The 137,621-nt window shown below is 31.6% G+C and overlaps 17 protein-coding genes, 2 long non-coding RNA genes, 1 other non-coding gene and 1 pseudogene across 20 annotated transcripts; 10 read left to right on the forward strand and 11 right to left on the reverse strand.

The window, feature by feature from the left end:
* Positions 1–2,085: 2,085 nt before the first annotated feature.
* On the reverse strand, positions 2,086–3,445 carry LOC123905697 (ethylene-responsive transcription factor ERN2-like). Its single transcript, XM_045955402.1, has one exon. The coding sequence runs from the start codon at positions 3,417–3,419 to the stop codon at positions 2,208–2,210; it is 1,212 nt and encodes a 403-aa protein (XP_045811358.1). The 5' UTR covers positions 3,420–3,445; the 3' UTR covers positions 2,086–2,207.
* Positions 3,446–11,621: 8,176 nt separating this feature from the next.
* On the reverse strand, positions 11,622–18,297 carry LOC123905698 (annotated as a pseudogene).
* Positions 18,298–19,630: 1,333 nt separating this feature from the next.
* Positions 19,631–23,680, forward strand: LOC123905699 (vesicle transport v-SNARE 11-like). Its single transcript, XM_045955403.1, has 6 exons — positions 19,631–19,833; positions 20,045–20,160; positions 22,035–22,093; positions 22,181–22,369; positions 22,480–22,650; positions 23,217–23,680. The coding sequence occupies exons 2-6, from the start codon at positions 20,067–20,069 to the stop codon at positions 23,367–23,369; spliced, it is 666 nt and encodes a 221-aa protein (XP_045811359.1). The 5' UTR covers positions 19,631–19,833; positions 20,045–20,066; the 3' UTR covers positions 23,370–23,680.
* Positions 23,681–26,337: 2,657 nt separating this feature from the next.
* LOC123905700 (pentatricopeptide repeat-containing protein At5g15340, mitochondrial) lies at positions 26,338–28,793 on the forward strand. The gene has a single exon (XM_045955405.1). It carries the CDS (start codon positions 26,505–26,507, stop codon positions 28,410–28,412), a length of 1,908 nt encoding a protein of 635 aa, XP_045811361.1. The 5' UTR covers positions 26,338–26,504; the 3' UTR covers positions 28,413–28,793.
* A 1,164-nt stretch (positions 28,794–29,957) lies between these two features.
* Positions 29,958–30,030, forward strand: TRNAA-UGC. Its single transcript has one exon. It is a non-coding gene; the product is annotated as a tRNA-Ala (tRNA).
* Positions 30,031–32,647: 2,617 nt separating this feature from the next.
* Positions 32,648–33,661, forward strand: LOC123910197. The gene is made up of 5 exons (XM_045961280.1): positions 32,648–32,820; positions 32,903–32,969; positions 33,073–33,258; positions 33,354–33,411; positions 33,507–33,661. The coding sequence occupies exons 1-5, from the start codon at positions 32,648–32,650 to the stop codon at positions 33,659–33,661; spliced, it is 639 nt and encodes a 212-aa protein (XP_045817236.1).
* Positions 33,662–35,807: 2,146 nt separating this feature from the next.
* Positions 35,808–37,627, forward strand: LOC123905701. The gene is made up of 6 exons (XM_045955406.1): positions 35,808–35,891; positions 35,971–36,009; positions 36,652–36,726; positions 36,886–36,969; positions 37,119–37,216; positions 37,331–37,627. Exons 3-6 carry the CDS (start codon positions 36,672–36,674, stop codon positions 37,457–37,459), a joined length of 366 nt encoding a protein of 121 aa, XP_045811362.1. The 5' UTR covers positions 35,808–35,891; positions 35,971–36,009; positions 36,652–36,671; the 3' UTR covers positions 37,460–37,627.
* Positions 37,628–38,780: 1,153 nt separating this feature from the next.
* Positions 38,781–39,445, forward strand: LOC123905702. Its single transcript, XR_006808452.1, has 3 exons — positions 38,781–38,979; positions 39,067–39,233; positions 39,411–39,445. It is a non-coding gene; the product is annotated as an uncharacterized LOC123905702 (long non-coding RNA).
* A 4,049-nt stretch (positions 39,446–43,494) lies between these two features.
* LOC123905703 lies at positions 43,495–45,658 on the reverse strand. Its single transcript, XM_045955407.1, has 5 exons — positions 45,491–45,658; positions 45,316–45,402; positions 44,902–45,051; positions 44,518–44,724; positions 43,495–43,712 (listed from the first exon to the last, which is right to left on the reverse strand). The coding sequence occupies exons 1-5, from the start codon at positions 45,656–45,658 to the stop codon at positions 43,608–43,610; spliced, it is 717 nt and encodes a 238-aa protein (XP_045811363.1). The 3' UTR covers positions 43,495–43,607.
* Positions 45,659–49,158: 3,500 nt separating this feature from the next.
* LOC123905704 (G-type lectin S-receptor-like serine/threonine-protein kinase At4g27290) lies at positions 49,159–52,775 on the reverse strand. The gene is made up of 7 exons (XM_045955408.1): positions 51,371–52,775; positions 50,985–51,098; positions 50,748–50,863; positions 50,451–50,661; positions 50,113–50,350; positions 49,888–50,038; positions 49,159–49,597 (listed from the first exon to the last, which is right to left on the reverse strand). The coding sequence occupies exons 1-7, from the start codon at positions 52,656–52,658 to the stop codon at positions 49,292–49,294; spliced, it is 2,424 nt and encodes an 807-aa protein (XP_045811364.1). The 5' UTR covers positions 52,659–52,775; the 3' UTR covers positions 49,159–49,291.
* A 4,122-nt stretch (positions 52,776–56,897) lies between these two features.
* On the reverse strand, positions 56,898–59,208 carry LOC123905705. Its single transcript, XM_045955409.1, has 5 exons — positions 58,997–59,208; positions 58,821–58,907; positions 58,204–58,353; positions 57,798–58,004; positions 56,898–57,232 (listed from the first exon to the last, which is right to left on the reverse strand). The coding sequence occupies exons 1-5, from the start codon at positions 59,174–59,176 to the stop codon at positions 57,128–57,130; spliced, it is 729 nt and encodes a 242-aa protein (XP_045811365.1). The 5' UTR covers positions 59,177–59,208; the 3' UTR covers positions 56,898–57,127.
* A 1,599-nt stretch (positions 59,209–60,807) lies between these two features.
* Positions 60,808–64,183, reverse strand: LOC123905706 (G-type lectin S-receptor-like serine/threonine-protein kinase SD1-1). The gene is made up of 7 exons (XM_045955411.1): positions 62,941–64,183; positions 62,671–62,787; positions 62,417–62,574; positions 62,132–62,342; positions 61,795–62,032; positions 61,566–61,716; positions 60,808–61,425 (listed from the first exon to the last, which is right to left on the reverse strand). Exons 1-7 carry the CDS (start codon positions 63,740–63,742, stop codon positions 61,117–61,119), a joined length of 1,986 nt encoding a protein of 661 aa, XP_045811367.1. The 5' UTR covers positions 63,743–64,183; the 3' UTR covers positions 60,808–61,116.
* Positions 64,184–64,330: 147 nt separating this feature from the next.
* On the reverse strand, positions 64,331–64,897 carry LOC123905707 (G-type lectin S-receptor-like serine/threonine-protein kinase At4g27290). The gene has a single exon (XM_045955412.1). The coding sequence runs from the start codon at positions 64,895–64,897 to the stop codon at positions 64,331–64,333; it is 567 nt and encodes a 188-aa protein (XP_045811368.1).
* A 628-nt stretch (positions 64,898–65,525) lies between these two features.
* Positions 65,526–68,396, reverse strand: LOC123905708 (pectinesterase 31-like). Its single transcript, XM_045955413.1, has 6 exons — positions 68,078–68,396; positions 67,738–67,842; positions 66,933–67,010; positions 66,348–66,535; positions 65,993–66,166; positions 65,526–65,851 (listed from the first exon to the last, which is right to left on the reverse strand). Exons 1-6 carry the CDS (start codon positions 68,318–68,320, stop codon positions 65,689–65,691), a joined length of 951 nt encoding a protein of 316 aa, XP_045811369.1. The 5' UTR covers positions 68,321–68,396; the 3' UTR covers positions 65,526–65,688.
* Positions 68,397–76,379: 7,983 nt separating this feature from the next.
* Positions 76,380–79,787, forward strand: LOC123905709 (uncharacterized protein At5g39570). The gene is made up of 2 exons (XM_045955414.1): positions 76,380–77,622; positions 79,427–79,787. The coding sequence occupies exons 1-2, from the start codon at positions 76,528–76,530 to the stop codon at positions 79,511–79,513; spliced, it is 1,182 nt and encodes a 393-aa protein (XP_045811370.1). The 5' UTR covers positions 76,380–76,527; the 3' UTR covers positions 79,514–79,787.
* Positions 79,788–81,653: 1,866 nt separating this feature from the next.
* Positions 81,654–85,145, reverse strand: LOC123905710 (transmembrane emp24 domain-containing protein p24delta7-like). The gene is made up of 4 exons (XM_045955415.1): positions 84,746–85,145; positions 83,795–84,007; positions 82,613–82,689; positions 81,654–82,048 (listed from the first exon to the last, which is right to left on the reverse strand). Exons 1-4 carry the CDS (start codon positions 84,950–84,952, stop codon positions 81,904–81,906), a joined length of 642 nt encoding a protein of 213 aa, XP_045811371.1. The 5' UTR covers positions 84,953–85,145; the 3' UTR covers positions 81,654–81,903.
* Positions 85,146–86,914: 1,769 nt separating this feature from the next.
* On the forward strand, positions 86,915–90,104 carry LOC123905711. Its single transcript, XM_045955416.1, has 4 exons — positions 86,915–87,147; positions 88,638–88,906; positions 89,123–89,323; positions 89,698–90,104. The coding sequence occupies exons 2-4, from the start codon at positions 88,673–88,675 to the stop codon at positions 89,944–89,946; spliced, it is 684 nt and encodes a 227-aa protein (XP_045811372.1). The 5' UTR covers positions 86,915–87,147; positions 88,638–88,672; the 3' UTR covers positions 89,947–90,104.
* Positions 90,105–91,172: 1,068 nt separating this feature from the next.
* On the forward strand, positions 91,173–94,282 carry LOC123905712 (SPX domain-containing protein 4). The gene is made up of 3 exons (XM_045955417.1): positions 91,173–91,597; positions 92,891–93,056; positions 93,528–94,282. Exons 1-3 carry the CDS (start codon positions 91,319–91,321, stop codon positions 94,004–94,006), a joined length of 924 nt encoding a protein of 307 aa, XP_045811373.1. The 5' UTR covers positions 91,173–91,318; the 3' UTR covers positions 94,007–94,282.
* Positions 94,283–97,234: 2,952 nt separating this feature from the next.
* On the forward strand, positions 97,235–97,920 carry LOC123905713. Its single transcript, XR_006808454.1, has 3 exons — positions 97,235–97,346; positions 97,455–97,541; positions 97,777–97,920. It is a non-coding gene; the product is annotated as an uncharacterized LOC123905713 (long non-coding RNA).
* Positions 97,921–99,428: 1,508 nt separating this feature from the next.
* LOC123905714 (cystathionine gamma-synthase 1, chloroplastic-like) lies at positions 99,429–104,964 on the reverse strand. The gene is made up of 11 exons (XM_045955418.1): positions 104,388–104,964; positions 103,083–103,186; positions 102,781–102,854; positions 102,152–102,320; positions 101,903–101,962; positions 101,581–101,784; positions 101,026–101,112; positions 100,599–100,706; positions 100,362–100,457; positions 100,050–100,168; positions 99,429–99,948 (listed from the first exon to the last, which is right to left on the reverse strand). The coding sequence occupies exons 1-11, from the start codon at positions 104,689–104,691 to the stop codon at positions 99,825–99,827; spliced, it is 1,449 nt and encodes a 482-aa protein (XP_045811374.1). The 5' UTR covers positions 104,692–104,964; the 3' UTR covers positions 99,429–99,824.
* Positions 104,965–119,271: 14,307 nt separating this feature from the next.
* LOC123905715 (transcription factor MYB16-like) lies at positions 119,272–121,708 on the reverse strand. The gene is made up of 3 exons (XM_045955419.1): positions 121,418–121,708; positions 121,063–121,192; positions 119,272–120,166 (listed from the first exon to the last, which is right to left on the reverse strand). The coding sequence occupies exons 1-3, from the start codon at positions 121,548–121,550 to the stop codon at positions 119,332–119,334; spliced, it is 1,098 nt and encodes a 365-aa protein (XP_045811375.1). The 5' UTR covers positions 121,551–121,708; the 3' UTR covers positions 119,272–119,331.
* Positions 121,709–137,621: the final 15,913 nt, after the last annotated feature.

Consider the following 137,621-nt stretch of genomic DNA (forward strand, 5'->3'; position numbering starts at 1 on the left):
AGGGTGTCTTCCTAATTATGGGATTACGAGGAAAACCTCGGTTGGGCAGGGTTTTGTTCCTATGGGATTAGGAAGAAGATTCGATTAGGTGTAATTTTGTTTTGTGGCGTTTATTTTTGGTGTTCGCATATATATGGCGATGTGGTTATGTAATTTCTTATTTGCCAGTCTTTGTTCATCTTGTACAGAGACCTTGCTATTAATATATTTGTCGTTAAAGTAAAAATATCTAGTAAAAAAGCATAAACTAACAAATATTGCCATTATGCAATTTATTTAGTTTATGATAACTACTGCCATAAATCTTTAAAAAAAACGATTATCCTATTTTAATATTAAATTATTGATAAACAATCCCCAATTTCCAATTAAGAAAATACATAGGCTATAAATTTCTAATTAATCAAATTAGAACTTAGCACTTGCAAACAATTGCTCCAAAGTGTGCTGCTTCTTTTTTTATATTATCATTAAGTATAATCAATTATTAGCATAACAGAATATGCTTCATATTTCTTAGAAATAATCGACTAATTAGAGAGTTGTTTAATCATTTTCATATTAAGATTAAATAAATAAAAATCTTAGACATAAGTTTGACTTGATCAGCAGGTGTAGTGTAGGGCATATGGTAAATTGGTGATTGTGTCCAAAATGAAGATGTCATTGCACAGTCCTCTTCTGCCACGTGGAAGCTAATTGGGTAATCAAATGCATCCATTTCACTAGAAGCCTAAAATAAAATCCTACCTATTTTTTCCGGCATAGAACTAATCTCACGGGGACAGAAACATGCTTTATTTATATCGCGATCCATAACTGCTCCCCCGTCAAGTTAAACCATAACTCTAATATCACATTTTAGAGAGTTCAAAAGAAAACTAAAAGCATCTTTAATAGTGATACCACTTTGAATTTCATAAATTACTAATAAGTGACTCATATAATATCATGTAATACTTTTATAATTCATACATATTTTGCTCCAATGATACAAAATTATGCAACTCATATAGATATAGAAAATATTTAATATATTCACTAAATAAGATAATATTAAATTGATGATACGCTACATTAAATAAGGTATACTTGAATAATTTTTTAAATATTTACTTTGATACGTTATATAATTGTTCCAATAATTAAAAATAAATAAGATATGAATCATTAGTTTATGAAACTCCCTTCGATATTTCATTGAAAATGCTCTAATAAAGTAATAATCACTACCATAAGTATTAACACCACAAACATCAATTAAGCACCATTTGTGGTATGTAGCAAATTATTGCATGAATTAAATGCCTAAAGAAACAACCTACTAAAAGTTAATGGTAAAACTAATTTAATGTCACTATTTTGTTTTAATTGATTTTAATTGATTTTGCCTACATAAGCAATAACGGTGATTTGTGATAGAGCCTATCTTGATGCATGAGGAAGCTTCCTCAAAAGGTACTTGGTAAGTATAAAAAAAATAAATAAATATTGTTAAGTATTTGAATCTCAAGCCCTGCCTCAGTATCATTCTCTGTAATTCCATGAACTGGCCTTTAGATAATGCACAAATATTTTTGGAATTAACCATGTTTCGGTATTGGACACGTGTTGGTGTCAAACACGGACATGTCATTTTTTTTTTTTGAATTCCTTCTTATCAATTTTTCAAACTATCATTTCTTCATACAAACAATTTCGTGCTCTCAAATTTTTCAAATGACAACGTTTCTTAAACCTCAAATTCAGATACACTATATAGTGATGAAACTATAAGCATCAAATTGAAACATAACTGTCAATGATGATGAGATAACTTTTTGTGAAAATTACTTTAATAAATATAAAAATTCTTTCAATGCATGTTCAACATCTAAATATACTTCGATAAGTTTTTTTTTTTTTTTTAATATACTTCTAAGTTGTAAAATGAATGAAAATAAAAAAGTACTTTCATTATATATAAATTAGATATTACAAAACAAAATGTTACTAATTTAGGGGTCAAATCGCAGACCTTCTATATGAAAGTCTTTCGGCATCTCTTAACTCAACAACGAAACTATCTACTTGACTCAATAATTCTTGATAGTTCCAAAATGAATGAACTAAAATACTTTCATTAGAAATTAGATATTACAAAAACAAGTGTTACAAATTAGATAATTGCTTAGCAATTTAACAAACATTAAGCATAAAACATTATACTAATTAAATGAACCACTTTCAAGTAAGTTAACAAAACAAATTGGAGGAAGATCAAGTGAATTCCAAAGGAAAATATCACTATCATTCCTAGACAAAGATGAAGACTCCAACTCAATTGAACTTTGATTATTTTCTTCATCTTTCTCATCTTTCTTCTTCTCAACTTTATTCTTGCTACATGCTTCCTTGAGATTGTTCAATTGATCAGAAATATTGTTTCCTTGAGATTCAAGTTTCAACTTCAAGCATTCAGGTATTCCATTGAATGCATAAAGAGAAGCTGAAAATTTTCTTTCATATTTCATTCTTTTCATAACAGCTCTAATCATTGAAGGTTCATCACAAAAACTTTCTGTCTCCATTTGCTCTTCCATTTCTTCAGCAATTTCAAAAGGTGAATAGTAACTAGTTGGAGCAATATCGTCGAGGAATCGAAAATCAGGAACATCATTATTGACTTCTTCTTCACTATCTTCTGAATTACTATCACCACCACTTGAAGTTTGTGTCACATTGTTTGATTTAGATTCCACATTCATTTCATCTTCCTTGTTGCAACCATTGTTTTCGGTTAAACATGACTCGAAACTACTCGAAATGTAATCGAGTTGTGCAGTGTCATTGATGATATCATTGTTGATTGTTGTATAATCTACATGATCATTAAGGAAATCGGTGAATTGATCAATTGAAAAATCTTTTGATCCTGCTTCATAAGTCTCCACTTGTTGGATCTCCTGATGATCCTGAGCATTGACTCGTTGTTGCTCCTGACGCTCCCCTGAACTCCCCAACAAGGAAGTAAATTTCGACGAAGAAAAGGATGAACAGGAGTTATTCATATTCATATTCCTTTCTTTAAGTCTTTGAAGTAGAAGATTAGTGATCTTTGAAGAAAGAGCAGGACTAGTTGAAGATTGAGAACAAGGCCAAAAATTTGTTCGAGTATTTGCGCCGCGAAGCAAACAAGCAGCTTCATCATAAGCTCTTGCAGCTTCTTCAGCTGTATCAAAAGTTCCTAACCAAACTCTTATCTTTTGAATGGTATCTTTAATTTCAGCAACCCATCTACCCGATGGCCTTTGTCGAACACCGACAAATCTCTTTCGGACTCGCCTTGCTCCACCAAGTGATGCAGCTTCTTTCATCATTTCATCCCAAACCATGCTTCCTTCTTCAACTACTTCAGAAACCTTTCTCTTTCTTGCCATTATGTTAACTCTTTTAAGCTCTTAGAGTGATGTATGTTTTTTTAAGGTATTGAAGATTTGAAGTTTGGTTTTGTGGTTTATGTTTGAGTTGGTTTTGTGCTTTTATATATGTAAGGGAGAGTGAACTAATTGAGTTTTTAAGTTGAATAAGTCATAAGTGATTAATTTTATTCTTTTGTTTGTTTATAATTTAGGCTGCTATATCTAAACATTTGGCAGTTACTTAGTCTTTGTAATTGGTGAAGATTATTTGACTTGGACAAAGGGTTAGTACATAGATTTCTGGTGTGTGATTTTATATATGTGAAGAGAATAACTTCATCATATTCATTAGTGTGTATTAATCATGAATTGGTCATTGCTAATTCTTTTAATCTTACAAACTAAATATGTGTGATCTATGGTCTTTTCCTAATTTTAATTTTGGGTTACATATTTTGTTTTCTTCTCTTTCAAAACTTGGTATCCGTCTCAAGGACCGATTAATTCGAGGGGACTAATTCCACCACCCACTTGCAGGAGCCCCATTTAAAGTCATAATTTTTTTTTCTTATGAATCAGTCCACCGAAATTGGCACAAAAGAGAATCGAATCTGAGAGGTTCAGAGGAGCATACTCCAAGATCCCAAACCAACATCACTAGACCAACCAAGTGGGTTCATTACAAGAAAATCTTTTATGTTTACTCTTCAGTTTAGTGTTTTTGATTAAATTTTCATCAATTACCGGTCCCTGAAATCAAAAGTAGGAGACTAAAAAGTTTTTTTTATCTTAACCCTTCAATATTTAGGGAAAGAGGATTCTGAAAATCAGGGGTTCAACCGAAAGGTATATAAAAGTTAGTAAAAAATTATCCTAAACAATTTTTCTTTAACTGAAATTCATTAAACACTTGAGTATAACCTTGGAAGAGTCTATTTATTTTGAGATTAACTAAGTGATTAATAAAATAAAATAATTTAGAGATTAATCTTATTGAGTTCTATGTGAAGTAGAAGGTAATTGATGGATACTTTTGTAGGAAATAACTAACAAAGATATTTTATTAGAACTAAACATATTTATCCCTTTTAATTACCCTTATTCTATTCTTATCATTTTGTCCAAGGAGATGTTAAGACTTAAGACACAATACGTTATATGTGTTATCAGTAAAGACACTAAATAAAACAAGAATGGGGCCTAAACCTATGGGCTACTAGCAGGAACTAGACTGCTTAACTAGCTTCACTTGATGTTTGGATTTTACCTTATATATAATCTATTATTGCCTGTATTAAACTTGTTGCATTTTATGGATTTAATCCAGGGAAAAGAAAGAAAGTAAAAAACAAAAACTACATCTACATGGAAGATATTTACTATGACTCATATTTGTTGGAAAATCGATAATAGTTTCGAGCATCGCGAGTGGAGTTGAAAGTATAACGAGCATAGCAGAGTGAAGGGGTATAATTGTAATATAAATTTATTATCAGAATACAATTTGTATAATGTAATTCTAAGTATGATAGATGTAGACACAATTGATCGAATTTGTGATCAATCGTCGAGTTATTTTGCGAGTTTAGTTATATGTTTTTTTTTTAGAGTTGAGTTTGTTGTTTAAAAAGAAGATAGAGTGAGATCAACCTTGGTTAATGTAATTGAAGCTCTTAAATACTTGAGTTTTTGGATCAACTTTATGTTAATATGGATTAGCTTTTACCTTATGAGAGCATTCCAATCAAAATAAGTTTATACTACTTAGGAAAAAGTCATTCAAACTTATAGATAATAATTGAAAAGTTAAACGAGTTGCTGTAAAAAGTTGAGATGTATAAACTAATTTTAATTTATACAAAAAGTTTTTTTTTTTTGTTGTTATTTACAAATTCATTGCCATTTTTTTCAAAATTAAAATAGTTTATAGAATTATAAGCGTAAAAAGTAAATAAGTGTTAAACTTTCTTAAAGAATTAAGTCTCACTCATGCAAGGAAATCTCAACACCTAACTCACTTAAAAATACGTGTTACACATTACTATATAAAGACACAAAAACTCATTGAACTATCCTATGTGGGACTTGTTATCATTTTGAAATATAAGAAAAAACACTAAAAAAGCATAGGGTGTGTGGCAATCTCATATTTCAAAAATTCAAAAGAAATTGAAACAAAAATGACATCATGCCAACAAAACAAATCTTCAGTTATTAACAGTTAAGATAAGTCACTTTTCACCCCAAAACAAAGTTTATAATCAACCATAAACACATAAAAAATGTAAGTAATATTTTGTGTTCATCATTAATGATAAGTTTAAGAAATACGATTCCTCCAATGCCCCATGTCCCACCATAGACATCATGCCAAAGTTCAACCTACTTAAATAATATCATTTTCTTCAAAAACTTTTTAGAATTTCGTCATCAAACTTTCGTTCATGAATAAGTCATATGGTTATAGAATAATTTAATGTGCAAACTTTTTATGGAATTTTCGTCATTAATCGACCATAGATGGTGACATTTCTGGATCAACATAATAATCATTATTTTATTTTTGGTACAATAATTAAATTTTATATTGTGAAATAATGATTATTAATATTGATTATTAAATTTTACATATCAGTAAAAAAAAAAACTTTACACAAGATTTTCTTTATTAATTCTCAACATAATTAAGCAAAAATTCGAGATTACTTGGATGAGATGGTAAAAAGTCTCTTCAAGTTCAACTAGAGATTATAAGTTCAAATTCAATCGTAAGAAATAATGTAGTTGTGTCGTCAAACCTCTTCGAGAAAGAGTTTTGCTTTGCCATCTATTGTGGTCTTATCCAGTTTGGGAGATTCGTTTGTGTGATTACTTGTAGAGATACGCGATTCATAAAAATTAAAAAAATTAAAAAATTAAGCCCATTTAAACATTTTTACTTTAAAATTTTGTTATTTTCATTAAAACAGCATTTATTTTCCATTTGGAGTCGTTTTAATTGTTTAGTTGGACTTTAAGGAATCAAATATTTTCTTTGATAAAAACAAACGAAAACCTCTGAAGAAGCATGATTGTAGTATTTTATAGATTTTTTTAATAACAATGACAAAAATAATAGTAGGATATGAATAAACAAAAATAAATGATGGTGACTTGTGAAAAAATGAATCGTACTGCACATTGTTACTTGAAATGAGACGCAAAACCAATTAAATTAAATAATGAGGTTAAGATGAGACAAACTTGGCCTTTTTGGTGTTTACTAGTATTTATTTTATTATAACATTGATATCAACTAATAATACCATTGCCTCCATTTTTTTTCTAACTAATAATACATCACCAAAAGAAGAACTATATTTTTGGTTCAAAAAAATTAAGCAGCCAAGTTTACAAGAGAAAATTTCAAAGGAACAAGTTTTTAAGTTTTCTTACTATATTTTCCGTCAAAAAAAAAAAAAGTTTTCTTACTAAATTCTGTCCAAAAAATAGTTATCTTAATATAGAGTACAATTAGAGCTGTCAAATATGGTCCAACCTCTAAAACTTCATTTATTAAACAACTTCATTTCAGATGTTGGATACTTTTTTAGATCAATCTTTTTGTGGGCATAGATTAGAGAGATTAAGATTCCATTTATTTGGAAACAAGTTTTTTTTTTCTGTGAAAAAACTTTTAAATTTCTTGGTGTTTTCTTTTTTAGAAGAAAATATAATTTCTAGAAAAAGAAAAATTATTTATTGGTGAAAAAGGCATGTGGGCCGAATTTAGTTTTGGAGCTTAAAAGCATAGATATCGGTCGTTGCATTGCCAACATGTAACCACACTTGTCAAAGAACTATGGATAATTTAATGCATAAGTCGTGGCTTTGCTCAACTATGGGCAGTGATGTCTGTCACTTTTTTTAAATTTTTTTTACAAAAGTACTCGGTATATTGTGAAATTTGTGGGATCATGTTAAAATTTTAGATGAGTGGTATGAATATTTAGAAAATATAGTTGAGTGGTTTAAACAATTAGAAAATGTGAACTGTGAAGTAATATAATATATTATATGAAATTCATTTATACCACCCACATGAGTGACATAGGTGTGGCCGTGTGGGTGTTCTAAGTGGATGGGTTCTTAAATATTGTGAACTTTTAAATATCTCAAATACATAAGTTTGGGTCAAATTTTAAAAGGTCTATAAATTGTCAATTATAAATACAGATAGAGAAAGTTGTCTAACAATTAACAAGCTGTTTACCACAAAATTATTATTTATCAAGTGCCTAATTTTTTATCCCAAAAAAGTTCCTAGTTTAGTTTTTAGAATGTCAAGATTGGGATTTAAGTGATAGTAAAAAAATATTAATAAATTGTGAATTAAGTAAATATTAGGTTCAATGGGCTTTTGTCTATTGCTGTAAATAGAGTTACTCACAGTCATGGGCCATAGGCTTGTAGCTCCTTGCTATTTATACCCTTGAAAATGACTTTCCAAACATGTAACATTAATTGATTTATTTTATCTTCATAAAACACAAACTTAAGTGTACAATGGCTAAAAGAAAAACAAATGGAGAAGTACTAATAATTTTTAAGAATTAATGAAAACAAAATCCCAATCACATTAACTGTTTAAGGATGGATGGCTCTGCCATTTGTAATTGTATAAAACCATAGCTTTGCAATTGCTTTTAAGGATTAATAATAATTTTTTATCTTTTAAATTGTCATAGCCAACCTCAATAGGTGCATATATATAAAAACACCATTTTGAAGACTCTTAGAAGATTAAAATATATTTTCGAAAAATTAAGTTCCAATTTATTTTCCACAACTTCTAGAATCTGAATTTTTTTATGCCACAATGAAAATCAAATAAAAATAAGAAAGAAAACTAAGGTATATAATATAGTCTATGGAGTCTACTACCAAAGAAGTAGACAAATTCCTTCAAATAATGACAAATTTTGCCTTTATGTCCTTCATTAGTTTATTTAGTTTTCATGATATCATCCCTTTGACATTAATTAACACATCTCTCCCTACATATAAGCAATCTATTTTTTTATTTTTGTTTTCACCACCAGTTTAATCTAGTCCGGGAGTCAGTTCTGACATCAAGTGGTTCCAGCTCCCTCCCGATAGTAGTTGCGGGGGATCGAACCGCGGTCCTCCCTATCAAGTTCAGCGTCAATCACCACTGAACCGACTAACGATTGGTTATAAGCAATCTATTTTGTAACCATAATATTGATCATTAGTCTTAATCACAAAAAGGTGTTTATGATGATACAAGTAAGAAAATAATTGAAGGAATCAATTAATTTTCAAATGCTATTAGAACTATTCTTGCCAACAACTCCCTCAAAAGAGTGTGCTTTCTTCTCTCTTATTTTATATTTCTACTATGAAATTATACATATGCCACAAGTCACACATATAAATAAGTAAATTATTTATGACTTTTACATATAGTATTGGTTTCATTTTGTTGTAAATGTGATGCAAGTATATGATGTCAAAACTCACATTAAAAGAGAGATGTTGTTGGATTCAAGTGGGACGAGTTAATTAATCTCACATTAACCATGAATTATTAGATCTTGTGTTATGGGATTGCGGTAAAATTTGAACAAGGAGATGAAAATGACATGATGGTTATACTATACAAATAAATTTTAAAGTGTGCGTAGACATACAAAGTTTTATGTTTGATCCTTTCCGCTAATTTATTCGAGCCAGATACAAATTGATAATTTGGCATATTCTCTCCGGGATATACTTTGAAATTTTTGACATGAATTATACACTCATGTCAAATGTATCTTTCAACAATATATAGTTTATAGAATAAAAGATAGTTCAATTACTCTTGTGATAATGTTTTAAAATTTTAGGTGAAAATGGGATGTATCGATATTTTGGTGTCGCAAATCACTAGTTTGTTGATTTGAACACTTTTTAGCTGACGACATGGTTCCAAAAGGTAGAAAGTCATGAATTTAGCAACATCTATTATCCTTCTTCCACGGGGAAACCTTCTAACAAATCAATTGTCTCAACTTTACTAGAAATTAATAAAAACTAAAATATACATAGAACATGTATATTCAAACTTTATAAATATAGTTTCAGTTAAGCATCTTAAGGAATCATATTTGAAATATTGTTAAAAACAGGGGAGACATGAGTCATGTTTTTTTATTTTCATAATTTTCTTTTAATTTTTTTTTATAATTGACATGAGTCATGTTTTGTGCTTGATTAAAATAAGTTTTGTATGTAATTCATATGATGCTATAGATGAAAACGATTTTCTATTTCGTGAGCTTAGTTCAGTTTATCAGCGCCATTTCATTATATATGCAGAGGATCATAGTTCGAACCCTGATAATCTCACTTATTCACCTGAAAAAAAGTGGAATTTTCTTGAAACTATGCTACTTGACAAAAAACAAAAAGAAAACAATTTTTTATTTGTCTATTTCACAAAATAAAATATGGACACGATATTATTTGGACTTCGTGTGAGCTATAACGATTTTGTCCTTTGTAAAAGACATCTCGATGGATTGAAAAGTGTGAGTGTCGTGTTGTATATAAGTTATTCTTAACCACAATTCTCAAACAACACGCAATTTTTAAATGTACATGAATAGTTGCCCTCGGTCGAGATTAACAGACATGTAGCGTATGCCCCTTCTTTACCACACCACATTCTAAGGTATTATCCATTATTGATAAATAGAGAGACTAAGGCATCATATTAGCTTCTATGGTTTTTTTTTGTTGTTACATTCTATGATTATCTCTTTGTTAACAACTACCACACACACTTTTAAAATAATAATCCTACTGCGTATTTTTTAAGCTTAATAATGAGCATATACCCCAATCAGCAAAAAATGTGCATGACATGTTATAAGACTAAAAAAATAGAAAAAATAGTAAGAGCTATAAATTTTCATTTAATATTTGAACTTAAAAAATTGCAAACAATTTCTCCATTGTGTGCTACCTTCTTTTTTATATTCTCATAAGTAGAATCAAATGTTAGCATAACAGAATATACTTCATCTATGAATGACCAATCAAAGAGTTGTTTATTAATTTTTATTATAAAAATGAGAAGAAAAATCTGAGATATAAAATTGACTCTATATGCAAGTGGAATACCCTTCTTACACGTGGAAGCTATTTGTATAACTATTTGACAAGAACAATTAAGCTAATTTTTCTTCCAAATGGTCCTAAAATGCAAAACCTATGTCATGTACTCTTGTTGAGTGTTTGACCAATTCATTACACTCTACAATTTTCATATGTCTATTTTAGGAAGAAAATGTTTACTTGAAACCTCTTGCATAAAAGACTTTATTTTACTCCAAATATGTTTTTTATTTGCTTATAAATTTAACAGAAAAAATTACACGTGGATATCGATATGTCTAATTGATTCAACGAAAGGAGGAGATGAAAGGAATTTAATGGAGAAAAAAAAGAACTAGGGTCCAAGAACCAATTAGATATATTTACACTACACGTACACGGGTTACATCGACCCATTAGATATATTCTCTCCTCCTTGCCTTGGAAAAAAAACTTTGGAATGTGTTTTTCGAATTTGTACATGAAAAACTTCAAAAAACGCGTTCTGAAATTTTTATACAAGGGCAAAAATAGAAAAACAGGGTAGAAAAGAAACACGAGATGAGAAAAGAAAAATTCTATTTGTGTTGCTCAAACACTACAGAGCTCTGGAACATCATGATGTACATTGGAATGGAGTCTTATTAGTGAAATTTCTCGATTAGTTGCTATGGATTGGGAGATTAAGGGTTGTTGTCACTCTTACCGTGAGACAAACTATTGTGCGGATGCTCCTGCTAATATGGGATGTAATCATGAACCTATCTTAAAAGAAATATCATAAGAGTTCACTTAGGTTACAGTTTTTGTTGCCAGCTGATGTTTTGAGAATTGCTATCCCTCGTTTAGTTGTTGCCATAAAAAATCAATTCATAACGACTAGCCGTTCCATTACCACTAAAAGTACTCGCGTCTTCGGTGAAAAATAAGTCTTCTATTACTTATATTCTTTAATTCCAATTGTACCAGCTAAATCTTATCTTACTTTTCTTCAATCAGTCAAACATTTAATTTAATCGATTAGAACTTCATACTTAAAACGATTTCGGTATTTCTTAGTTCACAACCCGAGCTACCTGTTTGGAACTTAAATTCATTTAACTATACTATGACTCGGTAAAACTTAAATTCTCAACCAAACAATTTACAACAACACATTGCCAAGAACAATCAAATAAATCTAACTGGAAATCAAATTGAAGGCAAATTTTATTGAATAATTGAAACCAACCTTATATAATATGAACTAAACTTGATTACTATATAGTAGTGGAGATCTGTGACTATCAGACCTTTCTGAATAACTGATTGGCATTAGAGCTGGATCATTATATGCATTTTCCATCTTATCATAAAATTCAGACATATTGTGCTCATTTTCATCGGCTCTGTCCTTCTTAATCAAACACTGCATAAGGTAAGATATTCATTAAATAACCTAATTGAAAAACAAGCTACGCCGTCTAATCTCGATTATTAAAAAATAAAATAACAAAGGTAATATATAGATTTTATTTTCTAATAATCATTTTCCTTTCACGGAACAAATTCACATACAATTTTTTTGTGATTGGTAAGAGTCTCACATCAGATATGAGATGGCCTAAACATGGATTTATTATAAGTAGAGGCAATCCTCATTCTTCACCTTACAAGCCATTTTTATAAGGTTAAGTTAGGCCCAACTCCCAATTTTAAGATGGTATTAGAGCCTCTTCAAGATCCGTTTGGATCACCTGCTATCAGGTTTCTGCTATCGGGCGTGAGAGGTAAGTAGAGACAATCCTCACCTTACAAGCCGGTTTTGTAGAGTCGAGTTAGGCCCAACTCCCAATTCTAAGAATGATACTAAGAAAACTTATTGCACATAACTAAAATTCTTAATTTGCGCGAAGTTAAGTATTTTTGCTTATAATCGAAACTGCAGGGATAAACAACAAGAGCTTTTTGAAGCTGAAGAAGGAAATGCAATCTATGTTATGAGAATGTAATTCATCAATAGATCAACCAATTATTAAGGTACCTCAGCTGGAAAATGCTTGAATATGGAGCGGAACCGTTTCTGGCAATAGTCGTTGAAAAGAAGTGTGAGAATTGGAAGAGGAAGAGTCAATCCTGCAGCTAGAGGTAGTTTCTTCAAACCAAAAATCCCAATGGCTATTACATGCATCAATACCAAAGAAAATATTGTCGAGGTATGCACCGTAGGCCAAAACTCTCCTCCAGTCTCAAACTTTGGCACATAAACTTTCAAAAACTGCCACAAAAAAAAAAAGAAGAGATTATTAAGATACATTAAAATTTTAAGGGATATAAATAAATAATGCCAACCATTTATTCAAGCCACCGTAAAGTCCCTGTTAGAACAGAAAACCCGGCTCTAACGAAAACAGATAAATAAATGCACAAAAGAACACAAGGATTGATCATAAAGTTCAGTCAATTCCACTCCACCCGTACACTATCCTAGCTGGAGCGGCCGCTATCGCTAACTGTTCTGCTGCCGGCCTTCTCATCGTGGCACGCTGCCGCTCCGCTCCACCGCTACAGTGTGCAATCGACTACTATGACTCAACAGTCCTGCTACCATTTTCATCCCTATCCGGCTATGAACTACTTAGATGAAAATATCAAGAGAACTAAATATAAAAATTAAACTAATTTGATTCGGATGAAACTATAACCATCAGATATCAACATCTATATCTATACCTATATAAAGGGATACCAAGTTTTGAAGTATATTTTTTTTCTTCTAATTTTATCCTTCACTTAAATTATCTATTTCCAATTTTGAGTTGTATATGACAAGAAATAAGTAACATTTTATCTAATTGAATGATCGTATTCTGACGGATCTCATGACAAACATATTGACAAATCTCCTCACCGTCTGTCTTAGAAATACATCATGCTACGGAACCTGGCCATAGTCATGAGACCCTTCTTTTTCTTTCACAAATGATGAATGGAGAAGTGGGACCCCCACATTTGAATGATGGCATAATACATGTTGAACCTTAGTTAGGTCACCCATCAACAAATTGGCCTTAGTTAGGTACATCATGTTGCACCTGCCTTAGCTCTACCAAGATAGAGCTCTCAACTCTCTATTAATATTCCTTTTCATTTAAACTATTTATTTTCAATCCCTATTTCTGTGTAGTAAGCTCTTTTCAACTCATCTCTCCCTCTATAATATCAACTCCTCCCCCCTCTAATAACCACTTCTTGATCAGTACTTACTACCTGTTAGAAGTCCCACATTGGCTAGAGATATGGCAAAGATAGCCTTTATAAGTGTAGTGCAAACCTCAACTCTCAAGCTAGCTTTTGTGGTTGAGTATAGGCCTCCCAAATTCTAATATGGTATCAGAGCCTATCCTAGATCCACTTGTTGTTTGTTGTGGAGACCTCCCATATTTGGGCCACCCGTTGTTGTTGATCCCACGTTCCAGCTTGTTCAGTTCTGGACGTGAGGGGGTGTGTTAGAAGTTCCACATTGGCTAGAGATATGACAAAGATAGCCTTTATAAGTGTGCTAGCTTTTGTGGTTGAGTATAGGCCTCCCAAATTCTAATACTACCTTTGATTCCTAATTCAAAGGGGAGCTTTATTTGGTTCCTAACAACTGTAATTTCTTTGATTAATGAGGTAAGTCACAAAAATTCTATTTTGCAGTGTTATTTAATTTAATTTTTTTGTTGATCTGTTAGTTTTCTTCAATTTATTTCATTGTTTTTATTTTTTAAAAGAGCTCAAAACTATTGGTCCAAATTTTATAACCTCACAAAATTAGCCTGTATTGAGTCTTTTAACCTAAATGGTTAAATGCTTAAGCAAAGAGGTAAAAGTGTGAAAATAAGAAGTCTGATGCTAAATATCATTCACAAGTAAAACGGAATTCATATGCAGGTGAAAATGAAAAAACAAAAAACAATGTGCAAACCTGGTTTCGGAAAATGATGTATCCCAAACAAAAGTATATCAAGAGAAATGGAAGTATGAGTGGAGCAAGAAGGAAATATGTCACACCAAGAAGCCCAAAGAGACGAATCCTGGGAATTTCGCTGTGATAAGGAATTGATGGGGGCTCAAAATCATTGTCGGCATTACTACAAAAAGTTCTACTTATAAAATTTGAAATGAGTGTAGTTAATCGAAAGAGTTCTGAAGCTATAGCGGTCCATCCAGATGTCACAACATATGCTATGAAGAATGATGCCTGCACCAAATACATAGAAAATATTAAAAAAATAATTTAATAAATATGCACTGTCAGTGTAAACCAATTTTACATTTTCATCCAATCAAAATCCATTGTTTTGCCATGTCACCCTACTTTTGTAACTACATTTTAACTACAAATTTGCATCTTTTATACAAAATGGAAATTAATCATTTTTACCTGTGACGGTACAGCTTCAGCTAATACTCGAGGGATTTCTTTGGGCTCAAGAAAGATGTTCACTCTATAGAGGGCTGATCCTGATAGTACATTTGCGAAGAAAATGTTCCATATGGTAAACAATAACACTTTAGTACATGCACTTTTTTGTATTTGACTCCACGAAATGTATCCTTGTAAAGATGAAAGCATAATCATAGTAGGCGGAACAAAGGACAGAAACAACTGAAGAATCAAACTCGGAAGGTATCCTGTTATAACTTGGCTCACAACTGACCTGCAAACAAATATCGGCACATTAATCAGGTCCAATAGTTATAGTATAGCATCGGCATAATCATATAATTAATCGACTTATGGAATTTTTAAACTGCAAAAATACTACTCACAGTCTTAGTATGCCTTTCAAAAACGGGAACAATGTTTCTAACTGATCGAGATGAGTAAGACCTTGTACTATTGCAACCGGGATTAAAAACACAATTGTAAGAGAAGTATATGCGACAAAAACCACCAGCTTGCTGATCCATCTTTTAAGGAATGAAACAGTAAAAAATGGCCAATAAACATCATGAGGTTCGGGAGCTTCCTCGGTAATCCATTATGTTGGGTCGACACCTTCTTGAATGTGTAAAGCTATTGCAGCACCAAATCGTGTTTTAAATGAGACAAATGCAGCAGGAACTTCCTTTAAGTTTCAATTGAGTACACAACAGTGGATGAATTAGACATCATCATAACAACCTAACTATACAAAAATACATCAATTGTACCAAAGACAACCTATGTACAAAACTTTTCAAAAGCCAAATTTAATAACCAACAGGTAATTTAAGGAGATGGGACCTGTTTGGATTGACTTATTTGAGTTTATATACTAGCATAAGTATTTGTGAAACTGTTTGGAGACCTTGTGAAAACAACTTACGACATATCAATAAGTTGTCTTCAACTTAGTTTCATAAGTTCTCCAAGATAGCTTATGAAATCAGCTTATAGTTTATATTATTGAAACAATTCAATTTGTTTTTATCTTTTGTTTTATTAATAGCTTATACATAAACACTTATATGATAATGCAAGTGTTAATTCAGCTATATAGTTTGAGTATTGCAGGATAATAATGTCTGGACATTGTAGTTACCTTGGATGCCAATGAGGACTGTTCCATTCTCACATTATCTTCTATATTTCCAAGTTTCCTTTCATAATGATCTAAAATATCAACTTTAGGCCCAAAAAGTCCCATACACCCTTCACGCGTCTGCCTTTTAGGAGCATCCTTTTTTTGTTTCAGATTGGTAAGCTTTTTGTACAATTTTTCCGCATCTGTCTTCAAAAAAATAAACTTCAATAGTAAAAATTATGGCTTAATATTACAAAAATAATTGAATTTACGTATTAGTATAAATTTCTAAGTAGTTCATAATCATGACGGTGCATATATAGTGTTTATCTCAATCACTTCACTTCTTCCCTCCTTTTTTTTTTGTCTTAACCCTCCGGTTTCCAAGGGAAGAAAACTCTGGTCATTCGGAGTTCAGTTGGGGCGTAAATAAAGTTTGGCTAAAGATTGTTCTAGCCAAGATTCGAACCCGGGTTCTCCCGAACGTTTGTCCTTAACTAGAGCACATTAAACCACTTGAGTCCATTAACCAATTGAGCCCAATCACTTGGTTTGTACGTTTTCCAAGTGATAAAGTCTATTTAATCAATGATCCACCATTGACATATGATTTATATTTGCAATTTACAATGCAAAATTAACATATTCTGAGGGAAAGGACTGAAAAGATTGGAGCTGCAGAAACCGCTTACAATAAGATTATGAAGTTTGTGGCTTCGACGAACGACTGAATGTGAAAGATATGTAGAAGGATGATACTCCGTGAAAAAACGCTCAACAGCATCGGCACACGTGCCTCCTGGTGGAATAGGAATACCGCGGACTAACACTGTAAACTGATGAGGCTGTGGCTCAGATGAATAAAAGCAAGCAATTCTTTTTGACGAAATGTACTGATACTCCTGTAAAAGGTATTAAAGTTAAATAGAATATTCAATCACTAACTTTATAAATAAGAGGAAAAATATGACAGCATTTACAAGGCGAACTTGAAATGTAAAACTTACATAATAAAGAAAATAGCAAACAACTCCGGTGAAAATATATGCAGCCGAAAAATGGATCCATAACCTTTATAAAGGCCAAATCAGGTATCAGAATTTCCATGTTATAACTTAGACGATTCTGAATATTCATATGAAAACAGGTCATAAAATTAAGATTTTTTTTTAATGAATTTGATGTCAAAATAGTACCTACATATTAATATTTCACATATGTATGTATTATTCTTCATCATGAATGAATAAAATACTCAAGAATTAACACTATATTGATCCATAATATTCACCTGTTTGAACCGTTGTTAACATTAGAAATACTGAATGAGTCCAACGACTTGTGTTGAAAATCTGAATCATCAGTCAGTTGACTTCCCAAGTAATTAATAGGAATAAGAACGAACATTCCGATAATTGCACCAAAAGTAAATACTTTTAAGCTGTAAGATACCACACAAAAACAAGGAAAGTGGTTAGATGAATCAAATAAGAGCCTTTCAAGCAAAATACAAAAGGTCGCAGAAAAAAGAAAGACAAACTCATGCTTTACAGCAACGCAGATAGAAATTCTCGTGAACAATTCAGAATGAATTCATGTCCAGTGTCCGACACGCGTTGATGTCCAACACCGATATAATACTGACACATGTAATGACATTCAATTACTTATACTAATTATTACCAATGTCTACGTGTCAGTGTATGGTGTTTGTGTCTATGTCGATACTTCATAGATTAGATGTAAGTTTAAGTGTCACTTTAAGAAGTTGGTGCCTATATTCTACATATGAATTATGAATGGGTTATATAATATTGAAAAAGTTACCTAAAGACAAACATTCGCATGAAGACAAAAGCATCTAATCCTGAATTCGATAAAAACTCTTCTTCGGTCGGCTCCCATGCCTTTTTTACCCAACCAGCCGTAGGTAATAGGCGTTCCAAGTTAAATTGACGACCCTCTTCAACTTTTCCTTCAGCAACTAGGCGAGGTACATATACAGTGATATTACCAGGCTGTTTTCTCAATATGGAGTATAGTGTGAAAAATAGAAGACATAGACCAAGATTAATTGCAACGGAAGTTAAAAGCGCAGAAAGAATCATTCTTGAAATCTAGATTGAAACCACCGAATCAACTCTTTCCCCCAATAATACAAATTTATGCCTGAAATAGACTAAATCGTATCCCTTAATTTGCTGAACCTGCATATATAATATATCATTAATACAAGTGCAGATATAAGTGAACTTAATTAACTGCTTATAGAGAGAAGTTGGAGTGATTATGAAGAAGCAAAAGAGAGAGAAGTTGGAGTGAGTGGTGAAGTGGTAAAAGACAAAATAGAAGAGAATTGAGTTGAAGAAACAAGTGAGAACTGAAGAACGTGTCTTCTTTGGTGGCAATGATGAATTGAAAAGCAAGCTCCACGTGTGGTGTGGTACCATTTCTTTATACTTAGTCGGTAGGTAGTACTAGTAGTATCTTTATTTATTCTTTTTATTTTCCTATCTAATTTATTTCTATTTTCTTTTTAAAATGTGCTGATAAATATTTCATTAATCTTTAAATATGGTGTTAGGCAAAAAATTGTTGTCCAAATAACATTCTTTACCTTTTTATCTTGTACATTTTATACTATCTTTTAAATTTTTAAATAGATTAATTTTTTTGGTTTAAATTATTTTTTTAATCAACATATATTTAATTATTTTACATCATTTTTTACGACAATTACTTTTTATCCTTTTCTAAGACATTTAATAAATAAGTTTAATTGTAAATTTAATCTTATATTTTCACTATTTTGCAAATTTGACTTAACTATTTTAAAATTTAATAGTTTTATTCATCCCACATGAGATAGTTTTGGTTTATTTTCATTTAACTCAAGTTCTAAGTTTGAATCTAACTCTAAGAATGTAGTAACACTAAAACACCCGAGAGAGTATAACGTAGAGTAGACTATCACACTCTTTTATAATAGGTTTTTCCAAATTTCTTACACTTTTTTTTTTATTCAAAGGATAAGATTGTTTCTTCGGCACCACATCACACCTCTTATGCCCTCTGAATTCTCAAAAATATTTTACTCAAATTTTTGAATTTGAACTTCATTTTACACATGTATAATCTATAATTCAAAAAGTTTTTTTAAATTGATTCTAGAGGGTCTTAACAAGAGGTCCAAAATCCTCTTTTTTCGAAATAAAATTTTAGGATTTTACAGATGTGAATTCTAGAATCCAAAATTATATTTGAATTTTAAAATCCAAAACCTGTTTTTTACTAAAATGTGTACGTCGTTTTAGATTTGAATATTTCTCAATTTAAATTTTAAGTATATAAAAAAAGGAAAATGCTAAACAGTGCTCCCGGGCACTGGTTAAGCATCTTAAAATATAAATTCTGTCTCGAAATGCGTGCATTCAATGTCTCAAAAGTACAAAAAGTTGTCTTTTCAATATAAATTTTATTTTTTATTTCCTTTTTAGGTATGCTTAACAAATGCCCGGGGCCATATTTAGCATGATCCATAAAAAAAATTGTACCAAAAATAAAATAAAATTAATCATTGCTCACCATTTTGTTTCGTCGTTCTCTGGTTCAACCCGCATTGTCGTTTTGAGAATTGACATAAACAAAACGCACCAACTTCCCCTTTTGGAACTTTCGCGACCATATTTCTCCGATCAATTTTCCCGCGGTTTCTCTAACGTCCGGCGTCATCTTCGATTCTCCGACAACCGCATGTACGCATCTCGGTTACTCTCTCTTTTTAACTTTCACTTCTCGAATTTTACATCGTTTACTTTTCTCAACTTTTATGCTTCCATGTTGCGTTGATCGAATTAGGGTTTCGGTATCTGATTCTAGATCCCTATGTTCCAATTCATTTTTGCCAAATTCGCTATAATTCGTTACTTATTTTGTTGTTTTTTTGGTTGATCGTGAATTGAACAGAAAGAGTAGAAAATTGTGAAGAATGAGTAACGTGTTCGAGGGATACGAACGCCAGTACTGTGAACTTTCTGCTAATCTATCAAAAAAGTGCACTGCAGCTACTGCTCTTAATGGAGGTACCTTTTCCCCCATTTTATGTAATTGATGCTTCCGGGTTTCTAATTATAATTATAATGATTATAACTTTGTAGGGCACTCTCAGATAAGTCATTGACTAGATGAATTTTTCAAAAAGTCCTCGACTTTGTCGAATTTTAGTCATTAGTTTTTCAAAGAATATGTTAGGGACTAAATTGATGATAAGTGGATAAACTTAGGAACCAAATTGATGGTGATACTACTAGTAAATTGTTAAAATATAGGGACTTAATTGATAATAGTTGGTTAAATATAGTGATCAATTTGATAGTTTAATAGAGTCAGTGACCTTTTTGACATAATCATAACTCAGGGACCTATTTGAGAGTGTCATGTAAATTCGGGGACTAATAAGTGTAGAGAAAATAATAAGCAAATTCTAAGGTGATCCACTTTGACAGGAGGTTAACAACAACATAAGTAGAAGCTCACTTTCCTTGTCATCCTAACGGCTGAGATAGTTGTAGTTATTTGATCGATGTCGGTTCCAAAAAACAAGTGAAAACAAAAATGTGTGCCTCAAAACTCAGCTCATGTTCTACTTCTGAGATGCGTTGTTGATTGTTGTTAGACTTTCAAGTGATTGTTAAGTACCGGTTGGTGGACCTCGTATAAAGGTGGTCCGCCTTAGAACCTGCCACATAGAATATAGTATATTAGCGAAGTTTACTTGAGCTCTCCACTTTTTTCAAATTAAAATATGAATGAAACCTCTCTTTAACATACTTCGGTATTTGAATAATGGCATATAAGTCAAATTAAGACCTTTTCAATTGTAGCGTTGTATCTCCTCCCAAAAAAATATTAATGTGTAGCTCAATGTTATCGAAATCCCCTCCAGATAATTTCTGCCATGTTATTTCCAAATCCTGGTTGCTCTATTTTTATTTGGCCAGGATTAAGACATGAGTTTTTTTTCCCATTCTCACATATAACTGCTTTAAAAAAAATTAGCGAATGTGTTTAAGCGGCGGCAACAATAAACAAACTTGTTGCCATTAGGTGGGATCAGCTACACGGATCAATGTACTGAACACCATAAAGTTATAGCTTCTTTTGTAGCTGGACTAGTATAGACTTTCAAATGCTTTTGTTTTAGCTTCTCTTACTGTCTTCTTACTTAGTGACCTTGTAATTATTCCAATTTTCCTCATTTTTACACATGGTATTTGTTATATTACACACTCTTTTAATCTCAATCTTTTCACGCACGTTGTCATCCACACCACCAAGAATCTTTATTCTTTTGCCTTATACCCCTTAAATTTCCTAATATCTCTTTGACTACCTTTCTAATCCCTTTAGCAATCTCATTCAACCAACATGTTAGCATGTCATTAGTGTTTCGTCAGGTTTTCCAAAACCCTCCAAGGTTCTTTACTTTTCACCCTTCATGCAACCATTTTATCCTAGGATTGTTAACTTGATTATTTCTATTTACTTTACTCTGTAGTTCTGCAATCATAAACAATTGCCTATGTCACGTGATTAGACTCTCTTCTAGTATGACTTTGCAATTTATGTGAAGTTTTATCTAATTTCTTTGTTAGAAAGAAGCAAATGCCAATAAGAAAAAAGTATAAATCTGGGTGAGGTAATGTTTTATATTCTTGGTTCTTATTGATATGTCTGACCTTGGAATCTCTGTGGTAATTTTTCTTCGCCGAATCATGGTTGATGCCCCTTCTGGTTTTTGTTTTTTTCGTCAATTGATTGGGTGGTTGAAGCATTCTAATGTGACGACGGTTACTCACTAGAAATTGATGAAGTAGGAACAATCGAATCTTATGATTTTTTTAATTGGAATAATGCATATTTAGTTATAATTTGTCGTTTTCTGTTTGATCTGTAGAGCAAAAGAAGCAAAAGGTTTCTGAAATAAAGACTGGAATTGATGAAGCAGAAGCTCTGGTACTCTTTTTTTTCTTCCTTTTGGATACTGGCTTTATTTTTTTTGCAGACTGGGATTTCAGTTTAGTTGTTTTAATGAATTTGTAGATTCGAAAAATGGACCTTGAGGCAAGAAGTTTGCAGCCAAATATCAAGGGTGTACTTCTTGCTAAGTTGCGAGAGTATAAATCTGATCTAAACAACCTTAAAAGTGAAATTAAGAAAATTGTGTCTGGTAACTTGAATCCTTCTGCCCGGGATGAGTTGTTGGAATCTGGCATGGCAGATGCTATGACGGTATGATTCATTTTCTAACATTCATTTTTTTTTGCTCTTATACATGATTTATTGTTCTGTGAAATTACTTTGAGGAAACAATCTGAAATTTTTTTTTGTGATTGCATTAGGCATCAGCTGATCAGAAAACAAGATTAATGATGTCAACTGAGAGATTGAACAAGACTGGTGAAAGAGTTAAGGATAGTAGGAGAACAATGTTGGAAACCGAAGAGCTAGGTGTTTCTATTCTCCAAGATTTGCATTCACAGCGACAATCTCTATTGCATGCGCATAACACGGTAATCTTTTCTATTTCTTGTTTATGATTATGATGTGTTTCTGGTTCTACTAGAAGACACTTGATTTCCTGTAGAGTAATTTCTATATGCTTACTCTGTATTTCACCTTTGAGTTATGCTTGAAATTTCTCCGGAACTTCATCTTTCTATTTTTTATGTTTACATGACATGCCAACTATCCAGTAGCAGCTGTTGGTTCTGTTTCTTATATCTCTCAATATACTTAGCGGACCTGTGTGTTTCTAACATGGTTTAAGAGAAGTTTGATCCTCGTTGCTTACATTCATCTAAATAAATAAAAATAGATGAATTTAAGCTCTAGGAAGGGTGGCGCTATACTTTGTCCATGTTTTAGATCTAAAAGGATTTTGTACGAGGGGGCATGTTATTGCTCATGTGTTTTTTAACTCTTAAATAGCTTACTTTATGAATAAATGGATCATGACTAATAGTACCTCAGATTGTTTTTAAACTTTGAGCAACAATATTAACTGTTCTTTTCTTCGAATCGTAGCGGTGAAAGTATCGCTTTGATTTTACTGATGGTTATATATACCCATATGCAGCTTCATGGAGTGGATGATAACATAGGCAAGAGCAAGAAAATTTTATCAAACATGTCAAGAAGGATGAACAAAAATAAGTGGATCATTGGCTGCATTGTCCTCGTCCTGGTTGTTGCTATCATCATGATCCTATACTTCAAACTTGCTAAATAGACCAAGTCCTACCTGTCTTCATAATGGTTCATAAATATATTAAGATACAATGATTTCTTTTGTTTCCCCTTTTTTCTCTTTTCTTTTTCTTATTCTGATTTGGAGTGGGCAGAAAAAGATGTTTGCTTTGTGCAGTGCTGCAAGCTAACTTGACGCTGTTGGTTTCTTTCAAGGGTCAGCATTCGCATCGGCATGTGTCTTATGCCGGGTTTGTAATGTAAGGAATTTGTATTTTGTGACCAGTTGTTGCATGATTTTAACGACAAAACCGGAATTCTTTGTGGCTATTCAAATTTAAATGATATTTGCCTCTATCTGAGCAAGTAATGTCGCTACAGTACTGAATGTGAATTGCCTGCTTACAAGTTACAATGTTGTCTAAGACATGGTTCCCTATTTGCAACATCAATAATTAAGCTCTTCGAAAAAAAAATCAGTAAACCATTTTTTATTTTTTGCAAAATGGAGATGATTCCTTCAAATTCATCCCTGAATTCTACTTTTCCTATTTGACCACTTGCACTTAATAGAAGTGTTAGAAAATGGTAATAGTTAATAGCATAGTCATTTATCTTACTTTGTCTTATATTAAAAAGTCATTAGTTGTGCTTATTTCTAAAGTAAATTAAGCTTGTTTCACTGAAATACCCTTATTTTATAATAAGAGTTGGGTGAAGAGACTAATTAATAGAGGGTAATTCAGACTCAATAAGTGTATCAATGAAAAAAAAAGGTGATATTATCTTGATATATTCTTCTTTTGGGTCAAGTTCTCTTGATATATTCTAAAATAACAATTGAAGAAATTGTAATTTTGAAATAAGATAATATGAAACAAAAAAGAAATAACATGAAAAGGAATTAGTACTATACTATGACATGAAACACCTAAAAATACACTGAATTGTTCTTGATGTGAGATACAATTACAAATGTGTGATTTTATTTTTGTCGGAGAATTTATGATTCGAACTCGAATTCTCTAATAATATTTCTAGTAGTTACTAATTAATGAATTTTTTACACGCATATGAAAATGAATCTCTCTTTGAATTGATTTAACTTATATATCTTGTCAATATTGTTGGATATTGTCCTCCATTCTTATGCCGAGAAAGACTTCTTTTTTTTTTTGTTGACGCACGGAAAAAGACTTATATAAGTAAAGAACAATCATATTAGATTAGAGTATCTTTAATGGGATGAATTAAGTGGATAAACTAAGTTACTTTTTGTGGGTCCAAAGTGATTTGTAAGATTTAAGAAATTAATAGTTGATTTGAGTAGTTTTTACTTTTAATGGTGGTTGTTTATAAAGAACTAAAACTCTTTTTTTTTTTTTTTTGATAATCAAATGATATTATATTATATTATAATATAAGGGGTACTCAAGAGTTATGGATACACGACAACGGATCTAAACACCAACTAGAAAAAGGAATACAAGCTTTACGACCAAACAGACGGGAGAACCATAACCAAGAAGTAAGCTTAATCTCTTCCAAAAGCGCCGACGCATCCATAATGCCACCGTTGAAAATAACGTTTCGGACTTTCCATAAATTCCAAGTGGTGGCCAACCAAACCAAATGAAGAATACACCCCTTATCTTTAACATTGAACAACTCGCCAAAGACCATAAAATGATCGATTCCTGCCGCACCCAAAGGAAGAGAGTTTTGAAACCAAGATAAAACTTTGTTCCATACTCCATTACTAAAATGGCACGAGAAGAAAATGTGTGCACTAAACAAGGCCATAAAATGAACTAAAACTTGATTGCACATGTTTATACTTTTCTATTTGTAATTAGTTTTAATCCAAAATTAGCATTAATTTAATTAAAATGCATAAAAATATTAAATGTTTGTTTGAAAAAAAATATTACTTATTAAAGTGGCAAAAGATGTATTAAGAATGATACATGCCAGGAAACAATAATAATATATATAAATAATATTATAAAATTAAAAATGATACAAATGCACAACAATAATACATAAAAAAACAAATACTTCATCGTCCAAAAATATAAGAACTCAATGACAATTGCACGTATGCCAATGACAACTGCATGTATGTCAATACATAATTTTGATTACGAATATCTTTAATTCTCTATTAGTAAAAATTATATAAATTTGATATTTTAAAAATATTCATCGAAACAAATCAAATAAAATCTAATATGATAATATTTACATTTATATACTTTTAGAAAAATACAATAGTATTATTTGGCTTCAAATGTTCATTTGTTACGGTTGGCTAATTAGAGCATCTAAAGAAAAGTTAGTTCACCTACTATGTTAGATCATACATTAACATTGGAGGTTCTTTATAACATGCGCTGGTTATAAAGAGTTTGGGACTTAGAGCACCAACGCTAAAGTTGCTCTTAAGAGTGTAATAATAGTGAATTTGGGTGAGAAGAACAACTTGAATAAGAGAAAAGAAGAGCAGACGGATTTGTTAACCATTGAATTTGCCCAATTTTTAGAGAGCAGGTTGCAATACCCTATTTTACATTTTAAATGTTTGACTTTAACTAAAATTATTTTTAAAATCATACATGTGAGTGATCATAATTGATTTGTGACATAAGATATGAAACTTAACTTTTTTTGGCTTAATTAGTAAAATGGTCCCTTAAAGACATTTTTGGTTTCATATTGGTCCCTTAAAGAAAAAAAGGTCTGAATAGGTCCTTAAAGAAAAAAAGGTTCGAATAGGTCCCTTAAAGACATTTCCGTTAATCAGTTTGGTCCTATTCGGACCATTTTTTAGGGACCAAACTGATTAACGGAGATGTCTTTAAGAGACCTATTCGGACCTTTTTTTCTTTAAGGGACCTATTCGGACCTTTTTTTCTTTAAGGGACCAATCTAAAACCAAAAATGTCTTTAAGGGACCATTTTACTAATTAAGCCTTTTTTTTTTCAATTTAGTTGAGTTTATGTGTGTGTCTGACTTAATCATCATACTCATGGTGGAAATGTGTACATGACTTGAACTTGAACATGTTAATGAAAATTATACAAACACTAGATTTCCAAACCCCTATTACAGGGTCATGTTAAAACATTTTCCTACCTTAAAAACCAAAAAATAAAACCCAAATCATTTTTCACCTAAATGAAATGGTCACTCTCAAAGACAACACTTTTACAAAATGCTTCCTTATCATCACTCGCACTTCATTTCCGCTCACTTCTCCGACAATGCGCACGCGCCACCGCTCTCCTCCCTGGAAAACAACTTCACGCCGCCGTAACAGTCACTGGCCTCCTCTCTTCACCAAACCTCTTCCTCCGCAATGCCCTCGTCCATCTCTATGCTTCATGTTCTCTCCCTTACCACGCACGTAAACTGTTCGACGAAATTCCTCACTCGCACAAAGACTCTGTAGATTACACCGCTCTTATCCGTCAATGTCCCCCCTTCGAATCCCTGAAGCTGTTTATCCAAATGCATCAATTGGGTCTTCCCATTGATGGGGTTGCCATGGTTTGTTCCCTCAATGCTTGTGCAAGACTTGGGGACCCCAAAGTCGGGTCTCAAATGCATGTGGATGTGGTGAAATTTGGGTTTGAGAAGTTTGACAAAGTGTGCAATGCTTTGATGAATGTGTATGTTAAGTTTGGGCTTCTGGGTGAGGCTAAAAAGGTGTTTGAAGAGATTGAAGTTCCTAGTGTTGTGTCTTGGACTGTGTTTTTGGAAGGTTTAGTGAAATGGGAAAGTGTGGAGAGTGGGAGGGTTGTGTTTGATGAAATGCCTGAGAGGAATGAGGTTGCTTGGACTGTTATGATTGTTGGTTATGTTGGGAATGGGTTTACAAAAGAAGCTTTTCTGCTTTTGAAAGAAATGATTTTTGGGTGTGGGTTTGGGTTGAATTGTGTTACTTTGTGTTCTGTTTTGTCAGCTTGTTCTCAATCTGGTGATGTTTGTATTGGTAGGTGGATTCATGGTTATGCTGTTAAGGAAATGGGGTTGGATTTTGGTGTTATGGTTGGGACTAGTTTGGTTGATATGTATGCAAAATGTGGTAGGATAAATGCTGCATTGTTGGTGTTTAAGCACATGTTAAAGAGGAATGTAGTGGCTTGGAATGCTATGCTTGGTGGATTGGCAATGCATGGAATGGGGAAAGTTGTGGTGGATATGTTTCCTTCCATGCTGGAAGAAGTGAAACCGGATGGTGTGACTTTTATGGCCTTGTTAATTGCTTGCGATCATTCAGGTCTAGTTGAAAAGGGTTGGGAATATTTTCGTGATCTCGAGTCTGTTTATGGGATTAATCCAGAAATTGAGCATTATGCTTGCATGGTGGGTCTTCTTGGTCGAGCTGGACATTTAGGTGACGCTGAGATTTTAGTGAAGAATATGCCAATTCCTCCAAATGAAGTTGTTTTAGGGTCCCTTCTTGGTTCTTGTTATGCACATGGTAAGTTGCAGCTAGGTGAAAAGATTATGAGAGAATTGGTTGAGATGGATCCCCTCAACACCGAGTATCATATTGTGCTTTCGAACATGTATGCATTGTCTGGAAAAATAGACAAGGCGAATTCACTTAGGCAGATTCTTAAGAAAAGGGGTATTAGAAAAGTGCCTGGAATGAGTTCCATATATGTTGATGGAAAACTTCATCAGTTCATTGCAGGGGATAAGTCACACTCGAGAACTTCGGAGATTTACACAAAGTTAGATGAAATGATTCGTAGATTGAGGTTGGCTGGCTATGTTCCGAATACAAGCTGTCAAGTTTTATTTGGTTGTTCCAATAGCGATGATTGTAGTGAACCATTGGAGGAGGTAGAACAAGTGTTGTTCAATCATAGTGAGAAGCTGGCACTGTGTTTTGGACTAATGAGCACACCTTCTGGTTCTACCTTACATATTTTCAAAAACTTGAGGATATGCCAAGACTGTCATTCTGCTATTAAGATTGCCTCTGATGTATACAAACGTGAAATTGTTGTCCGAGATCGTTATCGTTTTCATAGTTTCAAGCATGGTTCTTGTTCTTGCTCTGACTATTGGTGAATGACACTTTTTGAATTGGGAGATCAATGTTTCATTCATCAGGGAGGTGCATCATCAACACAAATGTTCTTTTGAAGGGTATTGTTGATTTTTCAAATTGAATCTTTTGCTACGGTGCTGCCTCTGCGCCTGCCGCATTTAAACACAGTGAGAGGAGAAAAAAGACAGAGAATGTGAAGGCGAGGAAGAGTGAGAGAGAAAAATCAAGAGAGAGATTGAGAGGCTGTATATGGAAATGTAGAGGATCTGCCATAGAGAATTCAATATTCAAATCCATGTTTCTTTACACATAATTATTTTGAAAAGGGATCGTTATAGTTGTTGAACCGTGCGACAGTTGTGGGGGATGTTAGATTTTAAACGAGAAGTTTTCTCTTACTATATCTATTGGTTCAATTGCTTCTGCAGCGTGCGTAGGAGATCGAAACCCCTGATCTTTTACTTTCGTTTTTAGCTTTTCAATTGTTGTCTCTTGAGAATAGTTGTAGTTGTAAATTAAAAGCAAGCCTTAATATGAAGAAGATTAAGGATACTATACAAAGAGAATAATTCTATATGTATTGTTTGTGCTCGATACACAACAGACATAAAAGAATATGAAAGTTAGTCAGCAGATCAATATATTGATTCCTTTGCTCCCATTTTGATCAATCTCTACTAGTAAGAAAGTTGTCTCTCTAAAATGTAAAGAAACATCCTAAGATACACAAATAGGATATGAACAAAGGAACAAATGCAAATTTCAAAAGTTATAACAAAAATAAAAATTACAGCGTATAATCACCGTAAAATATGCATGAAATTAATAAATAAAACTGCAATTATAAATTCAAATGAAAGAATTGATTTATCTAAAAGATAGCATTGCACATATATTTAGTCAAAAAAAAAAAAAAAACATTGCATATATATATATATTTGGAGTAGTTGGGCTCCCTGATTGCTTTTTCATGGCAACTTTTACATAATCGGATTCCTTCAAAGAGTTATTTATTGAGACATGGTGTGCTTAGTGATGTGGAGTCTCACAATTGTGTTTGGTGTGAAGGCATTTTAGAGACTGCGGTGCATCTATTTTTACATTGCGATAAAGTTCATCGTGTGTGGCAAAGAGTTTTATGGTTCCACCAAATTTGTTTATTTTGTTTGTGTGCTTCAAGGGTGTTGCTACATGTATAAAAATGTGGAAAGGTTTAGTTTTGGTGTGGCATACAACTTTGTGGATTATCTGGAAGGCAAGTGCTTCAAAAAAAATATCGATAAGGAGTGTAACGAGTGTTCATCGACTAAAGATTCAACCTTGTTTGTTTTACGAATGGTCATTGGACCCTATTGATTGCTTTCAGTTTCAGAGATGATAGGTTTCATTGGACCCTAATGATTTGTTGTTGCAGATGCTGTCCTACTGTTGTTTACGAAATTAAAAAGACTAGTTAGTATTCTGAAGTGTGTGTTTCTTATTCCAAATATTTTGAAGTGTTGATAGTTTTAGTTAAATTAGTAACCATCGTATAGATATGCATGCAGAGACAATTTAAACAGAAAGGGGATGTAGCTCAAATGGTAGAGCGCTCGCTTTGCATGCGAGAGGCACGGGGTTCGATCCCCCGCATCTCCAAATTTTAACTTTTTCAATCGAATTTATGCTGCATTGATTTTCTAAAAAAAGCATGTTGGATGAAATAATAACAAAGCATCTTCTTAGATTAATAATTAAGGGTCATACTAAACAGTGTCCCCGGGGCACTAGGGGCACTTGTTAATCATACCTAAAAAGGAAATAAAAAATAAAATTTATATTGAAAAGCTCCGGGGGCACTGTTTAGCATTTTCCAATAATTAATGCAGATTAATTAGTTTTTTGTTTCGTCGGAAACGACCTAATGGGTAACTCAAATCACCTCCTTTCAATTTTAACAATGAAGACTATTCCATCAAATAAGTCTTTTTTGCTGTTTTGTCTTCTATTTATTTTGTGGTTGTTTGATGTATGCATTTTGATGTTGTGCCTGTCCTTTTTCTTTTTTAACTTTCAGAATTTTTGGAGGAAGTGCACCGTCCAAAGGATGAAATACCAGTGGGCATAGCTGCTGAAACGTTCCTTATGCACCAGATGATACTTAACGGTGAAATGGTAAGATTTTATGAAAGTTTATGTAGCCTTCAACTATGCTCTTGATTCAAGTTTCATAAATTTAGTTTCTTTGTGCATATTTGAATTCTTTAATATCAATCTCTAAACCGACAGGATATCAGCGCCGCCAGGAAAGAGGAGTTGCGTGCTTCCCTAATTGAAGCTCGTAAGTCTTCACAGGAGAAGCAATTGCTGCAGGCTGAGATCAAAAATATCTCAGGACAGTCACTTCACCCACAGTAGTATAATAACACATTTCTTTCCTTCATCTGTCTATATGTCCTGTTTATAAGACTTTTAAGATACAATGCCCCGTGTCTGTTGATCTACAAACAACTTCAGTGCACTTCACATGTATGTAATAAAAAATGTACTCTTAATGCATGTTTGTTATCTGTGGGTTTCTCGAAATCACAACACTCCTTGTGCTTGTTTTAGTTTTCAAAACTAAGTAGTAAGTATTATTGAAATGGCACTTGTTGTTACTTTATTGTTTATATATATATATATATATATATAGAATGGCTGGATTTTTTTTTTGAAACAACATTTTATATACAATAAATGCTCCCTGCACAAGACGAACATGGAAAACCAACATAGAAATACAAGGCGCCATATATATGTGGCCCCGTATATATTGGAAAACCTTACAAAAATAATTTATAAAGTTATAGTTTCCAATGGTGATTTGATTTTTTCCATCCATAGACCGCTTGGTATTCTTGTTTTTGTTCTTCCTTGTCATGGAAGATTGCTGCTAGTTGTGTTTGTTTCGTCCTATGTTGCTTCTATTGAATAACTTTACTGATCATATTCTATACTTTCTAAACATCTTCCTCACTTTGAGTATATAGGTGAATTTTGGGATGATACAAGAGGAAATAGTTCTTTGACTTGTTATTTCTATGTGTCTGTTTGCTTTTTAACTTTTACGAGTTCTTGTCATGAGGATCAGATTGAAGCCCTCAATTGCCAGCTTTATATCCTAAACTCATTGGTCCTATTACACAGTTATCTTCCACATGTGCATTGCATATATGCAAAGCCATAAACATAAATATAGAACTTAATTGTTTACACTTTTAGCTTTCTTTACGTGTATTATCGTAAGAGTCAATTTTGTTCGTGATATAGTTTGACGACAAATGCGATTTCCTCTATTAATTGAATGTGAATTCTTGTTCCATTAGAGGTTCAAATTGTTGCTTGTCTGAAATTGGACTAGCCTTTTTTGCCAGAATGTTAACCATTTCATATTTGTGATTTGTGTGTCTGCCACCCATTTCACAACTTCTAGTAGCTTTTTGCGGTGAACATTGATTTACTTTTTTTTTTTTTTTTTTTTTTGAAAGGAGTGGACATTGATTTACTTGATGATTGTTTGGTTTTGCATTTAAATGACCAATATCAACCGAAAGTTCAACAATGACTGATTTCATATCAACCGAAAGTTCAATAATGAAAGTACATTTTTCTGAACAATACATCTCTCAAATGTCCGTATTCAAATCTATGACCACGGCATTTACAAGATCTAATGCCGTTAACCATAGACCGAATGTGGCTTATCGGCAAATTATGGATAAGGAACCCAGAAAGTTGATTGTTAATCAATTGAATGCTTACCTCCCAAAAATCACAAAAAAGCGTGGCCGAAGTTTTTCAAAAGATATTAAATTGTGGTTAAAAAGCTGGGAATCAAGAAAATTACATATAATATCTATTGATAACTTGCCTTCACCGCAACCACATAACATGGTATGAGTTAGTTTATCACATTCACTTTTTCCCATGCTTAATATGATATGTTTAGAGAGTTGATTGTATTTGATGTTTAATTTTTAGGGTATGGAGAGTGATTTGAATCAAGACAGAGTTTTGGTACCAAATAGAGCTCACGTTACAAATTTGAAGAACAAGCTAATTGTTTTTTTATCTAAACGGAGTCTTGGTAGATTGTGTGACCGTTGATAAGAAACTTAACCCAGATTTTGTGTTTAACAAAACAGGAGGTTAGTATATAGATTTAACGATCAAATGATTTGTATTAAATTTCTATCATATTGCTTTACATTTATCGTGTGTATCTTGAGCATAAATGAGAAACGGCCACATGCTAGTAAATAGGAAAGACTTGGTCAACTTAATTAATACTCTCATTGCTCGTAACGATTATACTTTGATTTCAGTATTCACGAGGCCTTCGTATCTTGAGTTCCTGGAGTTTTGCTTCGATAATGTTGAAGTTGGCATATGGTCTTCAAAGTTTAAGTATATTACTCAACCCTCTTTGATAATTTCAATAATTTTGGAGTTTTGCTTATGTTTTTTTTATTTATTATTATTATTATAGGACAAATATTGACAAGATACTTGACTTTTTTATGAAAGACTTGAAACACAAGTTTCTTTTTCGTTGGGTAAGCATATTGTTTTGTGACTACTAAAATCTTTTGCATTCCTTTGTTTACTTAGTTTATTTACTATTTATGATCTTGCAAATTCTTGGTTTTTAATCTGCAGGACCAGTCTCACTGCACCACAACAACTATCCCCACTCCTGAAAACCCTGACAAGAACATAATGTTTAAAGAGTTGGAGAAACTTTGGGATGAGGAGGATCCCAACCTTTGTTGGGAGAAAGGATTTTTTAACGAATCAAATACATTGTTAATAGACGATTCTCCCTATAAGGGAATGTTGAATCCTGTAATTACAAATGACTCTCTTCTCTTTACTTGATAAAGCTTGTCCTATTTCCTTGTTAAAACTTGTCCTCTAACCTTTTTTATATTTTGTTTTAGGAATATAATGTGATCTATCCCGAAACATTCAAATATTGGATTGGAAAATGGGACAAAAGTTTAGTTAAAATCTATTGCTTTATATTTGGCTAATGTATTATGATAGGTTTTATGAATTCTCTCCATTTTTGTTATGTTTTACATACTTGGCAGCTAAAGGAGGGGAGTTAAGGGAATTTCTGGAGGGTTTAGCCGAGGCTGATGACATACGTGATTACGTCAGAGAGAAATCAATTGGCAGACCCGCCGTTACTACAATAAATGACGATAACTACCCATATTTCGAAGCAAAAAACAGTATTTCTTAGTTTGGGCATATGTTCTTTTAGTACTATACAATGTTAATATAACTAGTATTTCTACCCGTGGGATGCACGGGGCAAATTATGTATAGAAATTGTATTTTTATTGTAAATTTATAAAAAAAAATTAACAAATTTATGAGTTTAAACTGAGCAAAAAGAAAATTTCAGAATATATAAATTTTAAAAACATAATCAAAATACATGAATAAGAATGAGTTTAAAATGATGTTACCAATCAAGTAGTTCATGTCAATTTCCCCAACAATCTCTTGGAAAGAAATAAATGAATAGGAATAGACTGTTATCAGATCAATTCCACCTTCTGCAACCACTGAAGTTCGAATTTTGTCACCTTATCAATTTAGAAACACTTTGAATTAGAACTAAATCATAGAATATATTAGAGGAAGAATAACAGAAAAAGAAACAAATTACCTGAAAATAGGAATGACGATTCCATTGCATATGAATTGGAAGAAGAAATAACATTAAAGATGATATGATAAGGGGTTGGGAGAAGAGAAATTAGCATTCAAAAGGCCTCTTTGTTAGAAGTCCCACATTGGCTAGTGATATGGCATAAATAGCCTTTATAAATGTAGTGCAAACCTCAACTCACAAGCTAGCTTTTGTGGTTGAGTATAGGCCTCATAAGTTCTAATATGGTATCAGAGTCTATCCTAGATCCATTTGTTGTGGAGACCTCCCGTATTTGGGGCACCCGTTGTTGATTCCACGTTCCAGCTTATTCAATTCTGGACGTGAGGGGGTGTGTTAGAAGTCCCACATTGGCTAGTGATATGTCATAGATAGTCTTTATAAATGTAGTGCAAACCTCAACTCACAAGCTAACTTTTGTGGTTGAGTATAGGCCTCATAAGTTCTAATACTCTTGAGAAAAGATTTTGGGTTGTGTTTGTTCACACCGCAGGTAGGTTCAATGTATGATAGAGGAAGTGGGATAACTTTCCTAAAAACATTTATTTCTAATTGGAATTATAAAAAAATAAAAAACACTTATGTATCCCAAGTCCCAACTAACATAACTTCTTTAATTATTAATTAATTAATAGTAGTAGTAGTTAAGAAAACAGATTGAACCTTATTCCACTCGTTTTTCTCAAAGTTATTTTAAGAGAACTTGTTTCTCCCAAGTAAATTATGCTGCCCAAGATAATTATGCTGTTTAATAATTAACAATAAAAAATAGAGTAATTAGGAATTAAATAATAAATAATAAAAAAATAAAATTAAAGATAAGTAAAGAAATGTTTCTATTAATAGCATCTTATAAAATAGCAAGCACTTTCAATAGTTGACAAATGGCAAACTTGCTAAAAAACTACTCTTGCTTTATTATATTGTTTCATGATGTAAAATTTAGGCTTAAATATGCAAAAGGTCTCTGTAGTTTGGGGTCACTTGAGTTTTGGTCCATGCACTTCAAAAAAACATTCAAATTGACCATGTACTTTAATTTTACTTTTAGAAAGGTCCTCGAGTCCATTTTATTGATAATGTGTCATATTTTTTGCACACGTGACACTGATGATTCACGTAATTTTAGATGGAATGACAAAAATGCCCGTATTACTTGCTTGAAAACGGATTGGGGTAAAAAAAAAACAACAACTAAGTGTAATTGTCAGTAATAAGGGCATTTTTGTCTATCCATATAAAATTATGTGAGTAATCAGTGTTACATGCATGTGCAAAAATGTGACACATAGTACAATAAAAGTGCAGAGTTAATTTGAAAATATTTTGAAATGTATATTTAAACATAAAATTTAAAAATAAATTAAACTTGTATGTACACAATTTAATTTTGTTGGAGTACATATATAATGGGTTTAATGAGACCTATTTAAAAATTTTGAATGAGTGATATGAATATTTAAAAAAGAATTTAATTTATATGCACCGTCGGTGTAACGTTATTTTGCACATGCGTCCAATAATATACCAACATATCATGTATGATAATTAAAAACACATGACGTATCACATTCATTAAATGATGTGGCAACATATTATTGGATATATGTGTAAAAAATATTTATACCGACAATGCACAACAATTAAACTCTTTAAAAAATAGAATTGAATCACTAAAATATCAATTTAGCCTAATAATTTTCTATTTATTTATTTATTTATATATTGTCCTGACATTTAGGGTTGACGGAGGATCTCTCTCCCCGACAGACAGACCCCATATCGCGTTGCGCTGGTTCGTTTTCTTCCTCTTCTTTCCCCTCCCCCGTTAATTTCACCGCTGTTTAATCTCGATTTGCATTTTTTATTTTCAGGTTCCTCTACTATTTTCACGCGTGCTACATTTGCTCAAGGTATTTTCATTCCTTTTCAATTTATCATTCATTCTGTGAATTCGTGCTTAGTGTTGAAAAACTTTGAATTGCTGAATCTTTTCTGTGAATTCGTGTTTAGTGTTTATCTTTCCCTATCCAATCCGACTAATCCCTAGGTAAATTAATCACCGCAATCGAATATAGATTAGCACCCTAGGGTTACTAGTTACTCATTCAAACAATTAATTCCGATTGTTTCCTTTTTCATAAACCGATTTACCGCCGTTTTCTTAACTTTGATTATGCAGTTGTCGCTTCCGTATTTGCTTCAGTTGAGTTTTTTACATTAATGTGAAATTTGATTTTTTAGTTTGTATTGTGATTTTAGTTGCAGCGCCTATAAAGAGTTTCAAATTCCATTTTGTTTTGTATTTATTTTGTTAACCGTGTATGTGCACCCTCACACTTCGAGTACCAATTCATCTCTGTTAATTCCATTTCCTTGCTAACTAAATACTAATAACTTTCACATTTTTAACATCAATAACCAAACTGTTATTAGATTTGTAACTTATCGCATCTATATAGTATATACATATGCCTCATTTTATCATCGTCATTAAATTAAATTTGTCTTTCTATTGGTTTGCCGCTTTTAAGAATTTTGTTCTTTCATATTAGTTGTGCTCTTTTGGAATTTAATGGAACGTTCCGAGAAGCCGAATCCTACCAAGCCGAACCCCAAAGCGCTACGTGGTAACTCAAATCACCTCTTTTCAATTTCTTCAATGAAAAGACTACTCCTAGTTGCTGTTACACCTCTCACTCTGTCAAATAAGTCTTCTTTTTTTTGCTGTTGTGTCTGTTTGATGTATATGCCTTGTCTTCTTTTCTCTTTTCTTTTTTAACTTTCAGCCTATGAGAGGCTGATGCATCACAGAAAAGTCTTAACAAAGCCTGATACTGACGAGGAAGAACCTTTTGACCATGACCTAATGGGTAACTCAAATCACCTCCTTTCAATTTTAACAATGAAGACTATTCCACCAAATAAGTCTTTTTTGCTGTTTTGTCTTCTATTTATTTTGTGGTTGTTTGATGTATGCATTTTGATGTTGTGCCTGTCCTTTTTCTTTTTTAACTTTCAGAATTTTTGGAGGAAGTGCACCGTCCAAAGGATGAAATACCAGTGGGCATAGCTGCTGAAACGTTCCTTATGCACCAGATGATACTTAACGGTGAAATGGTAAGATTTTATGAAAGTTTATGTAGCCTTCAACTATGCTCTTGATTCAAGTTTCATAAATTTAGTTTCTTTGTGCATATTTGAATTCTTTAATATCAATCTCTAAACCGACAGGATATCAGCGCCGCCAGGAAAGAGGAGTTGCGTGCTTCCCTAATTGAAGCTCGTAAGTCTTCACAGGAGAAGCAATTGCTGCAGGCTGAGATCAAAAATATCTCAGGACAGTCACTTCACCCACAGTAGTATAATAACACATTTCTTTCCTTCATCCGTCTATATGTCCTGTTTATAAGACTTTTAAGATACAATGCCTCGTGTCTGTTGATCTACAAACAACTTCAGTGCACTTCACATGTATGTAATAAAAAATGTACTCTTAATGCATGTTTGTTATCTGTGGGTTTCTCGAAATCACAACACTCCTTGTGCTTGTTTTAGTTTTCAAAACTAAGTAGTAAGTATTATTGAAATGGCACTTGTTGTTACTTTATTGTTTATATATATATATATATATATATAGAATGGCTGGATTTTTTTTTTGAAACAACATTTTATATACAATAAATGCTCCTTGCACAAGACGAACATGGAAAACCAACATAGAAATACAAGGCGCCATATATATGTGGCCCCGTATATATTGGAAAACCTTACAAAAATAATTTATAAAGTTATAGTTTCCAATGGTGATTTGATTTTTTCCATCCATAGACCGCTTGGTATTCTTGTTTTTGTTCTTCCTTGTCATGGAAGATTGCTGCTAGTTGTGTTTGTTTCGTCCTATGTTGCTTCTATTGAATAACTTTACTGATCATATTCTATACTTTCTAAACATCTTCCTCACTTTGAGTATATAGGTGAATTTTGGGATGATACAAGAGGAAATAGTTCTTTGACTTGTTATTTCTATGTGTCTGTTTGCTTTTTAACTTTTACGAGTTCTTGTCATGAGGATCAGATTGAAGCCCTCAATTGCCAGCTTTATATCCTAAACTCATTGGTCCTATTACACAGTTATCTTCCACATGTGCATTGCATATATGCAAAGCCATAAACATAAATATAGAACTTAATTGTTTACACTTTTAGCTTTCTTTACGTGTATTATCGTAAGAGTCAATTTTGTTCGTGATATAGTTTGACGACAAATGCGATTTCCTCTATTAATTGAATGTGAATTCTTGTTCCATTAGAGGTTCAAATTGTTGCTTGTCTGAAATTGGACTAGCCTTTTTTGCCAGAATGTTAACCATTTCATATTTGTGATTTGTGTGTCTGCCACCCATTTCACAACTTCTAGTAGCTTTTTGCGGTGAACATTGATTTACTTTTTTTTTTTTTTTTTTTTTTTTGAAAGGAGTGGACATTGATTTACTTGATGATTGTTTGGTTTTGCATTTAAATGACCAATATCAACCGAAAGTTCAACAATGACTGATTTCATATCAACTGAAAGTTCAATAATGAAAGTACATTTTTCTGAACAATACATCTCTCAAATGTCCGTATTCAAATCTATGACCACGGCATTTACAAGATCTAATGCCGTTAACCATAGACCGAATGTGGCTTATCGGCAAATTATGGATAAGGAACCCAGAAAGTTGATTGTTAATCAATTGAATGCTTACCTCCCAAAAATCACAAAAAAGCGTGGCCGAAGTTTTTCAAAAGATATTAAATTGTGGTTAAAAAGCTGGGAATCAAGAAAATTACATATAATATCTATTGATAACTTGCCTTCACCGCAACCACATAACATGGTATGAGTTAGTTTATCACATTCACTTTTTCCCATGCTTAATATGATATGTTTAGAGAGTTGATTGTATTTGATGTTTAATTTTTAGGGTATGGAGAGTGATTTGAATCAAGACAGAGTTTTGGTACCAAATAGAACTCACGTTACAAATTTGAAGAACAAGCTAATTGTTTTTTTATCTAAACGGAGTCTTGGTAGATTGTGTGACCGTTGATAAGAAACTTAACCCAGATTTTGTGTTTAACAAAACAGTAGGTTAGTATATAGATTTAACGATCAAATGATTTGTATTAAATTTCTATCATATTGCTTTACATTTATCGTGTGTATCTTGAGCATAAATGAGAAACGGTCACATGCTAGTAAATAGGAAAGACTTGGTCAACTTAATTAATACTCTCATTGCTCGTAACGATTATACTTTGATTTCAGTATTCACGAGGCCTTCGTATCTTGAGTTCCTGGAGTTTTGCTTCGATAATGTTGAAGTTGACATATGGTCTTCAAAGTTTAAGTATATTACTCAACCCTCTTTGATAATTTCAATAATTTTGGAGTTTTGCTTATGTTTTTTTATTTATTATTATTATTATAGGACAAATATTGACAAGATACTTGACTTTTTTATGAAAGACTTGAAACACAAGTTTCTTTTTCGTTGGGTAAGCATATTGTTTTGTGACTACTAAAATCTTTTGCATTCCTTTGTTTACTTAGTTTATTTACTATTTATGATCTTGCAAATTCTTGGTTTTTAATCTGCAGGACCAGTCTCACTGCACCACAACAACTATCCCCACTCCTGAAAACCCTGACAAGAACATAATGTTTAAAGAGTTAGAGAAACTTTGGGATGAGGAGGATCCCAACCTTTGTTGGGAGAAAGGATTTTTTAACGAATCAAATACATTGTTAATAGACGATTCTCCCTATAAGGGAATGTTGAATCCTGTAATTACAAATGACTCTCTTCTCTTTACTTGATAAAGCTTGTCCTATTTCCTTGTTAAAACTTGTCCTCTAACCTTTTTTATATTTTGTTTTAGGAATATAATGTGATCTATCCCGACACATTCAAATATTGGATTGGAAAATGGGACAAAAGTTTAGGTAAAATCTATTGCTTTATGGGGCACTGCTTAACATTTTCCAATAATTAATGCAGATTAATTAGTTTTTTGTTTTGTCGGAAACTGGCTTTTTTTTTTTTTGTAAAAGATAGCTACAAAACTGTAGAATATTTTATTCTTTAGTTTCTATTTTAATCTCAATACAATTTATTTATAATCTATAATTTAATTTGAATTTAAGAGACTAAATTTAATGTCATCTAGTTCCCGTAAACTTAATTCAGTTGGTAGAAACATCGCATAATATATGTAGGAGCTGGGGTTCGAGTAAAAAATTTAATGTGGTCCACATACTATAGGGTCATGAACAAATATTAGATTGACTACCACCAAAATAACAATAGCCAAAAATAATAAAATCAAACACCAACAAAAATCCAACATTATTGTCTAAAATAAATTCAAAAATCAAAATAAGTCTCAAAATAAATTGATTAGTTAGTAAACTTTTTATCCGAAAAAATGAAGAGGAAAAAAGTTGGATTGGACTCACATGTGAAGTTTAATCATTAATTTTCTCTTTTCTTTATCCAAGTTTAGAAAAAAAAAATTAGTTTTTAAAAATGTCCTCGAGTTAACCCATCCCACTTTTTAAGCGAGTTAGGCAGGACATATCAACTTAAGGTATCGAAACTAAAACTTCGACTCAACTTGTAAAAAATGACGGGTTAGATGGATCGGTGATGGTGGCTCTGCAAGTAAATAGCAGGAAAGTAAATGACTATAAAAGTAAAAGGGTGAGTGTGTGTCACGCGGGGTAGTTAAGTGTTTTTGAATCTCTCACTTACTCTTGCTTGGTAGTTAATTTCCTTTGTTCCCATCCATTAGGAATAGTCTTTATAAAATACTCCCTCCGGTCCTTATTATAAGAAACACTTTGACAAAATCACAAGTTATGTTATATTCCAAAACTAACCTTTGACTAGCATGAGAAATAGGTCTCTCTAATTAATGCACTAGCATTATAATGAATTATTTGATTGTATTTAATAAGGGTACAAATGGAATTGTGTCAAAGTGTTTCTTATAAAAATGACCAAATAAAAATTCCAAAGTGTTTCTTATAAAAAGGACCGGAGGGAGTAGGTTCAGGAACACTTTTTGCCTATTTCTATTACAATCTGAGAAGAGCCTAATATAGGTTGTCTTTACGTTGTTTATAATTATCCTCGCCCCAGTCGGTTCCACTTCTTCGTAGTTAGTTATACTTAGGTATTCTTACCCTTAAGGCTCAATGGTTTCACAAGTTGTCACGTGTGCCTATACTAGTCCTCACCCTAACTCATGTAGAATTGATTGTTCTTATTAGTAGCTTTAATCCTACACTCAAACCACAGATACTGAATTTAATGGTCTCCTTAAGAGATTTGAATGTACGTCTTTCGTTCGGGACAATTAGCTTTGTTTCCTATGCGATATCCACTAATTTTCCTTAGAGTTTATTCTAATGTGATCAGTATTAAAATAAAGAATAAAAACCGGACAATAAAAGAGTTTATGTAAGAACAATTGAATTTAACACCAAATTATACAATATCAAGCAATCGTAAGAGAGTTCTTCTACTCCACCTAACCTAGGAAAAATAAATTACAAGGACAATAAAGAAAGAAACCTTATTGGTCTTGGAGTTCCTTGGCCCTCCTTGCTTCTTCCTTAGAGTTCTCCTAACTCTCTCTTGAGTATCACTATTGTTTAGTGATTTCTGAATGAATAATAGTGAAGGAGGAAGACTATATTTATAGTTTTTCAGCTCAGTTTTGAGCTTTTCTGCGCGTCCATCGCATCCATCGTGGCCACGATGACATGTAATTTTGTCTCTTCGTGGCCACGATGGATCATATCGTGGTACGATGGAAGATCTTCTCCAGATTTTCTGCTTTCTTCAACCGCCTTCATCGTGCCACGATGACAAGTCATCGTGGTCCGATGGAAAAGATTTGTTGCAGATTTTCTTCAACTTAAACCGTCTTCTCATCGTGCCACGCTGGATCTCATCGTAGGTACGATGATTGCGCTATTTATTACGTTTTTGCCCCTTTTGATGTTTTTTTTTCTTCACTTTTCTTGCTTCTGCGCTAAGTAACTTCACTTTTCTAGGTATTTACTTGCTTTTGGGCTTCAATTGCTATTAAAACTATCCTAAATTACTTCTAAAAACATAATATAATCGACACACCTAACTCGTTTTGCCACCCTAGTTCACGGATTCGTAGACCTACATAAAAAATATCAGCTAATTATTTTCATATATACCGTACGTCCAATAATAGACCCGACGGCTACACTTTTCACTTAGCGCAATTGCAACACTCATCTTCACTCTTTTTTTTTTTTTTGGTACATTCATCTTTTTTAGTATTTCTAATTTTGTAATAAAACCAAAATTAAATTGTCTCTTTAGCTTTCGAAACAAAACTGTCTCTGTACTGAAACTTACACTACTTAAATTATTGACACTTCTTGGATAGTTTGTTGTCAATATTTGTATCCTTTACTTACTCTCGACGGAACCAATTAATCGAAGTCAAACATGTCAACTTTGTATAAACGTCATGTTTTTATTATGTTAATCATATTTCCAAAATATTACATTTTATTTTGTTTTAAATAAATGTCACAAATAATTATAAGGTTAAAGTTCAAATTGACGAAGATGTTTGTCCTAACAATAACGGAATTTATCTTTTGAGTTAGAACTTGTGGATAATTAGTTTTATGATCAATCCGGGAGTAGACATATGAATGAACATCTATCAAGAACCTGTAATAGATAAAATAAACATATAGTTTTCCTGAAACAAGTAGATTGATTGCCTTTCTCTTGAATTGAATATCGGTTCCAACCAAAACTCCCGTTTAATTATTTTTGTTAATCATCAAATTAGAGGTCCTTGTAAGACGACAAAAATTTAACTATCTTATTACTACATTTTATATTTTTAGGGTGGCAAAAGATAGGAATGACTCTCGAGAAAAATGTATGGTTGTGAAATTAAATATATGGTTATTGAGACCCATCAAGATTTATGTTATTTAATAAATCGTTAATCTTGATGTATCTCAATAACATATCAAATGATTTTCAATTTTTCTATGAATGATCTATATGATATAAACTTTCAATCCAACAGTGGATTTTGTAAAATTCGTATTCGTTATAATGTTATTCATGACTGATCCACCATGGATCACTTGATGAAGTGGTCCATATTAAAATTTACCTAGATATATATGTTGATATTTAATCTAAGGACAAAAACGTACATTTAGGACCACCATTAAGAAAGTTCTTTATTTTTGTATCAAATGAAGAGATGAAGTACCTTATACCATTAAGAAAGTATTTTTATAGATTCACAAAAAAATAAAATAAAGTACTTCATAGTTAATCTGAACTAATTTATTGTCATTGATTCAAATTGGTTGGAAATAATATTTCCCTCAGCAATAGATGTCAAAGTTGTGAAACAAAAGGAATATGAACAATATGTTCCGAGTTCAGACTGAATTCTTCTTGAATTTGCACCTCTTGAAATTATTATAATCTGCCAATAATCTACCATGAAATTCTTGCTTCATATTATTCCAGATTGTTTTGAAAACCTGTTAATTTAATCAGCATATATGTCATCAACACTTAAAAGCTCTATTAAGATAAATTATTTAACAAAAAATAAAATAAAAACTATCTTGAAGAGCACGAGGAAATAAGTTGAAAACAACTAATAGACATGTCATAAGCTCCCCCGAATAAAGTCGAACAATTTTTATACAAACAACAAGCCGTTTAATAAAACATAAAAGGCTTAAATGTAGTTTTAACCCCTCAAGTTTTATGATTGTGCGATTTGGCCCCCAAGTTTCAGTTGTGCGATTTTAACCCTCAAAATTTCACAATTGCTTAATTTTAGTCCCAAAATTTCAATTGTTCAATTTTGGTCCCCCAAATTTATCTCTTTTTACATTTGTTAGCCCCCGTTGGCTTTTTTTTTTACTAAAACTTGATTATGTGACATTTTAAAATTTTATAAAACATTTTAAAAATAAATAAAAGATGTTTTTAAAATTAAAAATATGTTTTAAAATTAAAAAAACATTTATAAAAACAAAAGATATAACAAAGTAATTTTTTTTTGTTTACAATGAGCTGAAAATCGAATCCAGGACCTATAACGTACTACCCAAACCCCTAACCACTAGAACAAAGTAAATTTTTCATATAAACTACGAGTTTTTATAAGTTATCTTATAAAATTTATAGAAATATATCTTGTAAAATTTATAGAAATAAGCTGAAAACAGTCTATGAACGTGTTATAAACTTACTCAAATAGTCTCACAAGTATTTATATTAGTAGATCATTGATCTAAGCAAATTTGATTAGGAAGAAAGGAAAAGCATTCTAACCAACTCTACTGCATCTTGTAAGACATGATCAGGAACAAAAATCATTGCTGGAGAAACAACAAAGTTTATCTTCATCTCAATTTGATTCTTGAGCCAACTATGTTTTCCCCTCCTTTCTGGATACATAGAACCATTTACATCTAAGCTGAAGTGGAAAGGATCATCAACATTGTAAAAAGTATTGAGTCCTTGTAGCTCCCATTTTATCTGAAAGGAATTTTTATGGAAATGGATTATACGTTGTAACTGTGTTAACGCGGTAATCATTCTTATAGTGAGGCAAAGTGACATGAGTAGATCCATCTAATATATGCTAACAATAATCTAAAGAAATTAACAAAAAAATTTTACAAAATTATATATATTCCAATGAAAAATGCTTACAAATTGAAGCTCAAGAATTTGGCTAATGTGATGAGGAATGTGAGGTGGATAATCTTCTCCATTAGACTTAAATCTTAACCTTACATCTGCTATTGGTTGAACACTAAAGAATATGCATTGAATAGGAGGCATTTTTATTCTCCATTCTTCCTGTATACATACACACATACACTTAGAGAAGTGAAAAGAGTTTCTTATAGCATTCATTTGCTTTATTTCCTGGTCGAACTTTAGATTAATTACTACAATGTTAAGAAAAAAAATGAAACATAATCACACACATATAGTTTCCTACAATGTCATAAAACTGTATTTTAAATCTTAATCGCCCGATCTCAAATCAATAGTCAGGATTGACTACAGCGTGAAACTGTGTCAATAATTGACAGCAGTAAATCTTGATCAGTAATATACCTCATTGAGTTGTTTAGTGGTTCCTTTGTCAGGAAATACTGCTTTGACTACTCTGAGTTTGTCATCCATATATTGATCAAAGGAAGCCTACAAATAAAATTACAAAAAAATGTGTTAGAAAAAGTGATTTGGATTGGAAAATGAGGATATGGTAAGTATGAAAACTTTGATATACCCCTGGCAACTCATTAAGAGGAAGATTAACTGTGCTTTTATAATTAAATGATGAAGTTCTTTCATTCCTAATAATCAATTTCTTTGCATGGAAATGATTATTGATCAAACTATGCTTCTTTAGGACTAATAAAGGTTGCCTAGGAACCAAAATCATGGTTGTTAACATAATTGATATATGCAATAATCAATATAGTATTTTGGTTTATAAAGACCTTCTTTCTCATCATTGCAAGGCCTATTATTGCTGTATACTGTTCTCAACAGTGCTCTATTATTTGTTGTACTATATAATGGAATTTGGTTTTCTACCGTAACTGCTTCGACGCAGTTATTGCTCTCAACCGTCCGATCTAAACTAACGACTGAGATCGTTGAACAATAACTGCTTCGATGCAGTTATTGAAATAATCTAGATTGTTCTGTGAACAATTACTGTGTATGATTGTCTCCTTTTACTTAGGTAACAATTTGAATCCGTACTATAATGCATAATGCATGCTTTAATTTCTTTTGTTGGTATTTACTATTTTGTGTTTATAGAGGAATATAACATCCCAAATAAATATATAGAATATTATTTGAATCCTGATTAAAAAATAGCAACGATCTTCTATAGAAGGGGTTGAAAAAAACCAACTTGAGTAGAATTAGATTTAGAGTTAACTATACATCAACAACTTTGAAGTCTATTTCAAATTACATCTAAATAATTATCTTGAATATATGACATGACATATTATTATTAAAAAAAGTGAAAAAAAAATTATGTAAGTTTTTCAATGGAACTTATAAATTAACATAAAACTTATTTATATGCTATTTTACATAAGCTCAAAATAAGTCAATTCAAAATGGACCTTAATGTTAAATGTTTAAATTTATTAAATAATAAAATAAAAAGATGTTTAATTTTCAGCTTATATAATGAAAAATAATTGGAAGCCGCCTGTACTTTTATGTTTTGTACTTTACTTGCCTAGTTGCCTACAACAAATAATCACATGTTTTCAATGGGGATTGGATCCCCTCCTGTTGTCATCTCTCCGGTTTTCAATCTGACGGCTGAAAAACATCAACGAAAAAATAAATAAAAATGCCGCAACAATAAACCAAAAATGAAGCATCACTGTTCAGAGCAGTACAAAATCAAAAAACATAATTTCATTCATTCAATTTGAAATTATTTAATAGTAGTTGGCTCAAGTAAACTCTTAAACCCCTTTTACAAGTACAAAACTTAATAATTACACCATTGGACTCAATCGGTAAATTTAAAGTGATGAGATTCTTTTGCATCGTCAGTCATACGAAAATCAGGACTTTGAATCATCGTCGTTGGCATCTTGAAACGTCGTTGTTCCATTGCTATTCAACATGACGGTTCTTTTTCTTCGTCGTCGGTGACAAGCTTAATTAAATAGGACTAAGGCTGCTGAGAAGTGGTGGTGGTGGTGCGGTGGGATCGTAAGTTTCACCTTAAACTTCATTTCATTCAAGCTAATTTAATCTGCAAGTTAGTTTAATCAGCATGTTTGTCACCAACACTTAAAGTTCTATTTTTTAGAATAAAAAAGAGAATAATTAGTGCTTATATTTTAAAATAAAATTTTCAAATAAACATAGAGATTTGTATATAACCATAGATTTCCATTCAAGCCCAACTCCATAAAGTTCCCAACAACCATAGATTTCCACTCTCCCATTTTAGGCAATTTTGTCAACATTGGTGTCAAAATTTGTTGGAAATGAAAAAGTTGAAGTTGTGTTTGGTTACTCTTTGATAGCATGACATGACAATAAAAGTCGTAGCAGTCGATATCCCCCGAACCAATCCAATTTTAAGAGGGAAAAATCAAATTGATTAAGTTTAGGTTCTGAGTTTTAGTTTAAAAAGATGGGGTGGAATGAGTAATTAATAGGGACATTCATATTTACCCCAAATCAATCTTGAAATTACATTTTATGTCTCTTAACTAATTTTAAATTAAATTTATATGTTTATTTTAAGTTGAGTTTTTTTGTCTTTTTTTTTTTTTTTTCTTACAAAAATTATATTGTTGAAATAAAATAGTTTTGGATTTTTAATTTTTTTTTTTTAATAAAAGAAACTTCCAAAATGCAATCCAAATAAGAAAATGACGGACCTTTTAAGGCTAGGTGTGGCCAAAGCCACACCAGTCCATTTTTTAAAAAATAAAAATAAGAAAACGACATCGTTTTGTAGAGTAAATAGAAATAAATTGTCCGCCATATATGTCAGCCAACAAAAACACTTTACGCATTTTGTTTTCCCTTTCTTCTTCTCACGGTTTTCTCTCACCGTCGGACACATATCCTCTCAGTTAGGCATGGCAATAGGGCGGGAGAAGAATTTTGCTCTCCCCAAACCCATAAAATTTCGGTTTCCCAAAACCAATTTCAATTCTGATCGGGGATAAAAAATATAACCCCAAACCCATACCAAACGGGGATCAAGTATCCCGACGGAGTTCGGATATGCCCGTTACATCTTTTTCCACATGAATTTAAATTATATTTTAGTATTTTTTTTATTAGAAAAAGAAGTTAAATATCCAAAATCATTTTGTTTCAACAATATTTTTTAAAAGAAGAAAGGAAGTAGAGAAAATAGTTTGTTTAATAAAATCTAATTATAGTATAAGCGGGACGGGTTCGGGAATAGATTTGGGGTGTGTCCCTTGATCACCACCTCATAACAAGTGGGATCAGGCTTATGATCTTTTTCTCCCATTTTACTCAAAATCTGAGCACAATCAACAACTTTACCATTCTTAATCAATTCATCAAACACCCTATTACCAAAGGTAGCAACCACCCTCAAACCAGCATCAACCATTTTGTTAAAGATTCTCAAAGCCTTGTCAATACTATCCGCTTTCAAATATGCATCTATCAAAGTCGTGTGAGTAGGCACGTCCGGACTCAAAGGCTTAGAACACAGCTCTTGAAACAATATTGTCTCAGCTTCAGACAACATCCCATTCTCGCAATATCTAGAGATAATGTTACGATACCCAGCAACATCCATCATAAAAGGCTTAGAATTAGGCTTAGTTCCAACCTTCCTAAAAGTAGCAACTGCTTCATCAATCTTACCAAGCTTAAAACACTCATTAACCATAACATTAAAAGTATCAGAATTAACAGCTTTAAAAATAGGCGGAGTATGATTATCTAACATCTGATCAAACAATTTCCAAGCCTCATTTTCCCTGCCATGTTTAAGCAAAACCTCCAAAAGAACATTACAAGTTGCAGGAGTCATCCTAAACTGGCGATCCATTAAAGACTTATACGAATCCATAGCTTCCTTATCTCTTCCCTGCTTAAAGAACCATTCCATATAAGTAGAATTTACAACACCATCATACACTAAACAACGCTCCTTAAGCTCATCAAAAAGCTCATTAGCTTTATCCAAATTACCAAGTTCAAGAAAACCAGATATCATATTATTATAAACCAATGAATCAGCACCATGACCTTTGTTCAACATCTCACGCAAAAGATCAACCAAATTATATCAGTTTTCTCCCTAAAACTATATACCACCAAATTCCGCAATACCAAAAACACAAAAAATCATATCAGTTTTAAGTGACGTTGCATATGATTTGATGATAAGAATAGATTAAATGGATAAAATGGTAACAAAAATCTTTAAAAACTTCATTTAAAACGTGTTATATATCACAATGTTTTAAACCAAATATTTGAATACAAAAACTATTAAATTTTAAAATACAGAACTCAAAACTACATTTAACCATACTCTTTTCTATCTTGCATCTAATATTGAGATAGTTATATTATTTATTGAAGACGATGATTGTCTTTCGGAAGAAGCTTCTCCTTTGATTGATATTTTTTTAATTAAGAAACCTGGTTCATGTGGTTGAGGTAAAACATTATTACTGCTCAACATCACAACAACAGATGTCATGTTTGGCCTATCGTCGGGATGTTGTTGTAGACATAAAAGTCCTATTTGAATGCACCGTAAAGCTTCATTAAGAATACATGTGTCTTTTAAATTATCATCAATCAATGTGTGTGCAATTCCCTCTTTCCATAATCTCCATGCCTATAACAATTTCAAATGAATTATTATCTACTAGTTATATATTGGAAACATGGTTTTGTCTAATATGCACAAGTGAGGTAAGTTTTTCATCATGCACAAGTTCATTTCGACTATTGGATTAATAAGTCTTATCATTGGATAAAAAATGTTATATGACATATCATTTGATCCAATGCTCAAACTTATTGATATAATAGTGAAAATAAATTTGTGTATGCTGAAAGACTTGTCTCACTTGTGTATCATAGATTTGACCTAGGAAATATATTTGGTTTCTATGTTATACTTACATGCCCAATAAGATTGTGATCGTATCGATTGTAGGGAAGTGTTCGATTTCTCTTTCCACTTATAAGTTCTAGCAATAATACACCGAAGCTAAATACATCTGATTTAATAGAGAATAGTCCGTCAATGGCATATTCAGGTGCCATGTAACCACTGAAAGAAAACAAAAAAGAGTAAATTTGATGTATCAATCATATTATAACTCTATCAAATTCAATAATACTTACTATGTGCCAACTATTCTACTTGTTTGCCCTTCAATTTGGTCACCTCCACACATTCTAGCAAGACCAAAATCTGAAATTTTAGGATTCATACCACTGTCTAATAAAATGTTGCTTGCCTTCAAATCTCTGTGTATGATTCTTAACCTTGAATCTTGATGTAGATAAAGAAGACCTCGAGCAATTCCATACAAAATGTCAAAACGCGTAGACCAATTTAACAATTTACTTTGAATTGGATCTGTAAAGAATTTCCAATAAATATAATTAGTTGTTTCATTCTAAAATGACATGTACAATTAAATCAAACTTGTATTATGCTAAATATAAAAATTACTTACCAAAAAGAAATGAATCTAGGCCTGTGTTTGACATGTATTCATAGACCAGCATTTTTTCATCTTTTTCAATACAACAACCAATAACTTTAACAAGATTTCGATGTTGAAGCTTAGCACATAATATCACTTCATTCTTAAATTCTTTCAATCCTTGCAGGGAACTACCCGAAAGCCTTTTGACCGCAATTTCTTGGCCATCTCGCAGCATACCCTATATTTGATGATTGAAGTAATTTAATGAACAATGAGTTTGATGTACTTTTCTTTAACCCTATTGTAAAGTAAGTTTAAATATACCTTATATACCGGTCCAAAACCACCTTCACCGAGTTTGTTGCGAATCGAGAAGTTATTCGTGGCATCAGATATTGTAGTAATATTAAAGAAAGGAAGCTCCAAATCGTCATGTTCACCTAAATTGCAAAAAATGTTTAATTAAGTAGGTCAATTACATTTCTAAGTTATTGAAAGTATAATTAATTTTTTTTGAAAAAAATTGTGAAATATAAAATGTTCTAAGGATAAGAAAAGTACCTTTATACTTTATCTTTGTTTTATAAATGTAGAATGTAAATAGCATCACAATGACTGCAAACATGATGATTGAAGCTGACAAGATAATTAGCTTGGTATGCCTATGTTTATCACCTGTAATGAAGCACTTGTGATTCTCATTTCTCATGCAAAAACAATGATTATTAAGTACTACTACATAATAAGTGAAATGATCTTTACACACATCATTATACAGAGACCGTATAAACATGGTCTCGTATATGCTAAAAGTTAGCTTATAAACTATTCGCTATAAGTTCATCCACCATAAGCTAACTTATCAGCTATCTGCTATTTTTTTATCAAACAGAGCCGTAATAAATAAGAAATATGAGAGTAATATTTAAAAGTAGTAAATTTCTTACCTATATCCGATGCATCAATTCGAACATATAAGTCTCTCCCAGGTTGTGAAAGTCTCAAATCTTTAAGATCATTAAACCATATGGAACAACCCTTTCTTTCTTCATTTGGGAATAAGCTTGAGTAAGCTGTACAAGAACAATTTTGCAAACATTTAACCTTGCAATCATCAATTGTCATATTTACATTAATCCAAGAATTTGTAGTATCTGGCAACTTCACTCCAGCAATTCTACGAAAACCGTCTCTACTCTTGACTCCACATGTCCAATTCCCACTGCGCACACATCCTTGTGTCCAATCCGTCGTGATCCATTGTTGTGGTGATTTTGGCTTAAACCCGTCTAAACACTGACAAAATGGTGATCCGTCAATGTTACATTTTGCATTTGTACCGCAAACATTATAAGCATCACAATTGTCTTGTGGTAGGTTTAAGTAATCATGCCAAGTTTTCGATTCAGGAATCCATATAAGGCGTTGACGAACTAAAAGAGTTTGGTTTAAAACAACTATGGAAATCACAGAATTGTCCTTGAGTGTATACATGTAATACACTTCCTCTGAATTGTATACAAAGTAGTGATTATAAATTGGGTTAGGCTTCAAACCAAATACTCCACCCGACAAAGCACCAATCATCGGTCCTGTTCTATAGAACTCATCTGAGCCTTTCCAAATTACTACTTCAGGATTACTGGTAAGTTTCGTTGAATAACTAAAGTAGCCTGACGATGGATCGTCCCAATTATTCCACGCAGTGACACGCCTATTAAGGCCGGTTTTCTTGTCCCATCCAATCTTCATTCCCGGTAATAATGTATTACCTGGATAGTCAAAACTCTGCCACAAGAAACTGTCTTCTTCGTTTTCATTGTCATCTCTAAGTACTAAATTTCCGTTGTTCAAGAGATGAACAATTGGACTTGAAGCCGTCTTTGTTGCATTTGTTGACCATAGAATAGACTGATTATTGTTGAGAAGAACAAGATTTCCTTCGCTGTTTATTTTCAACTTGCTCGAGCTCGAGTTGTCTTTGATTGGGTTATCACGATTGGCAACCCAAACAACTGTTTTAACTGGGATGTTTTTGTACCAAATTCCAACATAGCGGTTCGGGGAATTACCTGGATTAAAGAAACCCAACTCAAAGGTTCCATCTTTAGAAATCAAGGTGCTGCCATCTAAAAATGAATCTGATTTGGTAATAGTATCACCTGCAGATGAAAATTTGGAGAAGAATACTAATAGTAGCTTAGTGATAACAAGCGTTGCATGAAGAATGGTCATTTTTTAGTTTTTTGTGATACAATGCAAGTTACAACTGCAACATAACATATATATTAGAGTAGTTTATCGGTTGTTCCGTCAATTTACCTCAGTTGACGGGGACATTGCATTATCAATTCAGACTATCGAAATTGATAGATTGAACGTTTTCATCCGTATTCAAACTAAAAAACTCGCAATATTATTTGAAAAGAGTTCAAAAGGTCATGCATAATAAGTTGTGTCGCCTAGGTCTATGAATGTGTGGTTTTAAAATTGTGTTTAGGACGGGACAAATTAGAGGATAAAGATTTGGACAAAAAATAAAAATTTTATCCTCACAAATTTCATACAACGACTGTTTATCACAAATAAAAATGAGAAATTGGCAAAACCATTCATTTCATGTGGATCAGGTATGTAATCCTTTCTATGAGCTTCACAAACGGATGCAACACGCAGGAGACTCACTGAGTCAACTTAATAAAGAACAACGTTCTTCCAAGAGGGCGATCACCCTAGGTCCCTAAAAATTAGGGGTGCAAAGTAATCTTTTTTGAGGTATATTATATATGCCAATAAAATAAATTAAATAAATACCAAAAATTTTAAGTGTTAAAAATAATATGTCTAAATATCATTTGAAGATTTTAAATTTAATTATATTGTAGGTTTAAAAAGTTGTAATCTAAATCAACGTGCATTGAAGTTATAATGAAAAAGTGGAATGTATAATGTACTTTGGAAAGTATAGAAATGAAGATTTTGCATCTATTCTAGCATGAATATTGTCAAAAATCTTTTATTTAATATATGAGTATAGAGTCGAAGCTTTAGAAAAAGATAATATGACGAGAATGATTATAATGAGAAAATACAATCACCTGAAAAATCTTTTAGAGTCAATTAGATAATATATATTAAAAAAATCTAGCACATTTTTTAAGACTGTTTTTTGTCGTAAGGATTTGTCAGGAGTTGATTGAATTTTTTTTTTTTTTAATGAATTGAAAGTGTTGCAAATGTGTTGATGTGAACAATTGAAATTCTTCAGTTTTTCAAAGTCATAGATTGTTATCCAAATATTGCAGTTGACAGTTGTTTATCGAATTCTCTTAACTATGCTTGTAGTTGTTGCTTCTATAGAAAGAAGTTTTAAAAATTCTCGCAAGAACTATTATATTCGAGTGTTTTTTTTTCTTTTTTTGTAAGATTTTATACGAGTATTTTAATATTAAATAAAAACTTCAATAATTTTTAGGAATTCAATTTTTTTATACCATGTATTTAGGCCCAAATTATAAATTCGCCTATAGGCCACCAAAATTATAGAAACGGACCTGCAGTCAGTCCTATTCAATATAAGCACCTATTCTTTGTTCTCTCTTTCTAATGCTTAACAACAAATTATAGTTTTCCAAACATCATTTTCTTATGTCTAAAATGTTTCGGACACTTTATTTACCATTCCTAACCTTAAATTCCCATCCTTTACAAAACAAAATATTCCCTTCACAATTACTAACAAATCGGAAACGGAAACCCACACATACCAATCAACACCCCCCAATCAATTCATCACCTTAAATTGCATTCTCATCTCATCATCAGTAAGGACCCACCCCTTTCAATACCTTCACAACAAAAACTGACAAGCGGGCCGGATAGTCATCTTTAGCCAACCGTACCAACCAAAAGTTAAAACCCGACTCGAAAAAACCCAAGCCTTCCAGACAAGAAAACAAACCCGACCCTGAATTCTTCAACGCAGCAGCTGACCGAGAAGGAAACTGATTAGAGGTCCAAAGTGAGAAGAAGAGAAGGAGAGAAGAGGAAGATACATCCAGTTTGAATATTCCAAAAGCAACCTAGCATTTTTTTATCGGAAGGTCCTGGTGGCTAGAACTGCCGGGACCAATGAAGATCCTTAGTTGGAATTGCCAGGGATTGAGCACCCCGGGTGCAATTCCAAACCTTCGAAACATTGATCAAGGCCATCGGCTAGATATTTTATTTTTGTTAGAAACTTTGTCTAAAGCTCAAACTATGGAGCGGGTTCGTGTGAATTTAAAATTTGATTCTTATCTCTCAATAGACGTCGAGGGACGAAGCGGAGATTTATCTTTTATGTGGAAAGAAACAACAAAATGTAGAGTCAAGAACTATTCTAGACACTTTAGGTAGTAGAGGACTGGGAGAAAGGGGAATGGAGGCTAACTTGTTACTATGGCTATTGGGAAAGAACTAGAAGAAGACAGGCGTGGGAGTTGTTGCGAGAGGAGAGATATGTCTGATTTACCCTGGTGCATAGTGAAGGATTTTAATGATTTGTTGTCACAGGAAGATAAAAAAGGAACCCATCCTCACCCCAACTGACTATGTAATGACTTTCGTAATGTAGTTAGTGATTGTGACCTTACAGCTATACAACTCAATCGATACCCCTATACGTGGATCAAAATTAGAGGCACTTCCCATGTTACGAAGAAAGACTCGAGCGGGCCATGACAAATTCTCATTGGCTTAGTTTGTATCCAGATGTTAAATTGTTTAATCTTATTGTCTCTCATTCTGATCATAGCCCCATACTACTCCAAAACTCACCAATGATCAGAAATGGAAAAACTTACTCCTTCAGGTTCAAAAATATTTGTTCGAAGGAATTGAAGATGATATATTGAGCAGGTGGTGGACGATGGATGGCATAGGGGGAGGGAGGTAGAGATAATTGGACGAATAGCTCGTTGTGCAGATAAACTCAAGGGATGAGGGAGGAGGAAGAGAATGAGGTTCAAGCAGGAAGTGATTGAATGTAGCGAAGAGATGGAATGACTGAGGGTTAACCAGGACTTGATAAATTCTGGACGGTATAAGGAGGTAGCGGAAAAACATGCTAGACTTTTAATTCAAGAGAAAATATATTGGAGACAGCGGGCAAAGATACACTTGCTAAAAGAAGGTGATCTCAATACAAAATTCTTCCATTCATCGGCATTAGCAAGATTAAGGGCCAAGAAGATTGAGAAATTGATGAATGAGGCGACTATTGAAGTAAGAACCCAACCAAAAATTTGTGAGGTAGCGAAAAATTATTTTGATCATCTTTTTAAAGCTAATGCAACTATCCATGATCCGATATTGACACGCATTGCACCAAAAGTAACCCAAGAAGATAATGATAGATTGGTGGCACCTATTACTAGAGAAGAAATAAAAGACGTGTTGTTCCAAATGCATTCAAATAATAAGCTCCTAGGCCTGATGGTCTTAATCCGGCTTTACTATCAACATTTTTGAAATTTATGTGGTAATGACATCTACGAGGCTGCAAAGGAGTGGTTAGAGAGGGGGTACTTGCCTTCCTCTTTGAATGAAATTAATATCCGCCTAATTCCAAAATGTGCTTTACAAGATGGTTTCTAAACTCCTCGCAAATAAAACCAAAATTAAATTTTATTTTTTTATTTTTATTTATTTTTTTGTGAAATATTTTTTTCGTATCCAAATGTCTTTTTGTTTTGCAAAACAAAAATATCTTAATTGGTCTAAAACCTCACGCTACATATATTTATTTAATTGGTCTAAAACCTACTATAGTTGATCCCCCCATATGAAATTCTTAGAAATGAGTATTGGGCCTAACTCAACCTTACAAAACCGGCTTATAAGGTGATGATTGTCTCTAATATATAAACACTTAGTCAGACCATCTCTCAACCGATGTGGGACTCTTAACAAAAATGAATCTTCTCCTATAGTTGATCCCACAATATATGTCGCTTTATATTACCAATAAAGCATTTAATGTTATTTTTTCTATTATAACCTTAACTATTTATTATTTTCTCTTATTTCAATTCTTCAATTTATTCTTTTCATACCATAAATGAAGAACAATTTTGTAAATCAACTCATAATCTCTTTTTTCCATACAACATTAATTACATTTCTTAATATGTGTAAAAGTGTCAAAACGACATATATTGTGATACGGAGAGAGAGTAGTTTCTTTTTCTTTTGTTTCTTCTGCTGGTACCAAAAATATATATTTATTTGATATGTCTTCTTCGATAGTTGTCCTTAATATTTTTATCGTTTACTTATAAAAAAAGTCAGATAGAACCAATTAATCAAAGTATATTGCTTGCCAAACATGCCAACTTTTTTTTTTTGGAGAAAAACATGCCAACTTTGTATAAAGGTAAAGCTTTTATTTTACCTTTAATCAAAGTATATTTAAAAGTTTAAGAACGGAAAACATGAAAAGAGGAAATAAAATTAAATACATTGAACAATTCTTTCCAGGAACACTTTGCAAAAAGAACACTATACAAAGTCATTTTTTTTATATAAATTAATCAGGACTAATTTACAGTTAAAAAATGACACACATTATTAATTGTGATCCATTGATTGAATTGGCTGAAAAAAAAAATCCTCCTCAGCAATTGCAGTCAAGGTTTGCAACAAATGGAATGGAACAACATTGTTTAGACTGAATTCTTCTTTGATTTGTACCTCTTGAAACTGTTATAATCTGCCAATAATCTACCATTAAAGTCCTGCTTCATTTCATTTGACATTGTTTTGAAAACCTGTTAATTTAATCAGAATATATGTTATCAACATTTAGACCCTATTGCAATAAACAACTTAATTAAGCGCTTATAATATAAGTGGCCACCCTTCCGTATAAGCTAATTCTATAACAAAAGATAAAATAAAATTGTTTTCATATAAGCTATCTGAAAGATCGTACAGGAATAAGTTGAAAACAACTTATGGACATGTCATAAGCTATTTCCCTGCAATATAGTGTCACAAGCACCTAATTAAGTGCTTATAGGATAAGTGTTTCTCATATAAGTGCTTATGTATAAGTTATTTCCTATAACAAAGGATAAAATAAAATTGTTTCATATAAACTACAAACTATTTTCATAAGCTAACTTGATAAACATATGGAAATAAGTTGAAAACAACTTATGGACATGGACATGTCATAAGGTGCCTTCATAAGCTCTGTCGAACAGTCTCACAAGTGTCTATATTAATAGGTAAGCTCAAATAAGTAAATCCAAACATGTCTAAATTAGTTTAAGAAAATTTGATTAGTTTTATAAGTGCTTATGTCAATAAAAAGGAAAAAAGCACTCTCACCATTTCAAATGCAGTTTGTAAGACATCTTCAGGAATAAAACCCATTTCTGGAGAAAGAATAAAGCTTATCTTCATCTCTATTTGATTCTTGAGCAAAGTATGTTTTCCACTTCTTTCTGGATATATAGTACCTTTTACATCTAAATCTAAACTAAAGTGGTAAGGATCATTGTCAAGGGTATTGAGTCCTTTGAGCTCCCACTTTATCTGAAATAATTTAATTGAATATGCACTGTCAGTATAAACATATTTTACACGGTCAAATAATTATAATCGCTAGACCATTAAAAATATTTGACTTTTATCAAAATCTTAAAAGATGCTAACGATGATCACCTAATATAAAGAAATTAGCAACAAAAAAAAAATTGCAAAATTATATTGTATTTCAAATGAAAGTGCTTACAAAGTGAACTTCAAGAATTTTACTAATGTGATGAGGAATGTGAGGTGGATAATCTTCACCATTAGACTTAATTGTTAACTTTACATCTGCTGATGGCTGGACATTCATGAATAAGACTTGCATAGGAGCCATTTTAACTCTCCATTCTTCCTGTTTAAATAAAATATACACAATTACCACAAACACTGTGACATGGCAATAATTTTAAATTGCGGCCTGCAACTATAATATCGTGGTTTCCAATTTTAGAGGTTTTCGACGGATTTGGATTTGTTGAGGTCAGCAATCCACACAATCACGCGGTTACCACACTAGTAGCTGTTTGATCCATATGGTCCATATTTCAAGTTCGGTATTTTAGTTTTTCAAAAGATGAAAATCTACATTAAAATCTAGATCGCATGATCTTGATCAAACGAATCCAAAGTGGTGATTACGTGAATGCATAGATTTGTTGACTGAAGAAATCCATCTCGGAAAACGTGCATATGCAATTGTGGCCACATTGACTTCATTATTGTAATATAAAGATTTGCAGCATAACCGCAACCGTAATTCAAAACCATACTACTAAAAGAAATTAAACATAATCACAGACATAGTTCCTTAAAAAGTACCTCATTTAGCTGTTTAGTTTTTGTTTGGTCATGAAACACTGCTCTGGCTACTCTGAGTTTATCATCCATATATTGATCAAAGGAAGCCTACAAAAAACAAACAAACATGTGTGTTAGAAACATTGGTTTGGATTAGAAAATGAAGATTGTAAAGATGAATGAAAACTCTGATATACCCCTGGCAATTCATAAATAGGAATATTAGCAGTGGTTCTATAATTGAATGAGGAAGTTTTTTCATTCCTAATCACTGAATATGATGTTTTCTTTGTATTGAAATAACTATGATGTTTTTTCAACCTATGATTCTTTAATACTTGCAAAGATTGCCAAGGAGCCACAATATTGCTTGCCATAATATGATGATTGATGAAATAATATTATTGCTAAATACTACTCTCCTTTTGTACCTATATGTATGTAATATTTAATTAATATTTAATTAAATTAGATTGTGATTATGTACCCAAAAAAAAATTAGATTGTGATTTATTTTAGGATAGTCTCTAAATAAATTTATAATTTTATTTAGGATAACATTAAACTATTATTTTTGTATTTTATCATCCGCTTCACATGTAAAAATAGGTCATCTAATAATTTAAAGTTCCTTCAAGAAATAAATAAAATTTAATAAAAATATTGTTTCGGTCAGAATTCAAACTCAGATTCTACCCAACTTTCAATCTTAACTAAGATTTATTTACTGCGTCAAGAAAAAAAAAACTAAGATTTATTTACATGAACCCTACCACTTTGTTGGATAAACTACAATGTAACAAGATATTTCATACTTGATTGATAAGTAGCCACTACAGTTTGAATAGGAAGACAAATCAGTTAACATACGTGTAATATTAAGCAACTTCAGTTGGATAAGTTTACAATTTATAATTTTGACTACAAGTTTGCAATTATTGATGATAAAATTATATAATAATAATAATAACTCTACCAAAATAATAATAATAATAATAATAATAATAATAATAATAATAATAATAATAATAATAATAATAATAATAAGGGTTATGTTAACTTGTGCCCTAAGGGCACATGTTAAGCTAGCTAAAAATAGAAATAGAGCATTTAATGATAGAAAACATTTAATGTTTAGAGAATTGAATACACCACAAATTCAATAAATTATTTCCACATTTATCTTCTTAACATGTGCCCTTAAGGGCACAAGTTAACATTCTCCTAATAATAATAATAATAAGGAACATCATAAGCATTGGCCAAAATTTTCCAAATTTGGGTCTTGTTTTAATTTTACTAGAGAACCCTCCACAATTCTCTATTTTTTTTTAAGTAGTCTAGTGATTGAAATTTCACTTTTTAAGAAGAAACAGTGAGTGTATCGGATTCGAACACTGATTCCTCACGAAAACAATTCTCTCATAATTTTAATCCTAGAATAAGGTTAATTTTTTATTTTTTGGTAGAGAGAATAAGGTTAATTTTATCTAATTTTACTAATTCTTTTTATTATTTGATTTTTAAAATTAATGAAGGGTTGTCCATGTGGTTACCCTACTACACTTCCCTTTGATAGCTAACAAATACTTGCAAGTTTGGTAGATATAGTTGGCTTGACATAGAAAAATGCTACAATAATTTGGACCACATTAGAGGTGTATATGAAACACTTGTCATTTGATAAATGGTTGCGTGTAGGCAATTACCAAAATTAAGAAGCAATATTAATTTGGCCAAATGTGCAAAGCAAGTGTTAGAAGCCTAAACAAGGTACGAGAGACGTTGCACAACATGCCAACACATGATCTAATCTAAGAAAATAAATACTATGTTGTTTAATGGTAGGTATTAATATTTTTTTAAAAAAAAAAAAAGAAGCAAAAGAGTATATGAAGAATGGAGTTTTTTCAACCCATTAGTATTACACACATAAAGTATAATAATATATGTCCTCGCGAGTTTAACTCAGTTGGTAGAAACATCGAATTGTACATGCACGAGCAGGAGTTTGAACTTCAGATATTCTATTTATTAAGTTTAAGATGAAATTCTAGCCACTAGACTACTTGTTACTTGTTGTGAAATTAGATTTGCTAATCTAACAAGAAGCTAACCATCATAATATACATACTTATATGAAATTGACAATTGGACATTAATTCTTCTCTTCATATCTTACATATTTGTTATTAAACAAAGATAGCTTATAACAGAAAATACACTATCAAGTAATAAAACCACCATTGAACAATGAAGCACAATCTAAAGTAAGATATGTATTTCATGTTGGAAAGTGGTGCCTTGCCTCTATATCCTATCTTGCAACTAACACTGTGATGGATAATCCATTTGTCGAAAATAGATTATGATCCGTAGACGAAGAATCTAATTCAGGTTTTACATTGTTTTCAATGTAAAAGCCAGGAACATTTGGCTTTGGCAATAATTTCTCGCCATTCAGCATTAGAACCACAGATGAAATGTCTGGCCTATCTTCCGGTCTTTGTTGAACGCATAATAATCCCACTTGTACGCATCGAATGACTTCAGAAGGCGTACATTGTTGCCGTAAACTTTCATCCAATAGTTCCAATGCCCTTTCTTCTGACCATAATCTCCACGCCTATAACGGTTAGAGTCAAATAAGTGTGAATAGGTCATAATTCAAAATACTATGTTTGATTCTGCAGTGACGAAAATTGATTTTGTATGAAACTTTTTTGTAAAGTTGATTTTGTAGGTTTGTGAGGTCGTAATACTTACATATCCAAGAAGATTGTGGTAATATTCTGGATCGGAAAATTTCGTGTTCTTCTTCCCGGACACTATCTCGAGTACTATCACACCATAACTAAAGACATCAGATTTCATAGAGAAATGTCCACGATCAGCGTACTCTGGAGGCATGTAACCACTGAATATACAATTTTCAAAGTATTACTTGACAGTGCAATAATATTCAAGAGCCGTAACCAAGTAGAAACTAACTTACTATGTTCCGGCCACCCTATTTGTGTTTGCCTCAACTTGATCTCCAAAAAATGTTCGAGCCAAACCAAAGTCTGATATTTTTGGATCCAAATTTGCATCTAGTAATATATTGCTCGCTTTTAGATCTCTGTGGACTATCCTCAACCTAGAGTCACGATGAAGATAAAGAAGTCCCCAGGCAATGCCACTGATAATGTTGAAACGCTTAGTCCAATCTAGTGACATCCTTTCGATTTCATCTGGTCAATTAAACACATTTAGAATAACACTTGCAGTCTCCATAATTTCATAAACTACAATTATCACAAATGTTTAGAATAAATTTTAAAAGCTCTAACCAAAAATAAAGTAGTCCAAACTTTTGTTCGGCATGTATTCATAGATCAACATTGTTTCTCCTCCTTGAGTGCAACATCCGAGAAGCTTGACAAGATTACGGTGTTGAAGTTTGGCGATCAATGCTACTTCATTTTTGAATTCCTGCAACCCTTGTCCCGACTTCTTCGAAAGCCTTTTCACCGCTATCTCTTGCCCATCTACCATTGTGCCCTAAACAAAAGTGCTATTGTTAGAAAGTATTTAACCAAAGTAGAAAAAGTAATTGATTTGTTTATTTTGGTCACCTTGTATACGGGTCCAAAACCACCTTCTCCGAGTTTGTTACTGCTCGAAAAGTTGTCGGTGGCTTTAACCAAGACGGACAAATCGATTGTTGTTAAATCAAGGTCTTCCTTCCTTGGTTTTGTATTGCAAATTGAGCAGCAAAACTTTCTTGCAACCCCTATATGATTGGTTGGATATATGTAAACATTATGACACATTAGATTGATCTATTTTGGTGTCTAGATTAGATTGTAAATTATGTAAGTGTATATACCTGGATTTTTAATAGTCAATATGGATAAAAATGTAATTAATCCAAAAATAATCACACCAAATGTGATTCCTACTATCTTATTCTTGTTGTTTTTGTGTTCAATTGCTGCATGTTGATCTGAAAGATAAACAACATGATTAGTTACCAACTTTTTAGTACCAAAAAAAATACCCTTTTAATTGAAACTAAGTTTTTTTTTTTTTTTTTTTTTTTTTTTTGTATCACTATACATTAGTAACTTGCTATGCAAGAAAATATAAAATTGAGTACCTAATTCTGAAGGAGAGACTCTGACATAAAGATCTTGTCCCCATTTAGAGAATTTCCTCACATCCATAAGATTATTAAACCATATCAGACATCCACTTCCTCCATTACGGATATCGATATTTGCATACGCTACACACGAACCATTTCTCAGACAGATATTTCGACATTCTTCAAGATTCAACTTCTTACTAAACCATGAAGAAGATGTGTCCGGCACTTTCACGAGTGTGTACTTCAAGAAACCGTCTGTATAACTAAGTTCCTTCGTTCGAATACAACCATTCGACCAAAATGCTAAATTCCACTCTTCTGAAAATTTTGGAACATATCCTTTCATGCATTCACAATTTGGATGGTTATTACCATCAATACTACATACAGAATTTGCACCACAAAATGCATATATTTGACATTCATCTGCGCTTGTCGGTAAAACTTGCCGGTTTCTTGATTGACTTGTCCAAAACAAATTTTGTGCAGGTCCATAAGGCATTAATTTAAGAACACTGAAAATTGAACAGTCAAGAATTTGGTACTCATAGTACACTTCTTTTTCATTGAAGACAAAAATTTGTGACAGTGCAGAATTTGAACCTGGTGATCCAGCTAAAGATTGACCATTCCATGGCCCTGATCTAAATATTATATGAGAAGATCCATTGAACATAATTACTTGTGGATATCCTCTTAGATCAACTCTTGTAGTGATTTCCCCCTTAGCAGGATTATCAACACTTTTCCAAGATGATATATATCTTTCTAGACCAGTTTCTAAGTCCCATCCAAGCTTCATTCCTGACATTGATGTGTCACGAGAATAATCAAAACTTTTAATATCATTTTAGGATGGACTCATGATCTTCACACAATGTTATGATTAGGGGTGAAAATATGTCAGATCGACTGACAAAGATCTATATGGCATAGCCTACGTTAGGCTTAGGCCAAACTTTTTTTTATATAGACAAGATCAATGAGTTTTTAGAAACCTATTTAGCTTAAAATGCAAGCAAGCCATCAAAAAAGTCTTTAAAGTCTTTTTTAATCATAAATTTGCTAACATTTTATGTAATTTAAACATGCCGATCTACACCACTCATCACTTGAGTGGTGTAGACTTTGTTAAGAAGATAGTGAGGTAGACTTTTAAACAAACTTTGAGACTTTCGAAAAGGTGCTAGAAAATATAACTACATTGATTCCACAAATATTCTAAATATAAACTTGAAAATCGTAGTTAATGACATTCAAAATCATGGTTAATTTTGTTGCCCAGATCATTAATGAATTGCAACATTTGTTCTATCATTTGCCGTTTACTAATTGTAATTAACCATGAATTCGAACTGGTCAAATTTTGTTGTCTCATTTCATGTCAGGAAAGCACAGCTCATATAGAATACATGCCTACTTTTTGAGGTTGAGTTAAGCCTAACTCAAATTTTACGATAATAAAGACAATAATACCTGACATCAACGTATCACCGGGATAATCAAAACTCTGCCACAAACACCTGTCTTGATCAGTTTCCCTTCTATTTTTCACTACAAAATTTCCACTATCCAAGAGCTGAGCAATTTGAGTACTATTTTCTTCTAAGCTTGATATCTTAGATGACCAAATAGTACTATTTACATCATTGAGAAGCAAAAGAATCCCTTTTTCATTGAGTCTCAAAACTCCTGATTTATCTTGTAGAGGTTTTTCATTGTTTGCTACCCAAACAACTGTTAAAGGTGACACATTCCTATACCATATACCTAAGTATCTTAATCTTTGTGTTGAATTTTGAGGGCTAAAGAAACCCACTTCAATAATTCCATTTGATGAAACTAAAGTTTCACCATCTTTGATAGATTCACCAACTGCTAAAGTGTCTAGTGAAGTAGAAATTCTTGTAGTATAGGAAAATATTAAGAACCAAATAAATAATAAAATTTTCATGTTATGCAACATATAACTTATTTTGAAGAAGCTTTGATGAGTTGAATGGTTTTTAATTATGTAGAAGAAGTGTGAATGACCTTAGAATTAATTTAAAGTGCATCAACATGACCAGTTCAATAATTTTAGGGGACTTTTTCAACTTTAGGAAATTTATTTATGATTATTAAATAAAGGGTCCTACAAATAAATGTATGTAGTTCACTTAATTTATGATTGTTTCATTATTGTTGTTGGAAGTTAAGGACTTAGATTTGGTCCAAAACATTATGTTGGTTGTTTCTTAAATACACGCTCTACTAGCTACTTGTTCATCAACGACTTCGGGTCAATTGAGTGTAAGAGCCGAAGAATTAATGAATAGACCGATAAGGAGTTCGAGAGGTTCTATTACAAAATAGTTTAAATAGTAACCATCCTTTGCAGAGCACGAGGGGCAGATAGAAGCCGAGATCGGACCCAATAAAAAGATTAATTTGGGTGGATATGATCAAGTCGACAAGTAAAACTCTTTTACACTAATAAAATATTAGAAGTGACACATAAACTATTTCATTAATGTTACAAAACTGGATGCAACAAAATAACCAAGGTACCAATACTGTACAGTTGATACCTCATTTTCAATAGATTATATAGATACAGATAAAAAAAAACATCACAATAATTAGATAAATTATAACATTTTATCTTGTCCACTCATGCTTGTTTTAAAAACATCAAATCTTTGTAAGATTTGTGTTTTATTTTAGTTTTAGACTTTGTATCACAATCATGTCTCTCAAGTGTCCTTAACATAATTTCTAAGCAGAATATGGAATCCTTAAGGCCATTCTTTGAGCAAGCCAAGGTCTTTGTGGTTCTGGATCAATGAAGCTATGCATGAGAAATTGCTCAGCTTCTTTATCCTTCAACACTCTTGCCCATTTCTCGCGTTTCGATGGAACAAAACCCGGTCCAAAACACCTGTAAATTTTATAGAAAATTATTGTACTTAGTAGTACTAATTAAGGATGTATATAGAAGGAAAAAATGTAACTTATATTTAGGGACATTTTCTAAAAAAGAGACTTATATTTAGCGACAGAGATAGTAGAAATGATGTACCTGTATTCGTAGAAGCAAGCACTTTTTTCATTCTCAACTTTTCCCCAATTATTCCAACCAGGAGATTTTATACAAGGATCCATATAAGTAAATGCAAAGACTACTCTTCCAAAAGGTCCCCATGGTCTTCCAAGATATGCATATGAACTTCCTCCATTGCCTGTTATAACACATCTGCAATCATACCGCAAACCATTTACACTTTATGGATGTAACACTGACACTTCAGATTGAATATGTGTCTGGTGTGTGTCACATACCGGAGTTAGATACCGATATGTGTCGTGTTTGGTTTGTGTGTTTGTATCAGTGTTTCATAGATAGTAACATGATAACACTAGACATGGTGACATACCTTAGGAATACATAACCAGTTTTTTCGTGCGGAGATTTTCTACTCTGTGCGGTTATGAACCCTGCAGACTTGCAGTGGATATGGCAATGCTCCAAGAGTGCAGTGCTATTACCAAAAATGAAGTCTACACTTCCTTCAATATAACAATCTTTCAAATATTGTTTTCCATAATGTAAATAAAGTGTGTCCTGCATCATAACAATGAAGCTTAAGCAAAATATTTCATTTTTTGTAATAGTTCTGAGATGAGATTTGAAATTTTTTAAATTTAGCAGTAGAAAAATAATTCATGAAATCCATTCATTTTAAAAATTCACCAAATTTATTATTCAGACAATATAATTTACATTGAAGAATTTGAATTACCCTTTAAACTTATATTACCTCATAAAATTCCTTAATCCAACTCAAAATTCATTTAATCAATGCAAGTTTTAATGAGTCTCAAAAGCAAGATGAATTCATTGAGAATCATCAAATTTTTCTTGGCAATTCAGCATGAATACATCACCATATGAAATAATTTAAGAAACACATCTAACTTATAAACTAATACTACATCAATACAGTGATGCTAGTAGCTACCTGCCATCCAAGGAACCTGCAATTATAAAATGCACATCTGTCTGCTGATACTCTAACTGCCACTGCTTGCCCTGAACCCTGCCATGAAAGAAAAAAAGGGAAAAAGTCTTAGAATGGCTCGTATATTCAGGGTCATCTTGCAACCGATGTAAGACACACCCTCACATCCAGCCTAGATGTGATCCAGAACTATTGTGCTTGGTGCGCAGATGTAGACGGTAGATTGCCCGATCAGAAACCTAATAGTAAGTGGTCTAGCAGATCGTGGAGGAGGCTCCGATACCATCTTAGAATTGGGTATTGGACCTAACTCAACCCTACAAAATCGGTTTGTAAGGTGAGGATTGCCCTCACTTATAAATATATATTTTCAGGTCATCTCACAACCGATGTAAACCTTCTTTACAAAAAGAAATCCGCATAAAGCTTATGAAGATCCTGAGTAATACGTAAAGCCATAGATCCATCACACATAACAAAACAATCCTAAAACACAAATTTGTCTACTCTGAGTACATAGGTACATGCTCAATCTGCAAACATTCATGGTTTTGACTTTTGAAAGAATGTCTAAAACCAAAATTTATACTGCAATATCTATTTTTTTTTTTAAGTTTATGCTACCACAACAGACCCGCAATTGAGGTCGTGCCAATCATATAAAACTGCATATCTTTACGATATCAAGGATCTTGGCGCGACCATACCATAACTTAAAACCTTGCACCGAACCGATACCATTGAACAAAACAACGAGAAAGAAACAAGCTAACTAAACAACACCTGAAAAAACACAATCACATACCTGAGGAGAAGAATTTTCAAAAGTAATATTCTCAGCAATAAAGTCTTCCCCTTCAACAATAGTACTACCACAACCAAAAGTTCCATTCCCTATCACCTTAGAACCCTGCAACAGCCAACAACAAAACGACAACAGTTTGAATTCTGACACAAACCCACTTCCCAAAACGAGGAAACACAAACACCGACACCAGACACAACACATGTAATAATTTGAAATTAAAATTATTCATGTGCTGTATTGTGTTGTGTCACATATAGGCACATGTGGAACACCAGACACGCATTCAGTCAGAAGTGTCGGATTATATATATAACATCAAGAAAATGCATGAACCTACTTGGTGGTGATCAATTTTATTAGCAGTATTATTCCATGTCAGAACAGTATCCTCAGGACACAAACCAGCGAAAGTGATGAAGTTCTTAGTCTTTGCAACATATAGTGGTTGCCGGTAGATTCCCGGCGATATCCTTATCACCGTCCTATGAGTATTGCCGAGTGGCACGGCATCAATGGCTTCTTGTACTGTTCTGTAGTTCCCTGTTCCATCTTGTGACACTGTCAATACAAAAGGTGCCATTTTTGGAACTATTGTTTTTTTGGTTGTGTGTATGTGTTTTTGAATTGTTGTGAGTGTTGAATATGGTTCGTAGCGGAAACAAAACGCAGAGAAAGAAAAAGACATGCAGAAACAGAATCTAGGACTAGTATAGATTCTTTATTGTTCTGTGTTTATCAGGAATTAAATATCAATGTTTATTTTAAATAATAGTTTATTTTAAGTCATTTTATATTTTTATCCTTTAGGATTGTATTTAAAGGCATTGTACCTGACTTTGAAAAGCAATTAATCAATATTCAACAAATTATCTTCTTCTCTAAAAAACTCTCTCATTCAATATTATGTTTTGCATAATTTCTCTTTGGTACCTGATTCTATTCTAGATCATTGGAATCCCTACTTTTGAGATTTGATTCAACTGGCTTGTCCCTAGAATCTATTTTATCGTTTACAGTTTATTTTACAAAAAATGTTATTTCAACAATTTTTACTAACAAGTTACAAGTCCAACACAGCCGGCCCTATCTTTTTTTCTAGAGAGTTTTCTTCTTCTTGTTTCAAAAAGGGGTGGTTTTGGGTCGTTCTTTTCTTCTTCTTCGTGCGTTCGTTTGCTTTCTTTTTTTTTACGGTGTTTGTTTGGTTCAGATTGACAGATCTACTTTGATCAACTACAAATTCAATCAATGACAGGTCATCAACGATGAAGATCTGAAGACATGAATATTTCGGTAACTTTTATTTTGTCACATTATTTGTAGGTCTGTCGTTTTATGCTATTAACTTGGATGCGTGAGTTTATTCGCAGATTCATCCTTTTTGTTTTTAGCACTATTGAATTTGTGCTTGTATCCGATGTATCTATCTATTTGAATCAATGAATGTTATGCTTTAGTAAAAAAAAAGTTACAAGAAGCTATTTTTACTTGTGGTAACAAGAAATATTTAACCGTATGAAATAACAGCATGAGGAAACTATATCCAAAGACAAGAACTTTACTAAAAAGTAAAAAGTCACCTGCAAGAGTGGAAATCAAATTTCACATTAATCCAATAAATTAAATTTGATGTGTGTTATTTAAACACAAATTTTGAGACATAAATTTAACACAACTTTCTTTCCACTCACAAGCATGCAAAATGAGGTATGCAAAAAAATATTAAAAAAATCAAAAAAGTATATTTATTGTATTTTTGTCAAATAAATGTGTTTACATAACATTTTCCATTAAATTTTTAGTCGTAGCAAATAACAACAACAACAATAATAATAATAATAATAATAATAATAATAATAATAATAATAATAATAATAATAATAATAATAATAATAATAAAGAAATGAATGAGAAAGTAGACAACATAATAAGGTACTCAATTGAGCATTAGAAAATTGCCAGTATTAGCTATTTCTTTAATTCCAAACTTAATTGCTTAAATTTCTTTGAACCGCAATCATCTTTCCTGGATCTCTATCTAGTAACCTGTAGGATACACAAAATGAATCAACAATGATGATTCTCAATACACAACGGCAAATTAACGATCACAACGGCAAAAATAATGACCCAACGGCCTGAACAAGACTCTCAAACAGTGTTGAAACAGAAGAAAAAAAAACAAAATTAGACTAAACAATGTTCAACATATACTACTTCAAATATTAACAGGAAATATTAAATCTGTCATATAAACACGCCATTGCAGCCTGTGGAGGTTGTTCAAAATCTTCCACACCATGGCGCTGCCATTTAACAACACTAGTGTTACGTTGTAGTGTTGTACATTGTATAAAAATATTACACTATGGGCTCGTTTGAATTGGCTTACTTTTAAGTTTATGCAAAACAACTTATACAAATAAATAAGCTTTTATGTATTATTTTATGAAACAATAGTTTATGAAGATACAATTTTTATTCGTTAGAACTTATAAATGAACATAAAAACAACTTACAGAGTTCAAACTTCAAAGTAGCTTCACTCTTGACCGGTCGGCTAAGTTCAAATACTTAATGTTACAACGTTTCCGTAAATCTTTATAATTTCCTTCGGATAACCAAGAGCAAGAATACAAATCACCCATCTTGAAATTGAGGTAGCAAGTGCAAGAATTCAAATTAAACAGCTCCAAATTGGGGAAAATGGAAGCAAACATTATGACGCCTTCATCACTTAACCGTAGAGTGCCACCCAAATAGAGAGATTTTAATTGAGGGTATACACCAGACTCCTGTACCAAACATCTGAATTCTTAACAATATTATTCCCATCTGTTTCCATTATCATCTTACTAAGTGAACAAGATTTTTCATATGAGATTCGACGAATGAAATCAACAAGTTCATATAACAGTTAAACCATTCAATGAACTACAAATAGAAGTTAATGGATCCGAAAACTAAAATTCGAAACAAGAATTCTCATACGAGATTCGAAGAACGAAATCAACTCATTAATTTTACAATTCTACAAATAGAAGCTAACGGATCTGAAAACTAAAATTGGAAACAAGAATTCTCATACCGAGATTCGACGAACGAAATCAACTCATTAATTTTACAGTTCTACAAATAGAAGCTAACGGATGCGATAATGAAAATTTGAAAAGTAACTTAAGAATCTTAGCGATTACTAAGCACTCGGAACAAGAATTGTCATACGAGATTCGCCGAACGAAATCAACACATTCATTTTACATTTCTACAAATACAAGCTAACGGATCTGAAAACGGAAATTCCAAAAGTAACTTGAAATTGAAAAGGTAAGTTGAAATTCATGAAAAAGTAAATTGAAATTCGAAAACGAAGCTTGGAATCATGATTTACCTGAGCGATTACTGAACCTGCATACCGGCGGATGAGAATTTTGCGATTGTCTTCGAACCAGTGGCGGAGCCACAGTAGGGGCAAGGGGTGGCCACAGTCCCCCCCAACATTTCCAACTTTTTTCTACACTATATTGATATAATATTAAATTAGGCTTATGTACATTTTTTATTTGCATGTATACATATTTTCTTTTTGCTGATAAAAAGCCATATCCTTGATCACATAAAAGAATATTAAAATAGACATATATGAAAGATTACTACTCTCATTTTATCATAGATTTAATTTGTATTTATGAATAGATAAAATAATTCTTACACCAACATTAATCATAAATGTTGAATTATTAAAATATGATTTTTTTTTTTTACCGTGATATTTAGTTAGGTATCGATATCTCATAGACAAAAATGCATTTAAAATGACATTTTAATATAATTAATATAAAATATGACATGACATTCAATTTTATCTATGAGAGTATTCAACTAAATTCCGAAGTACCAAAATATTCACCTTATTAAAAAAATACTCATCATTAATAATATCTTTCTAAAAGAGATACGTTTACTGGAAAAATATTGTATCAAAATGATTTTTTTTTACTATAATTTTTATAATCTCTTTTTAAGTGTTTTTTTGTCTTTTCACATGATATATTTCTTCGCACTGCTATATTCTAAATGTAATTGAAAAAATTAAGTTTAAAGATGGTTTGGTAAAAAATAATTCACTTATTTCATTTACTTATAAATTCTAAAATTATTTGTATATATTGAACACTTAAAATTTATTTTTTCTCTTCGAAATTAAACTTGTTGGACTTGGTCCCCCCAAGTTTTAATTCCTGGCTCCGCCCCTGCTTCGAACAATCTTGGAGCTGGAAAGTTATTACTTGGAATGTTGAAACGTGTGATGTCCAAGCACTGGTTACAATTTGGATCGAAAGCCATGAGAGAAAATTTCAAGGAAAATGTTGAGAGCGTTTGTTGAGGATTGTTGAAGATGAGAAAATGAAAATGCAAAGCGAGGGAAAATGTTGTTGAGTTTGTTTCTTTCACTTTTCTCAAGCGGTTATAAGATATTTTGAAATGTCTTATAACGACGTCGTTTAACACAGTTTTTCATTTTTTTATAATAATTTCAAGTGAAATAATACTCACACCCCTCTTGTATTATAAGGTTCATCTTTCTTAGAAGAAAACAATTAGCTTAATGAAACAAATTAGCTTAAAATATTTTGAACTAATTGAAATATTGAATGTCTTATAGCGACGTCGTTTAACACAGTTTTTTATTTTTCATTTTTGTATAATATTTTTTGTTAGATTAAAGGATACAAGGAGACAGGGTAAAACAATATTACACAAATAACCAATAATGTTTTATCTTTCTACCACATCACCCTACTCATGTATGATTATTATGAAACCACTTATAGGACATGGAAGAGTGGTGGTTTGTTATTGGATGTTTTGTATAAAAACTTTCATTATGCTGACTGCTTATCATCTTTAAACTCTTTTTTTGTACAATTTTCATAAAGTATTCTAATTATGTAATGAGTTTAATTGTTGTGAACTGTCATGCATTCAATGATGCGTTGTTATATCATTTAATGAACATGACATATATGCATTTTTAAATACCATACATGATGCGTTGGTATATTTTGATTGGACGCATGTATAAAATAACTTTATACCGACAATGCATATAAAATTAAATTCTTAAAATAAGGCTCGATTAGTTAAGAATTTAATTTATATACATCGTCGATGTAAAATTATTTTACACATGCATCCAATAGTATAATAATATCATATAAGTAGTTTGGGGGCGGACTAAATTTTATACCCTCCATTTTCCTACTTCTACAACATTTTTTGATTTGTACTTTTACTGATTTTGCACCCCCCAATTTTAACTGAAATAATACTCACACCCCTCTTGTATTATAAGGTTCATCTTTCTTCATAAATTATGGAAATACTCCACGAAATTCTAAACCCTCACAATTTGGTTACTACTAGCTTATTAGATTTAGATTGTTCTCTATTTAAATAGAATAGCACTTATATTGTTTTCACATTAAATCCGCAATTAACCCTAAATAAAATTGTGATACTTTTTTCTTTTTAGATTGTTGAAAATTTTGTATTTTTCTAGTTTGGACATTTAGCTTAAATAAATAATCATTCAAGCTAGATCATTTGAAACACATTAATTCACTTTCTTGACATCACTCTTGATTATCAAATAAACAAATTTGCCTCATCAAAACTTTGAAATGCTCTTATAATTTAAAAACATTTATGCCTTCATACTTTCTATATTACAACAAAATAAAGCATCTTATTCAAGTAGCAAAATGTGCTATATAATATAACCAAAAAAGTGTAAATCCAACAAATACCAATAACATTAAGTTGCTACTACTTGCATTAGAAAATTGCCAGTATTAGCTATTTCATTAATTCCAAACTTAATTGCTTAAATTTCTTTGAACCGCAACCATCTTTCCTGGATCTCTAGCTAGTAACCTGTATCATACACAAAATGAATCAACAATGATGATTCTCAACACACAACAGCAAATTAACGATCACAACGACAAAAATAATGACCCAACGGCCTGAACAAGGCTCTCAAACAGTGTTAAAACAGAAAAAAAAAAAAAAAAAAACAGAATTAGACTAAACAGTGTTCAACATATACTACGCAAATATTAACCGGAAATACTAAATCTGTCATATAAACACGCCATTGCAGCCTGTGGAGGTTGTTCAAAATCTTCCACACCATGGCGCTGCCATTTAACAACACTAGTGTTACGTTGTAGTGTTGTACATTGTATAAAAATATTACACTATGGGCTCGTTTGAATTGGCTTACTTTTAAGTTTATGCAAAACAACTTATACAAATAAATAAGCTTTTATATATTATTTATAAGTTTGTTAAGGTATTTTATGAGATAATAGTTTATGAAGATACAATTTTTATTCGTGAGAACTTATAAATGAACATAAAAACAACTTACAAAGTTCAAACTTCAAAGTAGTTTCACTTGACCGGTCGGCTAAGTTCAAATACTTAATGTTACAACGTTTCCGTAAATCTTTAAAATTTTCTTCAAATAACCAAGAGCAAGAATATAAATCACCCATCTTGAAACTGAGGTAGCAAGTGCAAGAATTCAAATTAAACAACTCCAAATTGGGGAAAATGGAAGCAAACATTATGACGCCTTCATCACTTAACCATAAAGTGCCACCCAAATAGAGAGATTTTAATTGAGGGTATACACCAGACTCCTGTACCAAAACATCTGAAATCCTAACAATATTATTCCATCCAACATAGGGTGCGTTTGGTCCGACTTTTTTATGCTCTAAAAGTTACTTTATAATTAAAGTAAAAAAAAAAGAACTTTAAAAATAAAGTTAAAGTTGTTTGGTATTTATTAGTTTTTTCTACTCAATGAGGACTTTTAAGTGATAATCTATTGTTTAATTTTTTTTGTAAAAATTTTGGTTTTATTACAAATTACCGTAAAAAAAAATTTACAAATTTAATAAACAGTCAATTTTGGTTTTATTACAAATTTAACCATTTGATCATGGGTTCGATCCCCAACCATTTGAACAATACAGCAAAAAGTTGAGTTACAGGCAGTGGCGGCTCGCACACATGTGCGAGGCGTGCGACGGCATCGGGCCTCAAAATTTTGAGGGCCTCAGCTCAAAATTTCGAGGTCCTATAATATTACTTATATATTATTTATACCTATAAAATATCAAATGTATATTAATAGATACTTTTTTGGCCCTAAACTAATAGTTATATATTATTAATGTTCATATAATATCATACGAGTATCAATAGATTAGTTAGCTATACTCGTAAATATAGTTTTAGTCCATTTTTATCTTTGCATAAAATTTAACCTTAGATTAGGAGATTCTTTTTTAACGTTATATACAAAGATAATTATTTTGTATTTCTTATCTCATTTGATTTAATGCAATTGGTTTAATATTGATAATCTATATGTTTACAAAAATAAAAATGACTTTTTTATATTATACGTGATTTAAATCGACAATTTTTTTTTAAAAAAAAAAAAAATTATATTAAGGGGCCACTTTTATATTTACCACAGAGCCTCCTAAAATCCGGAGACGCCCCTGGTTACAGGATTATATCATATTAATGTTCTCTATCTTTTGAAGGAGAGCAGTTTAACAGAAGATGGAAGAAGAGAGTTGACAAACAACATGAAAAGCATGTTGCATGTTGCATTGAGCATTTTGTTTTCCCTGTCTGCTTTTATCATCATTTGTATTTTGAACATTCTCATGGAATTTTCTGTCAACTATTAAATCATCAAGGAATGAAGCAGTTCTTAGATTGAGTGTAAAAGAATAACTGCTATGCTTATAAATTGAAGTTATAAAGAAAATATTAGTATAAATTAAAGAACCCTTAAAATGTAACTATTGTTTCTAAAATCTACAAAATTGTAAAAGAAAAATATGAACTAATCATATATTTGAATGCCGAAGTAATAGCCAGGCAACCGGAATTAGAAAATAAGGAAGAAAAAAAAAATTGAACAAAATTCGTATGAAGGAACTTAGAGTAGCTTTTTCCTTTCAAAGAATGTCTTCAAATGCCATAGTTGCAAACCAGCCACAGACAAACAAACCATAATTGAAAGGAAACTGAAGGTGAACATCCTGGAGTTGGTTGCTTTGTTAAGATCTTGCATTTTTTTTTTGTTCCTTGATCTTGCATTTCTTCCTCCCTATGTCGGACAACTCGATAAAAAGGTCATCAAAATTCAGTTAAAATATAATGAATTTGAAAAAGTGGTGTTGGGCAGATTCGAAGGGTGGACTATGAAAATAAGTAGCGCTTGGTAAAATAAGTTGATATTTTTGACTTTTTTTCATGCTCCTCGTACATTGTTTTCACAAAAATAAAGTCCTTATTTTTTCCGGTACTTATTTCAATTTGTGTTTGGTCTGACTTCTTCTTAAAATAACAAGAAAAGTCATAAAAAAAGCTGGGCCAAACGGTACATACCATAGTGTGGCACAAGTGGTAGATACTTGAGTCTCTTAACCATTTGGTCATGGTTTCGATTCTCAACCGATGCGCATGTAGAAGTATTTGTTGAGAGAAGTCAACCACTTAAATGAATCTCCATTACCTCAATTATTGAAATTAATTAAATTAAAATCAGGACCCACAAAACAAAAATCAGGAGCAAACTCCGGATCCAAAAATTATCCACCACTGTCTTTTCAGACAATAAATCATTCATCTTCATTCTTCTCAATCACATTTCATTCTCTCTGATCTCAAAACAAACTCAAAAAAACAAAAAAAATGTCTTTTTTTGGAAGAGGTGGTCGTAGAAACGACAACAACGATGAAAGTGTAGATGATTTCGATGAATACGATCCAACACCATACGGTGGTGGTTACGACATTTACCTTACATACGGTCGTCCAATTCCACCTTCTGATGAAACATGTTATCCATCAGGTTCTTCAAATGATGATTTTGATTATGATCGTCCTCAATTTGAATCTCAAGCTCAACCTTCTGCTTATGGTGATGAAGCTCTTGCTACTGAATATAGTAGTTATTCTAGACCTAAACCTAGACCTGGGTTTCATGGACCTGGTGCTTCTGGTGCTGGTGCTGGTTATGGTGGTGGTAGTGGTGGTGGGAGGAAACAGGGATCTGGGTATGGTGGTGGTGGAGATCAGGAGGGTGAATTTGGATCTGGGTATGGTGGGAGGAAGGAGGAAAGTGAATATGGGTCTGGTTATGGTGGTGGAAGGAAGCAAGATTCTGAATTTGGATCTGGGTATGGTGGTGGGGCCCAGGAAAGTGAATATGGGTCTGGTTATGGTGGGAGGAAGCAAGAATCTGGATATGGGTCTGGATATGGTGGGAGGAAGGAGGAGAGTGAATATGGGTCAGGGTACGGTGGTGGGAGAAAGGAGGAGAGTGAATATGGGTCGGGGTACGGTGGTGGGAGGAAGGAGGAGAGTGAATATGGATCTGGGTATGGTGGTGGGAGGAAGCAAGAGTATGGGAGGAATGAGGAGGAGAATCAAGGTTATGGGGGGAGGAATGAGTATGAGAGTGGTGGATCGGAGTATGGATCGGGGTATGGTGGTGGGAGGAAGAAGAGTGGTTATGGGGAGGAAGAAGGGTATGGAGGTGGAAGGAGTGAGTATGAGGCGAAACCTAGCTATGGGAGGAGTGAGTATGAGGAGAAGCCTAGCTATGGAAGGAGGAATGATGATGATGAGGTGAAACCTAGCTATGGAAGGAGGAATGATGATGATGAGGAGAAACCTAGATATGGAAGAAGGAATGACGATGATGAGGAGAAACCTAGCTATGGTTATGAGCGTCCTGAGAGGCGTGGTGATGATGATGATGAGGGCTATGGACGTAAGAAATATGTGAGTACTCCTACTTATGGATTTATGGTCATGAATTTTTAATTAACTTAGTTTTGATGTTCTGACTTCTGATTTAGGGTTATTTACGTCTTCTATGATAATGTTTTATGCATATGTGTGTGTGTATTGTGTACGAAGTAGGATCTCTCGATTTGTGTAATGATCCTCGAGTTCTTTCACCCCCTCCCAATCTTAGGTAGGATCTAGTTTGACTACATTGCTTTGAATTAATAATTGGTATAGTTTTACTTGTTAAATAAAATGGTATTTATGAGTTCTATGCATGCAAGAAATGTGTGAGTACCCTTACTATTCCTTGGAATTGATAATTGGTATAGTTTGAATTATTGAGAAAAATGGTGGTATTTTTGCCTTGCCTAATAGTGTACCTTACTTTGATTTAAATGATTCACTTCTTAAATTGTTATTACAATGTAATTGTTTGAACTAATTGGTAACATGGTATATTGTAGGGGAGTTTATATTTATCTCATGACATAAACACTTTTGTAAATGTTTGGAAGAGATTATAAAAGTAATTTATAATATGCCAATGCCATGAGTTATGTTTATTTACATAAGCAGATAAGCTTTGCACAACAACTTTTAGAAATTTGTGGAATTTTCCATTCCCTCTTTTTAGTTGTAGAAACAATTTACTTGTGCACACTCTTCAATTGTAGCAACATTTATATTTCTTAAATAATGTTTTACACACTTTTCGAGTAAGCATGTAACTAAACTCATTATCCCAGCGCTCTAATTCTTAAATGGTAGTATGTAGTCAATAGTTATGTTGCATGGTGTATTGGCTCCTAGGTGCTAAATGAAACTCCGTTTCTAAGTAGCCACTGTAGCAATCTCATAGCAACCAAATAGTGGGTCCTAGTTGCTAAGCGAAACCCCATTTCTGAGTAGCTACTGTAGTGTGTTCAATAGCAACCAAATAGTGGCTATAGCAGCTGCTATATAGTGAAACACTCGAATATGCCCTCAAATTTTTCTGTTTTCTTGGGTTTGAATATTGATATCAATGAACTTCCATTATTAGTTATGAATGTCTTTAATTTTTACATCTTTTTATTCTTCTATTTCCTTGTATTGTTTCCCTAAACATCAAAGAAGCAGCCATACTGCTACCTGGTATACTGCTTTAGTGTTTTGCGAGTCAGACGCTACACTCTATTATCTGCCAATGCCATTTACATAGCTTAAATGCTTGCTGAATATCCTATGCTTTCTGCCATACTATATGATATATAAGTTGTTTGTTAGTTTCATAGATTTGACATGCTTAAGTTTGGTCTTCTTTATTGTTTACACTTACAGTTCACAAACCTGTATACCAGTATTTAGCTGTATTGTTTCTTTTTTAGTAGATACGATTGAGTTTGAATGGTTTACTTCGATGCACTACTGTTTAAAAAGATAATGAAGCTTTTCCTACTTACTCTGATAAACCTGTGAAAAGAAGAATCAAGGGTTATAAGCTGAACTGAAAAATATTTCATTTATCAAATATTTCTTTTAAAAGGCCAACATTAGTAATTAGTTGTTAGGTTAGTATTTTATCCTTCACTAGGTTTGGACTCGGGTTCTCCGATACTTTTAGCCCTTAGCTCAAACCAGTTGAGCTACCCAACCCCACCTTATCAATTACTATGTGCATTTATTTCATTCTAAAAAAATAAATAATGTGCATTTTATGGTTTTTTCTAGTAGCGCAAAATGTTACTCAGTAATTGTAATTTTGTAAATATTTGCCTTGGTATTATCATTAAATGATGTTTTCTTACTATTGCAGGGAGGAGATGATGGCTCCGAAGATGAGGATGGGAGGAAGAAGCATCACCACAAGAGTCACTATCGCAAGAGCTATGATGACGAGTAATCAAAATGGTCGACGTTTCTGTTTTAATGGAAGTCATCCCATAATTACCTACTAAATAAAGGGTTGACAAATATCATATCTTCATGCTTGTTTGGAGTCTGGACTATACCATGAAATGTTGAGCTTTCAAAACTATTGGTCTAAATTAAATGTATTGTTGTGCTGTTTGACTTTTCAGTTATTATAATACCCCTAATGTTTGAGTTGTTGTGTTACACTATTTCTCTCTGTTTGGTATTATTATAACATCCATAATATTTGAGTTGTTGTGTTACACTATTTCTTTCTGTTTGGTAAAGTTTGAATTTGATTACACCTTGTATGGTTTTGCTTCCTAGTGCATCTCATGGATTCGCCGTGCGTGCTTATTTAGTTTGATAAATGAAGACATTACACAGTTTCTTATGAGAAGATATGTGTGGTCATTTTAGGTCATGTATAACATAATGCACAAAAGCAATATCAACCTTTAAGGTTATATATAGAGTTGGATGCACGTTGAGGGACAATACGAATTGAACAATACAATACAAGTTAAGTTATAGGCTTATAGCTTATTAATGTTCTATCTTTTGTTTGGTGATTGATGTACAAGGCATTTTGAAGGAGTGCAGTGTAACAAAAGATCGAAAAAGAGAGTTTACAATTGAGAAATGCTGATGAGGAAATAACAGTTGGTTATTGTCATTTTTTAATGTTATGGTAGAAATATGATTTCTTAAGTTATAAGTAACAAATTTCAAGTTTTTTCTTTTGAAGTGCCTTGTGCAATGCCTGAAATTATAAGTGGTGACAGTGATGTGTATAGAATGCTTAAACACATCACTGATATAGAAGCGTTATGAAGTACCAAACTGATGTGGTTTGAATAAAAAGCTATTGTGGTCCTTAAACATAATTTGATCTCAATCATGTATGAAAATTTACAATTTCCGAGAAACAATCTTTAAATGCATTGTAGATCTTCAAAAGAATTAGTCTATGTAGCTGTGCGCGAAAGATTAAAGATATCATGTGAAAAATCATGCAACAAAATGGAACTGGACAAAATAATTAGCCGTAAGCAGCTCCACATCCCTACTCCTTCAGCTATATAGACAGCCAAGGGAGAAGTCATTGAACATCATTAGTTGCCAAGACCTGTAATTAAGTTCTTCATGGAAACTTGACAAACAACATGAAAAGCAAGTTGCATCTAGTATTGTTGCTTTTATCATTTGTATTTTGAAGGTTATCATGGAATTTTCTGTCAACTAATCATCAAGGAATGAACCAGTACTCAGATTGAGTGTAAAAGAATAACTGTTAAGAGTATAAATTAAAGAACCTTGAAAATGTAAGCTATTGTTTCTAAAATCTAAAAATTGTCAAAGATAAAGATGAACTAATCATATATTTGGTGACATATCAAACAGCAACTCCCTATCATTCTCAAACTAGTGGTCAACCTAAAGTCTCTAATAGGCTGTTGAATCATAAATTTTGAAAATTGTCAACTCATCGAGGATGGATTGGTCAAAGAAGTTAGATGATGCATTATGAGCATATAGGAATGCGTTTAAAACTCATTTGGGTTTATCTTCGTACAAGTTGGTGCATGGTAAAACATGCCATCTTCTGGTAGAGTTAGAGCACAAGGCTTATTGGACGGTTAAATTTGTGAATTTTGATGAGAAGTTGGTAGGAAGAGACTTTTGAAGTTGAATGAGCTTGAAGAAATAAAGCTCACTACTTATGAGAATGTTGTGATTTACAAGTAGAGGACAAAGATGTACCATGTTAAACACCTTCTCAAAAGATAATTTCATCCGGGACAATAAGTTTTATTATTTAACTCTAAATTGAGATTATTTTTAGAAAAGCTAAAATCCAAGTGGAGCGGTTGTATAGTATCGGACGCACTTTGGGGGACGACACAAATTGAACAATACAGCAAAAAGTTGAGTTACAGGATTATATCATATTAATGTTCTCTATCTTTTGAAGGAGAGCAGTTTAACAGAAGATGGAAGAAGAGAGTTGACAAACAACATGAAAAGCATGTTGCATGTTGCATTGAGCATTTTGTTTTCCCTGTCTGCTTTTATCATCATTTGTATTTTGAACATTCTCATGGAATTTTCTGTCAACTATTAAATCATCAAGGAATGAAGCAGTTCTTAGATTGAGTGTAAAAGAATAACTGCAATGCTTATAAATTGAAGTTATAAAGAAAATATTAGTATAAATTAAAGAACCCTTAAAATGTTACTATTGTTTCTAAAATCTACAAAATTGTAAAAGAAAAATATGAACTAATCATATATTTGAATACCGAAGTAATAGCCAGGCAACCGGAATTAGAAAATAAGGAAGAAAAAAAAAATTGAACAAAATTAGTATGAAGGAACTTAGAGTAGCTTCTTCCTTTCAAAGAATGTCTTCAAATGCCATAGTTGCAAACCAGCCACAGACAAACAAACCATAATTGAAAGGAAACTGAAGGTGAACATCCTGGAGTTGGTTGCTTTGTTAAGATCTTGCATTTCTTCCTCCCTATGTCGGACAAATCGATAAAAAGGTCATCAAAATTCAGTTAAAAACATAATTAGAATGAAATAGAAAATCTTATTCTCCAATAGAGTGCAACCCCATGTCACGCCAAAGCCAAACCTTCTAAAAGGAACATTTGGGGACATATTAAACACATAATTTTTCTATCCACTCTAATCCATTAAATCATTAGAAAATGAGATACAGTAAATGACAAGAAAAATCTTTGTTAAACCTGGAGAGGAAAAAAAACTAATGCCACGTGACTTCTCTAAAACCGTTTCTTTTTCTATCTTATTTCTTAGATCAAAGGGGTTTGCTATTCAGATTTAGGGAGTTCATCTCTGTATGGATCTCAGGGAGAGACAATTAGATGAACAATAAACCATTTTTGGTTGGCATAGAAAAAGGAAATAGTTGATGCAATGCATTACAGAGGTTATACATGTATTTCTGAATGTAAACTGAAATAGATGATGCAATGCATTAAAAGATATTATGAATAAACTCGACAAGATACTATTTCTATCAAAAGAGAGTAGTTAGCAGAAGTCATGACATGTATACCTTTCGCGAAGATAAAACATCTCATCATGGATGACTGTAACGGTGTCATACAGTTTCTTCAACTCAAATTCCATTACCTAGGCAATGAGAAGATGTAACATGTTAACAAACATACAAGGAAAAAATACCCAAAGTTGAAACAAATTAAGTAGGTATTTAGAATCAGCTCACTGGTTTGTATTTATTCAAATAAAGTAATAAACGATGATGCAACAAATCTTCTCACTTGTGGAATTTGACATTTTAAACACAAAAAATACACAGCCAAAAGTAGATAATGTGAGCTAAGATAAAAGTTAAATTTAAAACCGAGCTATAACACAAAATCAAGGTTGCTGGCACATTCTTCGTCAAGCAGGTTATGCCATTCCTTGTTTTCTCAATGAACATACCCTGAGCTACATTTTCAGAAAGCTCCTTTGACTGGCCTTTCATTCGAATGTCTTGCGCATTACTTCATAGAAAAAAAATGCTGAATGAAAAAGCTAAGTAAGGTTTAAAAAATTTAAAAAGCCAATATGGGAAACCAAGAACATTATGATATTATCCATCTATTAATTATCAACAGGTTCAACAAGTAACCAATTAAACCAAGACAATACTATTCTGTATTAGTGCATTCAAGATAGAATGGGAGGAAAGAAGCATAGCATCACTTAATAATCCAACGGGTATTGAAAATCATTCAAAGAGCATGAAATAATTTATTTGGCCACCATGTATATTTGATTTGTGGGAAAGAAATACCATTCAAGCAATATTTCCAGAGGAGTTTCAAATGGATCCATTAAGTAGTGTTGCCTTCATGGTTCAAATAAGGCCATTGGGTTCTATCAAAAGCCTAAATTTTCTATAAATCCATTCGGAGAGCAATGTTATGTAATAGACTTTATAAAAAGCCTAAATTTTCAATAAATCCATTCAGAGAATAAATGCATTGTAATAGTATTTCATAAAGTTTAGCATAGATGTATCATTGATTCAAAAATGTTTTCCATATGCAGCAAGTTTCCCATTCTATACACAACATCATCAATATCCATTATCGGGATTGGCTATGTAACTATTTTCAATAAAGCACATCAAAGACAAAACTAAAATGCAATGATGATAACAAATTACAATTAACAGTAATACATATACCAATGTAAAGTAAAGGAACAAAAGAACAGCACTACTTACTTCAATCTGCCCTTTCTTGGCAACCTTAGACCAGTCTTTGGTAGAAATCCCAGATCTCCAATCAAATTCAATGGTCACAATTGAAGGGGACATCCTACTATCTGGTATCCAAAAGCAAGCAGTGTAGTCACCGGACTCAGATCCAGTAAATGCAAAATTACCTGACTCCACATGATCCGCGTAGTGATGACTGGTTCCATGAGGAGAACTCACCTTTCATTTGCAACAACACACAAACAACAAAGTCAAGCCTACACATTAAATTCACAACCAAGGATTCCATCACTATGAAGCACTGATATAGACAAATAAACCAAACATGACATTGGCACGTAAACTCTGATAATAATTTAAGAAAAAGAAAATGATTGAACATAACCACATGTGTCAGTGTTTGATGCGGACATATTTCAGACATTGCACATGCCTTCAATCCAAAGTGCCAATGCTACATAGTTCCAACATCCCAACAAGCAATTTGTCAATCGCAAATGTTGGAAACTGACTGTTTGTTCAAATTCTACTATGCTACATTGTTGCAGCGCAACTATAATCACTGCAGCAACCAAGCCTTATCTCACTAAATGGGTTTGTTCAGCTACATGGATCAAACGGCGTCATAGTATTCTATCATATATACCATATAGTATATTGCAGAATAGTAGCGATTAGTTCAAATTCCGCTATGCTATAGCGTTATAGCACCACTATTACTATTTGACAACACTGCCAACACGCATAAAACACTCCAAATTAAGAAACCTTAAATAGTGTCATAACTCAAAATCAATCATTCTCATATATTCCCTATCCAATACTTTAAATAGTGCATTTTTCATTTTCTTAAGATTAATTCATAGTCAAACAAAGAAGAAAAATAACAAATTAACCCAAATTTAATACCCAAATCAAAACTAGGGTTTGGAATTGAATCAAGAACTATTTTTTTACCTTGACAGTGATCTTGTGGGTATCAGGAATTGCATATTCTTCATTAGGATTAACGACACTATACTTTCCTACGGTCATCGCATTGGTCTTAATATCCTCTGAAATGCACTTAGTGTGACCCGATTGAAGCTCAAACCTCATCGAATTCACCATACTACACGTCAATGTGAGGGTGAGAATTGCGAGAAGAAGAATCGAATTTGACATTGATACGATTTTTTGTTCCCCAATTTGGGATCGAACAGGAAAATTGGGATTAGGGTTTGGTTTGAATTGAATTGGAGAAGAAGGAAACAAAACGACAATGGAAAAGAGCTACGGTGAACTCAAAACGAAGAAACGCGGAAAAGTAACGACCTGAATTTTGGTTCCGTTACGGTCGGTGGTAACAGTTGCAGAGATTTTTTTAAAAAACTGGTACTATTATTATAATTTATTTGACTATAGGAATATATTTATTAATTAAAAAAAATGAGAAAATAGAATATACACCAACAACGATGTAAAATTTCTTAACATGATCGTCAATTAATAATTGTGTATCCAATAAATCATCCTATTATATCAACTTTAATGATATGACATGAAGAAATAAATGATTCTATTAAATGACAGTGTAAAATTAATTGAGTTTAATTATTATGTACCGTCAGTGTAAATTTTTTTTTGCACATACATCCAATGACGCGTTGCCACATCATTTAATGAATGTGACACATCATGTATTTTTAATTACCATACATGATGTATCGATATATTATTGGACGCATGTGCAAAATAATTTTAGACTGACGGTACATATAAATTAAATTCAAATTAATTTACATCGCGTATCCATTAAACTCTTAAAAAAGTACTACAACTAAAATGTAATATATGTATACGATGTTTTTGTGCATAACACTTTCAATTGATTTTTTTTGTCTCATACGTATATGATAATAGTATTTGTCTTATATTGATTTTTTTGTATCATACGTATTAACGTATATGATAATAGTATTCATGTTATATAGTTATACTTTAGTTATATGAAATGTATCTACTTATTATTTTTAGAAAATAAACAATATTACTTTTTTTTAGGAGTACAATATTACTTGTTATCAACTAGGTCATGATCCGACAAGATCATCAACGATGAAGATCTGAATACATAAGTATTTCAGTTATTTTTATTTTATCACATTATTTGTAAGCTTAAGCATGTTGTTTTATGCTATTAATTTGGTTGCTGTGAGTTTGTTCGCAGATTCATCCTTTACGTTTTTAGCGATATTGAATTTGTGTTTGTATCTGATGTATCTATCAATTTGAATGGATGAATATTTTATTTTAATAAAAAAAAAAAACCTAGGTCATGATCCAATCGGTTCAAAAACACAACTCAATATAGGAAGAATATTCACGCCTCTTGATCAAACAATGATCTTTTAGATGACAATCATTCTACGATTCTTGATTTGTGTCGGTTTATTCATTTACATGTTTTACATGAAAAAGGACATTTTCTAAAATACCTTAAATCCCATGAATATTAAAAAGTTATTGAAAAATAAATTTAAACTAATTAAAAAATTTAAGCTAATTAAATGATATTTTATATCTTATAACCCGCTTCACACTAATTATTGTTGATATTATTAGTCGAACGCTTCTTTCAGATTCAAATTTAGGACTTCACCAACATTGTGTGACATAAGTGGTAGATACTTGGGTTCTTAACTATTTGGTTTTGAGTTTGATCCATGGCCGGTGCGTATGGAGAAATATTTGTTATGAGAGGACAACCTTAAATGGATTTCAGTTATCTCGAGCGGATTAGCTTTTACCGTTACGCAATTTACAACCTCATATTGTGTGTTAGTATTTGCTACTCTATATAAAAAAATTATTTTTTTTAAAAAAACAATAGCGATGAAAAACAAATGACTATATAAATAGGGACTTCTTTTATTCTTTTTATCGATCGTTAGTTGGTTCAGTGATGATTGACCCTGAATTTGCTACTAGGAAGGACCGCAGTTCAATTCCCTGCAACTACTATCAGGACTGCAACCAATTGATAGCAAAACTAACTTTCAAACTAGATTAAAACGGTTTTTTTTTTTGATACGGGGCTTTTTTGACAGCTCTGTATAAAATGGGGCCTTTTGATACGGGCTCTCTAATGATAAATAGGGACTAAAAAATAATTAACGTTAATATCAATGTGACATTGCTTCATTCATTCCTCTATTTCACACACGACTTTTATCTTTATCGCTTCCAACCTTCGCCACCGTTGGTAACACCATTTCGCTTACCGCTCCGGCGAATTTCTGATTGGTGGGTAGGTTCGGCGAAAGAAATAACGTTTCTTTGTGTCGTTCCTCTTCTCTCTTTCTTCGCACTTCATTTTCGTAAGTCTTTTTCTCTCTTTAGGGTTGTGATCATGAAATATGTTTCTTTAATTTCAATTCAAAATTTAATTATTTCAATGATTGATTTTGTAATATTGATTCTGACCGGAAATTTTACTATTCATGTTAATGTGATTGAAATTTTCTAGTTATTATTAGGTTTATGTGTTTGGGAATTTTTTCCCTTTGTTGGATGCTAACTAACTTTTTAGGGTCTGTTTGGATAAACATCTTATTTGCAGCGCTTATCATTGATAAGTGTTTATGTATAAGTTTACATAAGATATTTTTATAGCAAAAGATAAATTAATGGTAAATTGATTTTATATATGCTAACAAGTTGTTTTCATAAACTAGGAGCCCGTATGGATTGACTTATTTTTTTTAGCTTATGTAGAACAACTTATGCAAATAAATAAGCTTTATAAGTTTTTCTAGGTAGTTTATGAAAAAAACCGCTTATGAAGATACAATTTTCGTTAGTGAGAACTTATGAATTAACTTAAAAGCTTATTTGCATAAGCTATTTTTTATAAGCTCAAAATTAAGTCAATCCAAACGGGACTTATGAAAATAAGCGGAAACAAACTTATGAAAATTGCCATAAGCTGTTTTCATAATTTCTCCTAAACAGTCTCACAAAACTTATGGCAGTAGATAAGCCAATCCAAATAGGCCCTTAGACTTTATTCAACTTTAGTTTGGGATAATTTGATTTTCTCTTGCTTGCGTTGTTCTATTGGATTGGGGATCAGGCAACAACATATGCTATTGAGACCAGAAATTTTACTACACTTTTATGCATGCTCGTATGATTGAAATTTTCTAGGTATTGATGTATTAGGTTTTTTGTTTTTTGGTAGTTTTCTAGTGTTATGATTTTAGGATATTTTTGACTCTGTTCAATGGTAACATCATGAACTTTTAAACAAGTTGGGTTGTGAATGAAAGCACTTTCAAAACAAGTGACTAGAGCCAAACAAACCAGTTTTGAGGGGAAAATCAGGACCAATTTTGAAATCATATACATAGAATAGGTTTCCGTATGGATATTGTTTGGTTTTTCATTAAAACCAAACCATGCACCCTTACTTTTTTTGTTTGGAAGTTCTTAGAGAAATTATAGGACTTATACTGGTGTAGTTGATGTTGTGGTTGAAATTTCATAGTTTGCTGATTGAATAACTTGGCTTTTATGGTTATTTGTGGTACATATAGTGGATATATAGATGACTTGGTGGTTGGGGTGGGAGATTTAAGGAGTGGAGTAATAAGGAGGTCGAGAATTTGACCCCACCTGAGCATAAAAACTAATAATACTAACATTGGTACATATTATCTGTTTAATTAAGCCACTCAGCTGCTTTGATTGATATGTGAAACCTTAATTCAAGCTCAGATTTATTTTATGAAGTTTCAACTTTCAACTGCTTTCAGTTTATATTTCTGCTAAAAATATTTGACTTAAAGCATGCTTTGATGATGTGCAGGAGTTAAGTTTTGGTGCCCGGTTGATTTAATAAACATGAACACCATCCAAGTTGCTGCAAGCATTCCTGCAATATATGCCAGAAAAAATTATCAGCCACACCATTTTCTTTCTACACGACTTGGATTGTCAACGAATGCCAACCCTCGGACCTTCCCAATCTTAAGAGCAAAACAATCATCTGGATTACAATGTGTGCCTGTTTTGAAATCTCGAAAATCTCGCCATGTTTGTTTAGCTGGTGGAAAAGGAATGATGGACAATAATGAGGTAATACACTTTTATTTGAGTTATACTAAGCATGGATTTTGCCTTTATGAGATATTAAATATTATTATAAAAAATGCTTGATTTTTCTTTAGATTCACTTTGAGAAAACATGTTAAGCTTTTAGCCAAATTTGTGCTGTCTCGTTCAGGAATGGTGTAAATGCTGTTAAAGTTAAACTATGTTTTTTTTTAAGACAAAGTTAAACTATTTTTGTAGTCCCGACGAGAATCTCTCGATGAAGCTATGAAAAGTTTTCAAGAAAAAATTCGAAAAGGAGAATACAGTGGGGGAAGTGGGTCCAAACCACCAGGTGGACGGGGTAGTGGTGGTGGCGGTGGCGGCGGCGGCAACTCTGATGGATCAGAGTCAGATGAGACCCTTCAAATCATTTTTGCAACAATTGGCTTTATATTTGTGGTACACTCTCACTTTATACACCTTATTGCTTCCATGCCCAATTAATTTACTCATTAGTCATTAGTCTTAATTCTTTATTTTCTTGTCAAAAAATAAGGAAAAACTTGAACTGATGTAGCTATAACATATAACCTGAAGTGATGTAGCTAACATATAACTTCAAGTGATGTAGCTAGCATATAACAATGTTAGTTTTTGTGGCCACTTATGTATACATAATGGAAGATGACTGCAAATATAAATTGCATTATTATAAACATTCATAATCCAATGCCTGGTTATATAGGATCACTTTAGAAATTACTAACAAGGTTGATAATGATTAATGATTTATGTGCCATGTCTGATATGATAGCATCCTACATCTTTTGCAGTATATTTACGTCATCAATGGCGTGGAACTTACAAAGCTAGCCAGGGACTTCATCAAGTATCTGCTTGGTGGAACTCAGAGTGTTCGATTAAAGCGGGCATCATACAAATGGTCACGATTTTATAAGAAGATTACTGGGCCAACGGAAGTTGATGAGAATGGGTCGGAAAAAGCTCCAACAAGATGGAACATCACTGGTTTATACCAAGATGTCGTTAGGAATTACATGAAACAAAATTCAAATGCCTAAAGATTAGGAGCAGCTCTAGATATAGATACCCGCATTGGTGAACCTGATGAATAGGTGCATTTGTAGTTTTGATTACTTTTGGGAAAAGCTGTTTTAGTTTAATAATCTTTCAAATTTTATTTTAAAGATGGTTATGAAAATTTATTTCGATAGGGCTACAATTTTTTCAATACAAAACTTATATTGGTGAGTATTTGTTTGATGTAATTAGTGGAAACTACACAGACTTTTATTGAGGTCGGTGTTAATTACACTAAATATCTGTTATTTGAGAAATTACCATGACATTTTTTTATTTTTTCTTCTTCCAAGTATCTTAACATATTGTTCAAGCTATAACATGTCTTTGTAACTTTATGTATGGATTTAATACTATTTCTTTTGCATATACAAATAAGAGGCTAGAGTAAGAGGTAATAGATGTAAGTGAAATGCATTAATATGATGATCCTAGCATTATTACCCCCCTTTACATTTTTTTGGGTTGATAAACGAAATGACAAAGTCATTGAAAACTCACACACACAAGTGGAGTGATTGGGGTTCGAACCTCGTTGGTCATGACGTCCAACACTCACAATTTTGACATTTCTGCTAGTTGAGCTAGAATTTGTGGACTATATCTCTTAAGCTTTTAATCAGTTTAATTTTCTCTTAAGCTATTATGAAGGTGAGTGTTTGAAAGCTTTAAAGAACGAATGAGACACACAAGGATTAAAATTTATGAATTTTTGCACAATGTTGAAATTTATGTCAATAATATGATCTTACACTTAATTTTGTTTAGAGAAAAAAAAAAAGACAAGTTGGGTGCATAGTTTTTAATTTTGTTTAAAAAAATATATTTTAATATTCATATTTTTTTTCAAAAAAATTTCAATAATTGTCACTATAAACATAATTCCATCGATTGAGACATTATATTTAAGGGGTCAAATTCGAATTCAAAACTTTTCACTTATTTATTTCAAAAGATAAATTGTTAGTCATTGTATAGAATATCATATACTTCAAAAATAAATTTAATTAAATTTTTAAAAAGTCACACATAAAGTGAAATTGTCGAGGTCTTTAAGTTAAGTTAAATTTAATAATGAACTTAAAAAAATTAGGGGCTCCTTTATGTACCCAAAATAATAATAATAATAAAAAATAACTTTTTTTTTTTCATCTTTTACACAAAAATTAGAACAATTCTACATGGTCAACCATATATATAACACCACTTTCCATAATCAAATAAAAAAACATTCCTAGATTCCTTCTAATCTTTCACTCTCTTTCCAAAAATTGCAAAATTCAATCTTTTCATTCTCAACCCTAATCCGATACATCAATCACAAAATCATTTCAATCCAATTATAAAAAAAAAATGAAATTTGGGAAAGAATTCAAAACCCATCTTGAAGAAACAATCCCTGAATGGAGAGACAAATTTCTATGTTACAAACCATTGAAGAAACTCCTCAAACATCACTTACCATCATCCACAACAACAACTGCACCTGTTAATCTTCATCTTCACTTTCTTCAACAACCCTTTTCTCCTAACATCTTGCAGGCTTGGTTTCTTCGGATTCTTAATCAAGAGCTTGAAAAGTTTAATGATTTCTATGTTGATAAAGAAGAAGAGTTTGTTATCCGATTTCAGGTTTTTATGTCTGCTTTTTCTGTTACTGGTGAAAACCCTTTTGTGATTCATGTTTTTTCTATTGAATTGTGTAATTGGTTATTGGAAATTTAGAAACTTTTGTTTGTTTGCTCAATTGGGTATTCGAGAAAGTTCTTGAATTGATCAAACCTTAATTTATTTTGTGTATATCGGCAGACATGTGTTTTGGAACATCATAGTGTGTCGTGTTCTTCTCAATTATAGTGAAATTCAATAATAAAAATTACTATTTTGCCACTTAAAAATAAACTTAGAAGAGTAGATGATATGGAAAAACAATGGAAGCTTGTTAGATTTTAGTGTAAAACTAGTTTGTAGGACACTTTGAACTAAGTTTGTTACTTTTTTTTGTTTGTTTTGGTATTAACCCTTTGGTTCCGAGGGGAAGGGGGCCTGATAATCCAGAGTTCGGCCGCGAGGTAAGTAAAGCCTAGCCAATAATTGTTTCCACCAGAATCGAACTCGGGTTCTTCCGAACAATTCGTCCTAGGGGGAGCTCATTAACCACTTGATCCCAATGTCCAATTTTTTTTTTAGCCAAGTGGTTGAGCTCAAGTGCTTAATGAATGTCCATTGAGATCAAATTGTTCGGCAGAAACCAAGTATGAATCTTGACTAGAACAATCATTGGCTAGACTTTACTTACGTTTCGACTGAATTTTGGATTACCAGGACCCCTTCCCCTTAGAATTAGATCGTTACAACCAAAAAAAGTGTTACTTTTCAAATCTTATCTTTCTTTGTATACTATTTTTAATATACAGCAGAAGAAAAATGGATTGCATTGAGTCACAGTCACATTGTTGTAGAATTTAGACTGTCTGATGTTAGTCTACCAGACAGTCTACAGTCCGACTTTGTGTAGTGGAACCTTTTGCGAAGTTGAGCTATGAGTCATGTGATTAAGATTAGATTTATGAAGCACGGACAATCCGCAGATTAGCCGTGATCTGTGTCGGACACGTGTCAGTGTCATACACTGATACGACAACACTTATGATTGCACTTAATCATGTCATTTTCTCAAATTATTATCGGTGTCCGTGTCTGGGTACATGGTTCATACATCTGAGGTGTGTGACTTTGTGAATATCTGGTTATCCTTACTGCAGGGAAACTAGGTCCTTGAAGTCATATTTTCCTACTTTTGAAAGATCAATATAAAATATTTTGATTAATGCTTGGAGTGGAGAGTATCGTTCAAGTATAATGTTGTTTGTTGACAACACAGAGTTCTGTTTCTTTCCTGATTATTGTTTTCAACTTGAACAGGAGCTGAAAGAGAGAATTGAGCTTCTTAAAGAAAAAAGCAGCAAGAGTGAAAAGTACACTTCTGATTGTGAATTTAGTGAAGAAATGATGGACATCAGGAAGGACTTGGTTACCATCCATGGAGAGATGGTGCTCCTAAAAAACTACAGTTCCTTAAATTTTGCAGGTACAACATCTAATTAATATGTATCGGTTTGATTAAGCATTACATACGCAGTATTGACACTTTAGATCGAAGAAATGGTCAATGTACGACATGTATAGATGCTATCCAACATGACACTAACACATGCGGTTACATCCAATTATTTCTATTTTCTTAAATTATTACCGGTATCTACATGTTGGTGCCGGTGTCATGTATTGTCTGATGTTTTTATCGGTGCTTTAGTGTATGATTGTGTGGAGGTATCTACATGTTGGTGCCGGTGTCATGTAATGTCTGATGTTTTTATCGGTGCTTTAGAGTATGATTGTGTGGAAGTTGCCACTTTAATGTAGAAGTGGCATTTTTGTAAAGTGTCATGATATTAAATTATATGCTTCATGTATTTGAATATATATTGTATATGTCTTATGGGTTTTCAGTCAGATAATTGTCGATTATGATGACATTAACATATTTCAACTTCAACAGGACTAATCAAAATTTTGAAGAAGTATGATAAAAGAACTGGTGGATTATTGCGTCTTCCTTTTACACAAATTGTTCTTCGACAACCTTTTTTCACTACCGAGCCTCTAACAAGGCTAGTTCACGAATGCGAAGAAAATCTTGAGCTACTCTTTCCCCTACAAGAAGAAGTAATTCAATCAACTCCTCATTCAGAAGACGAGTCTAGACAACCGGTAGATAATGCAACAAATACCTTACCCGAGTCATCCTCAACTCTTGGAGAGGAACCTATGCATTTATATCGAAGCACTCTTGCTGCTATGAGAGCCATAAAGGGTCTTCAGAAAGCAAGCTCCACTTGCAATCCGTTTTCGTTTTCTTGTCTCTTTAGCAACCAAGACGAAGATGGTACCGGTGCTGTAACCGCTGAAAACTCTGCAGCGAATTCTCCAGATACTGCGCAAAATGACGAAGACACCAGCAAAGAGGACAATAACTAACCCTTTTTCTTTTAGGGTTGATCTGTTCTCTTTTAGTTGAAACTAAATGAAATGATATCTCTTTGTCCATGGAAAGAGTAAATCACACATAAATAATGAGATGCATTTTCTTTAGCATCTAACTTGGAAAATAGTACTTGAATATTGTCTTTTTTCCTCTTCACTTGTATACTTTTCTATGCTTGTTACAAATGATGTTTAAGGGTATGTTTGTATTGACTTGAGTTTAACAATTTTTAACATGTCTATAAGTGGATTTTGGCCATATTTCTTGAACGGTTGTTGGACCTTGAAATTACTTAGTTTCGTTTCTTTTTCTTTTCTATTTACTTTGTAACACTAAAAAAACAAAGTGAAATACAAAAAGTTTGATTACCACGCTTTTGGTGGCTTTGGTAAGAGAAGAGAAAGTCTTATAAATTCTTAGCTTGGTAGGATTAACAGCCAATCAATTAGTGTTTTCATTGAGAGCTTCCTTCGCACGTTGACAGCCGCTGGTGCACGGTATTCACAATCAGAGGATTTCGATCATGACGTTTATATGGCAGCTCCTATTTGATAGAATTTCAATTTGCAACGAAGAGGAGTGGAGATGCCACTTCCCATGCACCCCAAATGCAAATTCTTTAGGAAGAACACCATAATTTGCATCCGGAAATATTGACACGCAAAATTGAAGAACTATTCATATCGGTGACTTTTTCGAAAAGACATACGTGAGACCATTCCTTTTTTATTGAGTTTATTTTGAAAATAAAGAGTTTTTGAACAATATAAACACACTAAATAATACTTTTTTGTTTTACTTTTTTTCTAGTTGTTATTAGTAGATTAAAGGGGTGCACATAAGATAAATGGGTTAGAGCCCATATTATTATTAACAATCAACAAACAGCCCAATTAATACAAAATAATTTAAACAAAAACAATAATTAAAAGGGAAAAAAGAAAAAACACGAGAGAACGTGAGAGAGAAAGAGAGTGAACCGAGAGCGAGAGAGAGAGAGAGAGGCGGCGAGTTGTGGTGTGTTGTGGCAAGTGTGAGTGGTTAAGTCACACATTGCTTAGAAAAGTGGAGGTTGAACACTTTATTAGTGAGAGAACCCATAAACCTAACACCTTAAGGTTTTGGGTTAAAGTGTGGTGTCCAACTCACTTGTGGAGTTGTTCTTGAGACCAATGTGGATGATCCCCCGGCTGCCTCCTCGTGACCCAACAACGGTATCAGAGCCGATGGTTCAACGAAGTGTTGAACTAGCTCCTTGTATCGAAAGTCTTCCTGACAAAGGTGGTCAGGCGGCGGGTCCCGTTGAGTAGTGTGCCTAACGGCGGTACAAGTGTAGGATGAAGAGAAAGCTTCCGCTTGAGGGGGAGCATATCCTAGAGTACTTGAGGGGGAGATTGTTGTGACAAGTTTGAGTGGTTAAGTCCCACATTGTTTAGAAAAGTGGAGGTTGAACACTTTATAAGTGAGAGGGCTCATAAACCTAACACCTTAAGGTTTTGGGTTAAAGTGCGGTGTCCAACTCACTTGTGGAGTTGTTCTTGAGCCCAATGTGGATGATCTCCCTGGCTGCCCGCTTCGTGATGACCCAACATGGTGGTCAGAGTGAGAGAGGATAGAAAGCTTCTTCTTCTCTTTTCTTTCTCTGTTTCAGTTTATGCTCTTCTTCTTTTTGTTCTTTGAGTGGTTATGGACTTATGGGTGATAGATTTTGCTCAAGATGATAAGGATGGAGATGATGGTGTTTTTGTTTGTTCTGCCTCTTTGATTTTGTGTTTGTCGGTTCTGTTGCTTTTATATTCTTGGTTATGGGTTTAGAAAGTGGTGGTTATGTGGTTTTGATGGGAGATGGGGATGATTATGGTGGAAGTGTGTGGTGAGGACTTTGTTTTCACGCAGAGAAGAAGGAAAAAGTCTAATGTTTTGTTTTCTGTTCTCTGTTCTGTCTCAGTTTGTTGGTTTCAAAATCTCCTTTGTTCTGATTTTTTCCCACAATTTAATCACAAAAGAATTAGGGTTTAATGGACAAGAGAGGAAAGAAAAACTCCACCTTTAGCTATTGTTGAAAGCTTAGTTTGATTTGAAAAAAGGTTAAAAATGAAGTTAAAAAAATGGAAGGGAAATTTGACCAACAAAACAAGACAAGAGAGACTCACTGTGAATCTAAAAAAACTGTGGTTAAAAGTAAAAGGATTAATGGCTAAAAGTAATGTATTTTACTGCTTTGAGTGATTCAACTATCCATCCCAGTAATGGACCATGAGCATCCTCAATGTGGGGTGGGATTAGTAATAGTACCCCCATGATGAATTTGGAAATACATATGGCCCTTCTTCAAAGTTTCCATTTTTCAATAAATTTGCTGCACCAACAATAAAAAATACTAATTAAACTTCAATCCAAATTAATTTTTTTTTTTTTAAAAAAAAAGATTTAAAAAAGAAGAAAAAAATTAAGGGACACTTATGATTATTTTATAACTATCCTGATGAAATTTGAACCTTGTCTCTTAAAATTACAAAATCAAACTCTTTAGAAGAGGGCCAAAACAGTATTTAAGTGAAAATTTATAAACACATAATCACATAAATTTAGACTTAAATATTATTTTGACCCTCTATTTAAAATTGCATAATTTTGATCCCCTAATTTATTTTGCCAATGTTAGTCCCTTATTTTAAAATGACTTTCCCAACAAAAATAAAACATATCGATCACTTAAATAACACATGCGCCGGAATTCATTGCCTTGTAAGATAGTAACATGCAATTTGAATTGCATAACTTGTAACAAAAGAATTAATTACTTCCAATTCATAAAAATTGGTAGGTGTATTCTAAGATTCTCTTAATATAAATTCTATTGTTATTGTTACAACTTACAACTTAATCAATTCAAAATGCATGTGTCATTTTGTACCCAAAAAAGTGTATGTGTTATTTTGGTGAACTCTCTATCTCTCTCAACACTATATATAGTACAATATAAATACACAAGCTCTCCATTCACATTATCTTTATTTTATCAATTTTCTCAAATATTAAAAAAATTAAAAATTGATCATTTAGTTTTATTTAATTTAGTAAGCAAAACACAAGCTTTTAAAGAAAATATTAGGATCAGTGTATGAGGGGGAGACTATGGCTTGCAATTCCTTTCCATTTCTGCCATGTTTCTCAATAGGAAGTAACACATTGAAGAAGCACAATTTGCATCATTATCAACATTATTGTTGTGCAAAAACAATATCTTGTTCAAGGAATTTTGAGAATAGGATAACTTCCTCCTTTAATTACAAAAATAGTGTTGTTGTGCCACTTAATGAGTTACCTTTGGTAGTACATAAATTGTATATAATTAACCATCAATAATTTTTATGTTTTATGTGCTTAATTGTGCTTAATTATGTTTAAAATTAGTCTTACATTAATTATTATTTTCAGGCTTCTTTTGATCAATATATAGAGGATAAGGGAAGAGTACTCCAAGCTATATTTCTAGAGAAATCAACATGCAAACAACTCAATGAGGTAATGTTTGATTTTAGAAAACTTTTTCTTTTTCACTTTTAAGTTTTAACTTTTTTTTTTTTTTGAACGGCAAACTTTTTTTTCTTTTAAGTTTTAACTGCAAATTGGTCATTGTTTTTCATCATGACCAGCCTAACACATATTGAGGTTTAAGATAAATTTTAAAATGAAGCAATTTGAAGTTAAAATAATAATATTTAAAATAAACTATTTTGTGTTCATTATTGTTTTACAGGAAGAATGGAGAGTCAAGTTGAATCCAATTCAAGTATTTTTGGTAACTTGTCAACCAATAATACATGTCAAAGCTAGATGCATATCTCAAGATCAAGACTATCCACCTGAAATACCTAGACATATCACCAAATTTCTAGAGGTTCAGATTGTAAGTACTTCTATCAAATAATAAAGAAGATGCATTTTAGTGAATAAAAACAGAGTTTTTTTAGGACCTATTAGTGTTAGAACATAATTTAACTATCATCTTGGTTTTCGCCACCAGTTTAATCTGATAGAAATGTGATGAATTATGATCCATGTTTTGCTTAAAAAAAAAGGCTTAATTAGTAAAATGGTCCCTTAAAGACATTTTTGGTTTCACATTGGTTCCTTAAACAAAAAAAAAGGTCTGAATAGGTCCCTTAAAGAAAAAAAAGGTCCGAATATATCCCTTAAAGACATACCCGTTAATCAGTTTGGTCCTATTCAGACCTTTTTTAGTGGCCCAACTGATTAACGGAGATGTCTTTAAGGGACCTATTCAGACTTTTTTTTTTTAAGAGACCAATCAGAAACCAAAAATATCTTTAAGGGATCATTTTACCAAAAATAATTATGATCCATGTTTTATATAGCCTAGTAAATTTGGTGCTAAAAATCTAGAGATGTGATGTATTATATTTCTCAGACGAGATGTGAGCTTGAAGATCTCCCTCCTAATCACATACCACAGGTCTCAACATTAATGCCAAAGGAATTTTATACCTAGAAAGCAAGGGAGAACATAACTTGTTGAAGAATCAATTAAGGCCGGTAGAGATGTGATGAATTATGATCCATGTTTTGCTTAAAAAAAAAATAAGGCTTAATTAGTAAAATGGTCCCTTAAAGACATTTTTTGTTTCACATTGGTCCCTTAAAGGAAAAAAGTCGGAATAGGTCCCTTAAAGAAAAAAAAGGTCTGAATATGTCCCTTAAAGACATATTCGTTAATCAGTTTGGTCCTATTCGGACATTTCTTTAGGAACCAAACTGATTAACGGAGATGTCTTTAAGGGACCTATTCGGACCTTTTTTTTCTTTAAGGGACCTATTCAGACCTTTTTTTTCTTTAAGGGACCTATTCAGACTTTTTTTCTTCTTTAAGGAACCAATCTGAAACCAAAAATATCTTTAAGGACCAAAATAATTATGATCCATGTTTTATATAGCCTAGTAAATTTGGTGCTAAAAATCTAGAGATGTGATGAATTATATTTCTCAGACAAGATGTGAGCTTGAAGATCTCCCTCCTGATCACATACCACTAGGTCTCAACATTAATGCCAAAGGAATTTTATACCTAGAAAGCGAGGGAGAACATAACTTGTTGAAGAATCAATTACACATAACGTTAAGCTATGTTGTGCCTCTATTACTCAAATTGGTTCCTGAACATGTCTTGCAAAACATTTCTCAATCGGTTAGAACCATTTTTTGTCACACTCTTTTATTTCTAATAATGAACATTTGTTTGATTGCATTTTATTAATATAGATTATTAGACTAATTCATAAAAAATATGTTGATTGATTAAACAGGTTGTTAGAAGTTATGTAGAGGATATTTGCAACAATGGAATAGCTGTGAGATTGTTACAAGATTATAACTCTTTCAAGAGGACCATGCCCAAAAATTTGGTTTAGAAGATTATTTTTAGGTAACATGTACAAAAAATAAATTTAAGTTGATACAATTTCTAAATTTGTTGACTCAACTTTATTGGAACATGTTGAAAATCAAGTGTGGAGTGGATTTATGTTGAATAAAAGGATAAGTGATTATATAATGACATAATAAGTGTACAAATCGATACTTTTGTTACATTATTGGATCACACCAACAATATTGACATGACACGCAATATCAATAATAATTGATGAAAATGTTCAAATTTAATTATACGGGTCAGTGTCGTGCTGATGTTTGATACTGACATGTGTCCATTTTTTGAAATTGACCCACTAGACATGTTGAAAGAAAAAGGACAGAGAAAACAAGAAAAAAAGGAAGGTGATTAAGGTTTTATATGACATCAAGAGCTTGAAGGATATCATCCTTTAAATCTTCATAGTCTTCAACTCCAAAGCAGAAACGAACAGTGTTATCATAAATTCTATATTTCTCCCTCTCCGACCTTGGAAGATCCCTACAGAAAAATACACCAAAAAAAGAAGATTAAGAAGTTAAGTCATTATTTTGAATTGAACTAAGTTAACTCATTAATTTGAAAAGGATTCAAGTAAATACCAATAAGACATGATTGCTGGCTGATTCACCACACTTTCAACACCACCAAAGGATGGAGCAATGTATGGAATTTTTAGTGAATCAACAAATTTTATAGTCCTCATTATATCTCCATCAATCTGCATGATTATATTAGCAACAGCACAATCATAATATTGCCCAATAACTATTTACATGACGCTCTAATTCGAGTTTATTTATTTTTTAAAAAAAGTTTTATACTTTTAGTGTATAGTCTTTTGACGGATAAACTATTCATTTTAGAAAAATAAAATATGCACAAATGACACACATTAAATAAATAAATCGTACATCAAAACAAACAACGCCACCAAAACCGGTCATTTGTCTCTTGGCAAGCGAATATTCAGGATGACTTGGCAAGCCCGGATAATAGACTTGTGTCACCTACAAATAATATAAATCAAATGAAATTAGTGAGTTTTATTTCCTTTACACATTATAGGTTTAACATCATTGTTGAATTTTTGAATAATTAAAATTAAAATGGAATTAGACTAAACATTTTATTTATCAATGCCAATATACCTTAGGATGTGTCTCTAAAAGTTTGGCTATCTTCATTGCTGTTGAATTTTGATGTTGTACACGAAGATGCAAGGTTTTCATACCTCTAATAACTAGGTATGCAGAATTCTGTTAACATATATAAACATTTTACATTATGTCAACATAAAAATTAATTGGATTAAATAAAAAAAATATTTATATAATATAACGAATTTTGTTTTTAGTCTTTGTATCCACTTTGCAAAATACAACATGTAGTTTAATTTTGAAATTATAGGAACTAAAAAATTGGTATATGACTAAAAATAAAACCCATAAATTATATATTTATAGGGATAAGAAAATTATTTAACCGTGATTAATTTATGTGTACATTCTTATACGAAAATTTATGCCAAAAATGATTCATCCAAGGTAAAGGGAACAATGTTGTAGAAACGTGTACCGGGCTAAGAGTACCACCCAAAATAAAATGCAAACTACGAATTTGTGTAATCAATTTCTTTGAACCACTGATGCAACCAGCAAGAACCTGAATATATATTAGGAAGAAAAATCATTTATGTTCGATTTTATCATTGAGTAAAAGAGAAATATAAGCAGAAAAAATGCAATTCAGTTATCCACATTGTGCTACATGGCTACGTCTTCATCTATCTTTTACTAAGTAGGGGGGAAAAAACTCTTCATACTTACTGATGTATTCACACTATTATTGAGCACGGATAGATACTATCTGTTTATATTTGAGATCGAAGAAAATAACTTATAAAGCCATTTATTCTATGCAAGTTCAAAATGGTAAAATATGATTTGACATATATGAAAATGTAGTTTAAACTTTTTAAGCTTTTAACAAGTCATACTTAACAAACACATAGTCACATAAGGAACTATTCAAGTCAAAATCTATTCATATTTGGAAAATCCTTGAGAAAATTCATATACACATTTGATTTGAAAACCATTTCATCTCATTGAAGATATGCAAATGACTTACATCATTGTGTCCAGCAATGTATTTTGTAGCTGAATTCACTACAAGATCAGCTCCAAGGGAAAGTGCTTTTTGGTTAATAGGTGTAGCAAATGTACCATCAATGCAAACTAAAGCTCCTTTTCTATGACAAAGCTCTGAAACCAGCTTAATATCAACACATCTTTGGAATGGATTGGTTGGTGTCTCAGTAAAGAAGAGTGATACCTATACATATGTATAAAATATCTTAAATTCAAGATTTCACATTAATTCTAGAGAAATCAAATCAAAATCTTAACAAAAAGAAACCAATTACTCTCTCTCTAACAAAAAAAACACTCACTTTGTTGTTTTCCAATGCAGCTTCCAAGGCATCAACATCAGCGGGATCAATTATGGTGGCCTACTCAAAGAGGTGAAAATTCGTAATTTCATTAGACAAATTAAAATGGACTAAAACTGCGTGCAGAAAAAAAATTAAAAATGAAAACGTCTATTTTTTTATGAGAACAAAAAACAAAATTTGATAATATTTTAGAGACGAAAAAATTATTTAACTCATAAATCAAACTATAAAAATATATGACTATACCGTAATTCCCATCTTTGGAAGCATGTTGGCAATGAATATTCTGGTCCTCCTATAACAATCAGTAGTGGTAACAATATGTCCCCCAGCTGGAACTAATGCCAACAACATGACAGAGCTAGTACACATCCCAGATGCCAAGAACAGAGTTGATTCAGCTCCCTCTAATGCACTGGTTTAAAAACACACAAAAATTTGTAGCATGTTTCTATGATATGATTGAAAAATTGAAGTTGTGATAACATATTTACAATAGGATCATGCTAAACAGTGTTTCCGAGGCACTTGTTAAGCATATCTAAAAAGGAAATAAAAAATAAAATTTATACTGAAAATACAACTTTTTGTACTTTTGAGACATTGAATGCACACATTTCAAGATAAAATTTCTATTTTAACATGTTTAACCAGTGCCCGGATGGACACTGTTTAGCATTTTCCTTTACAATATTATTGCAATATTATTTTTGTGTCAAAACTATTTTACATAATATTCAATTTCAAGAACATCTAAATAAAAATTAAAAAAAAAAGTTAATTTTTTTTTTTGCCAAAAGTTGAAATGTTTTTTATTAGAAATCGAAATTGTGTCCAATAAATAATCTGATAAAATGATGCAGAGTTTGACAAACCTCATCTTCTCTTCTAAAACCGCTGTAGTTGGATTTCCATATCGCCCATATTCATAACTAAATTGCCTTTTCTCCTAATTAAAGAAAAAAGTAAAAAAAATAAAATAAATACAATAATTTATACATCCAATTTTTTTTATTATTATGTTACATTTTTATAAATGGTTCACCATGAACTAATACTTAAAAAATATTTAAAATATTAACGAACAGATGCATTATAATGATTCACAGAAGAACAATAAGAAGAAAAATATTCAAAAAAAATTAAATAATGATTCAAAGAAGAACAATAAAAATACCTTCCAATCGATGAGATCAGCAGTTTTCTTGAAAAAGTAGACAGAAGTGTTCACAACAGGGGTGGTGATTGCATCAGTGACTATGCCCCGACCTAATCTCTCAGCTGCATATATACAAAGAAAAAAAATAAACTATTAAGTTATCTTTAATTAAAATTTTATACTAACGTTATAAGTTAGTAAACACATGGAAGAAATACAATCCAAACACTTATACTTTGACCATATGAGCAATATAAACATTTTTCTGGTTAGTCCATATTAAATACACAGTTAAATTATTTTATCGTTAATTCAGATCAAACAGCCCACAACTATAGGCGTCACGTAATTACAGCAGCAAATCTATTTTCTTAGTTTATGGTGATGTGAAATTTAGTTTGGAGTCAGTTTTGATATCAAGTAGTTTCAGTTCTCTCACGGTCGCTACTAAATCCATCGTCAATCACCACTTGACCGACTTGAATTAGCTCATGAAAATAAAATGACATAAAATAGTATTTTTAATTAATATTTAATATTTTAAAAAGTAAAATCGAGATCCATGATAATTTGGTGATATTTATCCAACAACCAACAAAAATAAGTCACATAGATTTGCATGTGATATTTATAACTAACTTTTAACTAATTTTTACTTAACATACATATGTATTATTTTTATTGGTTATTAAATAAATATTCTCAAATTATTAAAGGATAGTATAGAAAAAACCAAATTATAAAGCTATTTGAAGTAGTTTATAAAAACACACTATAAACTAGTAGTTAAAATACACTATAAGCTACTAACCAAAATAGCATTGAAAAAAACTAACCAAAAAAAAGCTCATGGGATATATTTTGATCATATATGAATTTATAAGTTATCGTTGTAATTCGTCAAAAAAAAAAAAAAGTTACTGTTCTAAACACACCCCTCACGTTCAGAACTGAACAAGCTGGAACGTGAAATCAACAACAACGGGTGACCCAAATATGAGAGGTCTCCACAATAAACAACAAATGGATCTAGGATAGGTTCTGATACCATATTAAAATTTTAGAGGCTTATACTCAACCACAAAAGCTAGCTTGAGAGTTGAGGTTTGCACTACACTTATAAATGCTATCTTTACCATATCTCTAGCCAATATAGGAATTCTAACGGTAGGTGTCATTTAAATTAATTATTAAAAATTCCTCCTTTCTAATTTATTTATTTAAAAATCACATGTTAGTTATAGTTTTAGAGATGCATGTAGTATTTTTATTTTCCAAATTAAAAAATAATTACTTATCACTTTGAGAAAATAAACGAAGTACCAGCATGAACGGTTTTTGAACCATCGCATTTCAAAAACGAGTAACGACTATCAACCGCACCATTCACCTCCAAAGCTCCATTTGATTCCGCCGGCGACGGCGGAGTACCGGCTGAGTCAGTGTGCGGCCACAAGGATGACGCCAAGATTCGAACCACCCGAAAACTCCGTCGAGTTTCTCCATTGCTGACATGGCGCTGCAACTTGAAACTGACCTTTGATGATGTTGTTATATAATAACTAGATGAAGAAAGGTTGCGAAACGGCGTCGTTGTGAATGTAGCTGAAAAATCTGAAGCACTCATTGTATTTGTCTCTATTTTGCTTTGTAAGTGTGCAAGTATTTGATTAATTTGTTAAATTGGTAATGGTAGTATATGATTATATAAATAAACAATGGTAGTGAGAAAAGACAAAAAAAAATCTATTAGGTAATCCAATCATTTGAGCTCAAATAATAGTGATTGAGGTGTGACGAGATACTATTACTAAATGTGGATATATTTTAAACTTTCGTGTCACTTTTGTTTTAATAGATTTGTCTATAAAAGATAATCTTATTTAAAATATATTTGGTCGATCGCTTGTTGAAAAAATTCGGCGTCTTATAGAGCTTAATTGGTAGGTGTGGTTCATCATATCGTAAAAGTAATCGGTGTGCAGATGCATTAGCTAGTATTAAAAGTTTTTTGAATATTGATGGAGTATGTTACTTTGAATCTTGTCCACTTAAGATTCACCATTTATTTGATGATGATGTGTTGGGTATAACTATTTTTCGTGTAATTTTATTATAGTTTTTTATTTACGATGAACTGGGAGTCACCCGGACTAGAGCAGAATACCTTATAGTTTTTCTTTCTTTTTTGGTAAGGTTATAGTTTTTCTTTTTATATAGTTAGCCCTCTTTATAATAAAAAAAGAAAAATTAACCCCAACTCATACTTTTGGAGGCTTAAAAAATTTCAAATATTAAATAGCCCCAAGGCAAAATATCCGAATATCCTCTAAATAAAAGCTGGGCCATAGGCCACAACCTTTTCACCAAATCTTTTTTATTGATAGTCAATCAACTGCAAATCATTATTTTTCTAACTTTTATGAAAAATATTATTAAAGTAAATTATTGTTAATAATTTAACGGTTATGATTGATTGATAATATAAAAAAAAAGTGTTACAAACTTCTCAAATGCCCATAAAATAAGTAATCAATTCCTATCAAGTGCATGACGATTATCATTATATGACCTAATATGATATATCATGATAATCGGAGCATGAATAACGATCTTTCTTGCAGTTCCATTATACCTTACGCTACACCATTCACAATGGAAAAATGATGGGCACCAAAAGATATTTGTGACTCATTCTATACACGAACCCCACAAAAACGGTTATGCACGTATTTCACCTACATATATGTATTGACACTCACTCAAAGGTACACACATTTCACCAAATAAATACACTCTTTCCTTGAACTGTCATCAACTTGAGCAGGTACCTTTGCTAACGTTTTTTGCAGGTACCTTTGCTGTTGGTACTTGAAGCTAAATCACCATCACAATACAATCAAACATCATCAAATCTACCTGAAGAACAATCTATTCTAAACACACGGTTCAGGTTTTGCACTATATATCAATTATATTCACCAAAATTTTAGTCATTTCTAGAACCAAAAAATTTGAAACATTAATTAATATGATAAGAGTTTATTAATATGAACAATATGTCAGTGTAATTATCTTTCATGTCTTGGCCGTAGCATCACTTTCTCACCCTAAATTGTTTGTAACAAAAAAAGAGCTCGTGTTTTTGCCTAGGCACCAACAGCACCATAACATTTTGATTTCACCTATCACTTTTTAAATTTCCCAGCTCAACCGTTTAGGGGTTCACTTTGGAGACTTTTTTTGCTGTTAAATTGGTCACTAACTGGTTAAGTCTGATCAATACCACTTTCATTCTTATAAAGTAAATAATATAATCTAAGGTAATTTTTGTTAATCTACTTATCCTAATATGGGTATACAGAGGTTGGCCGCATTAACCTGCACTCTATTGATGTTGAAAGCGGAGCGGATAGTACCAACTAATACTTTGACGCTCAAGTAAATAAGAGAACAAAGAATGAGAAGGTAAGAGTAGAAAGTATGTGTACTTATATATAAATTAAGTGTGACCGAAGATAGGCTATGAGCGTTCGGGATGGGCCCTTGGATTCAATATGAAAGATAGTTGTTTTTTTCATCCCTTGTTAAATTGATCAGAATCATCCCTTGTTTTTTTCATTTAATGGGAGATATTTCCTAGTATATTTAATTCAGTGGTCATTGGCGCTGAACTTGTAGGAAGATCACGGTTCGATTCCCCGCAACTGCGATCGGGAGGGGGCTAGAACCACCTGATATCAGAACTGACCCCTGAACCGATTAAACTGGTGGTGAAAGTCAAAAAAACAAAATAATATTAAATCTTATCAAAATATATTTCTTGGTAGTGCAAATTTTATTAGGAAATATCTTTTGAAAGTAAAATCTTATCAGATGACCTTTCTCAGTAATATTTTTTAAGTGTGAACGATACGAGAGAGGAAGAACAACCATCAATGATTGATGATGGAAATATCATCATTCCATATTTCCATGGGTGGTCATTTTCCTTGCTGAGAGCGAGAGGATCCTTTACTTCTCTACAAAATTGAACGGGCACGAGGCATTATTATTAGGAGAATTGATAAATTATTTTAGGAAATTAAGACAAAGATTCATGTCATACTTAACTTGCCGATGAAAAAATTGCAACACAAACATTTAATTATTATGCATTTTGACGGATTTAACCATCATTGTGTTATAAGAATGATAATGTTTCTTTTCCATTTCCACCCCAAGAGATGGATATGGATAAACACACAATCTTCACGACGCGAACATATTCTTTTGGGTGAACCCTATTATTTTTTTACTAAAAACTAGTATTCATCTTTGTTTATTTAAATTTGTAAAGTATTCCCTCCGTTTTTTTAGTGTTCATTTAGAATATTAACATAAAATTAAGAAAGCGTAAGAAATTATATTTTTGCATCTTATTTTCCTATTAATACTTTAATATTAATTCATCAATAAATTCTTATTTTTTTGAACACACTTTCTTTTTTCAATAAATTTAATATATTATGTAAAAAAACAAAATTTAATATGTTATGTACCAAAAAAAATAAAATAAAAAAAAGAGTTAGTTTTCCAAATATATAACATTAATTAGTTTTATTGAAAAAAATAAGAGTAATTGACAAATGGTACAATTAACAAATTGTATGCTTAAAACATCAAATGGACAATTTTTTTATTTTTTTTATTTTTTGAATCAAAATGGAGAGTTAATCTCTTAAAATATAAATGTCATTTTAAATAAAATATATTGATCATTTGTGCCCAATTGAGTAATACTTCCAACTCCTTTTTATTGGTTTAAATTTATACGACACATATATATATATATAAAAATCATCCTATTTTGTGCAATTTGACGACTCTTTAATCAATAGAATTTAAATTAATAAAAAAAAATTGTGTTAGAAAATTTGCTTTTTAAGATTTATAATTTTTTTATCCTTTGTTATATACTAATGATTTATAATTGTCCACTCTTTTCACCTCATGGTCACTTATTTTCCTCGCTGGGCCATAATGACAATTCACATATTATTTTTAAAGAAAAACTTTTTCAAAAGTAAGACGTGACTTTAAATATTAATAATTCTTTCAAACTCAATAATTATTTTGTAACCATTTTGTCACAACAAAACAAATTTAGAAATTATTTGTGCATAATAATATTTCGTCACCCACCTTGGATTCAAAAGTTTTTGAAGTGTCACAAGAAAAATAGTCTAATATTTATATGTTCACAAAAGAAAAATATAAGGGGCCTAAAGAGTGAGGGGAGGGACTTGAGGAGCTCACCTAATTTGAGTTAAGGATCAAATAAGTTAAAGTGTAAAAATGACAAGGTTCAAGTTTTAATGAAGAAAAAATATTAACATATGCATTGACAACTTTTATTTTTCGTGACACTAACATTAACAACTAATTACTAATTTTAACCGTTTTAAATAAAAAAAAACGTTAAAAAACAATTTTCACCAAATATAGTTCCTATTTGAAAAACCAAGTCGCTAACTTATTAGCACAAAAAGGTTCATTAAGAGTAGTATTCTCGATTAGATGATAGATATATGCTGAAGAAAGTAATCTTATTACATAACACGATTGATTTCTCCTAAACCAAACCACACAAAAAATTTAAGAGTAAACTGCTAAATTATTCTCTGACTCTGTAAAACATTCTCAAATTGGTCGATAACTTTAAAAAAGGTCCTTGATCCCCATGTTTAACCACTCACCATCAATTAAATCCTTATATTTTACAACATACTATCAATTTATTCTTTTAGTTTATCCAATTGTTCTCAATTTAGTCCCTAACATATTTTTTGAATAACATGAGTAAAAGTTAACAAACTCAAAGATCTATTTTTTTATTTACAATGAAGTTGAGAATCGAACATATGACTTCTAGCGTACTACACATATCTTGACCATTAGAACAAACTTAGTGACTTACTCAAAAATCTTTTTAAAATATACATAAAGTCAGGAACTGATTTAATAGTATTTTATAGTGACTCAAACCAATTTTTGTGTTAACTCAAAATTTATGAATAAAAAACAAAAATAAGTTATTTTTCTTTTTATAAGTGAAGGGGCCGAAGCCCAATACAAAATAAGTTTTTATGAAGTTAGTGAACTTATCCATGAACTCTGGCCCATTTTGGCATTTAACTAAAGGAATTTCATCCATCTTCTTCATAGTGGTAAAAATACAAGTTGAATTTTGAGAAGGATAATTTACATGGTGTATTCATACTAGGTGATGCATCTGCTAAATACTTTATTGATGGGAGTATAAAGAGTACTCTTACTCATTACAATTACAATTAAAATACAAGTTTATGACTGTTTAATATGGATCTGATTAAAATTCTAAATTAATTATTTTATCTTTTATTCAAGTGTAATTATCTTTTATATATATATATATATATATATATGACGCATAATGCAAACTATTTTGTTAAATAAAAAAATTGAGAATAATTTGTTTCACATTTAACATCCAATTAAAAATTAAACCCTCCTATTTTTGTAAATTTTAATGAATATTATTTATGTTCTCTATTTTTTAATGTTATATAACCATTGTTTTACTAAAAATAGTAAAAATTCACCTATAAACAAATTTTGAGAGGTTTATTTCTATTAAAGACATTGACCATTGTAAAGAAGTTAATTTTAAAAAAGTCTTGTACTTTTGGTTACATTTACATATGTCAGAATGCAAGTGCTGTGCATTTTTCTTCTAGGAAAACATTTAATTGGATAAGACATAGAAGAAATGTCACACAAACTTAAAGAAGGATATTAAATTCCTTTAAATGACATTCATATTTGAAGGACTCAATTATTATGAGTTCAGTATGCATAACATAACTGAAAGACTTCAGTACTCTAATACTGTTCAATAATAAGTCATTGACCATATGCAACAAGATCCTAGCTAGCTTCTTATTAGATCATTCATTAAATAACTTTAATTAGTCTAACAATAAATTAAATGATACTACATTTTTTAAACCGAAAATTATGACAATCACACCATAACTTAAATTCACTCATCTGCTTTTACCGTATCTTGTGACTCTCCATAAATTTTGGAGAAATATTGCTTTAATAGAAAATTTAACCAATTCGATTCTCCGTAACTGCGATTTAAAAGGCTGCAACTGCAACCACTTGATGTTAGAATTGACCCCCAAAACAAATCACGTGATTCAACCAATAAGTTGGGACAACAAATAAATTGCTTACAAATAATTAGAATTCACCTACTTTAAAATTTGTGCGGCAACTATGAGATTACTGATAAACCTAAAACCTTAAGGTTTTTCCTACTTACCTACATGTAAAAATATAATGATAAGACCGTTCTATTTTGTTAAGATGTTAATTTGCTAAACATTTTGCTTTCCTCCTACTCGACATGAAAATTCTTATTTTCTTAAAATAAAGCATAAGCAAAACGAGCAACACTTGCTTGACACAAGCATTTGAGCACAAAATATAGGCACACACAAATTAAAAATATTAAAGAAAAATAAAATTGTCACGTCAAATTATATTACGTTAACCATTTTTACTTCATCTTTTTTTATTTCTAGTGTGTGTGCCTAAAGAGTGTTATTTCGGTTTGTGTCGATTGAAGTATTTATCAAGAAAACTATATATATCATCTTCTAAAATAGAGCAAAACTCAAATAGAATAACTGAAATAGAATAATTATGAAAACTGACATAAAATAATTGGCAAAAGTCATATTAGCTATATGTAGGTACGATCCTTAGCATTTAGGTTTAGCCTAGTAATAACGCATCCACCAATCTTGATTATGACTTATAATGTAAGTCATATAATCAGTGGGGAAGGATCTCTATGTCAAGGGAACCATGCCTGGCCCAATTTATTTATTTTGCAAATAGTCTACTAGGCAAAATTTAATATCTTAAAGTAAAGTGGAACATTTGAATTTGAATTATGATATCTACATATTATGTCTTTATCATTTAAGATATATTAATGTTGACAAATAATTTAATATGTATAATGTTTGATAAATATGATGCAATCTATTTTTTGTGGTGCAAGTAAAAATATTTAGCATGTTATAGAGATCATTCTTGCAAAAGTTTAGAATTTTTTGACAATTAATGAATTAAGTATAAATTTTTAAGTTTATGAGTTAAAGTTCATTTTGAATTCATCTTTTGTTAAAAATTCTATATTTTGGTGGAAGAGATTATAACATTATAAACATAAATATAAAAATTTATTCAAAAATATGAAGAGCACATATGAATTTACTGAAAAGCAAGAACCAATAATCATGTCAGACAATATTTAAGGCAAAACTTTATATATACACACAACTTTAGGAGGCGGGACGCGCGGATGGCGCGCTTGCCACCCCCATAAATTTTTCCTTGCCAACATTGATGTCACAACACCAAATTAACTTGGTCATGTCTCCACCACCAACCTCTATCGGCCCATCAGAAGACTAGTGTCATCCACCATTCATGGTAATAGAAGCAGTCGTGCCTAGATGACTTAAGTATTAAGGGACGATTTTTTCGGGGAGGCTCCTCTAATCCTATCAACCAGCCGTCGATCATCAATTGTTACGGTATTCTCAAAGAAAAAAACATATCATTGTAGGACTTTCAGATGGAGAACACAACTGAATACCAAATTGAAAACAAGTTTTTACAGTGTTGGAATTTTATTATTCTCAAAAAATCTCGTTGTTGTCATGTTTCCACGACAAGAAATCAACAACATGTGAATTAGTGACCCCCATTAAACATAGTCATTATTCAAAATTTCAAAATCATACATTCACACATAATGTGCTTTCATAAATTACTAATAAATTGGATTTTGAAGCACATAATAGTTGTAGAGATGAGTTAGTTTGTTACGTAAAATTACATTTCAATTATATGGTTCCTTTCAATAAATAAACATACATGATTTGTCGTAGTCATGGTGATTCCATACCCATGTGTTTCCATTATAACCTAAAATAAATGAACATTGACAAATCCTCATGGATTCAAAGAAATTAAAAGTGGTAAAGTATATGAGCTGTTTCTCATGTCATGTGGCCAAAATTTCACCACATATATCATGCAGTTTTTGATACCAGCTGCATGGTATTGTCATTTCATAAAAAACAACCATTTTAAATAAAAGATTTTTATATGTGTGCTAAAATCTTGTATTCGAAGTTATTGGGATTTTTTATTTTATTTTTAGATTTATGATCAAATAAATGCATTAAAGTCTCCAAGACATATAGCTTAAGTGGCTGAACTCTAACATTAGAAGAAATTTGAGAACCACGGTTCAAAACATTGATTATCAACTTAAACACACTAATTAGTAACTATAATATTTATTTATATATATAAAAATACACTAAAATGAGTGCAAATGATACTACAAGTCTACAAGTAACCATTTAAAAAATAACAGCATTTTCTACGTCTTAGATTGGGCTCGATTTTGTAAGTACGAGACTAATCTCTAAATCGACTTTGAGACATTTCTATTTTATTCCACGCGATTGAATGGTCTTTTGAGCAAATTTCATTAATCAACATCAATTTTTTTTTTTTAAGAAGTGAGGTGTCACAAAGACACAAACTCCTTTCAAGAAACAATTATTCTCAATATGAACCACAAAAATATTTAATGCCGTTATGATTTCTTTCCATTTTAAAATGAAAATTTGTTTTTTGGTTGAAAATGTCGTCAGCCATGTCGTTGCATTGAAGCATTGATTGAGTTAAGCAATGAAATCTGGATTTGGTTGGAAAATAATGTATGTTTTGATGAGAATGAAACGTAATAGAAGCTAAATTTTTTCTTGCCAACTCACACGCATTGTTGTCTCGTCTGAGATATATACTTTGAGGGAAGCAAGACATGATTTTATAAATAATTATTATCTTTTAAAACTTATTAAAGTTTGTAATTTTTCAGTATCTTACCGGTAAGGTTAGAGAAGCAGTTGATCTGGTAGCGTTCCAAGTATTTTTGATTCTATAAAATAATAGTTTTTTTAAGTTTAATTCTTACTTAATTTTTATAGTATTTTAAATCTTCATAAAATGCTTCCATATATAGAGTTTCCATATATAGAGTTTATCAAAAAAATAATTAAATTTCTTTAATTAGCCTAAGAATTCTAAATTTTTTCGTTCATGTATAGCACTTTATAAAATGTTCATTAACCAAAATATAATTTTTTTAAACATAGGATGAATTAGACATGAATTTTATAAAAACCAAGAGAGTTCAAGATAAAGGTAAACATAAGTCTAGTCATAGAAATTAAATTTTGACTTCATTTTTCACAAAAGAAATTTTTATAATGTTTGAAACATAACTGCAAAAAAGTTATTCAAAAATGGATATATTGATTCATCAACTAACAAGGACAAAAAATGCTAATAAAAAAATTAAAAAAGGACTAATTAAAAATGAATGTAGGATAATTTTGTAGAGTCTAGGAACATCTTTGTAGGTCGAGTTAATATATATTCCTTGGTGGTTTAGAGATTGAGGAATGTCGTTATTTGGGTTTAGTCTGTGTTTGGGTCTTTTTAGGTGATGGTGTGTATCATGTATTGGTGTTGTTGTGCTGCTGCATTTTGTTGCGGTAGTTTTGGTATTATTTCTCTCCATTAGTATGTCTTATACTTATGGTGGAGTGTTATTAATAATATATTTACCGATTAAAAAAAAAATGATTTCTCTGTCATCTATCTTATTTACTTCCCCATGTGTCTTTTTTTTAGATAAGAGGCCCCATATGTGTTTCATCTACATGTATCTATTTATATGAATTTTCCCAAAAGTAAAGTTCCTCACTCAACACTCAGAAAACAAAGGGATCAAACAGTAAATGGGGGACCATATATTAGCATTTATTTTGTTAGACAACCAAAGATTGAACCGAACTTCTGTTTCAAGTAAAATTAATAGCTTATCTTCCCTTTGCCATATTATTTTAATCCTATGCACTATCAAAAACGTGTTTCACTCAAAGCCACTAAGTATAATTTAATAGTGAAAAATGTCAAATGTGGAAAGTATGTATGAGTTCTTAAGCGTAAATTTTGTTGGTTTTAAATTCAATGTACTTTATAATACTATTGGTTCCATTGCAGTTAAATTTACTTCTTCCCTTTTATCAATTAAGTTCCTTCATCTATTGGATCCATTATTGGTCACATATATATCCTTTGGTGGTTTTCAAGAACTTTATAATACTAATGCTCAATCTAAATTATTTTCTTTAACATTAATTTATTGAAGAGAAATCTGTCTTAATAAACTTATGTTAACATCATGTGGTTGGGAATGTGTCTTGTACTAATTGTGTTTTATTATGTCATGATCACCAGGGGTCCAAAACACATTTTGTTTGATTTATGTGATTTCGATCATTCTCAGTTTGGTATGTGTAGAGTTAGTAGGGGTGCAAATCCGATTATGTCAAGTGATTAGCTATTCCTCTTCCATGGTTGGGTCGTTGGGAGAAAAAATGTGTAAGTTATAAGTCATCTAGTCATTTTTTATTATTCAATAATCATGTTAATTATGTTAGTTATTTTTTATGGATATTTTTATCTATTAAATATAAGAGTCGTAACATATTTCTTTTCTTGTTAAAATTATGAGTTCTTATCTTGTGATTGACAATGAAAAAATTTCTCTATCGATGGAGAAAAAAACATTTTGATAAGTTCTTTCTGGTCCAAATCAAATTGCCGCTATCATTAATTGCTCATCCAAAGAAAAATTATTATGTCATATAACATGGCACGTGGAAGATACGTACATGATGTTCCATTCACATAATTTTGTACTCCTCCGTCTCAAAATATAAGAAAAAATTGGTCAATGAAAGTTGATGTAGTTGGTTTAAAATTTAGTCCAGATACATTCAGTTTTGTTGACCTCCTTTTGCTTATATTTTGGGATGGAGTAGTATGTCATATAACTACACTATACTATACTATAAAATGAGGATATATAAATTTTATTTTTTAATGGCAAATAATATAATTATATAAATAGGAGAGAAAAAAAGTACACCAAAAAGAATTCAATAAAAGAGAGTACAAGAAGTACTAAGTCCCAAAAGAAAAATAAAAATATAATGAACTCGTAGATATAAACTTTTAAGGCATTTATGGACTAGACCAAGAGCCACCAAACTAAAACACCAGACGTCTAAAAGAGAGAAAGAGAAGAAAACAAGAGAAGAAGGCAAGAAAAAACAAGCCCATATCCCACAAAGACCATGCCCCAATATCAATACCACATGTGACTCTAACGGCTCCGGCACAAAATGGGGTGCATCTCCCACTCATAAAGGGTGTAGGGGTTAGCAAGATTTTTGACCAAATACCATTTTCAAGAAAAAAAGTCATACTATCAATCAAGTATTCAACAGATGAAGTTTCCCAAATAAAAATTAAGTCACTCCGAAAATTTCAGATCAACCAAATAACATGTCAAATTAATAACCACCCTAAGTGGGCCCTCCTACCAATACCCTTCTCTAACAAAAACTACAAACCTATTATTCCCCAGGTAAAACACACGAAAACCTTAACCATCTAAAAATAGAGTACCTCATCGTAAAGAATACCTTGTTCTAATTATGCAGGATGTATATACATTGATGAATTTAAGTATCAATGTATCATTGTAAAATCTACAATAGGAATCTATTCTTAGGTGTAAACTAAGTATGATTTGTGCAACTGTGAAAATTATAATCTCTCAAGTTAAGTGTTGAAGTACAAAAGTAAGTATTGTTTTTATCGTCCCCACATGAACTGATGCGATATTGATGCCGATCAACAATTAATATAATTTTAAGTAAAGTGGTTAACAGAGTTTGTTTATGAGAAAGTACGAAAATATGGTGATGGTGAAGAAATGACCGAAATCACGGAGAGATAAGTTTGCTGGGATTAGATTTCATTAACTCATTCATTTGTATTTCCCTAATCAGTTATATAGATTTTCGCCATCTACCAATATTATCATGTATCGCTCGTCGTACGTTTTTATGTCCAGATAACGCCGGAATATCTATATATTATACCTATTAACCTCCGATGTCTTAGATGATCAATCAATACAATAACATTAAGATCTGATACTTTGAGTGAATATTAAACATAAATCTATCTCTAGAATTTAGAGTTCAATAGATATCATCCTAGTTCTTAGATTCAAAAGGTATATGTCTATAACAATTCAAATCCAAGGATAAAACATTGAAATCAAAGATAATATCAACATTTATAGATAATCTAAAATCATACATAACACCATGATCAAGATAAATGCATACTAATAGAGTAAATTACATCTAATTCCAATAAAAGAGAGATTAACTATTCATTTTCATGATTTTTTTTAGGCAACAGGGGTGCGGATGGAGAACCAACTGCAACACCCTAGATAGATAAATAAAAAGAAGGAAATACAAAAGGAGAAGGGGGACAAGGACCAAAACCTTCTCAAGCAAAAGAGCAAGAAAATAAAAGCATAAGCTACAAAACAAAAAAAAAGAACAACAAACGCAACAAAAGAAAAACGAAGGGACACAGACTACAACAAATTTCATGATAGCTTTATAAAAGATAAGAAGAAAAGAGAGATGAACAAACATCAATGATGATTTCCCAACAAAAGTTGTAGATTCACCCTCAAATCTCCTTGGTTCTGGCTCTTAGGGTCTCTCTCTACTTTTGGACGTGTTTTTGAGTGGTTGAAAGTGAATGGGATCTGAAAAAATGAAGTCTGATGGCCTTATATAAGTGACAGAAAAGTGGATTCTCGCTTAGCGACAAAGATTTCTTCACCCTGGAGTACTTTTTAGCCGCCATAGCTCGCTGGCTCTCGGTACAGCTCGCTCAGCGACGGCCTCTCACTATCCCTCGCTATCTCTCACTCAGACCATTTTGCCACTGCCTTGACTCGCTGGCTCTCGCTCAGCCACAACAGTGATTTTTCTGCATTTTCTGACAGCTTACGTCGCTTTGTCTGTCGCTTTGTTGTCGCTTAGCCAACAACTCATACTCAAAATCTTTATCTCTTCATTCCAAATTCCATTAAATCCAAATTTTCCTACAAAAAGTGTTGAAATTAGATAGAAATAGCAAAAATAGCTAATTTTCTTATTAAAACTAATATTTACAATTAGTTGGGTTTTTTATATGAAATTACTTTTAAAATAAGTAAATAAGTGCTTAAAATATATATGTAAAATTACCACTTTTTGACACTTATCATTAAGTAAGAATTTTCTGAACCAAATTAGAAATCTAGACCTGATTATGTTGAAAGAGATCTGAATCATCTCATTAAACTATTTTTCGATAAATTTCATTTGTTTATTTGAAACAAGAAAAATATTTTAACTAACCTAAGTAACACTGTGCATAATTTCTAAGTCATTATTTTCCACTTTAAATTTATAGTAATAGGAAAAAGAAGAATATACTCTATGTTTTGTAAGGTTAGTTTGATAAAATTATGATATTATTAATTGAATTCCTAATTCCTTATAAATATATATATATATATATATATATATATATATATATATATATATATATATATATATATATATATATTATTATTTTTTGGAAATGTATGTATATATAAAAGATAGTTACACTTGAATGAAAGACAAACGGGCAACAAGTTGCGCCACTAACTTTTTTTGGATGGTAAAATCAATCCTTTTGAACACTACATCTTCAGACATTGGAGACACCACATTGCTATGCATGATTCTTTGAACTCTTGTAAAAATATTCATAGCCTTTGGTGTTAGGAAACCAAAAGTGTCAAATGCAAAAGGTATAAACACATGTTGGTTGTCAGAACACGCTCTATCATATTTGACCACTTTATTTGAAGCAACTTTGAGGGCCACCTATCCTATACTAAAATCCCAGTTGTCAATCCCACAAGTGGATAAACTCCAATCAAGTCCACACATGCATGCTTCCCTCTATTAATTTTAGTTTCTTTTATGTGAAATGATTTAATTTGTTATGGTATTACTTATAATGAGATAGAAGGGATTAAAAAATAGTCCATAAATTTTTGCATAACCGACAAATATCAATATAATTAGATCAAACACTTCTATCTGAGTTCGAATTATATGTGTATGAATTTTAGTGGTTTTGTCATTTTCGTCTGAAAAAAGAAGAAAAAAAAGTAATAAATAGATATAGGTTAACTTTGAATTTAGATCTTGAAAAATAACAATAATGTGACAAAAAACTAACTACAATAAAGTCCATACTAAATGCTTCCCTTACTGGAATTTTGTGTATACAGTAAAAGTCATTCAGATCTCTTTCACATATACTATTATTTTGTCTAGAGGAAAGATGTACATCTCCATCTAAGAGTGTAGACATAGAAATGAAGTCAAATCCAACAAATTGACATGAACATTTGATGGTGGAAGCTACCATAGACCTCTTTTTCTCAAAAGAGTACTTGTTTGCTTGCTTGCACAAATTACAATTGGATACACGTTTCTAGGAAAAGTCTCTATTAAAGCTTATTATGATAATGAGAGGAAAATCAATGTTTTATTTTATTTTTTTAACTAGAATTTGAATTTGAGAAATATTGTTCTCGTGAACTTATCTCAGTTGATAGGGACATTACATTTTATAATTAGGAGTTGGGGTTCAAATCTCTGACATTTCACTTATTCATTTTTTAAAGATGAAATTTCAGCCGCGGGACTATCTAATCGGAAAAAAAAAAAAGATGAATTTAAAAAATATTCTATACATACATGTGACTCACACATACATCTTCAACGAAATACTGTAAATGAGAAGATGATCACAATTCTAGTATGAATAAATTGCCTATTAGGTTAAAATCAATCATTGTTCAAAGATAATATTAAAATAATTTCAAGAATAAAATTTTATGAATTAATATAAGAGATAAAATTAAACCTCATCTAACAGTCAAGAAACTTATGAATTAAGATAAGAGATAAAATTAAAATTATGAGCCGTTAAATTAATTCAATAGTTAAAATTTGATAACACAATAACAGACTACAAGACTATAGAAGATCGACCTATGTCAAGATTTTTTTTTCTTCCAATTAGTACTTTAATATATCTTACATAAACTTTTGATTGATTATAACTATAAGGACAAATGTCTACAAATATTATATCAAAACATTGGTGAATCAGAAGGAGAAGAATTAACTAAATTAAGAATACTATTCCAATAGTTATTGTTATCTTCATAGAATTCACTTCCACTTCCACCATCACCACCACCATTGTTAGATTCACCTCCACTTTCTGACAAACTCAAATCTTCAGAATTTGTTTTAAGCAAAAGATTAGTAAACCCTTCTTCAGCAATAACATCACCAACACCTTGATCCATTGACATAGTCAACTCATGATGAAGATTTGATGTAAAAGTCAATGAACTTTCATAACCCTTCCATTGTTCTTGATCATCACCACCTTCTTCTTTCACAATTGAACTTGAATTTGTCCCAACAAACTCAATCATAGACACAACAACATTGTTTTCATCATTATTAATATTTTCATCCTCATTGTTGTTTTTTTTGTTGTTGATGTTGCTATTTGCACCTCCTATTTCTTCACTAGTAATAATTGGTGGCACATTTTCATTGTAAGATAAAGTTGAAGTAGGAGATTCAAGATTAATATTCCAAGCCTTCAAATGAGAATTTCCACCAAAGTCTAGCTTATGATTATGATTATGATTATGTGAACGAATTTTGGATTCTCTAACAAGTCTAGCTTCAGCTTCAAGACGAGCACTTTCCCATTGAGCCATGTGACTAAGATTTGAAGCTGTTTTTGAATTAGCATTTTCACTTGATGAAAGAAGAGCATCATTTTTAGGCTTGTGTGTAATAGGATCAATTCCCATTTTTGTTAATCTTTTCTTAAGATGTGTGTTCCAATAATTTTTTATCTCATTATCTGTTCTCTTTGACAAATGTGTTGCTATAGCTGACCACCTAATTTTGCAACAAAAACAAAAAATAAAAAAATAAAACATAATGTAAACATACCAAAAAATGTTAATGCTAATTTAATTAACAACCATACAATAATAATATTCATCAACCATATTAAAAAAAGAGTTCTTTTTTTTTTTTTTATTGTACTAATTATCCAATTTAAATTTATAGTAGAAAGGTTACATATTTGTTTTTATGGTAGTGACATTATGTATCCCTTTTATTAATAGGTTAATAATATGGAAACTACAAGACAAATTATTTATTTTTTGAAAGAAATGTAACATGATTTATGAAGCATCAGAAACCACATGGGTTTTTTTATTTTTTTTGAGTGGTTGATGATGTACTAATTATCATTTTGCAATTAAAGATTCACCTTGAATAAAATTGTATGTCAGGGAGTAATAAATTTAAGGAAAATGGCAGAGAGCATAATTTGAATTATTTGTTGAAGATGGGTTGGGATAGTTTTTTACTTCTTCTAGTGAATGGGTTGGAATAGTTAGGGTGAAGAAATTGAGGGGACATTGCATTTAAGACATACCTCACAACAAGGGAATTGGAAGAAAAAAAAAAGGAAATTATAGCACCAACATAAAATGAATGATTATAGTAAGTGCTGCCACATATTAATAGTGGCATCCTTAAATATTTTGTAATAAAAAATAAATTTAAAAATTTTAGAAGAGGAAATTATATATATCTCAATGTTCACATTTTCATGAAAGAAAAAAAAAATCAAATCAATGTGCTTCGAAGAAAATGATAGGAAAAATAAAATAAAACTAATTGAAGCAAGTGAAGTAAAGGAAAATGCTAATTAGAGACTCAAAAATAGAAACTAATTAATAATTAAAATGACAACATAATAATAAGGTAATATACCAAACCTGTTCCCTAAGAGAGCATGGAGTTGAATAATAGTTTGTTCTTCTTGCAAACTAAATTTTCCTCTCTTAATATCAGGCCTAAGATAATTAGTCCATCTTAATCTGCAGCTCTTACCACATCTTTGAAGTCCTATTTACAATATCACAAAAAATTTCATTAATTTAACAAAAATTAACAACACTAAAAACATTTTGTTGTCTAATTAAAAAAACACTAAAACACTAAAAACATGTAATATATACATCATAATATAAGTACTATTAATATTCATATTCATAATATAATTTATCAAAGTGAAGAAAAAAATATTCAACAAAAATTGAAAATGCAAAGACATCATTATAAATTATTTACCGGCTCTAGCCGGTAAAGCGCGCCAACTTCCATGACCATGTTCGTCAATATAAGCTAAGAGTTTTTGATCTTCTTCTGGAGTCCATGGACCTTTCTTTAAACCAACTTTGTCACAACATGGTGATCTTCCCATTATGAATTGAACACTAAAGACTATAGTATCTTTTGCTCTTATTTATATAGAGCAAAAAGAAGAGAAGAGAAATTTAAAGAAGCTAGTGCCTATGGTGAGATAGAAAAAAATGAGAGAAGGACATAAGTATTTTAAATGAAGAGATGGGCAAAGAAGAAAGGTCAAAGACATAAATGGGACAATAAACTAATTTAACTGTGTGTATGGAATAATATCATTATTACAAAAGTACCCTTCACTTCCAAGTGAAATTATCTATGGCATATTCCAACTTTTTTGGCTTCATGGATAATATGGGAAATGGATTATTACATTTATTAATTTAGACAGCTCGATCTCAAAATAATAGTATCGATTATTTAGAAATTTTGAATGACAAATATATTATATAAAAATATAAAAAAGAAAAAAGGACTAGATAAAGTTCAATAAATTAAGGAGGTATCAGAAGTACACTTCACCAGAATTCCAAGAATTTTTAAGGTAAGACAAGAAAACAAATAAGAAAAAAACTACAAGGAAATAAGGAGGCACACAACCAATAAACTATGCACCACCACGAGAAGAAGAATATCCATAAGGAAGAGAGAGACAAAGATCAACTACATGTAGGACAAAACAACGAGATGACCTCCAATACTCTGAACCATCGAGACCCAACACAACATCCAAACAAACTACCAGTTCCAACATAAAGTTAGGTGGATACTCGACCACTCGTAAAAGGAACAGGGGGAGCCAGGGTTTTACCTAGAAACCACTTTCAGGATAAAAGTTTCATCTTATCGATCAGACACTCGATCGATAGAAAAGACTTCCCTTCCGATAGTTCACACAATTGTATGTCAAATTAACTATCACCCCAATCTTAGAGCCGGGTATACGGACCAAGGTCCGCGGGCCGACCCGTTTAACCCGCAGCCCGCACGGACTTAAGACCAAATTTTTTTGGCCCGTTTACATTTTTGCCCGTGTGGGTTGGACCGTTAAAACCGCAGGTTATGCGGGTTAAATCCGCGGGTTCGCGGGTTAGCCCGTGGCCCGCCTTCTTTTTTATATATAATTAATTACAAAATTTATCAGATATAAATAATTTTGGTCCATGTCCAAATTCAAGTTTCTTAACCACAAAAAAAAAGACTTAGTCTAAACCCTAATTATAAAAAACAACAACACACTTCAATTTTAATCACGTAGACAACAACACAAAACATCAGGATTCAAACATGTTCTTCTACTTATAATCTTTTGTTCTTTTTCACTATCTTTTACTTTGTCTTAGCTGTATATACATTTGCTAGTATTTAAAATATACATGTCCAAATGGGTAGTTATTTTTCTTGGGGGTATTTTCCGCTATTATGTTTTGAATAATTTGGTTATCTTGATGTGATTTAGTTAAGTTGAATCTGTTAATCTTTTTATGCTTTTTTGGGTACATGTAAAAAGGTTTTCTCACTAAAATGGACAGTACAAAAATGACGATAAAAATCAATTGAGTTTGATTTTAGTTGCATTACTTACAAAGAGAAGATAGGTAAATTCAATGATATCACAAACTTTATTTATTTTTATTTGTTAGTTACAATTTATATGTTATAACATAAAATTATTAATTAATATATTTTTTTAAGCTTTCATTATATCAATATTTTACTAATTTAGTTTATTTTTTGAAGAAAAAAAGTGATTTTTTATTTTTTTTGGTAATAGTCCGCGGGTTAACCGTTTAACCCGCGGGCTTATACGGACCGGACTCGGACTTAATATTATAACTCGTTTATATTTGCCGACGGGCTTGTTCGCCCCATTTAATATGTGGGTTTATGCGGGGCGGGCTAGCCCGCATACCCAGCTCTACCCAATCTATCTTTTCTACTCATGCCCGCGCCTAAGAAAGCCTAAAAAGATTCTAAAACACTACGAGGAGGAACAACTCCACCCGACCACCGAAGATTACCATACTAGTGAGATTTGGAAGCAACATTTGTTTCTCTACATGAAAGATTTGATGATATCTAATATGAGTAGTTTAATCTCTAATTTGATGAACTGTGTGGTATGATTCATCAATCAACAAAATAAAGATTCGATTTTTTCTTAATCAAATGAATTATACTAGTATAAGATCTTTTGTCTAAATGAATGAACAAATTTTTTATATTTCTTATAATCAATTGAAATATAGTAATGCATTTCTTTTCTCATAACGTTGTCTCTCTTTTATGTAATTATTGTTATTAAAAAGGATAATTTTTTTTTTTATAAACCGAGTATCATCTACTTGTAAATGCAGAGATTAATCTTTCGAGCCTGGTAGAATCCAAATAGACATAACGTTGATTAAGCTAAAAGAGATTCGCATTTAATTGTTCTCGGGTGCAAAGGGTAAAATTTTAATGTATCCTTTTTTTTTAGTACATAAATTTTAATCTATCCTATCTATAGCAATGAGCTACCAATTAGTTATAGCCATAATTTAAAGAGATGCGTCACCAAGTATTTATGGCGTAGTTAGGGCCGGTTTTTAATTATTCATCATATGGGGCCATCACTCCAAGTTTTTATTTTCTTTGGTCTATCAATGTAAGTAGAAATGTAATTTTTTTATAATTTTATATCACATTATTATTTTACTATTTTTAATTGAAATATACATATTTTAAAAGCACTCTTTAAATGCGGACAATTATATAATGTGCAATAATATGTTGGGAATTTAGGACTTTCTCATATATAGTGGATGATGTCAGAGTTAAGGGAGTTCGGAAGATACAATAAGTCAATGCTCCATGACCACAAGAGAGAGACGTCACATCTCCATTCAAAACTTTAAGGCATTAGGTTAATTGAACACCTCTCTTATAAATTCAACATTCTTTCTATACATAGTCGATGTGAGACTTAACCACTCACTTGAAACCCAACACAATATATCCACCTTTTATTAATGTATGTAAGTAGAAATGTAAATTTTTTGATGATTTTATATCACATTATTATTTTAATATTTTTGATTGAAATATACATATTTTTAACGCATTCTTTTTTAACGCATTCTTTTAATGCGGACAATATATAATGTGCAAATAATTAAATCCTCCCTTTATTTTCTGGACCATGAAGAAGTACACCACTATTGTAGTTTAAACTATAGTAGTTGTTCTTGTCAAAAAAAGAAAAAACTATAGTAGTTGTGTTCAATGAGAGGGCTATCTTCAAATTAGAATTCATTTAAATGATCTTCAGTATAGTCTAAGCTATATACAGTTATTCTTTAATACACCATGGTCCAAAGGAAAAAAATTATTTATATTACACAAAACAATTCAAAATTTCAATGAGTTTAATTCACCTATTAGCTATTGAACCTAACTTATTAAAATAAATTAATTGAGTCATAAGCTAGCTTTTGACTGAATTTAAGTTCTATATATGATCCTAAATTTTCAATCCTAAATTTAAAATCTTTTAAGTAAGTAGGTTTGACCATAACCTTGACTAAACATAGTCTTGTGAGTCTTAATGAAATTTGAATAATAGACTCTTCTCGTAGGTAGTGAATAAATCCATGCATAATTTAGAGAGATGTCACTTTGAGGTCGGCTATAGCTTATCTAAGACAACATGGTGTTCGGTCACAGGTTTAAGAACAATTTCATAAGTGAGTTGGACACCACACTTTAACCTAAAATTTTAAGGTGTTAGGTTTATGAATCCTCTCACTTATAAAGTGTTCAACCTACATTTTTCTAAACAATGTGAACTTAACCACTCACACTTGTCACAACACATGGAGTAGTTCCTTCCATTTTATGGTAAGCTTACTAAGACGTATCATTAATAATTATTGTATTTTTAATAAAATTATTTATGTTCTTGGTATAATATATATTATTAACTACTTGAGTAATTCATTCTGTATTTTTCTGTATAATATACTCCCTCCCCCATAATATAAGCAAAAAATATATTTTCACACTTATTAAGAAAAGTAAAATATGATAATTTCAAGGATGACATTTTGTGTTTTTGTTAAAATAAGTTTCATGGGAAGATGTAAAAATAGTTTTTATTGATTATTGATTATGAGGAAAAGAAGAGAGAGAGTAAATTAAGTAAAAGTCTATCTTGAAAATAATAAAAGTTGGTTTTTTTTGCTTATAATTTGGGACATGAAAAAATGATTTTTTTGGCTTATAATATGGGATGGAGGGAGTAGATAGTTAAGACTATTATTTATAAAATAATAGATATACTATTGCATTTAGCTTTAAAAATAAAATTAAATAGGAACAATTAAAAAATAGAGGAGGTAGCTATTTTTCTTAAACTACTTAAAAATAAATCAAATTAGGCAAAATTTAGTGACTGGAAAATGAAATTTTTGTCTAATTCTTTCGTCACGAATTTTTTATGTTTTTCTCTTTAAATTTCCTTCTAAATTTTCCTTACTAAATTAAGTTTTTAATGAGAGAAAAATCTTGATATTATAAACAAAAAACTAATGTTTGCATAATATTATACTACTAAAATTAAAAGTTTCTATAATACTATTATACTACTAAATCAGTAGTTATCATAATCTCTTATGTTTGCATTAATTATTATCCATTATTCAATGACACATATAGACAGTTCAATCTCACAAGTATTAACTAAAAGACCAACATTTGATCTAGCATTAGGATGAGGTGACGCAGAAGCCTATATAGAAATTATAAAAAGCTTTATTACTTTTACATTATGGAGCTACAATTGACACTAGTGAAAGAAATAATTTAAGAAGTCTAATCTATCTATATTAGAATAAAGGACTCTATTTAACTTAAAATTCATGGAAGCACTTAGCTATACTAAAAATGGAAAAAGAAAAATAACTTAGCTAAAACCAAGTTGGCATCCACTGGAGTTGATTAGTAATGGATTCTAAAAACTACAGTATAATAAAGATATTTGTGCAATTACACAAATAAATTTTGAGATTAAGTTTATGGGTCCTCTCACTTATAAAGTGTTCAATTATAATTCTTTTAATTAATATGAGACTTAACTTACAAGTAATAAATCTTAAAAAGATCCATTGGATCATTTTACGTATTAAAAAATGTATACGTAAAAGAGATATGAAATGCTATTTTTACTGAAATAATCTTTATATACCATTTATCATCATTATTATAAATGCCAAGAAGAAAAATAATTTAGACAATTTTTTAATAAATGGGGCACTCATTAACTTTTTCATAAAGGAAAAAAATAAATTGCTCGTTATGAGACGGAAGGACTAAATTTAAAATATTAATTAATCTCTTCGTTTTAAAATGAGTGACTATTTTGGATCTAGATTCTTTGTCGTAGCAGGTGCACGCAGTTGCACGTCGTAGTCAATCTCAGCCGTTGATTATTAGATCGGACGGATCGGATTAACTCATTTACAAAATTACTAGAAATGATCCTAACCACTAGATTTTGATCGGACGGTTTGTAGTTGCTACAGCGTCTTGCTGTAACAGCAAGAAATCTGTTTCCGACTATTTTGCAACAAAAAAAAATTATTCCAAAATAATTGACATTTTGAGTTTTTTTTATATCTAGTTGTCTAGTGGCTAGAAATTTCACTTTAAAGGTGAATACGTGGAGTGTCCGGGGTTCGAACCCCGATTCCTGCATATATAAGATAGATATCCCTACTAACTGAGATAAACTCACGGGGACTTGAATATTTTTTACTACCATAACTATTATAATTTCTATTCTGCCTCTAATTAATACTACTTATGTCACCTCTCATTCAATATCTTCCACACTTTACATTTTATATAATAGTAAATAAATCAATAATGGAAAATGCTAATGCCGCAAGGAAACAAAATAGAGTTTAATTGATATGCACCGACGGTGTAAAATAGTTTTACACGATCGTCCAATAAACAACCACCATTTTGCCATGTCATATCAAGAAAGTGGGGTGAAGTGGGGTGATGTGGCGGAAAACATGGTTGGTATTGATTGACGGTGTAAAATTATTTTACACCGTCGGTGTATTTAAATTAAATCCAACAAAATATAGTATGTTATTTTAGAACTTGTATAGTCAAAAGTACAAAAATTAAGAAAGTAATTTTTACATTAAATTTATCAATAATGTAAATTTTCGTTCAAAATTATCCTAAATTATTAAGAGAGAAAAATGATAAAAGTTATCTTTTATATGTTTTCTTATTAAAATTACTTTTAGTAAAATTGTTTTATTTTTTGTTCATACATTTTATCTTAATATATATATGAAATCACCAATTTGATCACTCATTTTAGAAAGTAGGGAACAAATACCAAGAAACTTGAGGTGCCAAAAAAGGTGAGCACTTATAGTTTATGAGCAAGTGTGATTTAATTCTATGGAGAACTATTTGTAGTAAAAATTTGAACTGTGAGGGGTATTTTTGTAATTAACAAATGAGGAAGGTTAATTTATTAGGGTGGGGGCTCTAGGGTTGCGGCAGGGGATCTTGAATGATTTGGTATAAGCAAAGACAAAAGATAGGGTCCCTTTTGATGAGAAAAAAGAGTTAAAAACTTAAAAATAGAAAACATAAATGTGAGTGCTTGTACGTGGTGTGAGATGCATATAGGTTGCATGGATCCAACACTCATATTGGCTGCAGAAAGGACAATGGGGACACCAACTTAAATTTTCTTTGATCGTTGCCAGCTCTAGTATTGCAATGGTCCAGCATTGTCTTAATGAACCTATTAAATGAGTGACTATTACACATGTTAATGTTATACAAAGTCCCACATGGTTGATATTTTGTCAAAATTAAATGAAGATCCATCACTAGTGAATCAATTAGACTAAGTTTTCTAATAGTACTAGTATACAACACACAAAATTACATTGGGTCATATTAACTAGTGTTGCAGGTAGGGTTGGGAATAGGTCAGGTCGGCCTACAGGGATCTTAAGTCTGGCTTGCTGAAGTCTGACCTTGCATGACCTGTTTATTAAAAAGGTCAGGTTTAGGCTTTGAAAATAGTCTGTTTACTTAAATAGGTTAGGCTTAGGCTATTAAAAAAGCCTGTAAAAGCCTAATAGGGCCGCCTGACCTGTTTATATTTAATAACTACTTGTTGAGTATGCCTTGAAATCTTGGTCACAAGAAGTCAGAAAATCATGTTTTTTGGAAGATTCTGCCTGCTCACGCCCAGGCGTGGGAGCTGGCGCCCGACGTGCAGAATTGGGCTCAATTCTGCCTGCTCACGTTCAGGCGTGGATCTGGCGCCCAGGCGCAGCGCGTGTTGACAACATGTGTTGTTTTTTCGTTTTTTTGGGAAAAATCTTTTCTTTGAGTGCACTCTGACTTGAATTTGTTTTAATTTAAAACAGATTTGTTTCTAGGATTTAGGCATATATTTTTTTATAAAATACGGAGTGCTTTATTCATAGAAAAACTAGAGAGTAGAGATGTAGGGAATCAATTAGGATTTGCCGCCGACACAAGGCTAGGGTTTTGGAGAGAAACAAGAGAGGTTGTCTCTCGGGTTCACTCTAGGGTTGGGCAAAGGGGATTGATTACACATTGGGAAACACTTATCAAATCGAGTCTCTTGGCCACGGAAAGAGATTCGAGTTTTGGGTAGAATTAGGATTAATCCTTGTAATCCAATTGGGAATTTATTATGTAAAGTTACTCTTTGATTATAGTGGAACGGATGGGTTGCTCTCTCCCCAGACTAGGTCCTTGTAATATTTAGGTAACTTTTACGTTGAAAATAATATTTTTTATATTTTATAAATATTGACTACACAAATTTCAATGTAGTTTTACTATATTGAGTATTGTTAACTAATACTCTGGGAGAACTAGTTAATTACTCCCTCCGTTCCAAAATATAAGAATTTTTTGACCACCGTACGTATGCCAATACATACTTTTGATTACGAATATCTTTAATTCTCTATTAGTAAAAATTATAGAAATTTGATATTTTAAAAATATACATCGAAACAAATCAAACAAGATCTTATATGATAATATTTACATTTATATAATTTTAGAAAAATACGGTCAAAACATGACATATAAATAGTACATTTAGTCAAATAATGTCTTATAAAATGAGACTGAGGGAGTAGCATTTTCCAATTACATTATATTCCATTTTTCATCATAAGATTCGTGGCATTTGTACTAACAATGAATTACATTGATACAAGTGGTAAGGATTGTGAAATTATTCAAGCAAGTGGTTAGATGATGAATCTTTAACTCTTGCATATGAAAAAAATTCAGTTGTAATAAAAAAATTTATTTTGTGTGTTCCATAAACTTTCCGACGAAGATTAATGTTCAAAACTTTGATTAATTTCAATTTTTCCCTTTTGGTCCATTTTTATTTCATTTTGGCCTTTTAATTAAGTTTATTTGCATACGAATTTTAAACTTCAAAACTATCATTATATTTTCTTAAGATCTATGAATTTTCAAATATATGGTCTTTCATCTTTCTTGCATTTGAATGTTACATTTAAAGTTTAAAAATTCATATGCAAATGTACCAAGCCTCATCCACTTAAAAATGTTCACTATACTACCCCTACAGTATAGTACTCAAGCCACAAGCCTCATACACTTAATAGATTGGTCTCTTGGATTTTGCTCTCTAGGTTTAACTACCAACAATTAGTGTTTTCTTTTGAGAGTTGCACAACAGAAAACGTTACAAGCTGGATTAAATTGTTCCATCGGATATTAATAGATGATTGAAACAGAAAAAAAATTAAATATGTTTTTGGTCCTTATATTTTTTCAGAATTTTCGTTTTAGTTCCTGAAGATTTTTTTCACACTTTTAATCCCTAAAGTTTTTTCCATCAAGATTTTTAGTCCATACTTTTAACTTTGAAGTTCGAATTGCATGATCTCTACAAATCATACAAGTAGGAAACTTAATGCAAAGAGGAAACAATTGACCTTCAATTAGGCTGGAAAAAGAAAAAGAAACTTACGTGGGTCAAGCATTCATAGAATCGCCGATATAAAAGGCTCACAAAATCCCTCAGTTTTTTTTTAATTGTCCAGTTTCGTTACGTGTAGCATTTCTAAATAACTATTGATTTGGTGTTTTAAGGATGCGATTTGTGAATTGTACCCTTTGTCAATTACTTGTACTTTTTTCAATAAAACTAATTAATGGTATATATTTGAAAAACTAATTAATGGGAACCCTAATGGGTCATCACGCTATATATAAGTTATGGTCCCCAATATACAGCAAATAATCTCTTCTCCCCATCTGAAGAGAACTCAAGGCATTAGGGTACCGGTTGAGGAAGAACCACGAGCTAACGAATGCTCGTCGTCCGTCTATCTCTTTGTGTTTCAGGATTGCTATCGAGAGACTCTGCGGTTAGTTCATCTAAGGGATTCATCATCCAGGTATTCATAATACTAATCCTTGATAAATCAACATGTCGTAGATACTATCAGGGACGGATCTAGGAATCTATAAAACGGGGGCCGAAATAATTAATTAATAAAAATTAAATAAATCATAATAATTATAATAGTACTTAAATATGCTTAATAAAAAATAAAAAATACACTACATTGTTTATCTAAATTGTACACGATATTGTTCTATATTATAAAATTCATCAACAACTGAACCGTATTAATTAGTTTGAAATTCATTTTCTATCTTATTTCTCAACCTATTTTTCACAATCTTCGTATAGCAAGAAAATAATTTTTTACTTATAGCAAACAATCAGAATTAACTTAATTGAATTTGGACTTTTTTTTTGGTGAAGAATTGAATTTGGACTTTAATAATGTATAATATATATTATCAAAATATTTTAAAGTAAATTGTTACAATTGCTATATTGTGGGTGCAAGTTTTGCACCAAACGGTCGTTACTAATCTTTTACCACATCTCTCAAATATCAATTTATGTAGTATGTATCAATAACAAGTATATTATGAAGAAAAAAAATATGACAAGAGGGGGGGGCCTCAGCCCCTACTTGCCCCCCCTTATGTCCGTCCCTGGATACTATTTTATATACGTGCTTATGTTTATTTGGTTTCCGCACTAAAGTAAGATTATAGATTTAATCTTTGTAATTAAGAGCATGTATATGATTAAAAGGGTAAATGCCTATTTACCCCTGCAAAATTAGGGTTTTTTTATTTACCCCCTGAGTGAATTTTTTTTCTGTTTATCCCCCTACAATGTTATGATTTTTTCATTTTGCCCCCTAGATGGACAAGTGGGCATCTGACTGTGCCTCTTTGCTGACGTGGCATGTACACGTGGAAATACATTAAATTTATATTTATTTTTAAAAATCCACGTCAGTTAATTTTTTTAAAAAAATAATAATAATTAAAAAAAAAGATTCTTAAATTTTTTATTTTTTTTTATAATTTTTTTACTGTCAAAAGAGTAATAATTTTTTTTATAAAGCAAAAACTCTTAAAACTTTATTATTATGTTTTTCATAATAACTTTTTTTTACTATAAAAAAAATTATAATTTTTCTTTTATAAAAGAAAACTCTTAAAACTTTATTATTATGTTTTCTTTAATAATTTTTTTTTACTGTAAAAAATATAATACTAAATTTTTATGAATTTGTAAAAATAATAAAAAATAAATGTTTAAAAATAAGTTTATTATTTTTTAAATTTATTTGTTAAAATTATTTTTAAATTTATTTTAAAAAGTTGAATTTCACGACGTTTTAAAAAGTCAAATTCTTACAAATTTTTTATCATTAAAATCGTAATTTTATTATCATTAAAATTCATAAATAATTCATCTTATGTTAAAAAATTCTATAATTTTATGGGAGAGGTTCTTATAATAAAAAATTATTATTATCTTATTAAAAATTCATAAATAATTCATCTTATGTTAAAAAATTCTATATTTTTATGGGAGAGGTTCTTATAATAAAAAATCATATACTATACTTAAAAATTTATTTTATTTTATCTTGCAAAATTTTAAATTTTTTTAACAACAGATCAATTAAATATGAATTTTTTAGTTTTTTGCACATAAAAATTCATAAATAATTCATCTTATGTTAAAAAATTCTATATTTTTATGGGAGAGGTTCTTATAATATTATAAACATGAATACAAAAACCATTCAAAAATTTAAAAGTACACAAGAGTTTGATTGACCAAAAATTGTGATAGAAAACATTTGAGGGACTAAAAGTTGTTGAAAAATTTTATATAGTCTAAAAACAAAATTTGAAATATCTATAGGGATCAAAAACTTATTTTAACCCTTTTATTTTTCCTTTATATTTGGCCCCCTCATAAAAATATTACTAGTTTCGCCCATAATACTCGTCGATACATCTTGTGTTGGGGCAGACTATTTTATTAATATATATCTCATTTTGACTTGTTAAAAATAAAATATATTCGTTATGACATAAAAAGTTGCTTTGGGAGGGAAAAGAAGCATGCCTTGTAGAATTGGTTCATTTTTAAGATGGGTCGATCGATCCAATAAAATTGAGGCCGAGGCAAGCATTAAAAAGCCCAATCAAGCTTTACAAGCCAACTCTATCAAACCATTTAAGCGCAAAAAGAATACTATTAGTATTATCCGCACCCCTACATTTCGCAACCACACCGCACAAAAATATGTGAAAAGACAACAGTATCCCTTACTTTTTTTCTTCTGAACTGAAGTACTACCCATACTTTTGCTTCAATAACTTAATTTTTGGGTTCTGAGACACTATTAACCGTAATTTATGTCATATTTTAAAGAAAATTCCAAGCTGATTTTCACCTATAAGTGGAGAATTTTTCACTTAAGGAATGAAGAGGAAAAAATCTCAAGATAATTCGGAGATAGCTAAGGACCATATTTTTGTTGTTATTCCTCACATATTGTTGAAAGTTTTGGGAAAATTTATTTTGCCGCCCGTAATTTTTTTTAATAAGAAAATCAAATATTCTCTATGTGCAACTGTGAAAATTAATCTATTAAAGTTTGCAGGATTTGAATAGATAACAAATTATGTACCAAAAAAAAATAGACAACAAATTTTTTATAAAAGTTTTAATGATGTTGCATGTCTGAACTCGAAATCGATTCTAAGACTTTGATATATATTAACCTATAAGAAACTCGTATAATCTCATTTAAGCATAACTTAGTTATATTGTGTTTCCGTTGCTGTTACATTACATATAATTTAACTATGGGGTTGAGTTAGTTTAACCATTCTAAGATTGATTTGAGTTATGCCATTCAAAAATGGTAAGAGAGCTGTAGATATAAATGAGTGGCGCATGATATATATTACATCAATACATAGTATCTTAATTGAGTTGCATCAATACATAGTATCTTAATTTGTCTTTTTGCACACTTTTTCATCTCATAGGAAATGGACGGCAAAGTTTTCCCACATTAAATTTATGCAACTGTTTTATGTAACTTATTGGCTTATATGAGACAGCATATGTATGTAGAAAGTCATTTTCTTTGTCTTCCTCTTTTCCACCAATCATTGTATTCTGTATTTTATGTGTCGTTTGAGTTCATTTCATAAAGTTGCTCCAAAAGTATAGAAAATAAATAACAATAAATTAAAATAATTTAAGTATGAAAAACAGTTTTGTCAAAAAAAAAAATGTATGAAAAAAGAGCACAGGCTTCGCATTGATCTCGGGTCTTAAACATCTAGTTTATGGGAAAAGTGACTTTGTTAATTTAACGTTCTTTCGAGAGGTTAATTAATAAAAATTTGGGTGGTCACAATTTAAATAAAAATGATTATACACACAAAAAAAAAACACGCACATATATTACATAATTTTATTTTTTCTGATATTGATATATTACATAATTTAATCTATTTATTTTTCTACCTTTTTTCCAACGTGTGTCTAAATATTATGTGCTCGTAACCTACCACACACATAATTTTCGTTTAATAAAATTTGACCAATAATTATATTAATCAATGATGCTTATATTAATCAATGATGCATATAATTACAATTGTTATAGGATCATTTTGCTCAGTTTGTTCCCATTTCAGGTGGGTCGCGAGCTCGGTGTTCATTTTTACAGCTTGTTGCATCTCGGTTATATGGTATGAGTGGAACAACAAAGTTTTCAAGGCAACAGGAACTACAGTTTAGCAAATGTTCGATAAAGTAAAAATTTGCATGCTCTGGTGGCTGAAAGCTCACAATGTCACTTTAAGTATCAAGACCCACATGTGGTGATCAATCCCTTTTGTTTGTTTGGGTATCGATTAAATTTTTATTTTCATGTTTACTCGTGAACTGTAAAACTTTGAGGTTCTTTCTGGCACACCATGTGCTACGCAGGGCTTTCTTTTGGTGGTAATATATTTCATTTCTGCTTATTCAAATAAAATTATATTAATCAATGATTTAAACTAAGATTCTTTAAAAAAAATATATTTTTTTACTGAAGATTATTTAACCATTTGGTTTCGCACATTGATTTTTTTTGTTACAAGAGAGAAAATATAGCAAATTAAAATATTCCGGGAGATACTCGATTTAATTTCTAACATTGTTTTTTTGGTACATAATTTGTTATCTATTCAAATCCTGCAAACTTTAATGGATTAATTTTCACCGTTGCACTTAGAATAATATTTATTTTCACACATTGATTTGCGATAACATATATATGTCAAATTGTCAGTGGAAAGCATAGTCAAAATTGGGTGCATCTAATAAACACTAGAAATAAAAATAACCAAAAGGCAAACTGATTACATACTATATATGGAACATTTGGGTTCAGTGATTTTGTTTTTAAGATGTGGCTTAAAAATAAAGAAAGATGAGCACAATGCACCCTTATCCTTGCAAATAATTGTCCTATAGCTTGTTGGTGCATGCATGTGCATGTATCCAATTTACACTCACTCACTGTCTTTCACTCTCAAGACATGTTAGTTAGAATTAATCGATCCCCACTCCCTAAAATACAAAAAAGAGAAAATGACAAGAATATATATGAGTTAAGATTAAATGACACCAAGGTGTCAAAATTAATTTGACATCAAATCTCATCCATTGGTTTCATTTGATCCAAGGGCTTAAATCTATTACTAAAACAAAACATGTGGACCAAATCGTACCTTATCATCTAATCAATAACAAATCTTTTATCATTAAAATCGTAATTATAGTCCTTCCTTATTTGCTTCTCTTTAATTTGGTAGCATGACTTCTGTTTTGCAAGTTTGAATCACGGGAATGCCAAACCTCGTGCTTTCCCGTGACTTTTTTTAAGAAAAATTATTAAATTTGTCATATGCCTTTCCGAATTATCCATAGCTGCTAATTACTTTCTTTTCTTTCATGTTTATGATTTTTTGTAATTAAATTAAATTTTATGAAAATAAAACTCATTGCTCTTATAAGAGAGAGCTAATAAGAGAGAGAGAGCTAATAAAGAATAATCAGTAGCAAAAGAAAAACGAATTAACACTACAAAACCAGTAGGAAACGTCTGTAAAAAAATAAAAATAAAAACAGTATGAAACTCCATAGTTTAAGCTCTGTCATGCTTTTTATGAGCTAATAAAAAAAATCGAGGAAATAAAAAGGGAAACACGGATTATGAATTTATGATGATAAAGATATTTTTTAATTATGTGATAGAGAGAGTATTTGGTGTACATTAATTATTTTGGTGATAGATTTAAGCCTTTGAATTATTAGAGTCTTTCATTTTTTATGAAATATTGTTTAAAAATATACTTTTAAAGATGTCTCTCATTTTTAAAAGTTGTTTATGTAGAATTAAGTTAGTCACATGGTCACTTAAGTCACACTTCAAATATTGGTTCCATGTGTGAGGATGTGTGTTTAGTGTCTCCTATTGGACGCTACAAATGTTCAAGAAATATACATGTTTTTAATTCATATAAGATTCAACATCAACATGTTAAGTATGAGATTAAATAATATATTTTTTATTTTTTTATTTTTTGAATGACAAATATATTATTAATCAGATCTCTGCATAAGACGAACAAAGATCGGTATAAAAGTAACTACATAACAAGACGCCGTATATAAGCGAAACGCCCAAAATAAACGCCAAAACAAACACCACCTAATAGAAGTCCACCTTCTAATCCCATAATCAGAAAGACACCTGTCAGATTTCAGGCCACCAGAAGACACCAACCCAGCCCCAAAAGTTGTCACTAGATCGACACTAACTCCCGATCTCGAATCAAAAGTGATCGGCCCATCAGAATCCAAAAAGCAGTTCCTTCAAGCTAAAAGTTGGCGGGACAATGGAGCTTGTTCACTATAAGTCTCGGGATCAACTAGCTGATCTATTGACTAAACCATTGAAGTTGGAATCATTTCTCAAGCTTAAAGCTAATTTGGGAATGATGGGAGTGTCAGGAAAGTGATGTTGCACTGCAGCAGGAACAGACTTGGGTGCTAGGCGCGCGCATGAGCATACTTCAAGTCTCACTTTTGCTTTTTGTGTCTTGTCTTTGTCTATTCTTTTATTCTTTGTTGTGTAATTGTCAAATTAGGGAAGAGTATGTTGTATATAGTGTTTGGATTGGGCCTTATGCCTAAGCCCAATTGTGTAGAGTGTTCTAGGCACATTGTACTCAAACTATATAAGCCAATTGGCATGTGCAATGAGAATGAGGTTGACCATTTGTTACAACAAGTATATGATTTTATTTCACATAAATTTTTAAAATTTTATCTTTAATCCTTATAATATTTTTTTCTTTCCTTTTAGTCCACCAATATATTTCTATCAACAAACTCTTGCTCTCCAACTTTTTCAAATTACATCACGGAGTGGTTATCCCGTTTCAAGACATCAAATATCTAAACTTTATACGTTCTTGATACCACACATTCACACAGTGATATGGAAAATTTAGAGGTTTCCTTTTATTATCGGGCATGGGATTTTCTTTTTTTTAATCTTAAAACCACTAATTCCCAATGTTTCATATTATTTCAATTATAAAAAATAATTAAATTAATAAAAAT

Source organism: Trifolium pratense, linkage group LG2 (assembly GCF_020283565.1).
Source record: "Trifolium pratense cultivar HEN17-A07 linkage group LG2, ARS_RC_1.1, whole genome shotgun sequence".
Lineage (NCBI taxonomy): Eukaryota > Viridiplantae > Streptophyta > Magnoliopsida > Fabales > Fabaceae > Trifolium > Trifolium pratense.

Excerpts from the sequence above, each read along its gene's own strand:
- LOC123905699 (XM_045955403.1), top strand. The coding sequence starts at position 20,067 with ATGAGTAACGTGTTCGAGGGATACGAACGCCAGTACTGTGAACTTTCT. Across the intron at positions 22,370-22,479 it reads GCATGGCAGATGCTATGACG|GCATCAGCTGATCAGAAAAC; the intron begins GTATGATTCATT and ends TGATTGCATTAG. Across the intron at positions 22,651-23,216 it reads TATTGCATGCGCATAACACG|CTTCATGGAGTGGATGATAA; the intron begins GTAATCTTTTCT and ends ACCCATATGCAG.
- LOC123905711 (XM_045955416.1), top strand. The coding sequence starts at position 88,673 with ATGAACACCATCCAAGTTGCTGCAAGCATTCCTGCAATATATGCCAGA. Across the intron at positions 88,907-89,122 it reads GAATGATGGACAATAATGAG|TCCCGACGAGAATCTCTCGA; the intron begins GTAATACACTTT and ends CTATTTTTGTAG. Across the intron at positions 89,324-89,697 it reads CAATTGGCTTTATATTTGTG|TATATTTACGTCATCAATGG; the intron begins GTACACTCTCAC and ends CATCTTTTGCAG.
- LOC123905697 (XM_045955402.1), bottom strand. The coding sequence starts at position 3,419 with ATGGCAAGAAAGAGAAAGGTTTCTGAAGTAGTTGAAGAAGGAAGCATG.
- LOC123905703 (XM_045955407.1), bottom strand. The coding sequence starts at position 45,658 with ATGTTAACAACCATGATTTTGGTTCCTAGGCAACCTTTATTAGTCCTA. Across the intron at positions 45,403-45,490 it reads CTCTTAATGAGTTGCCAGGG|GCTTCCTTTGATCAATATAT; the intron begins GTATATCAAAGT and ends TTTTATTTGTAG. Across the intron at positions 43,713-44,517 it reads TACAAGATGCAGTAGAGTTG|GTTTTCAAAACAATCTGGAA; the intron begins GTTAGAATGCTT and ends TTAAATTAACAG.
- LOC123905715 (XM_045955419.1), bottom strand. The coding sequence starts at position 121,550 with ATGGGAAGATCACCATGTTGTGACAAAGTTGGTTTAAAGAAAGGTCCA. Across the intron at positions 121,193-121,417 it reads CGCTTTACCGGCTAGAGCCG|GACTTCAAAGATGTGGTAAG; the intron begins GTAAATAATTTA and ends TATTGTAAATAG. Across the intron at positions 120,167-121,062 it reads CATGCTCTCTTAGGGAACAG|GTGGTCAGCTATAGCAACAC; the intron begins GTTTGGTATATT and ends TTGCAAAATTAG.
- LOC123905701 (XM_045955406.1), top strand. The coding sequence starts at position 36,672 with ATGGAACGTTCCGAGAAGCCGAATCCTACCAAGCCGAACCCCAAAGCG. Across the intron at positions 36,727-36,885 it reads GAACCCCAAAGCGCTACGTG|CCTATGAGAGGCTGATGCAT; the intron begins GTAACTCAAATC and ends TTTAACTTTCAG. Across the intron at positions 36,970-37,118 it reads TTTTGACCATGACCTAATGG|AATTTTTGGAGGAAGTGCAC; the intron begins GTAACTCAAATC and ends TTTAACTTTCAG.
- LOC123905700 (XM_045955405.1), top strand. The coding sequence starts at position 26,505 with ATGAAATGGTCACTCTCAAAGACAACACTTTTACAAAATGCTTCCTTA.
- LOC123905707 (XM_045955412.1), bottom strand. The coding sequence starts at position 64,897 with ATGTTGCATAACATGAAAATTTTATTATTTATTTGGTTCTTAATATTT.
- LOC123910197 (XM_045961280.1), top strand. The coding sequence starts at position 32,648 with ATGAGAAACGGCCACATGCTAGTAAATAGGAAAGACTTGGTCAACTTA. Across the intron at positions 32,821-32,902 it reads ATATGGTCTTCAAAGTTTAA|GACAAATATTGACAAGATAC; the intron begins GTATATTACTCA and ends TTATTATTATAG. Across the intron at positions 32,970-33,072 it reads ACAAGTTTCTTTTTCGTTGG|GACCAGTCTCACTGCACCAC; the intron begins GTAAGCATATTG and ends TTTAATCTGCAG.
- LOC123905710 (XM_045955415.1), bottom strand. The coding sequence starts at position 84,952 with ATGTCAAATTCGATTCTTCTTCTCGCAATTCTCACCCTCACATTGACG. Across the intron at positions 84,008-84,745 it reads CCCACAAGATCACTGTCAAG|GTGAGTTCTCCTCATGGAAC; the intron begins GTAAAAAAATAG and ends TGCAAATGAAAG. Across the intron at positions 82,690-83,794 it reads CCAAGAAAGGGCAGATTGAA|GTAATGGAATTTGAGTTGAA; the intron begins GTAAGTAGTGCT and ends CTCATTGCCTAG.
- LOC123905708 (XM_045955413.1), bottom strand. The coding sequence starts at position 68,320 with ATGGCACCTTTTGTATTGACAGTGTCACAAGATGGAACAGGGAACTAC. Across the intron at positions 66,167-66,347 it reads ACTGGTTATGTATTCCTAAG|ATGTGTTATAACAGGCAATG; the intron begins GTATGTCACCAT and ends GTATGATTGCAG. Across the intron at positions 65,852-65,992 it reads GCTTGCTTCTACGAATACAG|GTGTTTTGGACCGGGTTTTG; the intron begins GTACATCATTTC and ends TAAAATTTACAG.
- LOC123905706 (XM_045955411.1), bottom strand. The coding sequence starts at position 63,742 with ATGTCAGGAATGAAGCTTGGATGGGACTTAGAAACTGGTCTAGAAAGA. Across the intron at positions 62,575-62,670 it reads ATTGACTATTAAAAATCCAG|GGGTTGCAAGAAAGTTTTGC; the intron begins GTATATACACTT and ends CCAATCATATAG. Across the intron at positions 61,717-61,794 it reads AATAGGGTGGCCGGAACATA|TGGTTACATGCCTCCAGAGT; the intron begins GTAAGTTAGTTT and ends TTGTATATTCAG.
- LOC123905704 (XM_045955408.1), bottom strand. The coding sequence starts at position 52,658 with ATGACCATTCTTCATGCAACGCTTGTTATCACTAAGCTACTATTAGTA. Across the intron at positions 51,099-51,370 it reads AATTGATGCATCGGATATAG|GTGATAAACATAGGCATACC; the intron begins GTAAGAAATTTA and ends GCTTCATTACAG. Across the intron at positions 50,662-50,747 it reads GTTTTGGACCGGTATATAAG|GGTATGCTGCGAGATGGCCA; the intron begins GTATATTTAAAC and ends CATCAAATATAG.
- LOC123905714 (XM_045955418.1), bottom strand. The coding sequence starts at position 104,691 with ATGAGTGCTTCAGATTTTTCAGCTACATTCACAACGACGCCGTTTCGC. Across the intron at positions 101,785-101,902 it reads CTGCATTGGAAAACAACAAA|GTATCACTCTTCTTTACTGA; the intron begins GTGAGTGTTTTT and ends ACATATGTATAG. Across the intron at positions 100,169-100,361 it reads GTGGCGTTGTTTGTTTTGAT|ATTGATGGAGATATAATGAG; the intron begins GTACGATTTATT and ends ATAATCATGCAG.
- LOC123905712 (XM_045955417.1), top strand. The coding sequence starts at position 91,319 with ATGAAATTTGGGAAAGAATTCAAAACCCATCTTGAAGAAACAATCCCT. Across the intron at positions 91,598-92,890 it reads AGTTTGTTATCCGATTTCAG|GAGCTGAAAGAGAGAATTGA; the intron begins GTTTTTATGTCT and ends CAACTTGAACAG. Across the intron at positions 93,057-93,527 it reads CAGTTCCTTAAATTTTGCAG|GACTAATCAAAATTTTGAAG; the intron begins GTACAACATCTA and ends CAACTTCAACAG.
- LOC123905705 (XM_045955409.1), bottom strand. The coding sequence starts at position 59,176 with ATGGCAAGCAATATTGTGGCTCCTTGGCAATCTTTGCAAGTATTAAAG. Across the intron at positions 58,908-58,996 it reads CTATTTATGAATTGCCAGGG|GCTTCCTTTGATCAATATAT; the intron begins GTATATCAGAGT and ends TGTTTTTTGTAG. Across the intron at positions 58,005-58,203 it reads AAATTCTTGAAGTTCACTTT|ATAAAGTGGGAGCTCAAAGG; the intron begins GTAAGCACTTTC and ends AAATTATTTCAG.
- LOC123905709 (XM_045955414.1), top strand. The coding sequence starts at position 76,528 with ATGTCTTTTTTTGGAAGAGGTGGTCGTAGAAACGACAACAACGATGAA. Across the intron at positions 77,623-79,426 it reads GCTATGGACGTAAGAAATAT|GGAGGAGATGATGGCTCCGA; the intron begins GTGAGTACTCCT and ends TTACTATTGCAG.